The sequence below is a fragment of the Equus caballus genome, chromosome 30 (assembly GCF_041296265.1).
Source record: "Equus caballus isolate H_3958 breed thoroughbred chromosome 30, TB-T2T, whole genome shotgun sequence".
In the NCBI taxonomy this organism is placed as follows: Eukaryota; Metazoa; Chordata; class Mammalia; order Perissodactyla; family Equidae; genus Equus; species Equus caballus.
Genome location: NC_091713.1, coordinates 34,570,743 through 34,685,000, shown reverse-complemented (window position 1 = coordinate 34,685,000; position 114,258 = coordinate 34,570,743). Strand labels below are relative to the sequence as shown.

The 114,258-nt window shown below is 38.7% G+C and overlaps 1 protein-coding gene and 1 long non-coding RNA gene across 4 annotated transcripts; one reads left to right on the top strand and one right to left on the bottom strand.

The window, feature by feature from the left end:
- Positions 1-9,914: 9,914 nt before the first annotated feature.
- Positions 9,915-60,716, bottom strand: LOC102150107 (uncharacterized). The gene is made up of 5 exons (XR_289959.4): positions 60,536-60,716; positions 56,609-56,804; positions 13,118-13,169; positions 12,772-12,954; positions 9,915-12,628 (listed from the first exon to the last, which is right to left on the bottom strand). It is a non-coding gene; the product is annotated as an uncharacterized lncRNA (long non-coding RNA).
- Positions 33,491-56,940, top strand: ATP6V1G3 (ATPase H+ transporting V1 subunit G3). Of its 3 annotated transcripts, XR_011434200.1 has the most exons (5): positions 33,503-33,692; positions 45,403-45,503; positions 51,945-52,144; positions 54,006-54,070; positions 55,178-56,940. XR_011434200.1 is itself a non-coding variant. In XM_070255843.1 (4 exons), the coding sequence occupies exons 1-3, from the start codon at positions 33,611-33,613 to the stop codon at positions 52,116-52,118; spliced, it is 357 nt and encodes a 118-aa protein (XP_070111944.1). In that variant the 5' UTR covers positions 33,503-33,610; the 3' UTR covers positions 52,119-52,144; positions 55,178-55,667. The 3 variants fall into 3 exon arrangements, 2 of the variants coding, with proteins under 2 accessions (XP_001493182.1, XP_070111944.1); XM_070255843.1 differs by lacking the exon at positions 54,006-54,070 and having other exon boundaries at positions 55,178-55,667; XM_001493132.5 differs by lacking the exons at positions 54,006-54,070; positions 55,178-56,940 and having other exon boundaries at positions 33,491-33,692; positions 51,945-53,426.
- Positions 60,717-114,258: the final 53,542 nt, after the last annotated feature.

Here is a 114,258-nt window from a genome sequence, read left to right as displayed (position 1 = left end):
TTGGGGTTGGGGGTTCATAGGTTTGGTCAGCTGCTCAAAGAGGTCCATAACTTAGAAAGTCAACAACTTCTCTGATAACTGAAGCTGTGGAAGGGGATGAAATGACTCAAAGATAGGGTGCCAAAGTGGATGAGAAAAATGAGCACAGATGCTTGACGGAATATCTGAACTTAAAGGACGAGAGAGAAAGGAGAAACCAGATAAAAAAATTGAGAAGTAATGAAGAGGTGAGAGGAAACCAGGAAATGACAAGGTCACAGAAGCTAAAAGAGGAAACATTTTCAAGAAAAAAAAAATTATCAAACTCTGCAGCCATGTGAAAGAAGCTCAAATATAAGAAAGATCTGTTGGACTTGACAATAATGAGTTTGTGTTGACTTTTTCATTGAGATATAACTGATATGCATATATATCAGTTTCAGGTGTACAACACCATGACTTGATATTTGTATATGTGTGAAATGATCACAACAAGTAGTCTTGTTAACGTGTTCACCTTTGAGAGAACAATTTTACCAGAGAGGTGGGGAAGCAAGGCATATGACAGGAGGCTGTGAAAGAATGGTTAGGAAGGGTTGGCAAATTAATTCAGACAACTTTTGAAGAAATTTAGAAATAAGTAAAAAAGAAATAATGCTACAGTTGTAGGCAGTAGCAGGGCAAAGAATATTCTCGTGTTAAGGACTACCTGAGCATATTTTCAGGACATAGGGAAGAGGCCAGTGAAGAACAAGGGATCGAAAAAGAGAAAAGACGAGTGAACTGTTTCAAAGCCAGGTTTCAAAAGACATAAAAGAGAACAGGAAATAGAGCACATACCATTGTCTCGCAAAATACCAAAGACCTTACATGTTATGGAAGCTGGAAAGAAGCAAGGAAGAGTGAGGACCAGAGACCTTTTGAGGTGAAGAGGAGGAAAGTTGAGGTCTCTGGTATCGTTGGGCTGATAACTGCTTCATTATAGTAATTACCAAGGTCATGATCAAAAAGAGAAGATAACTGGACTGACATTGCTGACACCAGAATGGTAAAAATTACCAAAAGTTTACTATTACCACATATGCTGTGACGTACTGTACACATATTTGTCGAAGAATTTAAAGAAAGAAAGAGTATTGCAATCTCATATACCTGACAACAGATTCTATTACATACTCAGAGTTTTAATTTGTTTATAAAACGTAATTATATTGATGCCAAGAGCCGGAAGCAATGAACCATGTACGTGCAACCAGGAAATGAGGGACCTGGTTATTAAGTACATTGGTTCACAGAGAACTAGCCCTTGGTTCTAGTTGTGAGTCTGTCCCATGACCTTGGATAAGGTGCTTTGCCTTGCTGAGCCTCAGTGCCCACCATAAAGTTCGATACAGCTCTAATGTGGTCAAATTAAATATCTTTATTTCAATTCCAGAGATGATAGCATCCTTGGTTTATTGAGGCTTCCCAAATTTTTTAATCCCAAACAAAATATGCTATTCTCATCAGCGGATGAGAATAAATAAATAAGAAAGCCCAAAGTCAACTGCCAAGCCACTGTACCTCGGGAGTTCAAACTCTTCATCAAGTCCTGCAGTCACCCTTAATTTCCAACAGATAAAGGTAGAAGCAGCCATCTGGCTACTTGGTCCTCCTCAATCACAGAGACAGAATTGCCCTTCTGGCTTCACACAGGCCATCCTAAGCAAAATGCACAGTTTTATTTTAGAAATAAAATTCTAAACTATTTACCTTCATGATATTTTCCAGAGAAACTTGACCTCACTTCAAGGAAAAAGTGTGCTTTAGTTCAGAAGGACTAGACAACAGTAGTTAAATATGAAGTTTCTGGAATCGAGACACCCGAGTTTGAATTCCAGCCCCACTGCCTACTAATTACAGCTTAACCCCCCAGCCTCCCTTTCTCCATCAGTAAGATAGCATCTTAAAAAATTGTAACGAGCACATGCATTGAATACACTTAAGATAACATCTGGCATATCGTAAGTAATAAATATTAGTTATTCTTAATAGAAGTACACTGCATTTGGGGCAAAATATTTTTTAATCACTGAATATTTCTTCTGTTTGGATAATATCCAGTTGGGTAAGTTATATTTTGCAGGCTAAATATAAATTAGTTTTAAAAATCTTGAGAAAGTCATGGTCCCACAAACGACCTTTGAATAAAGGGTGGCATTTGGAATAGCTTCTGAAGTAAATCTGATAAATCTTCCACTTATCTTTTCCTCCCCCTCCTTCCCACCTACCCACCCCCTCCACTCTGCTGAGAACCAATGGTCCAGGCACTGGTTCTCGGGGAAGAGCATTAGTAAAGGGTCTGGAGATGGGGGCAGGAGCCCATGAAGACCCGGGTATGCCAGGTTGAACAGCTTAGAATTTATGTTACAAGGAATAGAATGGCACTTCAGAGTTAAACAGGAAAGAAAAAAGATTGAACATGCATGTCAGAAGATAATTTCATCACAACTATAAAACAGAGACTGGCAAACTTTTTCTGTAAATGGCCGGATAGTATGTTAACTTTTGCAGGCCTTTTTGCAAGTGCTCAACTCTGCTGCTATAGGACAAAAGCAGCCATAATCAATACGTAGATTAATGCGTGCTGCTGTGTTCTAAGAAAACTTTATTCACAAAAACAGGCAGTGGTAGCAGACAGAATTTGATGCTGAAGAGGATGAATGGGAGAGGATAAGACAGAACCAGTCAGGTATTCCAATGAGGTAGCTGGCAGAATTGACCGCAAGAAATGCTGAGGCTTGAAGGAAGCCATTAACAGAGGAAACAGAGAGGAGGGAAAAGATTTTGAATACCTGTGTGAATAACCACAGGTCTTAGTGACCCGCTGGATACAGGAAGAAATGATAACGAAGATCCAAAAGCTGGATCTGACTTGGGTGATGTGCGCATGCGGTACTCCCCCACCAATAATGAGAAACCTTGTGGCCACAGAGCTACCTCTGAAGAGAGTCTAGTACATGAGAAACCTCTACTTTCTGGCCACAAACTGGAGCCCTGACCAAAATTCTCACCTCCATCCTGGACCAGTTGCATAATTTCCTGGACCTACTGCAAAATAAGTGAACATGGAGGACTCCTTGTTCAAAATCATTAAGGTTTTCAACACAGTAACAGCAGAGCATTACGCCAAGCACAGAGCCTTTCTAAGCACTGGGCCATGTGTGACACACAGGTCCTAGAACCGTGAATTTGGCCTGCCCCTGTCTCCAGCCTGGCATCTTTCAGGGTAGGTCAGCTACTGTCATTCCAGAAACACGCTACTTTTACAAAATTGAACCTCTAGTCGTGTTCCTTTTGACTGGTGGATTTCAAGCATGTTTTCCCACGGTGGACTGGCTTCACTATGCTGATAATTAAGGAGCTTTTTCTATTGGGGTCATAACTTTTTAACATGCCTCCATAGCCCATTTCTGTTAATCTCCAAACCTGACACATAGAATAAACAGCTGTACCGCGATGATGATTTCAGTTTAAAGGAGCTCTTATTGTTTTCTCCCTCCAACTTACATTTAAGGTTTTGAGAGAATGGCAGTAGGCATTCTCCATCAGTCACGGAGAATGCCTTTTGAGGGTGAGCTTCTCTCCATGCCTCAAGTCTACAACTGCATTTTGGGAGCTGCTTTGAAAATGAAGTCGAGCTCCGAAATGCTAGACAGCAAGCTGTGTGCCAAGATTGCTCTTTCCGTGGGGGCCTATAGACGTCTCAGAGCTTAAACCCACTAGGAAGCTTGGAGAATATTCTGTGGTCAGTAAAGAAGACTTTCTCTGACCAGGAGTCCAGAAGCACATGCTGCCTGTCCAGTTTATCCACCATTGTTTTGTGCCCTTAATCAACTCAGTACATCTTCCTCATCGGTGACACATGAGGTCTGGATCATCAAGACTGAAAATTCACTTTTTGTATTACCTTTGCTCTCATCCTGCAAAGCTTCTGAGGCCATATCATGTCAGGATATTAGATAATTTACATCTCATAACAAAGAGCAAGTGAAAAGAGAAATGTCATCTTAGCTGACTTCAGTGCTTACATACACGTATACTCCACTTACAATCAATTACTCTCTTCTGTACCAAGAACTGCTTCCTTCCATTCAGAGAGGGGAGAAACTGGCTACCCACATGCCGAGATTCCTGCAGAGTGGTCACCTCCATAGGGTTGCCAGATAAAATACAGGACACCAAGTATTTGCAAATATTTGGGACATACATAGACTTTAAAATGTGTTGTTTATTCAAAATTCAAATTTAATTGGGTACCCTGTGCTTTTAACTGCCAGATCTGGCAACGCTACACCTCAACTGAGTGGGAAATTGAGCTATATGACTTCTAAAGTCTTATCTACCCCTGAAATACTCAATCTAGACATGATTTTACCATTTCCAGTAAAACAAAGTAACACCAAACAGTAAAATTTAAGAGAGGGAAGATAGTGATTCAATAGATGAAGAAATTCACCAATCATAAGTTGAGCTGTACCCCAAATTGTATTCCATTAGTTAGCACCCCATCACCACATCGGATGACCCAAATGGAGTCGAAACTAGTGGTCTACAAAGTGGGATGCGCCCACCATAGGAGATACTCAAAGTAGTCCATTGAGGTAAGGAAGAAAAAACGAGAACATTCAGTTTTTAAATAAGAAAGAAGTATTGGACTATTATTTAACAGAAAAATTGAGCTTGGCCCTCTCTGTCTTGGTCAGGAGTCAGGTATCCAGAAAGACCTGTGATGGTTTCACAACATGCGGAATCAACAGAAAAATGCGTATATTAGTCTTCTGCAGCTTGAAAACGGACAGATGAAAACGTTTACAGTTTTAGTGCTTTGTTTTGCCGCAAAGGTCATGGCATTTACAAACATTTATAAAAGTCATTTTGAAAACCTAGATTTTTCCCATGCAATTTCTGCAAAGTTTAAATTCATTTTCGAAAATAATAAAACTGCAAATCTTCCAATTATTGTGCAACAGGAGACATCAGCGATGGCAGGAATTTAGAGGATAAATTGCAACAAAAAACATTTGCTTGCTTGGCTGGATGAAATTTAGTACCATAATTTAATAAGCACAGTTAATAATGCATTTTTTCTTTTGGATCTATATATCAATGTGGCATATATTATTCAGTTTTGACAACTATTATAACCAAGTATCAGAATTTCTTTATCATAAAATTTTTTGACAATAGTGAAGCATTGCCATGATATTTTTCACATATGAAGATATTCTTATATATCTTCTTTGTGAAAACAAAGCAGTTTTGATATTTTACTTACATGTTAATAATATTTCAGGGAAATTAAAATGTTTTGAATCATTCATAAATAAAATGAAATGTACTACAAATTGTTATTCATTTGATCTTTACCTCATCCTTTAAAACAATTTTTTAAATTTGACTGTTTCAAAATTCAAATAATTTATAAATGAATAATATCCAGAAATCAGAGATGTACACTTAAAAACTTCTATTGATAGCTGTGTAGTAAAATATATGTTCAGCAGCCTGCACAATTCTCTATCATAGATATTTAGGAGACATTCCAAAATTAGGTTGGGGATTTATTCTAAATCACTCTAAGTTTTGTGACTTTTTTCTTCCACGCTGAGTTTATTATTTTCATCAGTTCTATATTATCTCAAGTAAAACTGCTTTTTCTTTTGGAGAAGTGTGCAGTCTCTTTTTTTTGCAAAAAAAGTTAAATTTGGAGACTCAGGCCGGAACTATTCTTAAACTGCCTTTTGCGTCACAATTTAGTGAAACCTGGGTAAATCTTTATCTTTTCTTATAATACATAGTTCAACAGTGCTGTTTAATATCTAATTTAGCCATTTCTACTGTAGATTAAACCTATTTCTTTTTATTATAACTACCCCCCAAAATTAGTTATAACTCTGAGTTTGAAGATGATTGCTATGTTCTGGCCTTTAAAAAATAGCTTTGTCATTTTTAATTTGGTAAAAGAGAGTGCTATTTATTCTTTTTCTTGCTCTCTTTTGTTAATTTGCTTATTTTTTTAAAAAAAATAATGCATTTGTAAAGTAATTCAATTAAAAAAATCAATCATTTTTGTATTTAGGAATAAAAAGTTAACCAACAAATTCAGAAAATATTAAATGGAGCAAAGAATGGATGACTTAGGGTTCCTCAAAACTGATATGACTCTGGAAGAGCTGAAAAGAAATAATTAGACTAGAAATGCTAGTAATATGCATAAATGTGACTTCTCTATTAGTGGCAGCTCAGTCTCAATAATATAAAGTTAAAAGCCTTCTTTAACTTAGAAAAGATAGAGATTAACAACTTCATGACAAATGAAAAATAGTCTCAATGCTTTAGGCCATATTTTACAGGAAAATTAAGGAAAATATTTTAGGGGTCTAAATTTATTGTTGAATGTCATTTTCCTTTGTAGGAGGAGACAGTGGAAATGATGTATATGTACAGAAAACTTACACATATTTTATTTTCAATCTGGCTAAAGTAAATGAGTTTTCTAAAATAACTACTCTTATGAATGTTTTGGCGACTTATCAAAAAAAGTCCTTAGAAAGTGAAGAAAGACAAAAACATTTAAAATGGCTCACTGTGCTACTCTTCACTGACAGCAGATTATGCAAGTAAAATGGCCTCTGGACCTGAAGGCTCTCAGATCTTGCAGGTGATGTGGCTTCTTAAGGTTGCACTCGATCATAGACTGCTACAGTATACTATATTTAAAATAGGTGTTACTGAAAAATTCTCACCACTTCTGTGGTTACGAAAAGCACCCTGAGAAATATGAAAAAGAAAAAGAGGGAATGAGTAAAGAAATTAAAGACCCAAATGAAAAATTTTAACATAATAAACATCCTATTTTCTGTGATCTTTCTAAGATCATAAACTCCTTTACCAGGATCATCTCAGCATTTTGCCTCAAGCTAATTCCGTTCAATTTTGAAGGAATATACGGAGATCTAGCATTCTACTTTGTGCCCTAGTTCCCAGCACCTCCTCCTCATCCATCTGAAAAACTTATCTTTTTGCTCATTTGTTGTCTCTTTTGTGGAAACATCCATGATGAACCTAGAATATTTTATGCAATGCTATCTCACTGATTGTCATCAATATGTTTAAAATCCTGTTTTCTCAGTTGGAATATGAGTTCTTCAAGGCAAGGCATACACCTTATTCATCTCCATATGTCCAATGTTTAGAACAGACCAGCTCTACATTGATAAATGTCTGAGAAATTCAAAAGAAAGAAAGAAAGAAAGATGAAAAAAAGAGAAAAAGAGAGAGGAAAAAAGAGAGAAAGACAGAAATAAAAATAAATATTGGTTAAATGAATGGATAAATGGTATTAGAGGGGGTATTGGGTGTGTCACAAGTTGTTATTAGAGTTATAGAAAGAGCATAGCACATTTCTCATTTAAGATCCCCTGATAGACATGCAATAGACTCAACCCTGAGCATTGGATGGAGTGAAATCCCAATACAGTAGCAATAAAAACTTAGTACTAAATCAGAGCTAGGCAGATGAGTAAAATAGAGCTGTCAATCCAAAGAGCCTAAGCAAAAAGTCAGAATTCAAGTCAAAAGCAAAGGAATGGAAATGAGGGAGATCAGAGGAAAGAAGAGAAACAGAACCAAGAGAAATCCCAAAGGTAAAGAGAGTAATTACTCAGTTCTTTGTATGCTGGTGATACTAAAGCTCTTAATCTCAAGTTCATGTGCCTGATGTACAGTAAGCCAATCACTGAGACACCAGCACTTGGATGTAGAGAAAGTTTTATTTAAATTGGCCAAAATGAGAAGGCAGAAGGATAAGTTCTCTCAAATTCACCTTAACAAAGGAAGAAAGCAGAAAGACTTTATAGAGCTAAGGGGCTTGGGAGGAGGAGTTTCAGAGAAGCAAAGGGGAAATCTGTGTTCCTGTCACTCCAGATAAGCCCTTGGGCAACTAGAATTTGGGGAATCAGCAGCTGGGGGCTGGTTACCTGGTGGTTGCAACTTCTTTAAAGGCATTCTTTTTCTTCTGCAAAACAAGCTCATAAATCCTTATCACCCTTGAATCACCCCTCAGGTTAAACAAGAAAACAGCAAATTAACAAGCTTATAATGGTGCATGGGTTAACTTCTTTTCATCTGTGTCTGTGTTGGAAACAAGATTGAAGGGTAACCATGCTCTTATTAAATATTTACAGTAACCCTCTGGTACTCAGCTTCACTGGTAAGACCTTAGCACTGCATAGTGACTGACTCAGATCCTGGATGGGCTATTGAGTGCAAGTATTGGTTCAGTTGATGACCAGATTCTTGACTTTTAGTGGGACATTGTCCTCATTTGTAAACCAGGGATGACAATAATACCTACCTCACAGGGTTGGTGTGAGAATTAAATAAAATGTGTCTGCAAAGCATTTAGCATAGTTCCCAACACATAGTCGGTAATAAATGTTAGCTATTGTTACTAGGAGGTTATGATTCAATTTGGACAGATGAGGTAAAATAAGAGATAAAAAATATATATATATGGGTTCTAGGTAGAGTGACAGCATTTATCAGTTTGCTTAGATCAGTCCTGGTTTATATATGTTGTCTTGGTATCTTATTTGGTTAGTATGCTCTTTCACTATCATAGAAACTTAAAAAATTAAAATGTGTTAGAATATCTTTAGAATATCAAGATAGGGAATAATTTTCTTAAACATGAAATGAAAGATACAAATTATAAAGAAAAAATGTTAAATACAATTGTCATATGTAAAATTTCTAAACAAAAGACAAATATCCGCCCAAATTAAAAATTGCACCAGTAATAAAAAAAAATGCAAATAAACACAATGATGATTTTGCTTCTATAATAGCACAGAGCTGGTTGCAAAGCAAACCTCCCACAGGGACCAAGTAGAAAAGCTGGACAAATTGCAAAAGATTTAAATTAGAGTATGTTCTTTGGTTATAGTGTCAAACTAGAAATCAATAGTGAAAAGGTAGCAAGAAAATACCTAAATGTTTAAGAATTAGACAATATATTTCTAAATAATGCATAAGTCAAATAGCTAAATAAAATGTAGATAACATCAATGAAGATTAAAATATGACATGAAAACATTGGGAGGTAGCTAAAGCCATGCTTAGAGGAAAATTTATAGCATTGATGACTATATTAGGAAAGAAGAAAGGCTGAAAAATAGTGAATGATTTTTACTAATCTAAGTTCTCATTTGAAGATTCTTGAAAAACCAGAGCAAATTAAACCCAAACAAAGTAGAAGAAAGGAAGTAATAAATATAAAAGCAGAAAGAAACGAAAGGAAAAAATGTAAAACAAATTAACAAATTCAATGTTGTTTCTTTAAAAAAACTAAGAACAGTGATAAATCTATATTGACAGACAAATTTTTTTAAAAGGTAAAAATAACTAGTATCAGAAATAAAAAAGAGGTCATCACTACAGATATTTACTCCAGAAAGGTATTTATACTCAAAGACCAAAGTAATTCACCATATTAATGTCATAAAGGAAAAACATTGTGTGATCATTACAATAGATACAAAAAGGCATTTGATAAAATTCAATCTATTCAAAACAGTACTAAACTAGGAATAAACTTACTAAACTAGGAATAAAAGGGAATTTCATTAATCTGATTAAAAAATGCACAGCAAGCATTATGTTTCACATATTCATATATTACAACAGAGATATTAAAAGCTTTCCTCCTTGAATCCCAAATGAGACAAGGATGTTATATCATTTTCCCAAATTGGAGTAGAAAAATCAGAATCTCATTTAGGTTAAAAAGGTATGTTGATCCTAAAGCATCTGAATCTATTTTCTCCCAGGGATGGAGGAGGCAAGGAGAGAGGGAGAAAATGGCAGAAGATAATTAGATTTCTCTCAACCTCTTTTCTTTTTTTTTTTTTTAATGTGAAAAGGCATTTAAAAGAGAGAAAAAGGTGAGTAGTACCAGAGGCTGGTATTAAAAGGTAGATGCTGCTGGTATGAAAGAAAGAAAGAGAACATGACAGAGAGCCAGACAAGTCCTGTGATTGACAGAGACGCAGGAAGAAAGGCAGGGGATGCCTGGAAAATGAAACACTGGGAGACAGAAGGGGTAGGTTTGAATGTCCCTATGTTTTACGTTTTGCTTCTATTTCATTTTTTGTTGTGGTGTAATAAATCCTCCTAAATCCTGGTACAAATTAGATTATGTGCTTTTCCCTGAGTCAGACATAGCCATTGTCTCTTTTGACTAGGATGAAAAATTATCAAAATAAATAAAATGGCCCGAGATGATTCTAATTTCTTTGAAATCCCCCCAAGTTAAAACCAACTGCTTCTCTCTATTATCACCCTAACATCAAAACAGTCAGCCACACCCTGAACTTAATAGAAACATAGGAATATAAACAATGGTAACCTAACACAGTAGAAAAAACTCAATACTCAATGAGAATTTATAAATTGATATTTTCAATTAGTATGACCCACATTATAATAATCATTAATAAATCTGCTTATTCTAACTAAATTTAAGACTTGGATTTCAAGTAAGTGAGATGACTTACTCTCTGTTGTAGCTCTGACAAGTTGACACAAACAATAATCTTTCACAATAGAACCTGTGAGAAAAGAACCACTCACACAAGCATACCCCACAGTGCAAAATTCCACTTGGTGGTATGTCTGTGTTCACTCCCTATTTGTATTAAATTGGTTGGGTCACTTAAAAATTACCATCAGAATTGTAATATAGACAAAATAACTAGTACATGGCATTTTGCATCTGGTCCTGTTGGTGTCTTATGGACACAGCCAGTAATTCTTGGCAAAATCGAGGACTCCTAGCTATAACAGTGGTCAGCAGTATGGACTATGAAGTTCTGGATTCAATCACAAATGGGCCATTAAAAGCTAACTTTATAAAAAAATAAATAAATAAAACCACCAATCTGTTGGCTGAGTTTTGCCAGCGCCTCTAGAACTCAGCCTCACCAGTCCACTATAATGAAGACAGTAAACAGCCTGTTATTACATTGTTGTTCCTGTGGCAAGCAAACAAAGATACATTGAAGTCAGGCAGGTAACAGCATTAGCTCCCGAGTCATTTTCCAGACTTGACGGAGCCAAATATCACGTTGCAGATCAGCACAGAGCCACACAGCTGTTTTAATATGTCTTGCCACAGGAATTGGCTTACAGCCACCAGAGCAGGGTGGTGTAAAGGAAGCTGATTCTGGAGGAAAGGAGCGAATGCTTTTGCCTCCCTGGAGTCTGTTTATTTGTATACTTTGCTGTACAATCAGTATTTTAAAAGACAGTTCTAAATTTAGATCTGCCAAGTCAGAACTCTTGGAATATGGTTTTAGTCTAGAGAAGATAATTCTGATATGAAACTCTCGCTTGAAATCTTGAATCTCCCCATGAGTCCATCCTAAGCATGAAGGCTCATAGACCCCGATAATGATATATTAAATTTTAAACATTTGATTTACTGGTTTTAATTTTTATTATATTCTACAGTTTTGGAATTCTGTACACCCTTGCAGCTTTGCAGTATGTGCACTGTCTCCAGAAGAGAGGGATTCAGTTTTTAGATATCAAAATTCAAGGAAAGAGAAGATAATTAAAACTAAGATATATATCAAAAGGAATTCAAGTCTGTAGTTTCTGAACTGTACTTTTAAAGCTCACCTTCTTGCTACATATATGAATTTTATGTCCTCGCAAGAACACAGTATTTTTCTATTTTACAATGATTTTTCAGCAAGTAAATCAAAACAAGTTATTTAGATTGTTTTGGTGATAGAAGAAAATATTTACCAAAAAGCCCATTATGAGTAGCAACAGGAAGTAGAGCATTTATGTATGATTATTGCATTTGGAGATAATTTTATAAAGCAGAAAGCCAAATTTTTGAGAATTCTATCCCCCATAAATAACCTGCCATAAATAATAGAAGATCTCCTGTCTTTTTCTGAGCTGTAAAATGGAACTCTCTGGGTAATGCACTGCTATTTCTCATATTGCATTCTTTATCCTTACAGACTCAGGCCTCTGAAAGGTTGAGCAGGTGTATCTAGGAGTCAGGTAACATGAAACTTTGTCTTCTCTAGTTACTGTTTCTCATGCTGGACATACAAGCATTTATTAATTTTTTTCTCTCTAGGGAACATTATATCCTTTAAATAGGTGCAATAAATGTCACAGTCATCCGCAAGAGGTACATTAGTCGTTCAGATGAGGGGAGGGTGGAGTGTGGTTGCATATTTGGGAAAGTCAAGAAGAGTTTCTTTCCATCTAAGTTGTGAAATGTCTTAAAAGCCTGTCCAGATGTTATTCACCTCTGATAACTCTTGAAGCTGGGATATTGCTCAGCAAATTTGCCTTGAAAATATCTGTTGCTTAACTGAGTTGGTGCTTCTCATTTCACTCACTGATATACAAATAGCAATGTTAGCAAGTTGTGCCTTCACCCCCCAGCTGGGCAAGGCTGTGTGGTACAGCTGGCTGTTCCTCCAGTTGGGTTGACACATACCTCTGAGGACACGGATGGGATGCAAGACGGTCTGGAAGGCCATAGGATGAACATGCGGCATTTTCTGTAGTGGCAGTTTTACTTGAGGGAGGGGGAGAGCGAGAGTCAAATAATTTAAAGTAAATTGGCAGGTAGGTTATTTAAAAAGATAATATTGAAGCAAATATGTAATGGAATGATACACTAAATTTGCACACATTTTAAGATAAACAAATTTTGAATACTTAATAGAAATGTCACGCTTCCGCAGGACGTGTTCAGCGACAGCATCCCATACCGTCCATTTCTTCTGCTTTGGGGACCACTTTGGTGAGGAAGTGTGAGAAGTATGACAGAACAGGAGTAACACTGAGCTTCTGGTTTTCCTCCTGCTCACAGTGTGAACCTCGTCAAAGCCTGCCCCAAATCTGCAGAAAACGGCCGAAATACTGTCACCAACCCAGCACAGAGATTTTTTTTTAAAAGAATCAAATATGATAAAGTAGGTAAAAGCCCTTTATGAACTGGAGAAGTAGATTTTTTTTTCATTTATTTATTCTTTTATTTAGCAGACATCTATTGAGCACTTACTGTGAGACAAAACTCCACTCGGTGTGGTTGTTCTCTTCAAGGGGCCTCCAGGCTAAAAGAAAAGAGAGATGAACGGCTCAGTCATTTCCACACAGTGCCCAGAGGCCAATGAGAGATGTTTGCTCTGAGTGTAGTGAGGACAGGAGGGAAGACCTGAGGGGTAAGGAATAAAGCACGGAAGATAGCTCAGGAAAGAGATTTCTGGGCAGAACGGACACGAAGAGGCTCAAAGCAGGGCACATTTCATTAGCTAGAGGGATACCATGTTTGAGGAGTCCGCACAGACGTCTGTTTTTCTCCAGCAATGTTTCACATGGATGGACAGGTAGTTGGAGTTTTGGAGGTTCAAGGTTTCCCCAGGTGATTACAAAAAGGGGTTTGAATGTACAAGCAAAGAAGTGACTTCATGGAAGGATCAGGAAATCTAAAGGAGACTCGGGGGACATCGCTGAGAAAGAGCATGTGATGAAGTCAACAGAGGCGTGGTCTGCGTGAGGATGGAGAATTGCCCGAGTGTGACCCTGAAGCAAGCAGAATTGAAGAGGACTCATTACACCCAAATGGAGCTTCAAGTCCTGAGGGAAGAGCAGGTTTCACAGTGGTGTGGAGAGAATCATCCCAGCTTTGGGCAACTAAATAGTTGGAAGGATCCACAATGAAATGTTAATGGCGGTTATGGCATGGTGACAGAATTTTGAGCCAGTTTTATTTTATTTTCCCTGTCTTCTATATTTTCCAAAATTTCTTCATTGACTATATATTGCTTTTGCAATTGAAGCAAAATTAAAAACAGCTGTGGTGGCCCAGAGATCTAGGCATAAAACCAAACAGGTGATGGCAGACAATCTTTCCCAGACCGGGAGAAACGGGGAGTGACCTTTAGCACTGGGGCAGCATCACACGCTGATTCTGAGGAGGACAGACATGCCACATTTATTGTACTTCCTTCACATCTCTGCCCTGTGCCCATCCTCCCCTCTCTCACCCGGAAACACACATCAAAACTCACACGCCCAGTGAGAAACTCCCACACCAGCACACACAGATACTCACTTTTGCACTTCCTTTTTCTTAAGATGACAAGAAGCTCTATATATCATTAACACAGGCGACCACACCCAGTACTTTTATGAACATGTCTGCATGGCTATGGATAGTTTTGACTGTGTCCTTTGTTGTCACATGGTAGGCTTTGGCACAAGTTAATGTGCTGGGCAAGCTAATTTAAGTCAAAAAAATTCCCTGTTGGATAATTCGTCTCCCTCTCCTGCCTCCATATTCCCACTCCCATCTTTACTTCCAGTAAAACCATCAAGAGAGAGAAATTTATTCCTAGTCCAGTCCTGGAGATGTGGTGGGGCCAGAGGACAATAGATAATCCTGTAACCAAATTCCAGGGATTTTTCTCTGAGTAATTCATCAATGCCACCATCCAGGCAACTGGGAATTTCTCTCCCAAAGACCATCCTCCTGAAATCCATCGACTTTTCCCCTTACAATTCTTTAGCACCCTGTTACTTAAAATTCTGGTTCCATGTCAACAAAATACAGCACACGAGATTGATTACTAAAAAAAGTTTATTTTAAAATCAGTTTAAAGACGTAGTAATAGGTACAAACCATATAGAGAGCACACAGTCTTTTCTATGAACTACTTTTTTCATCTTCTTGCCTCGTCTAATCCTAGCTCGTTGGGTCTCATTCCTTTTTGGCTGGTTTATTCTGCCCCATCCAAGGGCTGTTTTTTCTTTAGCCCCATGTTGGTCCTTGGAAAAGGACATTCTTTTGTTCAGGCTGTAGATCCTAATTCCAGTTTTAGATTGGGCGGGATGCATCTTAGACTCCACCGAATGGGATCTCCTAGATTTGGTGCACAAATGTTCTCTGACATGACTTTGGATTTGCTTTCCTAGACTATTCCTCCTTAATTCTGTGGTCACTTGGATTATGCATTCCAGAAAATGCAACTCACATGAGGTCAAAAAGTCCTTGAGACCTTAAAGGAAGCCAAGATAATGTGCACAGGGACCGACTTGCTGAGGAGGCGTCTGCATAAACAGGAATAATCCTAGCCCTGACTCAGACAGACCTGCACTCAAATTCATTCAGTGCCATCTCTTAGCTGTACGACCTTCAGAAAATTATTAGCTTATTTGAACACTAATTTCCTTAACTAAAAATGGGATTCTAATCAGCTAATACAGCTGTTCTGCGTTTTTAAAGAGACCTTGTGCAGCCGGTTCCCAGCATAGTGACTGCAGTGGCATGTGGCGGTTTGCCGCCTTCCCTCTGCGCCCGCTCTTTGACAGTGACTATCTTTTAATCTGTCACATGTCAGCCATAATGTTAAAAGGAAAAAGCCCCAAGACCAAAAATTGGGGGGAGAAAAATATTGTACTGCCTAAGAATTCAGATGAGAATTGTCAACAGGTGGTCCAGCATTCCAGTGACACCAGAATTTCTTGGGACTAATCTAAGGGCAATTTGAGGGTAGACTCAAACACCCAATTGCTCCTAGAAGCAATCTGACTTTCTTGAATAAGAAAGAATCTCCTCAAGTCTCTTTCAAGCCCAGCCCAGCCAAGACTCCATGGACCACTCCCAGTCTGGAACTGAACCACAAAAAAAAAATAAGGAGAGAGAGAGAGAGAAAGAAAGGAAAAGAAAGAAAGAAAGAGAGAGACAGAGAAAGGGAAAGAAAGAGGATAGAACCAGTTGAATTTCTTGGAGGAGAGACAAAAAAAAACTCATTCTATTAATGTTCACCTTATGGCATCCTGCAATCCTGTATTACACATCCAATAAAACCATTAATCTATAGAGACACAAATCTCCCTAACAAAATAGTATTACTTCTACTATTTTATTTAGGCTTCAATAATCTTCAAAGTTATCAAACAAGATTTCTAATTGAACTAAAACAATCAGAATCTGCTTTTGATCGTATTTTTTTTTAATATAAACTCTCTTTCTCTTCTCTGTGACCATTTCTTTCTCCAACTCTTCTTTTCTCTAAATTAAGAAAGTAAAATCTCTGCCAGAAGAAAATACTCAGAAATAGACCTCCAGATAGATTCATCTCAATAAGAAATCAAGGAGAGATCTAAAAAGAAACAAAGAAGATGGGAACCTTGCCTTTGGACCTGCTACTTTTTCTATCTTGCTGGTTTAGGGGGCTCCTTGATTTCTTTTAGGACTCAGTTTCTGAATTTGGGTGTACTGAATTTTCCAGATTGAGTGATGAAGAGTCATGCTCTTCAGTTTTTCTCCTTGTCTCTACTGAGACCACAGTAAAGAGAAGAGGAACCCAAAGCAGATGAAAAGAAATTAAGGTCCCTTCTGGCAACAGACCCAAAAGTTGAGAAGGAACTAGGTTATGAAAGCGAAACCATCGATGCATCTACCGCAGTCAAGACGTCTGTTTTCCGTTTCTTAAATGTTTAACTTTCCTTAATAAATTTAAATTTTAAAAAGCTATAGCAGATTGTAGAAAGGGCTAAGGTAAATTTTTCTGAGTGTTTCTCTGCCAAATCTAATGCTAGAAATTTCAGATAGAATATTTCAAATTCTATCTATAAAGGGAATGAAAATTAAGTTCAACAGGCACAAAACAGAAGACTAGCCAGTGATTTGGAGTTACCCATGATCTCTACCACCAGCCGTGTTCTGCTACTCTCTGGGTTACTATGGGTCCACTACTTGGTGATGATGATAATGGTGATGATGATGGTGATGGTGATGATGGTGATGCTGATAGGAAGTAAAAGTCAGTTCCATCCTCTAGAGTTCATCACCAGGGCACCCCAATTCTGAAAAAGATTTACTCCAGACCACTCCCTAGGCTGCTTCCTGGCCTTCATTTTTACTAACAACTTTGTTTCTCCCAGCTCTTTTGTGGTAAAGCCTAATGGCAACACATAGATAATTCAGCAATCAAAATTGAGCTTTAATTTTAAGCTTTTGCATAGTGTGGAAGCTCTTTGGAGTCAGGTGGACTATTCAGCACTGGAAGCTCAGGGCCGACAGCAAGAGTCCTAAAGCAGAGACCCAAGTCCACAAGTCAGTCTTGAGACCACACTGTTCTCATGAATCTTTAAGATTGCAGATTGATGGACAGGGTCACCTGCATTCCCAACATTCTACATAAGATAGCTATTTTCTGCTCTGTAACAGCAGCCCCAGGAATGGGCTTCCTGTAATGGGAGCCATCATGGACAGATAATTTTACCTAAAGCCTTTGTATTTTATAATAATTATAATGACCGTGTTCACTGTTTTATTCTTAATACTTAGAATAGTGCCTATCGGGTAGTAATAGATACTTGTTGAATGAATGACTGTAGTGCTTGCATAGTGATAGACACTTAGCTTAATGACTTTTTGTACATCATCACATCTAATCTACAAGCTTACCATCACCCTACAGGGTATTAGGTATTACTCTCTCCATTTACAAGTAAGAAGATGAGCCTCAGAGGGGTCAAGCAACTTGCACAAGCTAGAGACAGAGCTGTCTGATTCTAAGACTCCTCTAGCTATGCACCATCATCCCATCTTATCCTCAGTCTTAGAATCAAGGATTATTACGGAGCCATTTGATAATGATCCTAATGGTGACAAAATAATTAACTCACGTTACTCTAAAATATTCTTTCAAGAAAATTAAATTTCCCTATGCTTATTCATGCATTCAGACAACAAATATTTATTAAGTTTCTACTACTATGTGCCAAGGACACTGCCAGGCTCTGGGATGGTGGAGACAAAGAAGACCTGAGTTCCTGTCCTTAGACAGCTGGAAACCCACACATAAGTAGAAGATCAGAATATATACAGTGGGCTGAGCACCACCGCAGAGAGATGCGTAGGGTATTGTAGGCATTCAGAGGAAGGAGATCTAATCCCCCTTCTTCCAAATACGTCAAACAAACAGTGTGAATTAAGACAGCACAAGGCTGAAAGTACTCTGGCAGATTCTCAGGCAGAGATTCAACTGAGATTATCTTATGACAACATCTGTATTCAGGTGTTATACATATTCATTGCTTCAGTCTCATTTGTCCTTTCTAATCTTGGTGAACTGTCACTCATCCCTTTTCCAGTTTAAAAACTCTGCATTTTTTTTTTTCTGCTGAGGAAGATTTGCCCTGAGCTAATAGCCACTGTCAATCTTCCTCTTTGTTTTTCTTAAGGAAGATTTGCGCTGAGTTAACATCTGTGTCGATCTTCTTCTATTTTGTCTGTGGGCCACTGCCACAGCATGGCTGCTGACGAGTGGTGTAGGTCTGTGCCCAGGTGCTGAATGTGGGCTGCCAAAGCAGAATGCACTGTACTTAACCACTAGGCAATGATCTGTCCTGTGGGGGTTTTTTTTTAAGGGTTCAAAACTCTATGTTAAAATTCTCTATTCTCAGATATTTAATTTTCTAATCTTTTGATCATATTTGCTATTCTCTCTATACCCAGTACATTCATTTTAAATTATGGAGCTAAAAATTAGAATCAGTCCCCTAAAAAGCATTGGAACCATGACACATATCACATAAAATAGGAATGCTCCCACTATTCTACTTCTGTTTTTACGTCCCAGAGTTACATGGATAGATTTCTATTTGTGCAGGCAATTCTTGAATAACTTACCATATTCTTGTTGTACAATCAAGTCCTTTAAATTACACCATGTGCAATTTTTCCATTTCCCCTTTCTTTCTTTTCTTGGAGGAAGATTAGCCCTGAGCTAACATCTGCCACCAATCCTCCTCTTTTTGCTGAGGAAGACTGGCCCTGAGCTAACATCTGTGCCCATCTTCCTCTACTTTATGTGTGGGACGCCTGCCACAGCATGGCTTGACAAGTGGCACGTAGGTCCACACCTGGGATCCGAACTGGTGAACCCTGGGCCACTGAAGTGGAACTTGCGAACTTAACTGCTGTGCCACCAGGCTGGCCCCTCCCCTTTCTCTTTTTGATCACGTTCCTCCAATTCCACCACAGCTTTTGGATTTTCCCTGCTTTTAGAAGTGTCCACATGTTACAGGTTTTAGGCTCACATCTAAGCAAATTAAAAGTAGTTTAGGAGAAGAAACGAGCTCACAAACAAGCTGCAGCTTCTAATTAAACAAGTCACTAATTCCAGTGTAATTTCTTCGTACTTACAGTAAACAACCAAAAATATTTGTCTGTTTCTACCGAAATACCTGCCTTAACGACTGGATCCCACATTGTGTGTTTCCTGTCACGGCAATCGCAAAACAAGGACGCTTTATAGGAGTTCACGTTTTTAAAAGATTGTGAAGCTATTTTGAAAAGTAATTAAATTATTATTATTCCAACTATCAGCAAAATACTTCAGATGCTTTTTGTAGCTACAACAGTTAGCTGAAAATACAGAAACAGCCCTATTCCACACTTTTTTTAGGATTTCTCTCTGATTTGTAACTGTAATTCACTGAAACTCTTTTACCAAAAAAAAAGAGAGAAAGAAAAGGAATAAAGCCATGATAAAAAGCACTTTGTAGTAGTTAATACTTTTGTATGACACTTTGGTTCTGCATATACAAATACACATGTATTTGTTACAGCTGATAGAGGATAGATAGATAGATAGATGATAGCTAAATTTTCTATATCTAGGATTTTTTTCCAAGTGCTTTTCATATATCAAATCATTTCATCTTTACAACTCAATTATTTTACAGCTAAGGAATTGAAGGTACAGAGAAGTTAGCTAACTTCCTGGAGGACGCAGAGCAAATAAATGGCAGAAGTAGGTTCCAGAGTAGCACTGTCCAATACAAACATAACATGAGCCACATATGTAATTTTAAACTTTCAAATAGTCATATTAAAAAATGTAAGTAGGTGGACTAAATTCATTCTTATACATTTTATTTCACCCAGGATATCCAAAGTATTATTTCAACATTCAAGTAACAAAAAATAGTTGAGGTATTTTTACATTCTTTTCTGCATACTATATTTTCAAAATCCAGTATGCAATTACACGTATGGCATATCTCATTTTGGAGGAGTCATAGGCAGGTATGGCAAGTGGCTACCATTTTGCGCAAGGCAGCTCTAGAGTCTGAGCTGTTTTTTTTTTTTTTTTTTTTGATGCTTGATATTGATCAATCTCAGGCTTTAAAATGATGAAGTTTTAAAGTTGGATTAGTGGATTTAGCTTACATAAATATACATCAGTTCTAAATAATAACGCAGCATTATATGTCTATTTTGACTTCAGAAGGTGCAGCATGAGCACAAAGTGGGACTTAAATATTGCCTACATTTGATGAGATGGGAACCAATTTCATCAAATGAGCCCAGCCTCCCCCAGCTGCTCACATCGCACCACATGCCTTGGTTCCACCCTGCAACATCAGGTCCCCTTCCCCCACTGCCACTCACTTCCTTCTGCTTGAACATGCAGCTTCCTCTTGATCTAGACTGTTCTTCCAGCCAACCCTTCGCTCTTTCTGTGAGTTTCTAACAGAGACCTTCTTGACCTTCAAGTGGTCCTTGCAAGTTCCCTAATATCCTTGAACACTCTCCTGTCCTAAGGCTCTCCTCCATCCCCTGTGGTGAGGTGCATCTTTGGCCAAGATGACATCTTTGGAGCCAAAGTCACAAAACTGAGAGTGTCCCAGAACACAGAGAGACTGCATGAGTATGGGACCTAGCCCAGGGAAAAGGCTACGCTAGGCAACCCTTTTTCTAGGTCTGGTTCTTGGCACTTTCTCTTTAACACATTACTGCCCTTGTTGAGGTTTCCTGGACATTCTCCAGGGTCACCAATGGGTAGCTCAATAAGTGTTCCTTCTTTCCCTCTCCCGTATACTCAGAAAGGGGAAACTAGGTTAAGGGAGCATGTGAGCAATCCTAGAAGATAAGAAAGCTCATAAAAGGGCAGCCTGGGGGGAGGGTGAAAGGAAAGAGGAACGCGGCCCCCTCCATGCTCCCTGACAGGGTTTCTAGTGAGGGAGGTTATGGGCAGATGGCGTGCAAAGCATTCTCAGTTCTCTATCAAACAAGCTGGGAAACACCCACTTTCCCCTAATCTTGTGATGTCCTAAATCACCCAGGAGAAATTTGTACCCCAACCAAGAGCATGGGCCCCCAAGGGGCAGCCTCATCACCACCTTCACAATGGTTCTGGCACTGGGGTATCTCAATCCCATTTTAAGGAAGGGCCTCAGAAGCTGCACCTTTTCAGATTCCATCTCAAACTCCCTTGCTGCTTTCTCTGAGGAAGATGGCAAACATCAGGGAGAAGAGAACCAGGGATTGTGGGGGATGAGAGATGTCCACAAAAAAGTTTGGATCCACTGCCTTCCTCCAACCACCCGTGCCACATATATAAACAATCCACCTTAGCTGAAGAATATTCAGTCTTTTCCATGCAAATCCAGGAGTGTTTTATTCCTAAATGCCTTAAGAAGAAGACAGAATACTAAGCAGAAAGAATATGAGTCAGGGTAAATGTCAAATCCTGGTCCCAACTTGACCTTTTAAGAGCCAACTAACACAGGCAAATTACCTGATCTCCCCGTGTCCTACTTTCTTCATCTATAAAATGGGCAAAATTGTGAGACTCAAATGGGGTCATACATATAAAAGTGCTTAGCTAAAAAAACTAAAAACCTCAAAAAAATTTTTAATTAAAAAAACATGGTGATGGATGGCAACCAGACTTTTGGTGGTAAACACAATATAGGCTACACAAAAATTGAAACATAATAATGTACACCTGAAATTTATATGATATTGTAAACCAATATTACCTTATAAGAAGAAAGTGCTTAGCAAAGTGTCAAGTGATATATATGTATAAAATTGTGTCAAGTGCCATATATTATTTTTAACATGACATGAGTGTGTATCCTTCGCTGCACAGACATTGCAGGTGCCAGTAGCACTGTGAAATTTATGGCGTTCAAGTCAACTAATTTGTATCACAAAAAGTACTGTAGAGGGGCCGGCCCGGTGGCGCAGTGGTTAAGTTCGCACGTTCCGCTCCGGCGGCCCTGGGTTCCCCGCTTCAGATCCCGGGTGAGGACATGGCACTGCTTGGCAGGCGTCCCACATATAAAGTAGAGGAGGATGGGCATGGATGTTAGCTCAGGGCCAGTCTTCCTCAGTGAAAAGAGGAGGATGGGCAGCAGTTAGCTCAGGGCTAATCTTCCTCAAAAGAAAAAAAAAAGTACTGTGGAGAATATATTGATTTTCCAAATCCTATAACCTCTAGGCTGACCTAAGATGTGTCAAATAAAAAAACTGCAGTTTTATGCCATTTATTTTCCTTTGATATAGCTACATCTGAAAGGTCAAGGGTGAAGTTTTAACATACAGCTATGGCGCTGAGATTAAAATCTAACTGAATGACTTGCCTACTCCATTATCTCGTTTAATGTTCGAAAAAACAAGCAAATCTAATGGCACATGTTATGGTTACAAATTAGTAGTAAAACAGAATAAAGCAAATATTCCAGGCAACCAGGAACACTTCTTAATTGTCCAACCCACCCATTCACCGTTCAGTATTTGATAGTTATCTGAAAGCCAGAAAAACTGGAATACCCAGCTACTTGTTCTTTTGTTCCTTTCTTGATCTATGTCAGTGGCTTTCAAGCTTTAGGATGCAGGGAGTTACTATAAACAGGTTTTTTTAATAAGCAAATTCAAGTAAAGCAAACTTTACAGGGCTTCTAAGTATTTTTGTTCGTATCTTGACATGAGCAAGCCTTGGAGTTTAGGACATAAAATGGCTTGATAAGCTGCAAGGTGACCCCAGAATTTCCAGAAGACTACTTACTGCTGCCACTGTTATCTTCTTCACTCTCCCCTCTCCACAACTGGCACTAAGAGCTATCATTTATTGGGAACTTTCTAGATGATAGTCATTACAAGAGGCATCTTTTATTTAGTATGGCTGATGCTTACAACAGCAGAAAAAAATGGGTGTAACTATAACCATTTACAGAAGAAACAGAGGCTCAGCCAAGGTAAGCAATACTTTGGAGGTTACACAGCCAGGAGATGGTGCCGTCAAAACCTAAGCCCAGTGTGGATCCCATGGATGTGACTCTTTCCACCACAACGTAGCACAATAGTGAGGACTTGAAAACATCTCTCCTGCGGTAAGCAGGCCCACGTGGTGTTTTCTGTTTGCTTGTTTGCCTGGTTGAAGAGATCACTGGGCCTGAAAGCTTGAGAGGGCTGTGTTTATAATTATACTGACATTGATTAAGAAAGAGGTTAAAGCTTTTGGTGGGGGTCCTCACAGGCTGCTAGCGGGAACTGACTAGTCGGTCACACGGTCAATATGAACAAACGGAGTATTTCACAAGAACAATCTCCATGGACTCAATAAGATTTTCTTCTGCTTTTCAGAATATGCTGTGAAACAAATTATTTTAGACCATGTGGTATTGACCCAGGAGAAAAAGGCTGCACAGTTCAGAAGGGAACTAGACAGGGCCAGCCCAATGGCGCGGTGGTTAAGTTTGCACATTCTGCTTCGGCGGCCCAGGGTTCACTGGTTCAGATGCTGGGTGTGGACCTACACATCTCTTGTCAAGCCATGCTGTGGCAGGCATCCCACATATAAAGTAGAGGAAGATGGGCACAGATGTTAGCTCAGGGCCAGTCTCCCTCAGCAAAAAGAGGAGGATTGGCGGCAGATGTTAGCTCAGGGCTAATCTTCCCCAAAAGAAAAAAAGTACAAAAAAGCAGGGGGCTAGACAAAAATCATTGTGTAACTGATGCTGTGTAACAGGCAGGAAGGTTACATAACATTTTTTGGCATGATCTCTGCCTTATCCAATGGCTAGCGATAATAGCTAACATTTATTGAGCACACTGTATGACAGGCATTTTTAATACTTGATCCAATTTAATCTTTGTGATATACTCAGGACACAGGCACTGTTTCATCTGTAGCATTTTATAGACGAGGTTAAGCAACTTGCCCAGGATTACCCAACTTATCAGTAACAGGGAGTTTGACTCAGGCAACCAGGAACACTTTTTAATTGTCCAACCCACCCATTCACCATTCGGCATTTGATAGTTATCTGAAAGCCAGAAAAACTGGAATACCCAGCTACTTTGTTCTTTTGTTCCTTTCTTGATCTATGTCAGTGGTTCTCAAGCTTTAGGATGCATGGGCCCCAGTACCAAACCACTCTACATCCTAACACACCAGTGCTGAGCTGCCAGACATTCAGCCTTTTGAGAGAAACAGCAGAGGAAATACAAATATCTAATGTCTCTTCCAAGGGTAGGGTCCAAGCGTAATTTCTTTAGGTTGCGAATCTGTTAAAGGAATTCTGAGCAAAAATTATAAAGCATATCCTTGAGTGAAGGAACCACACTGAAATCTGCCTTTTAGTAAGGGTGCATTTTAAACATTGAGGACTAGAAAGCATCTTTAATAAAAGCCTCTTGCTTTTATTTCAGAGATTCCCTGGATTACCGCTCATATCCTTTTACATTATGTGCCTGAACTGTCTGTCTGATAGCGGAAATTCTTGCTTGATAACAAAGTTCAGCTGTCTATTTTAGCTAATTCCAACCACAATTTTTCATAGTTATAAATCTATAGAGGGTCTAACCACAAAATTAGGCCAAAAGACAGGACATTTTCTTATGTGAGAGTAAGTCACAAAATAAAGCATTTTTCAAATCACTATTCCACAGGCAATTCCTTTTAACCATAGAAGCTGGTCTTGAAAACAAAACTGCTACTTGAAATAACACATTTGATTTAAAAAAAAAAAAAAAAAGGACCTGGCAGAGGAAGAGCAGTGAGTTCTGGCCGCAGATGGAAAAATCAGAAGGACGTGAGCAGTGAGGCTGACAGGGCGAGGGGACCAAATATAAGGCTTTGGATATTTTTTATTTAACTCTGTATTTTTTAAAACGTAGCACTAACTAGTGCTAGACACTACTCCAAGAACCTTATAAATATTAACTGCTCTAATCTTCACAACAGCTCTGTAAAGTAGGTGCTGGTTTTATCTCCTATTTTCAGATGAAGATTCTGGGGCGCACAGCTAAAGGAAGAAGGGCTGAGTGAGGATTCATGTGTAAGCTCTGCTCCTGCGTCCATTCTCTTGACTAATTTATGTTGTTTTTGTTGGTGACAATGCATAATCCTAACTAGAAAGTGAGGGCATGGGAATTAAGATCTACTCACTTAATGACTTGCCAGATAATTTTGGAATATGTTGTGGTACAGTTTAAATCTAGCTGAACGCCCTTTCAAAGAATAAATTACACAGAAAGTTTTTAAGAGATTATTTTCCCCCATTAATAGAAACCTTGATCTAACTAGTCTATTAAAAACAATCTTTCTTTCTCCCTCTCCTTTTCTCTCTCTCTTTTCTTTCTTCCCCTCCTTCTTTTCTGACTCATTAAGGTTTAAATGTATATCAGATTAACACCTACAGGAAACGAGCAAAGGGGTAACATGATGGTGAATGTCTCTATGAACAGGCTTCCGCAGACCTCTTACACACAAACACTCATATTTATTACCAGATGGGTTCATGGCGATGGTCATACTCTCCCTGAGAGCCTCGTATTCATTGGCTCCTGCAACATTATTTGAGCATCTACTGTTTACCAGGCAGTGTGCTGGATGCTGAGCATAAAGAAATGAATTAAACAGGCAAGATCTATGCCTTCATGGAAAGTTTTATTCTAGTGGGAGGAGATAGAGAATAAACAAGAGAAACAGTAATATAAAATGTGATATGGTGCTAACAGCTATGGAATAAAATAAACCAAGAAGCAAGGTAGTGAGTGTCTGGGTTGGGGACGGAGGCAGAGTCTGCACATTTAGGTGCGGAGGTCAGAGAAGTCCTCTCTGAGTCAGGACACGAAGGTGGGGAGGAAGCAAGCCGTGTGGATACCTAGGGGAAAGTACAGCAGACAGAGAAGAGCAGTGCACAGCTTCTGAGGCAGTGGCACGCCAGGAGCAGGGAGGTGAGAGTAACTTGCGTGGAACAAATGGTGGGAGCCTTTGGATGCCTTGGTGAGGATCTGACTTTTACCCTAAGTGGACTGGGCAATCATTATAAGTCCTTGAACAGAGGCATGGCATTGTTCTGACTGTTTTAATAGGATTATTCCTATGCTCTATGGAAAACAGACTTCAGTGGAGCAAGAACAGAAATAGAAGAGCAGTTAACAGACTATGACAAATCATGTACTCAAGAGAGGACAGTGGGATAGCAGCTTTGACCAGAGTGGTAATGAGGAGATAGTGAGAAGTCAGATTCTGATTTTAATATGAAGGGAGAGCTGACACGTTTGCTCAAGGATTGGATATGGGAAATGAGAGAAAGAATGGCTCTCCTTTGAGCTGATAAATAAATGAAACTACCATTTTATTTTATTTTCTTTTTCTTGGTGAGGAAGATTCACCCTGAGCTAACAACTGTGCCAGTCTTCCTCTATTTTTTTCTATGTGGGATGCCTCCACAGCATGGCTGATGAGTAGAGTAGTTCCATGCCCAGGATCCAAACTGGTGAACCTGGGCCACCAAAGCAGAGCCTGCCAGAACTTTAACCACTCAGCCACAGGGTGGGCCCCAAACTACCATTTTCTTAAATGGGGAAAAATGTAGGAGGAGCATGCTTGTTGGGGTTCAGGAACTCTGGTTGGAACATATTAAGTCCAAGATGCCTTTAAACACCCAAGTGAATATGAGGCTGAATTCAGGGGAGAGGCGCAAAATGGAGATTCCGTTTGTGAGTCATCAGCATGCTGATGGCCTTTAAACCCGTGAGCCAGGATGACATCACCCAGAGAATGAATATCCATAAAAAGAGAAGTAGTCCAAAGACTGAATCCTGGGCAACTCCAAACTTTACAAAAAAAGAAAATGGGAAGGAGCCAGAAAAATAGACTGAAATGGAGCAGCCAGAGAGGTAGACCGAAAATCAAGAACGTCTGTGTCCTTCAAGGTGTGTGAAAAGAGCCTTTCAAGTGATTCAACTGGAGTAATGGGATGGAGTAGCAGAAACTCCACCTTTCAAAACAACGTGGGGTATGTAGGACTATAGCTTCCATCCTTGTGAATAAACACCCAGATACCTCAGTGGAACTTATTGTAGCAATATGGAGCAGATAGGGAGTAGAAGCAATTGTTGACAATTCCACAACAATCTCAGGACAACTTCCTGAGGCTAGAACTATCTCGATTTTCCACAGAATCCATCCCAAGAAGCAAGATTGGCTTTGCCAGGGATGGGGAAGCCAACAAATACTGCAAAAGAAACACAAAACTGAGACCTAAAGTGACAGCCTTCTCTCACTGTTACGGAAATAGGAGGAAATACTGTCAGTTAAGATGGCATCCTTCCAGCACTGGCACAGTCCAACTATTTTTATAATCACCCAGAGTCTGCCTTCTATTACAGTTATTTCTATAAGACTTCAGTGGAAGGAACAAACGGGAAGTCTTACTCAAGTCATCATCATGTAATCTAGCAGAGCATGAGTATTTAAAACACTTTGTTGAATGCATAAATGAGTGTCAGGTTTTGCAGGCACTGAGCAAAATACAGACAGAAAGAAGACGTTATACATTCATCAAGAAAACCAGAAAGAAAGATGAAAGGTCTGCATAAGCTAATCCTGGGAGCAGACAAAGGTAGAATCTATCTAGGAAACAATTTGCATAATCTCACCATAGCTACAAAGATTTTCTTTCAGCTCTAAGCAACTACCACGTTTAATTAAAATATCTTCACCTTTATTACCTTTTTGCCACAATAATTGCTATCTACATACTTGTTCCTTTGTCATAAGAAGAACCTCCCTTCCTGAAATGACAGCTTGAAATCTAGCAGAATCCTCACTTGTTTCTCACAGTAAATAGAGTTCTTTATTGCACTTCATCTGAAAGGAAGTGTCAATATAATTTTTATTAAAGTGTCTGGTGCCCACTATGTGCAAGGCACTGCTCCAGAGATGACCACAAGTGCCATCTTTTTCCCAAAGAGCTCACAGCCTGTGAGGGAAGCAGAGATAGCGAGGCTTGGGAAATGCCTCCGACAGGTGTGCATGAGGTGCTGTAGGTTACAGACGGAGAAGGGATCAGTTAGGTCTGGGAGGGTCTAGAAAGTTTTATCCTTTAAAGTAGAGGTTGGAAATGAGCTTTGAATGATTTATTTTCTAGGAAAATAAGAGAAAGCTATTTCAGGCAGAAGGAAGGGTCTGAATCAAGGTGTACAGAAATGTCTCTGGGGTTGAAGAGAAAATGAGTTAAGTATGGTAAGCAAGCTGGAAGGAGAGAGGGAAGAGGAAAGTCAGAGTATGGGAGATGGGAATTAGGAGGGTCCTTTCCTCATCTAGCAACAGAGATAAGAAAATAGAAGATGATCAACATTTGATCCATATTTGTTTTATGTATTACTGCTCAGCTACAGTGAAGAAGTGAAGTGATCAATGATACTGTGCCTGTAGAATCACCCAGATCAAGGCTTACAGTTATGCTTAAAGATTGAAGTTTATGGTTTTGAAATACCTAGAAGCTCCAGGCCTTCAGGAAACCAGGAATTAATCTATTTTTCGCTATTATTCGGATTCAAGAGCTAAACCAACATGGGCAAAAGGAGGAAGGATCACATGATTTTTTGAAATATGCGGCAGTGATGATGGAATGGATTATAAGAGGAAGTCTGAGTAGAAATGAAACTTCAAACAAAAGAAGCCAAAAAAATATATAGTGAACACTTGCTAAATATATAATTATAGCCCTTCAAAACAGTCAATGTCAAATTTTTTCAAGTTAAGTACAAGCAAAAACAAGAGGCAGTTGGCTGTAATCCTTTAATGTTTAACAAATGAAACTTTTCCAAGGGCACAGATTTCATTTTTAAGATTTTGTTATTTTTAGCAACTTTTCTTCTGCATTTTGCACTAATGAAATGAAATATGAAAGTATTTTAAAAAAAGAATCAAAGAGTATGGACCCAAATATACACCATCTGATTTACACTTCCTTTTTACAGTTACTATAAGTAATACATCTATAGCTCTAACTCATCTGAAAAACCAAGTCCCTCCCACCCCTTGGAATTTTTATAGAAATGTATAACTAAACACTCAATTTATCTTTGAAAATAATAACAAAATAACATCATATGCCATAATAAAGAATATAAATAATAGTATCAGTAAATTGTGTCTCATATGGCAACATGTAGAAATCATCAATGTTAAGATTCCATTAACATAGAAACTAAAAATGATCTCTAACACTCAAATTCAATAAAATTCTATTTGGTTTAATTTCTAGTTATAAAAGAGAAAGATAAAATAGAATATTATAAACAATAAGACTGGACCAAAAGTTCCCAAATAAATAGAATGGGAAGAACTTGGGGCTGGCCCCATGGCTGAGTGGTTAAGTTCACGCACTGTGCTTCGGCTGCCTGAGGTTCACCAGTTTGGATCCTGGGTGCAGACCTACGCACCACTCGTCAAGCCATGCTGTGGTGGCATCCCACATAGAAGAACTAGAATGACCTTTAACTAGGATATACAGCTATGTTCTGGGGCTTTGGGAAGAAAAAAAAAAAGAGGAAGATTGGCAACAGATGTTAGCTCAGGGCCAATCTTCCTCACCAAAAAGCATTAAAAAAGAAAAAGAATGAGAAGAATTCTAGTTGCTTAAAATGAGCATTCCTGAGGAGGAATCTTCCATAGTCAAGGATACCTACGTTAAGCCAAATCTCACTTTCTTTTCATATTTTTGTTATCGATTGTTTGAGCACCTCACATTTTCACTGATCCAAAACTTAATAGTGTTTTACACAGAGGGAAATGCCAATTGATATTCCTTGTTTTCTTCTCATCTTTTTCATCAAGAACAAAGAAATATGGAGAGAATCTGTTCCCAGGGCGAGAGAGTGCATTGTGCAGTGGAAAGATGACTGACCTTGAGATGGTTCCGTCCTCTCCCTTAGGAGCCACTTGACCTTGAGCCTGTCACTCGGGTTTCCTGAGCCAGAGTTTCCTGACCACTAGCCCTCTTATTTTATAGGAGTCCTATTGATAAAACCAATGTGATGCGTGCTAATAATGCCCATGCCCAGGGCTCCTGGGAGAATCAGACAAGTTAACAGATGGAAATGTGTATTTTAATAGTAAAGTATTAGACCCAGTTTGGGAACACAGTTGGTATTTTGTTAGCAAACAGTAAAAGAAATGCTTGTTCGTTGGTGCCTCAACAATACCAAATATTTAAAGAACAAACTCAAAATCTAGGTTATTAACAGATAAAATTTCTTTTTCTTTTCTTTTTTTGAGGAAGATTAGCCCTGAGCTAACTACTGCCGGTCCTCCTCTTTTTGCTGAGGAAGACTGGCCCTGAGCTAACATCTGTGCCCATCTTCCTCTACTTTATATGTGGGACGCCTACCACAGCATGGCTTGCCAAGCGGTGCCATGTCCGCACCCGGGATCCGAACCAGCGAACCCCGGGCTACTGAGAAGCGGAAGGTGTGAACTTAACCGCTGCGCCACGGGGCTGGCCCCCCAACAGATAAGATTTTTGAAAGTATGATTATCCTTAAAAGGGTAACTTTTATGAACAAAAAGTCACATCAGGAATTAGCTTTGATTAAAAAAAAGGAATAAGTCAGTTATAGTAAGTAACCCATTAGTATTAAAATGGTCCGCTGCATACATAGAAAGTTCAAAGGCTTCTGGCTCTACCCACCGCTACACTGCCCATCTTTCCTCTGCTTTACCTTCTCATTCGTTTGCAGTTTGGGTCCTAAGGTCCTGTTCAGCGTGGTTATCTCTACTGACGACCTTGGTAGTATAATTTGAAACCCACAGAAGTGTAGACTTGTAGTTACATTTTTTATCATCCAGATCCCAGGCTGAGATGAGAAGCTTCCTTGTCATCTTTCTCTGCCTGTGGGTGGATTTTTCTATCCCTCCTTCTCACGAGGAGGGTAATCCTTGGAGGGTCAGGAGAAGACAGAGCCACTCTAACTCCCTACTTTGAGTTATGCCCCAGGCCTTTCGCCCTGTGTAAGTAGAGATTTTTCCCAAATATTCTACTTTGCATCTTTTTGTCAAGTGGAATCATGGAATGTCCTGTCTATATTTTTGTGCCAGGAAAAGACTCTTGAACTAAATAAACAAAGAGAAGGATAAATTTTGTCATAAAATGAAAAATTTTGTGTGTGATCTTAAAGGAACTATGATTAAAATTTTCTGCCACTGATATGTTACTAGTTACAGGTATTTACAAAGGGCCTCACAATATTATTGTATTAGTGGCAACTCCGAATGGGTGATTCTTCTGTTCCAGTTGAACCTCTTCGTTATTCAAAAGGCGTCATAACTACCATCAGAGTTTACATACAGGATTCCAGTAGGAGATTGAGAACTTCGTCAGACCAAAATTTAATCACGGCATTGCTGAGTTCTGAGGGTTCGAATTTGCTTATAGTACAATTAGTCGCAATGTGAATCACTGATGTACATGACCTTGTGGCAGTGGCAGGAAGGATGTTTATATTTCACATAATATATATTTTCTGTTCTAAATAAATGTCTCAAAGTATAACGTCCTCTAAGATGATGTAAATACATGCACATCCATATTCTATTACTTATGCAAACTGATTTGAATGAAAACAGTGAAGCACACAGGAAAGGATTAGAATTAGGGCAGGAAGATGTTTATTGTGGACTAGTCACACCTTTGCTAGTGGAAATCTAATTAAGTACCTTGTCCAGATCAAGACAAAGTCATATCTGTCTCTTCAAGCTTTTAAGAGACATTGTGTCTTTCTGTTCCAGTAGGAAGAATCGTCTTTCTCACCAAGTCCTTCCTACCTAATGCCTCTCCAACAGTCTCGATCCACCTGAATTATCCTTCTTGTGTGATTCACGACTGGGCCTCATTCAGGGGACTGCATATGGGAGATATTCAATAAATACTGTTGGTACAAGATTACAGCAAATTTCTTATAACAATCCCCACTTAACCATTCAGAGAAATCGCTAATGTTCTGCATTGTTTCAGTTAGTAAGGAAGTTCTAACTGATACTGAGACAGGCTGAACTTGAGGCTAATGGACTCCTTTCAGGTCACCTTCACAATTCTGCTCTTAGGGTTGAAGCGTGTTTCCCAAGAGCCATGTTTGTTCATATATCTGTTTATGCCAGTCGTACTAATTATTGTAATTATGCAATAAAAAACAAATTTTATAAACTGATTAAATATGAAGGCAAAAAGAAAGAAAGGTGTACCTATGAAAAAGAGCTGTTCCTTCTGGAAAGATTTGCTAAATGTGATGTGTGTATAATGTCGTGATATAGGTATGAACCATGAGACACTCTAAACTATTAGGGAGAAATTATCATGAAAACCTTAAAAGATTTAGCTCTCAGATTGTTTCACAATTATCTTGAAATCTGTGCACCTCTCCAAAAAAATCAAACCTGCTATTTATAGATGAGGCAGTTAGAGGTGCAGTTTATGAAAGCAATGATATGTGAAACTCCAACCTTCAGGTCATTTTAGGGAAAAAAGCCTTGGCCATAAGTCAAAAGATAAGTTTTTTACTTCAAATAAAAAATTCAATACATATAAATGATATTTTATGATTTTCCACTGTGACCAACATTCTCATTTGTCCGATCACTATGGGATCAAAGCAAATCAAGGAAGACGGATTTTACTGTACTGTCTCAGGACGACACCCGGTACAAGGACAGAGTAATAGAAAAAATGCGTGTTCAGGTGATTTTAATTTAACCTCAAACGCTGCAGTTACAATTTCCCTTAATGCTGCGTTAGTCACCGCACTAAGCTCTCCCTGGGACTGTGGCATCGCAGCATCACTAGAGATCAACACAATGCCCAAAGAAATCTTTTCCTTCCTGTCACCTGAGGCCTAGGAAAAGAAAAGAATGGATTCCTAGCCTGTCTTCTGTGCTTAAAGAAAGGAAATCTCCTTCCTAGCAAATGGTTAATAAATTTGCTCCAAGCAGATAATTGAATCACTGGAAACAAAGAGAAAAAAAGACCTAAAACTGGAATGGCCTGGACAAAGAACAGAGAAAGATGTTGTAAATGGAAAGAAAAATTCAGTTAATAATCAAGTTAATATTTCTTGGAAGAAGAGGGAAGCTAATCTTGTGAAGGAGATCTTACTCATTTATTACAAGTAGACTCAACAGCCCATTCAAGTCACCTAATGTCATATAGAAGAGCTGAAGTTGGCAGAAATGATAAGTTCTCAGCTTCCTCACAATGACTGAACTTGTTTTTCTGGATTCCACCCTTGGGATCTCCTTGGGCCCAGCTATCTGGCCCAATCAGGCCATTTTGGAACAGCTGTGTTTAGAACTCACTGTTGACACAACAGTCTGAGTTATGTGGTGATTTCTGTAAGGATAAATGGACTGTGGCATCGCAGATTTCACAGAAGCTACCCGACTTGAAGCAGGCTGCCATGACCAGCCAGTCTCAGGGGATCCAACAGCTCCTTCAGGCAGAAAAAAGGGCAAAGGACAAGCTAGAGGAAGCCAAGAAGAGTAAGTCTCCATTCTGTCTGACTTGTGAGGGATTCGTCACAAAATAGATGAGGGTCATGCAGTGGGATGAGCACGGACCTCAGGAGCAGGCAGACTCTGGTTCACACCCTGGTTCCACCTCACTCTCCGTGAGACCATGGCCAGTTCATTAAACTACACAGTCCTAGGATCCCCATCACTGCAGTGGGGGCGACGTTCCCCAACTCAAGTTCCTTTGAGAGGTCATATGCTAAGTGGGATGATAATGGACATAGAAGCGATGGAGACAGAAGCTTAGGCCCTTTCTCTGCAACTTCCTTAAGGCTGCCACGCCTCAGTTTCTCAATATTGTGAAATGGTTAAGAGATAGACAACTTCCAGATTGAATCTACTTACTGGTGAGTGAACTTGAGCAAGTTATTGATCCTTTGTAAGCATCAGTTTCTGTTTCCGTAAAATTGTGAAAATAGTCAATAGCTCGTTCTCATCCCTCTCTTGATGGCTTTTTAATTTCCAATGTTTTATCTAGTTCTACTTGATTCTCATTTTCTAACTTTTTATTGAGTCATGATCTATATCTTTGCACATAGAATGTTCTCGATAAACTTCAGTGTTCTTCCTATCCTTTTTGATATTCACAACATCCATATGGATTTAGTGTTACTGTTACTCCTATTTGATGTATGTAGAAACTGAGAGTTTTTTATAATTTTACAAAGGTCATATTTTTAAAAACAGAAAATATTGTGTCAGGCAACATGCTTAATGCTTATTTACTCCTCACACCAACTCTTTTTGCAAAAGGGGAAAGTGATGCTTAGAGAAATTATGCAATTTGCCCAAGTTCATATAAAGGATAGAGACAGGGTTTGGGTGGAGTCTGATTCCCAAGCCAAGATCTCAACTACAATACAAAATTTGTGTAATTTTTATAATAAATAAACTAAGATGTTACAGATCTACAACTCTAATTCAGGTTCCCTGGACTATCCCATTTCATATCATATCATTAATCTGTAATAATTTGTGTCATTTACCTTCTTTCTAATTACATGTCCTGCCACTGCAATTAATTCGAAGTCGAGCAAGATGGGGGTCATGTCTTAAAAGTGTTGCATATGTAAATCTTCGGATGAATGCAGTGATAGGAATAGAGTAGGTGCTGGAAAAATTGATTAAATATACTGAGTGAGACGCGGGAACAGCACATTGTAATGGAAGAGGAAAGTCGGGAGTGAAGTATGCTCAGCCCACTGGGGTTTTTGACCACAGGTCAAATAATTTTCTTTTCTTAAGACAAATTGATTTCCTGAACACTCAGAAATGTGGGCATCAACGACAAAAAAGGGAAAGACTCCACATGGAGGTGCTGGAAGAGGAAAGGAGGCAGGAAGATAATGAAGACAAAGTTGAACTACTTCTCAATTTCTTTTTCCACAAGAAACCGTGCAAATGATTGCAAAACGTATGAATGCAGAGTAATTTTAAAAAACACAGCAGTCCAGAACTGCTGGTTAAAACAGTATAGAAAACTCCCTTATCTTTATTCAAATTTCTTGAACTACATTTAAAACTTCCAGAAAAGACCAACTTATTTTAAGCTGTGATATTTATGTTACCTTTGCTTCCTCATTATAGAAGAAACAAAATGACAATACCGAGCAAAAAAAAAAAATAATCAATATTATCATATAATTTGAATGATTTTTACCAATTCTCTCTCCTTTTTGAAAGACATTAGAGAAGAAAAGTATTGCAAATCATGGAGGTAGGTTGGAGGTGGGAACTCCTCAGAACAATCTAGCCTTAGATTTCATAATAAATAGGAAAGCCAAGTTTCTTTTCCTTTCCTCTAGCAAATACGCTGTCCTTGGACAACCTTTCCTCAGAAGTCAGTATTGGAAACTACATATTGTATCATTTGTATACAAAATGTTCAATATATTTGCCAGTAACTTAAAGTACTTGTGTACTTTTTCTCTTGGTCTTTGTTCATAAATATGCAAGCAAATACTCAACCAGTAATAGTAAACATTCAGTCTGTAAAAACATTTTGGAAAATATTTTTCCACATGTTATTTCAACAACTAACCTCTGCACTCAGTTTTACAGAGAATGTCAGTCTGTCCTCTTCGCCTCAGAAAGCTCAGCCTTCGAGGACAGTTTTCACTGGGTAGGAGGTGTTTTCTTACATAGCCATCAGCAGTCAGCAGTTTATAGTTACAACGTGAATGACAGTACCCATCGTACTCACTTCTTAAGCATTCTATAGCAAAATAAAATATTATCTCTATATCTAGTTTTGTAACTCATCTCATATTTTGCTAGTTCTTATTCCATTCACTTATTTAATTCAATAAGTACTTATCGGGTGCCGACTATGTCCAAGCCACTTTGATATACACATGAGTGAGCAAACCTAGTCTCTTCCTTAAAGAATTCTTCAGTGAGAGAAATGCATAAGTGAGTATGGAAAAAAAGAGAAAGGAATAATGACCTGAGAAGTACAGATAGGCATCATTTTTATAAACCCATGTATTTCATTTTATTTTTTTCCATAAAGAGATTCACTTGAAAATCTGACATATGAAGGCAGAATAGAGATTCAGAATGAGAACCGAAAAAATCACACTAGGGAACACCATTGTCGAAGGTCTATGAGCACTTTCTCCTTCCTAAATCCATTTCTTTGAAAGCCTCTCAGAAGCTTGCCCACAGTCTCTGCTAGAGCAGGACTCCTGAGTATGTATTCAAAAAAGAAAGAAAGGGAGGGAGAGGGAGAAGGACAGAGAGAGAGAGAAACAGAAATTCACATGTTAATTGTTTTAGAAAAACACAAGATTAATAAGGTGGCAGTATTTATACAGTATGCTGCAAAAATGTTAATATATCCCGTTAAGGAGGACAGCCTCAGAGCCCAGTGAAGTTGTTACATAGTACGGTAGGTGGTATAAAGGTTCTGCCTTAAGGGCTACAGATAAGGGTTTGTGGACTTAATGTGTCAGGAACCCTCCTGAAGGCTGTTAGGTCTCTGGAAATGGAATATACAGGTCCCTACTCTCAAGACACTCTCCATTTCCTGGGAGAGAGTGTTCTGGGGGAGTGGGGTGGATTGTGAACAGGCTTGAAAAGTTGGGATGTGAGGTGGTGGAGTAGAAAAAGCATTGGCTCTTTCTTAAATGTCTTTGTATAAGTTATTTAGCGTCTCTGAGCTTCAACCTTCCTTTTTTTAAAATAAAAACATAAGTTATGTATATATATGGCCAAGATGTTTTAATGATCGGAAAACGATGTGTAAGATAGTGAGTACGAACTAAATAGTTATTTTTCTTTTTAACTTACATAACATGTATACTCGCATATTACTATAAGTAATAACAATAGAAGGGTGAAATAGAGCAACTTATTTTCATTCTTGTTCACAACTGCTGCAAGTTCTGGGTCAACTTCTCCCATGATGGGTGAGACCTGGACTACTCCTAGAGAGATGCCTAGAAAAGCTCAGATATTCCCCTCTATTCACTGATTACGGATTAAATTATATTTATTAGTTAAGACACTCACACATTTTTTGTGTGCAACACATCCTTACTGTTTGGTTGAAATTAGGTGGAATCACACTAGGTTGGCACTATTTTAAATTATCTAACTTGAAGTTAACACATTTTGCCTGAAAAATTCTTCACTAATCAAAACATAAAAGTGTGTGTGTTCATCCAAGACAAGTGACAATTTTACAGCAGAACTTCAGACCTGCCCCGCAACTCCAGGTTTGGGGAATTGAATTGTATCTTCGGTCAGAATTAGATTAGAAATTCAAGATACCAGCATCAACAGGAGGAACAGACTTGTGTTTCTCTGAAACACCTGATATTTTTTACATTTAGTTATGACTTTCTATGAGAGCAGGATTCATTTCATTTATACCTATTGCAAGCCTAGAAAACCCTACAGCTCTGCATTGACACTGTTCTTTTGAAATGCTCAAATACACGCAAGAAAACATCACGTAAAGAACCCACATCTCCGAATTATTTCCAAAGGTACACCACAGCCTCTCCCACAAATCAACACTCAATCTGTCCACTTTGGCAGCTGCAGAAAATAGCATTTGCGTTTAATTCAGAATGAGGAATTGCATTACAGGGTAGAGATCAAAGACGTGGTCAATAATGTAAATGTTCAAATCTGGATATGGGAAAAACCGAACAAGCAGGTATGTTAAACACGTTCTAAAAGCTATAGACATCTTCATAAAAATGGAGGAGACACTCCTAGGGTTTTCCATCAGGATAGTGTGGTCAGTGCTTACTTCCTGGAGCTGCTCTGCTTAGGTTCAAACCAGCTTTGCCTCCTACCAGCCGGGTGACGTTGGGCAGGTTAACTTAACCTCACTGTGCCTCAGTTTCCTTAGCCTCATAATGGAGATAACGGTATCTACCTAGCGGTGTTGTTGTCACCACTAATGAGTTAAAACTTATAAAAGACTTTAAAAAAACACTTGGTACATAACAGTTGCTCCACAAATGTTGGCTATGAATATTCTCCCACTACTCAATAAAAAGAATTCTGTCAAAGAATACAACAAAATGGTGGAATCCCCTTGACTTCTTAAGCTTGGTCTTCCTTGAAGTCCTCTGAATTATACTTTGGTGCAAAATAAATACTTAAGAAAATACTTCTACTTAGATAATGCATCAGCTAATAAAGTAATGCGGTTGATTTTTGTGGGTCTATAGGATGCCAACCACCAATATTTTTTTTAAATAGCTAATTGCCTATTTGTTTCTAACACGCAGATCTTCCAAATTATTTACCCAAGCACCTTGATTTAATAAATTCTTCACGATGCAAGGGAATGTTCTGATTCATGAAGACATGACTTTTAATAAACTAATAAAATCAAAGTTGTTCTATTAGAATTTCACAGCCCTGTCTTGTGTGTTTTGTAGGCTTGTAAATTCTTCCTCTTTCTTTATAGTCCACAGACTAATGGGGTATTTGTAGGTTTATTGGCCTTTTATTTCTTCGAGTGGGTCCTGTTAAAATAACAACCACAGAACATTTTCATCTATTAATAGCATTTGCTTATATTCAGTCCGGGATCTACACAAAACTACCTATGATTTTTTTAACAAGGAACATAGAAGGAAAAGGCAACACCAAAGAAACAGGGTAGGAAGGGGGTCAGCAGAGAAACTGTGTCACAGTCACAGGCTCCAGGAGAGGCTGCTGCTTTGTTCTCTTGGTAACATTACTTTTTCCAATGTTTGTAATAGGTGAGCAAAATAATAGCATTCTTTGAACCAGGTTGGTTTTATAATATCAACAACCCCCAAAAGCCAAGAAAGGTGTTTTTTTTTCCTTCAGCATGGTAGAACAGAATAAAAATGGTTATCATTAACAGAGAAAAATCTCCAAAAATTTCCAATATGCCCTTTGTTTTCATACCAAATCAAGATGGCCTCTGTTTTGTTGATGCATATTTTTGTCAGGTGGTGCATTCGTTTGGATACCTACTCTTTGACATCGTGTCTCTCTCTTTCTCACCGAGCTCTGTATTAGATTCCCAGGGCTGCCATAACAAATTACCACAGACAGGGTGGCTTAGAACAACAAGAATGTATTATCTCACAGTCCTGGAGGCCAGAAGTCCAAACACAAGTTGCCTGCAGGGTGGGCTCCTTCCAGAGGCTTTGCGAGAGAATCCATTCCCTGCCTCTCTCCTGGCTTCTGGTGATTACCAGCAATCCTTGGCATTCCTCAGCTTGGAGCTGCATCGTTCTAGTCTCTGCCTCTTGTAATCACATGGCCTTCTTCCCTGTGTGTCTGCTCTGTGTCTCTATGTCTCTGTGTCCAAATCTCCCTCTCCTTATAAGGACACTGGTCATTGGATATAGGGCTCATATTAATCCAGTATGACCTCACCTTAACTTGATGACATCTGCAAAGACCTTATTTCCAAATAAGGTCACATTCACAGGTCCCTGGGGTTAGGATTTAAACACATCATTTTGAAGGGCATAATTCAACCCACAGCATCCTAGGACTGTCAAATCCACTTGACCGTCTTGAGCCCTTATTTTCCTTATCCCTCTTTGTCAGTGAAAACCTCTCGAAGAAGTTGTTTGTATTCCCCATGTCTACATTTTTCTATTCCACTTTCTCCAGACCCCACTTGAATCAGACTTTTGTCCCTACAACTCCACCAAAGCTCCTCTTGCCAAGACCACCGATGTTGCTAAACCCAATATTACTTCAATATCTCAGTCACAGTTGGATCCCTCTTTCATCTTTGAAAGTCTTCTCTCATTTGACACCACTGTCATGGGTGGCTTGCTGTCATCTTCCCAGTCTCTAAAGCTGGGTCCCCAATTTGGACCTCTTCTCTTCCATATCTGCAGCCACCTCCTCGGTGATCACATCTAATCCCATGGCTTCCAATACCGGCTCCTGCTGATGATCCCAAACTTGATATTCCCAGCTCTAATTGCTTCCCTGATGTCCAAATTTATCAGCCTTCTCACCATTGCAACCAGCTGTTTAACAGGCATCTCAATTAAACTGCATTCTTGACTCCACCTCCAAAATAAAATGTTGGAGTCATCATGACTCATCACTGTCTCTCATATTTATCCACCAACTCTGATTTCCAAATATAGATAACATCTTGCCAATTCCTCTGCTACTTTACTATTTCCAGCAATCATTAATATTTGTCTGAACCATTGCAATAGATTTCAAACTGATCTTCCTGCTTCTCCCTTGCTCCTACAATCTCTTTTCACCACACCAGCCAAAGAAATCCTTTTAAATCATCAGTAGTATTATGCTACGCCTTTGCTGAAAATCCTTCACGGATTTAGCATCCCAAGGACCAAAATCCTTTCCAAGCCCCATGAGCTCTATGTGACCTGGCCCCAGTACTGCCTCTCTGATAGCATCTAACTTTCACCCATTCTGTTCTTTGACCCAGTCACGATAGTGTTTTTACTGTTTTTGGAATGTATCAAATACCCTCTCACTCAGAGTCTTTGCATTTTCTGTTCCTTCTTCCCAGAATGTTCTTCCCTTTCAGATATTTGCATGGCTAGTTGCCTTATGCCTTCAGGTCTCTGCTCATCTATCTCTTCTTCCAAGACACTTGACTGATCTAAATGAGGACCCGCCACCACATCCTTATCCCTTATGCTTCTTTCTTCTTCTTCATGGAACTCATCATCCCTGTCATATCATACACCTCTTGTCTGCTTTCTATTGCCATCTCCCTCGACTGCACTCAGAATGCAAGCCCCACGAGAGCTGACAGTTTGTCTCTTCACGATTTTCACAGTTGTATTGATAGACCAGGAACAGTGTGTGGCACATAGTTGACATCCAGGAATATTGGTTGATTAAATGTCTCTTATTTACATTCCGAGTAATATTTGATACTGTTGGCCACATCCTCCTTGAGTGTTCTCTCCTCTCGTTTGGTTTCCCCTACTTCTCTGACCTCAGGCTCCTCCTAAGGCTCCTCTTCCTTCTCTCATCCCTCGAATGTTGGCATTCCCCAAGCTGGAGACCTTAGGCCTCTTTTCTCCTCCTCTGTACACTCCCCCTTGATTTCAGCCCAAACCCCATCACTATGACTGGCATGTACACAAACCCGGATGATTGACATGCCAATCTCTGTCTGCCTCTCAGACCTTTCTTCTGGATTCCAAATTTGTCTGTCCAGCTGTCCTATGAATACCTCCACTTGCGTGTCCTCACGGAAGCCTACAGAGGTTTTGTTGGTGACGGCCTGAGGTCTTCTCAAACTCACTCTTTACCCTGCCTTCCTTCCTAGCAAAAGGCCCCAGGAAATGGGCCTGTTTTCTAATAATGATTAGAAATTACTGAATATTCTTCATCAAGCACTTCATAAACATGTTTTTCTAATCCTTCTAAGGACTCTTTGCAGTAGATTATTAGGTCTGTTTTATAGATGAGAAAACTCAGGTTCAGAAACTCTAAATAACTTGCTTAAGGTTACAAAGCCTCTAATACCTTATTGTACTAGTGCCTAGTGTATAATTTTGATGCCTTTCTGAAATGATAAATGAAAACCCATCTTTCTCATCAGGAGAAGGTTCCAGAACCAATTTAGCAATCCAAGCAACAGAGTAGGGTTCTCTGTGTTCCCAGGGCTCATTTGCCTGTTGGAAGACTCAGTTCAGTTGGCCTTTCCCAGCCAAGAAGCCGGCAGGAGTCCATCTTTAAGCATTGCCCTCTGCCTTCCACACAGAGTTCAGTTTTAACCCGCTCAGAATTGATTTTTTAATCCTTTCTCCACAAATCAACTGCAGATCAATCCAGACATCTTTCTCTTCTTTTCCTCCCAGAAACATCCTACGGAATATATCTCAGTAATGACTTGTTGAATATAGAACATATCTGCATAACAAGCCACATGTCGAAAAATGAATGACTTTATTAAGGTGGAACCATTTACAAAGAGGTCCCAAAAATATCTTAGAAAAGATCTTCTTGCCCTTTTTCTAATCCCCAAAATGGACTGTCCATCCCCATTTCTGTCCAGGCTTATAAGTCTATTTAGCTTAATGGTTCCCTCCATAGAGATCTTGCCTGACCTCCCCTGGCAGCCTACTCTGAGTCCAGTTCTGTATATCTGGGTCTATTTGTTTATGTTTTCGACTTAATCTGTTAGCATAAGACATAACATGACTATTGGAGTGGAGGGCAAGCACAGATTCTCTAGAATTTTAGTAGCAGAAGTTTCCATAAATGTTGTGATTTTTGACTGCTATGGAACAAATAGAACCAAGATTTATGTTCCTCTGTTTTCAGAGTTGATTTTGTGCATTCTTCACAATTTCACGTATTTTGTAATTTTCCTCTTGGAAGCTGGAACAGCGTGTACATATTTCCAAAATACACTGTATTTATGCCAACTGGAGGCAAGGACCATATCAAATGTATTTCTTTATCCTCTGTGTCTAAGCCCATGCATAATTTATGTATAGTAGGTGTTCAATAATTATTGAATGAATAATGGATGGTAAATTAAAACCATCCTTTCCGGCATCACTCTGCAGCAGCTGCTTTACCAGGATTTAAAATCATGATGCATAAGATAACAACATTTTCTAAACCAAAACCCAGAACATTTGTCCTGATAAGCTTGCCTGACCTTGAAGGAACTTAAGAACCAAATAGTTGATGGTCATATTTGGACGGTGCTATGTGGTCACCCTTATGTTCGATACAGAAAGTATTGAAAAACAGGGATATGAACATCTTTTGGTTCCCAGTAGCATTTAAAAAACGCTCAAGAAGAAAGAAGTACAATTTTAAAATTTGGAAATCGTACACAGAGGAGCAGGCTGGAGGTTAATAGGAGTGGATTCGGTACACTCATTTTGCCTCACCTCTAGCAAAACAGCGGCCTTCAGGCTCCAGTTTCTTCCACTGGATTAAATCAGGTGTAGCATATGCGGGCTCTCACACGGTGGCAGCTGCTGAGTCGATCCAGAAAATTGCTGTGCCAGCAGCATTTTCCCTGTGGCTCTCCTATTTAATTGAATGAGAACCAGCAGGTGACTGGTGCCATGACGGGGAATCACAGACACACTCTGAGCCTGTCACTGTGTGATGGAGTTAATATACAGCCTCGTAAGTGGAGCGCTGGATTTTGCTCAGGGGTAGGGCGCGCAGAGCTTTGCCTGTTATTGTTATTTTTTTATGTGCTACAGTCATGACTTTGAAACCAATATTTTTACATATTGTGTAATTAAGGTGGAGAGTAATGATGTTTTATGTGATTTTTTTATAAAATAGTTATGTATCCTACAGCCCATTATTACTAAGAAAATGTTAAGATATCTTAAACATATTTTTGTCCTAATAGGAATGAGAAGCAGTAATATGAAAGAGGGCTGGGGATCAAAGAATAGTTTTCCCCCTACCAACATATCACCAATTTGTTCCGTGAATAGTACGTGTTCCGTGGCTACCAAATGGTTAGAACTGTAGAGAATGAAGGAATCTGTATATACAAAATGGTTATGAGCGTTAATTAAGTAGGAAGAAGGTAGGCATTGCTGTTAATGTTCCGTGGAGCCTCAAGCATCAGAAGAGTGCTAACTTTTACCTGACCTTGGATTTTAAAGGGAGTAAAGACAGAACTAAATATCTGCTCTGAATGAGGTCTACGCACTCCCCCTATCTAAGGGTAAAAAGTATTAAAAGAGACACATTTCAATTTATAACTCAGTGAATCTATCTTTATTCCATTTATACACGGGACTAGCAAAGCGACTCATATCTAGCAGAGAGAGAAATTGAGAAACCAGCTATACTCAAATGCTACAAAGCTACCTAAAAACAAAGGCATATAAAAACCTATACGTAGATAGCAGGTAGATAAAAGTTTATGTCAAATATGCTGCTTAATGAGGACACATTCAGTTCAGAATCTACACGATGTAACAAACTCGACAAAAATTATAAACAAAAGCTTAAGAGACATTTTCAGAGAAGAGAAACTATATTAAGTGGGCAAAAGAATGAAGGCATTTAACTGAAATAGAAAGACAATAGACTCAGAGAAAAAAGCATTTTAACACAGTTCAGAGTTTCTTTAAAGTTTTAATGATCGCAAAGCGTTAGTACCTAACCCCTTGAAGGTTGGGGGTGGTGGGGACAGAACAGCAATTAATATTAGTCTATAACCCCCAAACTTACTCTGCTTGTCCAAAAAGTCCTGTTCTTAGCTAATGACCCCCACAGCATTGTATTTGTCTGCAACTTTCATCTACATTACTGTCTGCTGGCTTAAGGTTTACACCTTTGCTCTTAATAAAAGAAAAGAGAGCGACTTAACTAGAGCTCCCAGCCATTAAAAACAATTGGTTTTACAACCACTTTCATGTCCCCCTCAGAGAAAGCTACTGCAAAAAAAATATTGACTTTGATGTGCTGTGGGGCTTAATCAGACATTCTAGAGTCAACAAATGGTAAGAAAAAAAAATCCCAATAAAATGCTGTAAAAAATTGTAAGTCGGTTTGATAGAGTCTGAGTTGCATATTTGTTAGTGCTTTTGGAGATCTGCCAGTGTTAAATAGGATCCAGTTGGTGAGGACTGAAGGATTCCTGGCAGCAAATCAGGACAGAAAATCGGACCAAATAATGTCTTTTGGAGTAAGTGACAGCTAAAATCTGTTCTCTGGCTGTTACTGCTGTGAGTAAATGGGCAGATATTTTACTTAAACATGGAAGTGTGAAAGAAGGTCGTCATTTTCATGTTTTAAAGAACCCAATCGAAAAAATAAGCAATTTTAAATATCTATTTTTTTTTAATGAAGCTTGCCATTTTAGAAAAAAAATGGTCAAAAAATAACGTGGATCTTGGGCCGGCCTGGTGGCATAGTGGTTGAGTTAGCACACTCTGCTTCAGTGGCCCGGGGTTCACCAGTTCAGATCCCAAGTGCAGACCTAGCACTGCCTATCAAGCCAAGCCGTCCTACATGTAAAATAGAGGAAGATGGGCACAGATGTTAGCTCAGGGCCAGTCTTCCTCAGTAAAAAAAGGAAGATTGGCAGCAGATGTTCGTTCAGGGCCAATCTTCCTCAAAAAAAATAAAATAAAATAATGTGTATCTCATCCATATTTTAAAAAATCAAGTGTGAAATTCCACGTATATTAAAAAGAAATATCCTTCCTTCTATGCCTCTGTTAATTTTCAGGAAAAGGGAAGAGATTGAAGCAAGCTAAGGAAGAAGCGATGGCAGAAATCGACCAGTACAGAATGCAGAGAGATAAGGAATTTCGACTAAAACAATCTAAGGTAAGTAAGAAGGTCAGCACTGATTTCTCCGCTGCATAGTCTATAGGATATGAATATTCATAAGGTTTAATGCAGAATATGGGGAGGGAGTGAGGGAATGCACTGGATCGAGCACATCTAGTTCAACCAAGGCTGAACATCAAACTAAATCTTAAGCTTATCAGAACTGCAGAGCTTCCTCAACTTCTGATAGGGTTACATCCAGTAAACCCATCGTAATTCAAAAATATCGTAAGTCAAAAATGCAGTAAAAACACATAACCCACCGAACATCACAGCTTAGCCCAGCCTACCTTTAGTGTGCTCAGAACACTTACCAGAAAACTTAGCCTACAGCTGGGCAACATCATCTAGCACAAAGCCCATTTTATAATATCTCATGTAATTGATTGAACACTGTACCGAAAGTGAAGGACAGGATGGCTGGATGGGGACAGAATGGTTGTAAGCAGATGGGTTGTTTACCCTCGTGGTGGTGGGGCTGACTGGGAGCTGTGGTTGTCGCTGCCCGGCATCTTGAGAGGGGATCCTACAGCATGTCGCCAGCCCGGGAAAAGATCAGAATTGAGAACTGCAAGCATGGTCTCTACTGAATAGTATCGCATAAGTCAAACCATTGTAACTTGGGGACCATTAGTACTGACTGTACATTTTCACTTTCAAGCTTTTTTGAACTGTCATATAAACTGTCAATCGACAGCTATTATCTAATGCACAGTGTATCTTAAAAATCCTATTCTCAAATACACAAGTCGAAGGGATTGTTCAAAGTATTATTCCTACTACAGATTGACTAACACGCTTCAGCAGGGAAAAAACTTCAGAAAACGTATTATCTGTTAATGTTTACTAGTAGAATCAATAAAAAGTCTTGTTCATGCTACCGAATGAGCATGTTAGGCCAAGTTTCCTGTGATGAATTCAAGATTTACACATGACCAAAGTGGATTGCGTTGCTTATTGCTGAAAAGTCATCTGGTATTTCCTTACGATTTCCTTTGCAACTGGCTGGCTTCATCCAACAAATCTTTCAGGAAAATATAAAGAAACGCTTTTTCCTACACTAGCATTTTTTAAATATCTGCTGTTTATAGCGAAAAATAAGTGGATGAAATTTTCAGAGCCAACATCCTCCTTTCTGTGTTGCAACGTGGACTAAAAGAAATTATTAAATTCCAGGTGCCATAACTGAAGTTTATGTGATATTTTCTTTTTGCCTCAGTCAAAATATAAATACAGCTCTGTGCAGAAGCCTGACATTGCAAGACGAACTACAAGCAGTTTGGGAATCTCTCCGTTTACATCTTCGATTTTAGTGGGGGTAGGCACAGAGCTTACGTGGGATCTGATAAATTGGATCCCATGGTAGGAAAAACTTTTCCAGTGGGCTGTTTCTTAAAATAAAAAGTCTTTCCTAGAATAAAGTGGACCACTCAGAAAATATAAATCTTCCTACCAATATTTGGAACAAGGAATTATGAAACCATAAGTCCATATATGCGTATACAGCCCTCCATGATCAGCCCCTGGCTATCTCTCTAACCTATCAGCCTTGAAAATTTCATGCACTTATTGTTTACTGCAAACTGCAGATATTTTTTAAATGCTAGTATAGGAAAAAGCATTTCTTTATATTTTCATGAAAATATTGTTGAATGAAGCCAGCCAGTTGCAAAGGAAATCATAAGGAAATACCAGATGACTTTTGAGCAATATACAACATCTACTTTGCTTGCTGGTAACATTTTCTACTAGCTTTGTCTCCCAACTTGTTCTCTTCTAGCCATATCTGTCTTCCTGTTCTTCCTCAAATGGACTGAACGTGCCACTGCCACAGGGTCTTTGCATATGCTATATCTGCTCCCTGGAATCCTCTTCTTTTGGACATATTCATCTTTCTTTGATCTCTCTTCAGTTGCTAACTTCTCTTCCTGATCACCTTATCTAAAATTGTGTCTCTCATAAAATAAGGATGTAATTCCCCATTGCAGTCATAGCATTTATCACTACTGCATGTATTATATATTCACAATTTTGGTTATTGCTTATCTTTCCTTCTGAACTGTAAGCACCAAAAATAGCGGGTTATTTGTTTTGTTGTCTGTTGTTTTCCTAAACATTGGAATAGCGTCTGCTCTGTAGTAAGTACACAATAAACATTCATTAAAAGAATGAATAACTAGCATTTATTCTGTGACTTTATTTTTCCTATTGAGTCCTGTCATAACCATGGCATATTTGGACCTGAGAAAATGATCAGCCTTAATATCAATCAGCTTTTATTATCTTGTGTAGGATATTTGTGATATGTATATTGCTATTTTTAAACTAATTAAAAAATGGACCATAATTTTAGAAAAAGATTGGGTTAAATTTCTTGAAATATTTTTTTTCTCCAGAAGAATCTCATAAGATGTAAATCTGGTTCAGGACATTTGTTCTCCACTTTGGAGAATAATTAAAACCCCTCATCACTCTCACAATTAGAGCTCTAAGCCAATTTTCCAGCTAGTTGATCAAAAGCTCACATAGAAGGGTCAACAAGTTTGGAACTCTGTTACTTCAAGCATATTGTAACACCATTAGCACAGATCTTCTTTCCTTGGCATGACCTCCATATGTCAGACATATTGCTGTTCCAGTTAAGTCTCATCATCATTAACCCAGGGCAAGTGAGAGATCTGGGAGGAGACCCAAGAAGCCAGCGTTCTGCCTGCTGTGGGTGTTGCCCCTTCACCTTACTTTTTGCGTTGCTTTTGGCGCTTGTTAATGTTTGAGTTTTTTCAAGTCCCATGACTTATCAATAGAAGCAGGTAAGCCAAAGTGGGTTATATCAATACTATTTTATCAAAGATTTACTTACCCTTTGCTTATCATCTCTATCCAACCTACCTTCTTCTACTGAAGAAGACATGACACTGCTAAAAAGCAATCTGGACTACAGTGGAAACACTAACTCTGTCGTTAATGCAACTAAGAGTTCGATGGACCATGAATCTAAATAGAAGACCTGCAAATGGTTGCCTTGGATTTATGGAAGATTTGTCTATCTTTAATCTCTCTTCCTGAATTCATATCATGAAAGCATTTTGTTTCCTCGAAGCAACCACCAGTTGAGAATGCAAAACTGTGCATGGGACCCAAACCTTTGCCTTCCCTTAAACTAGAATATTTGAATAACTTACAAAGAAACTTACTGAACGTTGAAAAATTTCACCAGCACCATCGGTTGTTATGCTGTAAAGCTAGACACATCAGTCTGAACGTTGAAGTTTTGAAATTAACATGGAGAAGTCCTTAAATGGCACCCTTTGACCAAATGTACCATTACATGTCACATGACCATCATCTTCTAATTTAGATAATGTCCCAAACATTCAGGCAGCAGACTTCTGCCAACAAGAGCAACAGAGCACAGTAATAAGTTCTCAGTGATACCTGGAGATCTGCTCAACAAATGTGTGTTGACCACCTCCTGTGCACCAGGCTTGTGGAGCTTACATTCACTCATTTAAGCTCCTACATAGCTGAAATCAACACTATCTGCAGATACAAACATATGGAATCTTCCCAAGGAAGACCATTTAAAATTGTGTATGGTTAGTCATTGGTATAGTACTATCTAGAAACTCAAATTACTGCACATTAAATAAACTCAGAAATAATATTATATTTAATTATGCAGGATATGAGACATAGGATTATGGGCTATTTTACAAGGGCATTCCAATGTTTCTGAAAGGGTAAGACAGATTATAAAAATTAAAAATCACAAGCAACGCAATGAAAAATCATCATAATAATCTCTAACATTTACTCATAACTCCTCAGTGCTAAGCTTCTGTGCTAAACACCATCTTTATAATAAATATCTTCAGAAAATTATCATACTGTCTTAGAAAAGCACATTAAGAATACAACTCATGGGGGCCCGCCAGGTAGCATAGTGGTTAAGTTTGCGCATTCTGCTTTGGCAGGCCAGGATTCACAGCTTCAGATCCTGGGTGAGGACCTAGCACTGCTTGTCAAGCCATGTTGTGGTGACATCCCACATGAAATAGAGGAAGATTGGTACAGATGTTAGCCCAGCAACAATCTTCCTCAAGCAAAAAGAGGAAGATTGGCAACAGATGTTAGCTCAGGGCCAATCTTCCTCACCAAAAAAAAAAAAAAAAAAGAATACAACTGATAAGTAGCTGGCATCTATTGCCCTAGACTTGCACTGTCCAAAATGGTGGCCTCTTCACCTGTCGCTACTGAGCACTTGAAATGTAACTCGTCTAAATTAAGGTGTTCTGCAAAGTGTAAAATACCAGAATACAAAGACTTAGTATGAAAGACAATAATGCAACAAATTTGATATTGATTGTACACTAAAATAATAATATTATGGATATCTTGGGTTAAACAGAATATATAGTTAAAGTTAATTTTACCTATTTCCTTTTACTTTTTTAATGTGATTCTAGAACACTTAAAATTACTTATATATGGGGGGCCTGCCCGGTGGTGCAGTGGTTAACTTTGCATGTTCCCCTTAGGTGGCCCAGGGTTCCCCGGTTCAGATCCCGGGTGCGGACATGGCACCACTTGTCTAAGCCATACTGTGGTAGGCGTCCCACATGTAAGGTAGAGGAAGATGGACATGGATGTTAGCTCAGGGCCAGTCTTCCTCAGCAAAAAGAGGAGGATTGGTGGCAGATGTTAGCTCAGGGCTAATCTTCCTCAAAAAGAATTAATTAATTAATTAATTAAATAATTAAATAAAATAGTTTATATGGCTTGCCTTGTGCCTTATATGACATTTCTATCAAACAGCACTGCTGTGCACACTCTGCGTTCATGAATCTGGTTGAGTTTTTACAACAGCCTCATCATAAAGAATAAAACATTTAAAACATAAAGAACCTAAGCTTGAGATGGACTTTTCCAAAGTCCCACAAGATAATTGCAGTAATCTAGCCTAATAATAACTACTTTTAACATGACTCCAAAGAAAAATGGCTAATTGTTTCATAACAGTTTGTCTTTTAAATTCTTCACCACTTAAGACATTGGATTTAGGAAAAATAATTTTTTTGAGTTTGATAGAATTTCTCAGTTAAGATATTGGATATAAAGGAAAAGTTTGATTTTGGTAGAATTATTTTGGTAAGCAGATCCCTTCTATTTTTAAACTTCTTAACAAGGGAAATTTAGTGCATATGTCTCTGCTTCTCACTTATCAAAATGTTATTTTATAAAAGTTATTTGATGTCTTAGAAGCTATATCTCCTCCAAATGATTTTCTTTGAACTGGGAAGCCCCTATTAGCAGAAGCCCCTATATAACAGAAAAGGACTTAACCTTATAGACCCAATTGCATTTGATTTCAAGTTTAGGACCCAGAAAGACTATGTGGAGTCTAGAAGTTAGAACAGTCCATCAGCCCTGCAGTAGGAATCTCTCATTAGTGGAGTCTCTTGGATTAAATTAAATGCATACTTTCCCTAAACACTCACAGAACAGAAAAACAAACCAACAAAAACCAGCTATGTCACCTGAACCTGCCATGTTTGAGAAAGGCTGAGTTTACCAAGGAGGTAAATTGGGAGCTGTCTGTTTGCTTTAGCAAAGGATAACTTTACAAAGGGTTTCACCTCAGAATCCCCTTAAATTGGTCACTCCCCTGGTGAAATTATGTATTAGTCAAATCATTACAGGATCGAGAAGCAAAGAGGATAGAGAAGATGATGGAAATCCTGGGCACCCCTGCCAATGAAAAAGCAATCAGAAAGATACATGAAACCGTGTCTGAAACTATAATGTAACTAAGTGGATGCATATATCTCAATTTGAAAGAAATCCAAATTATAGTAAAATTTTCAAGATTATATCTATTAGCCAAAAAGATACACCTGTGCACGTAAGAGTATCTTACTGGGCATATGGTGGCTTTATCTTCCTGAAAAACAAGACTTAATCAGTTCAGATGACGTACTTTAAAAATTGTCAAACCAGTTATTTGTCCTTTAAAAACCATTAAAAATGGGTTTCACGATGTTTTTCAACTTTATTTTCTACTTTTAATTCAGAAAGTAAGCAATAGGCAAGATGCAGGAACTGAATAGAAATTATTATAAATATATGAAAAATGTGATGAAAAACATCTGTGTATGGTATGAGGATCGTGAACTTGTGTTCCATTTGCACGGTGTGGGGGTCAGCTTAGAAGAGAAGCACTGCCATGGTCAGCTTCCATTGTTTAGGAAAGTCTATCCACCCCACTCATGGTGTTGGTAATTTTACCCATTCTCTGAGAAAATTCTGGAAAAATAATACATAATGTGTACACCATAGAACCATCATTGATAAATAGGCCCAAACAAATTTAACTTATAAAACCATTAAATTTTAATATGATGTACAGTGCAGTGAATTCTGTCTGTTTTATCTTGGTAGATAATGGGATCTCAGAGCAGTCTCTCAGAAGAAATAGAAGAACAAACACAAGGGCAGATAAAAGAACTGAATGGAAGTTACAGCAAGTACATGGAGAATGTGATGAACCAGCTCTTGAGTGTTGTCTGTGACGTGAAACCAGAAATCCACATGAACTACAGAATCACCAACTAAATGTGCACCCTATTGTCCAATAAATGGTGCGTGCGTGCCACCTGGTTGCTGATGGTTTCATGTTTATATCAAGAAATTTGACATGTAAATCTGAAATTTATGAGACATCTGCAGATTTTAATGTGACGTAAGTCATACATGCGTACTGAATTTAAAAGCAAACAAACAAAAAGTTGTTACAGCTTTCCTGGTAACAGGTATGATCTTGTCTTTTAACTTGGAGTAATTACTTTTGGGCATATAACAGAAATACATGGACCTGGCCATTTTTCAGTGGGTATGAGGGTTTTTTTTCAATTTCTTCTCCTTTTTATCAATTTAAAATGTGTTCTTAGTTGCAGTTGTTAAAAGATCATTATTAAAGAGGATATAATCATGACTCTTATGCAGATATAAAATGTATACATGTCAAGGGTTTTATTTAGAAAATCAGTAAGATGTTACCATTAGTTCAAAGAAGAATACTAAGAACTTCATAGATAGAAAGAGAGATGAGATAGATAGATAAATAGATGATACATAGATAGATGGATGGATGGCTATATGGATAGAAAGATAAATAGATAGATAGATGGATGACACATAGATAGATGAATGGAAGGATGGATAGATAGATGGATAGATGATACATAGATGGCTGGATGGATGGATGGATAGATAAGTAGATAAATAGATGATAGATAGATGGATGGATGGATGGATAGATGATACATAGACAGATGGATGGAGATAGATGATACATAGATAGATGAATGGATGGATATATAAATAGATGACAGATGGATGAACGGATGGCTAGAGAGCTAGATAGAAAAAGAGAAATGGGTTACATAACCATCATCTCTGCCTAAACTCAATGAACCAGATATTCTTCTCTTTCAAGTACGGTTTTTTAAAAGAAAAACGTAAATGATAATTAATTGAGCTGCTAGCATAGATGTTTAGGCTTAAAAAGAAGAAAACACTCGCAGGAGATATAGTAGGTTAGTATGTGTTATGAACTGAATGTTTGTGTCTCCATCTAAATTCGCATGTTGAAATCTAATCCCCAAGGTCACAGTGTTTGGGGGTGGGGCCTTCGGGAGGTAATTAAGTCACCAGTGTGGAGCCCTTGTGAATGGGATTAGTGCCTTCATAAAAAGAGGCCAGAGAGCTAGCTAGCCCTCTTTCTGTCACATGAGGATGCAAGACGTTGGCTGTCTACAACCTGGAAGAGAGTCTTCACCAGAATCTGACCACGATGGTACCCTCATCTCAGACTTCCAGCCTCCAGGACTGTGAAAAATAAATGTCTATCATTTATAAGCCACCCAGTCTATGGTACTTTGTACAGCAGCCCCCCAAACTGACTAAGACACTATGTCATTAGCCCAGTTGCCTAGACAGGAATAGCTAAATTTCTTGTTAAGTACCAGGTACTTTAAGTGCAATGTATAAATGATCTCAACCTTATTGTGGAGGGTATCATTAGCATTCCCATTGTACAAAATGGGAAACAGAGGTTAAGGAACTGGCCTGGAGTTTCTTGAGTAACAGCAGCAGTGCTGGGCTTCAATCTAGCAATATGACTTCCATGTGTCCACTCTTCATTACTTACCATGCTGCTTCCCTAAAAATTCTCTATGCTTCCATCATTAAGAATCCCAGGGATTCTGATTTTCCAATAATACATGCAGACAAATTTTAATTCCAGTCCAAACAAAATTTAATTAGTAAATTTTCATTGTTACCAAACTTCATATACTCAATTCCAAATATAAAGTGAAATGACTCTAATTGCTCACTGTTCTAGATTACTAGCATCATTCTTTCTCATTAGCAGACAAAGTTAAAATTCTACCACATGGTTTTAAATCTCAGAAATATTCCATTTTACATTCGCCTTAGGTCAAAGGAAGAAAATTTGAAGTCCGCTTGTTTTCCCATCATTTTGGGCAAGGAAAACCAAACAGGTTAGTTTATTGGTTTTATGTGGAAGATTTCTCCATTTACCAGAAAGAAAACTGATTCTCCAATTAACGATCAGAAGGGTAGTAACCTTTCCTAGGAACACTGTCCCTCAATTTTGAGGGGGAAAAGGAGGGGAAAGTATCTAGTAAAGTTGCCTTTCTAAGATGAGGTTAGTCATAGAAGATCTCCACCTCAAAACAGATTTGGAGATTCAATTACTCTAACCCACGGAGTGAGACATGCAAAGCAGTAAGTAAAACCCCAAATTTGAAAAGTTTTCTTGTGAAAAGATATACTTCTGAAAAACTTACCCTTGTGATTTGCCTTAAACACCTTATCTCATGAAAACCATCAAGATGTCGATTTTTTTAATGTAAAAAGCTCAAATATATTGTCTGGAACACCCAAGTTAATAAATTCCTGAGGCTGCACAGGAGATAGCATTAGTTTTTAGGCCTTCAACATTATAGAAACATACTAAAATCAGTGCAGGACTTTTCTCAGCAGTAAAGAGCTGCCACACCTGGAAGGTGAGGATGAAGATTGAGTGTCAACAGCCTGTACATCCAGTCCTGGCTATGCCCAAAGTTCTCTCCGTCCCGTTAGCAACTCCCTCAATCCCTCTAGGCCTCAGCTTCTTTTTCAGTGTTTCAGTAGACAAAATGCTGTTGAACTAAATGATCTGTGTAGGCCCTTCAATATTTAATTCTACATCCTAAATCAGACCAATTTCAAAAAGCAGTGTTCACTACTTATAGTTTTCTCATCCACTTTTGCAGTATTTGTGAATTTTTCAATGACCCCCACAACTATTCTAAACACCACATTGGCAGGAGTCTGTGCTGATCCGTAACATCCTAGATTCTCTGTAACTCACATATTTTTACATTCAAATATGGTTTCATATCTTTGCCTAACTGAATGAGTCATTTTCCAAGAACTCTCATGCTCTCACAGATGGCAGAGCTGCCACTTTACCTTATTTACATATGAAAAAGGTTTTACGTATTTCAGAGATAGCTCATTTATTTTTGATAGCTTCTCAGTCACAGAAAAGTTGACTTTTTTTGCACAAGTATTTATCTAAAATGCTTTTTCTGTTCACACAGGTCTTCACACAGAAATGAAATAACCTAAGGATGTTTTTAATTCTCCTCTATCCTTGTTTTGACCCTCTGCACAATCAGAAACTACAAAATGAGAAACGGCTCCATGAAGTTCTTACTCATTTCTATTGAACCTGAAAACAAAACCATGCAATTTACAGAAATGTAGAGGAATAAAAAGGTTTCAGATTTGTGTGTTCACACAAACACACAGAAAGTCAAAGATTGCCACCAATAAATCAGCACTATTACCTTCTACATAGACAGAGCTAGTGGAATAGAGTTGGTCAAAGTGTGCAAAGCTGCCAATTTTGAAATAACCCAGATGAGGCCATCCTAGAACCAGTCAACCCAGAATGCAAGAATCCAGCCTAGACCAGCAGAACCACATTACCTGCAGCTGACCATAAACACATGGATGAGGAAAGAAACCATATAACCCACACAGAAGACCCATAAACTCATGAGCAACAATAAATCATTATGTTAAGGCACAGAGTTTTAGTGTGATGTGTTGTGAAGCAATTGATAACTGATATACCCATTAGGTATTGTTTTTAAAAAGAAAGGGTGATCATCTGTTTTGAATGCTACTGTCAGTCCAAGCAGAGTAAGACAGAGATGTGACTTTTAGATTCGGATGTGTGGAGCAGGAATTTAAGGACAGGATGTGTGGTGAGTGAGAGAGACCAGCTACAGAGAACTATAAAAACATGAAAATAATCAGAGAAATGGAGCTGTAGCTTGAGGGAGATAGGTGTCAAATGTGGCTTTTGTTTGAAACAGGACATATTAGAGCATATTCATATGTCAAATAAAATTCCACTAGAGATGAAAATATTTCTAAGAAAAATAGAAGAAAACTATTGCAGAAGCAAAGTCCTTGAGAAGGCAAGAAACATGGGCTTCCAATCACAAGTAGAGGAGCAGCCTTACATAGAAGTAGGGACACCTTGACTAATAGGCAGATGGCAGTGGGGTTGACATACAAGGTGGTAGTAGATTTAGCGCTGAGAAGATAAGAAAGGTCCTGTCTGATTACTGCTGTTTTCGAAATAAATATGAGGGAAATGACCAGCTGGGAGTGAACAGAAATTTTAGAAGACTTATCAAGACAAGAGGAGTAAAGTGGTCCTTTTAGAAAGTAAGAAGATGACTATGCTAGGGAATTGTAGCAGGATTGCCAAGCTGTGTTGAGTATTCAAATGAGAGATATGGTCAACAGTCACACATCACTTAATGACGGGGATGTGTTCTGAGAAATGCATTGTTGGGCGATTTCATGGATGCACAAACATCATAGAGTGTACTTACACAAACCTAGATGGTATAGCCTGATACATACATAGGCTGTATGCTACTAATCTCATGGGACCACCGTCACGTATGTGGTCCATCTTGATAGAAACATTGTGATGCAGCACATGACTGTACCTGGAAAATGAGATGAAGTCAATTGTGTGCTTTCCTCTGGAGATGGTGAGCTGCTCAGGTGCAGGAAGGGGGTAGGAAGACAGTCTGGTTCCACTTCTAGACTCAACAACAAAGATCTGAGATCAGTTTTCTTATCCTGTTTCCATCAGCTCTAAAGTTGACTGGGACAATTCTTCTCAAAATGGCCACTGTAGCCCTAAATTTAAAGAAAACAAGATTACCAGAAGAAAAGCATGAAAAAAAAAAGAAAGAAAGGAATCTCAGTATGGAGATCATTAAAAATTTAATGATTCTATTTTATCAACTAGAATAAATGTAATTGCTGCTATTTGTACGTGGTTGTCCTCGTTCCTCTTCTCCCATCTCCCTTCTCCTGGGATTGCCGGACCTTGGCATTTCAGGGAGTGACCAGTGTAGTGAGTCTCTTTACTCACTTCAAAGAGTAGCCCGGAGGAGCTGCTTACCAATGACATAACTGGAAGATCTTACTTCCTGTGCAATATTCATCATTCATTCAATCTTTCACTGATTCAACTAAGATTGTTGAATTCTGTTACATCACACATCTGAGACTGGTACTGGAAATACAGCCATGGCCATTACCAGAATGAACAGGTCCCATATTCTTACTCCTGCCACCTCCAGTGACCCAAGTTCTCACTTCCAATTTAAGATGAGGTTCACTTGCTTGCGTGGGGTTCCCTGTGTCCTCCAATCAATTAACCTCCTGCTATGAAGCTGTGAATGAAAGCGCATTTCCTTTGACCGTTTTTAAAGAGGCGTGTAGCACGGTATTTAAGGGTACCATCCCTGTGGCTGGACTGTCTGAGTCCATATCCCAGCACCATCAATGACTAACTGCGACCTTGAGCATGTGACTATCCTCTCTGTGCTTTAGCTCCCTTACCTATAAAATGAAATAGTAATAGTGTCACCACAAAGAGCTATTGGAAGGATTAAACAACTAGATACCCATAAAATACTCAGAATGTTACCTGGCACATAATGAGTGATATGTGTGCATATAATAATAATGACAATTATTATTATTATTATAGTTGAAACCAGAACTATGCCAAATAAGCTCGTCTAAGGATGGAATGAGTGTGGAAGGGGGTGGTGAGGTGAGAAATGGCAGAAACTTCGGTGAGCAGAGATTGCTCACTGTAATTTACTTTGCAGCAAGTTTGAATAGACCATTACCGCATTTTTAAAGTAAAGTAAGTCTAAAGTATTTCTCCATCTTTGGTTAAGTAGAAGCCAATGGAACAGAAGTTTACCAGAGCCTGTTTCATCATGCTAGCACTTCCACTGAAAAGCATCCACAACTGTCAACTTGTTATCATTTTTATTAATATGTAATCAATTAATAAGAACATATGTGTTCCACAGACAAATCCCAAAGATGGTTAAATCGAGCTTACAGTGAGCATGAGAACCTTGCCAAGATTCTAAAGACCTGTTTTCTAGTGGAATTCACAGTTTGTAGTCACAGTTCAGAAAGATGCTTTCCTAAGCAAAAATGTAAATATGTCCAAATACCCCAAATAAAACCACTAGCACCAAATGTTATATACATTTCAGTCTACACCAGAGGCAAGAAGGTTCCCACGGGGTCAATACCCGAGTCAGCAAGGTTCAAAAGAGCTGTGATTTTGCTAATTGAAACTTACATAGGCCGTCATTTGTGAAAGGACTTTCAAAATTGTCTGCGACCCCACCAAAAGGAAAGAGGAACCCTCAGGCAATAAATATACACCAACACAATGCCATTCCCCATCCTAACTGGGAAATGAGTAGATGTGTCTAGTAAAAACTCACCAAGTCCACTCTCTTTACCTCAAGTTAAGGCCTCGCTAATGGTAAAAAAAAGTCAAAATAGCAGGATTAGCAAATGAAATAATAATATTAAGTCCGGTTATTATAATAATATGCTATTCTCTTTGCCTAGCATTTCTCTTCTTTCCTTCTCTACCTGACAAGTCCTATAAGTTTTTCAAGGTAGGGTTTTAAAGTTTTGTCTAATCTGTGAAGTCTCCCCCAACTTCCCTGGGCAGGGTGGCCATCATCTCCTTGGGAATTTTATAGCTGTTGCGGCGTTTCCCACGTTGTATGACAGTTAATCAAATTTGTCTCCTCCCTGGACTGTGACTCCTCCAGGGCAGAAGCTATGTCTTGCTCACCTTTTTCCCCTAAGGCCTAACTCAATGCTTGGCACATTGTATTGGTTAATGATTAATTCACAAGTTTAATGTTCATACTAATTAACAATTACTGTTATGATATGAGAAGAGATTCTCATGAACATTGCAACAGGAACCTCACAGAATCAGAACTTAAAGCATTTCTTAGAATCTCCTATTGGTCTGTCAGAAAGACAAAGGAACCCCAAAACATAAGGTTGAGCAGGAGCCAGCCTGGTGAATGTAGGACTGTGGGGGATGCTACAACTAGAGAGAAGAGCACGCTCAAAGGCCCAGAGGTGGAGAGAATATGATGCAGGTGTAGAAAGCTAGAGGATTGCATTTAGGGAGAAAGAAGCCTTAAATTGCTGTTGGAGAGGTTACAGGCGCTTTTTACAAAGGGCTTTTTAGGCCATGCTAAGAAGTTTGTCCTTTGCCTGAAATGGATAAGGAGCTGTTGAGCAGCTATAAACAGCACGGTAACATAATGAGAATTGTGCAGGCATCCATCAGAGTGCATCCAGTGGATTCGAAAGAGCGACAGGACTGGAGACCAAGGCATCTGTTAGGAGGGTATTGTAGGAATCCACGTGAGTGATAAGTAGGTCCTTATTGACAGAGGAACAGAGATAAGAGGGTAGATGGACAGATAATGAGGTAGAACTGAGCTGACTCAGAACTGGCTGCATATAAAAAGAAAAAAGAATATGAGAGAATGCTAAAGAACATGAAATTTTAAGGAGAATTCAAGGGGAAAAAGTCTGAGCATTGAGAGGAGGTAGTCCTTGAGGAGAAAGGGGAGGACCAGAATTTAGCAGTCCCGCAGAAGTGGGCTGAGCATACGTACTGGCTGACTCACACCAAACAGACAAACCCAATTTGTATCTTTTTGGTTGACTCCCAGTTTTTATCCAGCTCTTTCCATCTCACTCCCCTTCTGTCTTCCGGCCCAGGCCATTGCCCCCACAACCCATCTCAGCCAAAAAAATAAAGAAACAGTACAAAACAATATGATAGCCTGGAGACCCGGGAGGGACGGTGGATGTGTGAAATATCCTTGTAGCTGCTATGTACTTATCGTTCCACATGATGTACAGCCATCAACTCACATATGTGCGTGCACTTTGTTCTGACCTGTGATTACCTGGAGGCAATCTCACGTCATCACTGCCTTTCTCAAGAGAGCTCATCTCTCCTAGCATATTATGGGTTTTGTACTTTTCCCAAATATTGATTGGATCAAAGGGATTGCTCATGTCCTAGCATGCAGCATTTCACTTGCAAAGTTCCCTTTGCTTTCCTCCACCAGAGGGCTACAGCAGAGAACTGGGAAGCGAAGAAAATGTTCAAGCTAGAAATCTCTTAGTTGAAATCCTAGCTCTGTCAAACCACACACGTTAGCCCTCAGCAAGCTAGGGCACCTCTCCAAGACTCAGTTTGTTTGTTTAAAAAAATAATATGTAATGTCTAACTCACAAATTTGCTGTAAACATTAATAAAGTAAAAGGTAAACCAAGAGCCCAGTACAGAAGCTGGTACATAGTGGAAGCTCAAAAGATGTATTACTCCCTCGATTTCACTTGCCGTTGTTGGGGCAGTGTCTTTCCTCCCTCAGAGCTGTGCTGCTTCCGGCAGTTTATGGAAACCATTCCACAAGGCATTTCTGCTTTCTCTGAGTTCTGTTTCTGCAAACCCTTCGAACATCTTCTAAAGGTCCTTATCCTCAAGTCCTACAGACACTTACTTATAAAGTATCGAGTCCCTTGGTTATTCTTCGTAGCTGTCCAGGTTTTCCTTTTCATACTGTTGACTTTATCCTCTACTCTGCTGTCTTATTGGCCATGTCACTTTCCTGGATTGCCAAATGCCCTTTTCTTTTCAAAACACTGTTTTCAACAGATTACTCTCTTTCCGCTGGTCATATTACCTAAGACACAGAAGGCAAAGTTCAACCCCAGGGCATTGGGATCCTCTCCTTTCTTAAAGGGGAATCACATTATATGATAAAGCAATTGCGTGTTATGCTCAGCATTCCTGCCAGACATGTCTCCTCATTAAGACATTCCTATAGCCGTGTAGGAGCACCAAAATGTCCCCATCAGGACACCATACAGAATGATAACCGAAGCCAGCCACAAAGAAATGTACAGGGAAATTTGCTAAAAAAAAAAAAAAATTCTATTTTCTATAATGAAAAATGAAATTCTCTATTATTTAGGTTCATCTTGTTTTCTCTTTCTTTTTTTTTTACTATATTCACCTTACATTGTTTTCAAATTTCTGTTTAGACAAGTAATAGATTCTTCCTTTATTTCAATTTCTTAATTTCCTTTTGCATCTTATTACTCTGTAATTTAAATAGTAAAATGTCTCATCAAAGCCTCCATTAATATCTTTAACAGCGTAATCTTTCCATTTCTCCTCATTTTTATGGTTTTAATAGTCTAGTATATAACTTTAATAGCCAAGTGTTACTTTAATAATATTTTCATTTTTCGGCATTTGTTTTAGATTTATACTTTCACTGGGTTTTCTTTATTCCCCTGGAGAGCTTCACATATTTACTCCTCATCTCCTATTTTTGCTGGAGAAATGCAACCCTCATTCAGGAAGTCATTAGTCTGTCTATTTTAAAGACAAAAAGATTGAGGCTCCAAAAGGTTAAATATCTTGCATAAAGTTACAGAGCTATTAAATTCGCAAGGCTAGAATTTAAACTCATGCCTATTGATTTCATAACCCAGAGCCCATTATGCTAGACAGCTTCAGACATGGAACTCCACCCAAAGCAAGCCTGGGGCACAGGGACAGAAGAAAGCTCTTCCCAAGGAGGGCTCCTCAGGCGTCGGGAGTGCAGAGAAGAACCTACCTCACCTTTTCTTTGAGGGCATTCGTTTGCCGACTTCAGGTCTGCAAGCTAGGTAGAACTGCTTCTTGTTGATTCATTTGAGAAGCAGCTCAAGAGGGATTAACTGGCAGGTGGAAGGACCGTAAACCAAGTAGACTAAGACGGAGCAGGTTGTACTAGTAAAATGCGGACGCCTGATGGTGAAGGTGAGTTTTAAGCAAAACTTGAGGAAAGTGAGGGAATTGGGCAAGATGATATCTGGGGTGTGATCGATTGCATTCTTGTCCCAAATAGATCTTGCGTCTCTTTTTGAGGTTATAAATCACTGACCAATTGATAGCAGGATTGGCCATGACTCTTTTTAACTAAAGAAATATGAGTGGAATGATGTATCTATTTCTAAGTGTTAAGAGCCGTGTTCCTGGGGCCAGCCCCGTGGCAGAGTGGTTAATAAGTTCATGCGCTCTGCTTCAGTGGCACATGGCACCGCTCGTCAGGTCACGCTAAGGCAGCATCCCACATAGCACAACCAGAAGGACCTAAAACTAGAATATGCAACTGTGAACTGGGGGGCTTTGAGGAGAAGAAGAAAAAACAAAAAAAAGAAGAGAGGAGATTGGCAACAGACATTAGCTCAGGTGCCAATCTTTAAAAAAAAAAAGCAATGGTCTTTAATGTTGTTCCCATATTTTCCTCTCATTTGCCATGCTATCACTTGCCATGCTATCAGTTACGTCTAGATAAGGGCTGCTCTTTCCACCTGAGTCAAAAATAACACACTGTAGAGTAGGCATTGGGCGTGGAAAAATATAAATCTTTGTTTTTATATGCCACTGAGATTTAGAGCTCTCCTAAGCTGAGACATAAGAAAGCTTTCAGGAATAGGAAACAGCATAAGCAAAGGCCCTGAGGCAGGATCATGCCCAGTGCCACTAAGGAGAAGAGAGAGGCCAGGGAAGTAGAAGCAGAGGGAGCAAGGTAAAGTTTAGCAGAAGCATCAGGGAGGGGCCCCATCCTGTAGGGCCTTACAATCTGTGGCAGAGAATTTGGCTTTTTCTTCTGAATGAATTGGTGAGTCATTGACAGAGTTAAGTAGTAATTTCAGTATTCAAAGGATCACTTTGGCCACCGTATTGAAAATAAACTAAAGCAGGATGAGGATAGATGTAAGGAGAACTTTTAAGAGACTATTGGAGGAGATGATGGGGTGGCTCGGACCAGGATGGAAGCAGTAGCCAAGGACATGATGAGAAGGATTCAAAAAATGTAACCTGCTCAGTGGAGACCTGACAGCCAGAGACTGTACGACAGCTGTGCTGTTCCATAAGGGTCTGTCTATCAGGGCTGAACAAAGCAGGACCTCACCCAGCCTATGTGGACACAGTGAAGAGGTGTCAATGTCAAGGGCAAGGCAGGTGGTCCAGGGCTCAGGGAAATGCTCAGGGTACGAAGAACCTAAAATTTTAACCAGGAACTGGAAGAAGCATCTAGGGTTGAAGTGCCACTTATTTTGAGAGCTAAGAAAAAGCTGCATTCAGAGGCATACACATGCGCAGGACTCACACCCTCCAGAACACTCTACACCTCCCGGGATGCACCTATCCCACAGGACACTGAGATGCCTTTGTTACAAAAGGTCTAGATTCCAGCTCTGCTACTGGGAATCAGATAAAGTCCCTGAGCATATTTCAGCAGCTTGAGGGTCCAGGCCCACCCCATGTGACTTGTCTTGTCTGTCTCGCCTCAAGCGAAATAAACGTCCTTATAGACATCCTTCTTTGGGAAGCTCACTATTTCTCTTAAGATCATTCATTCAGTTAACAAGTATTGCATGCCAACTATAATTAGATCCCAGCCTAGGAGCTGGGATTAAAAATATCAACAAGAAAAAATAAATCTATCTGCCTAGAGAAGTTTTCCGTCAAAGTGAAACCAGCATGTGAACTGAAAATGATAGCCCCTGGGAGGGTAGGGGAACTGAGGGCGCAGTGCTACCATGGCAGAGACGTGGAGGCGCCCCAGCGAGAAAGGAAAGGCCCCCCCCAGGAAGGTAGCCTGTGAGCAGCCCTCAAAGATTAAGGAAGAATTTGCTGCCGTCAAAGGGAAGATACGTCAAATGGAGGGTAGACCTTGTCATCACGTTAACTCTTCTTCGTAGAAGTTTTATAAGCAAGATCCAACAGAAAACTGAAAAATCAATATTTTGTCATGTCATCGACATTCCATTTTTATATTTTCTTCATTTCCTTTTAGAGACGTGATTGTCTACCACCTGTGTCAATTATTTTGCCTTTACCCCATTTATCTGCCACTGAAAAGTGCAACCAAAACAAGTTTTCCCCCATTGGTGCTCCAAAGTACATGGAATCCAAGGTGAGAACTTCAGACCAGAGAACAATCTCTCTCCATCAGGCCCATCAGAGCTGCACATTCTGACCTGTACCTTCTGTTAATTCATTTGCTTCTCCATGCTTTGATGTGGTATTAACCCACATTCTTTCCCCTCTCTGAGCACCTTTTTCTTGCTCTTAAACAAGGCTCTAAAGAACTATCTCCATTATTCACAATTTCTTTTTCTTCATCTGTCAGTTTTAATCCCATAAACCAACCACCACAAATACTCCAGGATGCCTGGAGGCTGTGCCTTCATCCTTGCCTGAAGGGTAAGGAAATGCCTGCTCTTTATCTCCATGTGTCTCCTTAACCTTGTCTTACAAGTATTTATCTCATTTTGCTCTTCCTGCTACAATTGATGTGTTGAGTGTTTTTAAACCAGTGCAGTCTATTAATCACTTCAGCAGCTATTCATGTTTATTTTGCTCTTTAAAGTCTAACTTTCCTCCTTTCTAGAAAGCTTTCTATTTTCTTATTTACAGCTTCCCATTCCCTACCAGTATTCTCTGGTATCACGGGAAAATGAGCAAGACTTCTCATCTCTGGATGATTTATTTTTGATGTCTTCCCCTTTCAGCAGTAATTTCCTCATCGTCCACAGATTTCTACCAAGTTTCTAAGTTTTGAAACATTAATTTTAGAGAGGGGAGAATCTTCCACTGTTTTTACCATCTCTCTTCGTCTGGCCCATTACTCCCATCAGTTCAAAGGCCTTCTTCTCTCCTTGGTAAGAATAGGTCTCATTGTTAGTATTTCTTTGGGACCCCTGTCATATCAAGTTTTCCTTTACTCAGTACGTTTTCCTTTAAAATACAATGCTTTATTCAAAATTTTCTGAAATCCTGAGTTTTATCTTTGTGCAACAGCTCAACCTAAACTCTACCTTAATATCACTATTAAATTACACTGAAACTAATAACATAGATGGCCACGTATATCTAATGAATCACAAGTTTGGCTCTGCGCGTTCAACAGTGATTTATGATCTAGGATACCGGGGCTGTCAGTGATTATCTTGTCTTTTATGTATCTTTCTACAGACATAACCAAAAAGATGAACCAGGGATGACTGGACTTGGAATTTAAAAGCACATTTTGAAAATGTGCAGCTTGTCAAGAAGAAGGTTGAGAAGAATCAGAAAAACCTTGGAGGCTCCCAGGGCTTCAAGTGTTAAAATGAAATGGATATTATTACCTTTCTAATGTAAGCAGAGGGACTTAGGTGTTAAAAATCTACATCTAACCTGTAACACCTGCTCACATTTTAAATAGTAATTGTTTGTCTTCTGCTTTGTTCTTAAAAATTGGGTAATTTGGGCAAAATTGCCATTGCCTATTTATAACAATTATGCTGCATTTTGCTCATCCCCATCAACACACAGCCCCTCCCACCCCCCACCCCCCCCAATTCTTTGGCTTTTTTTAATAAACACAAACACGAAATAGGTTGAGTGATTTGGAACAAGTATAGCACCAAATTTTTAACATATACGTGTAAATTAGTAGTGATCAGCCCTACTTCATACATTTGGAAATATTTAAATGCACAGATAACATTTTGATGGCTTTCAGGACTCTTTTCACTTTTTCCTGGGCCCATTTGAAATATCTTCCCGTATCTTTCAAAAACCTGCATCTCACATTCCAGGGTCTGACGTTCTCTCATCTTTAAATCACATCCATAAACATATTTCCGATCCAGGTCTCATGTTTCCCTGCCCAGTCTGGTAGGAAGAACCCTGGAGTAGAAGTCTGAAGTTCCAGGGCCTGGTCTGACCCCACATTTTCAACAATATTCATAAGCAACAACAATAGCATCAACTTCACTTACGGCATTTACCATTTGCCAGGCACAGAATCAAGTTCTTTCTATACATTAGTTTTTTCAATCTCCATAACAATGATATAGAGAAATCGCCATTCCCTCCACTTTAGGGATGACTTCTAAAGCCCAGAGTGGTTAGGTAATTTGTTGAAAGTCACAGAGGCAGTAACTGGTGAAACAGGAGCTCAACCCCAAGTATGCATAATTCCAGAGACTACCACCTAAGTTGCTTCATTAGCTATGTGACCTTGCAGTTTCACTTTTCTGATTTGGAAAACTGACATACACAGCCTACCCCACCCCCAGCAGCTCTCTCCTCCTCCCTAAAGTTGGGAAGATCCCCTGCTTGACAGGCGCTAGGAGCCAGGATATTCAGCTGCCGTCCCTTAAGTGCCTTACGTCTGCACATTTTGAAAAGCCCTTATTCTGATGGAAATCCTGCCCAGAAGGGGCCTTTTATTTTTGGCCACTTGGAAATCCTAAATTCAGGAAAATAAATTTTACTCCTTGTATCCAGCCTTTTGATTCATATTCTATTAAGATTATGTTTTACTGCTTTCGGAGATTCAGAGGCTGTATCACTAGTTACCATATTCTTAAGTATTAAAATATATTTCTACTTTAAGCTGCACTATCTCCATATTCGTACAATTTTAGGTTCAATTCTTTGAAGGCTCATTTCCTTTCCACTTCGTAGACATGAAGCTTTACCACCCCTGGCTCAGGCTAGAGAGCCCTTCCTCTCTCAATCTCAGCCTGAGTCCCATCTACCGAAGACCTATTATTCTCATTTTCCTTTGCTTTTCCCTCCATTCAATGCTACGATGCTTTCCCTCCTCTTGGCTTTTCATCCGGGGACTCAGACAAAGCTGGCTCTCGTGAAGTGCTCTCTGTCTCCAGGAGCCATCTTCTCCCGGCTGCTCCCTTGGAGCAACTTCTTATTTACCCTCAGATATTGTATCTGTTTTCCTTTGTTTTCCCAGCACAACCAGAATTCTATATTCTTTATTTCTCTCTGTCACTTCAAAGAGCCTCTTCTGGGTTCTCTCCCACTCCCCCGCCCCCCGCCACGCGTTGAGGTGGGTTGATATAACTTGCTCTAGCATTTTCTATCAGACCATTTCATCCCAGAGTCTGCAGAGGGCACAGCTGCCTCTGAATCCCTTTTATTATAACAAGCTATGGGGAAATGTGTCCTTCTTCACCGTGAAGGTTACAGACAGTATGACAAGGGACTCAGGATGCTCTTGCTGTCCACACCCAAATCACTTCTTGACAGCACAGCAACCCAGTGATAATAACCTCACTCCTCCTGTGAAAGACAGCCCTTCCCTTTTCTCAGCTGAAAAGTGGCTTGCAATTAGCAATGGCTCCTGCACCCATTCCTCCCCCTCGGCTGGTGCGACTTCCCATCTCTTTCTTAAGACCTCCCCTACTTGATGGTTTCTCTCCCAGGCCCCCAACAAACTGAGTGCTCCAGGTTGTGGAAATTTTTTTGTATCCTCAGACTTGCCGTCCTGCAAAATTTCTGCCCATGTTCCTAGGTTACAGCTGATACCAGCTGTATGTTAACGGATTTAACCAATCTTGGGGGCTTTTGACGGTTAAAAGAGGAACTTGTTAGCCAAATCATCTCTATGCTCCAGAAGAGCTGTTGAGAATTGAGTTGTCATGCTTTAGGGTTCCTGCTCTCCTCCTGGGGCCTCCTGTCTCGTTCCATACCCTGCCAAACAGTGATAATGCACCATCCACAGGCTCTTCTCTTCTATTTGTCAGCTACCCCATATCCCACAGGACTGGGCTGGCACAGAAATCAGGAAGATCTGAACCAAGAATTGTGAATCATCGAATATGGAGTCTCAAGCATAGTTCTAATGAAAGAGAAAGAAAAAGGAAGGAAATAACGGCATAGAATTTGCAGGATAGAATAGTAGTTGAGTTTTCTCCAGCTGAAAGTGATCTTTATTGTTTCCTGGAGAGAATGTCTAGGAAGCTCTTTTTATTTTATTTAATTAATTAATTAATTTATTTATTTATTTGAGGAAGATTAGCCCTGAGCTAACATCTGCTGCCAATCCTCCTCTTTTTGCTGAGGAATGCTGGCCCTGAGCTAACATCCATGCCCATCTTCCTCTACTTTATATCTGGGACGCCTACCACATGTCTGCACCCGGGATCCGAATCTGGGAACCCTGGGTCGCTGAAGCGGAACGGGCGAACTTAACGGCTGCGCCACCTGGCCAGCCCCTAAGAAGCTCTTTTTAGAGTAAAATTTCTGAGTTCTCTATCTCATCCCAAATGTTTCTTGATATTGTGGTGAATTGCAAAGATGTAAATGTGACCTCAAGGTATAACGTTATTCTGTGGCAACCATAAGTGATAATACAGCAATTTTTAATAAGCTAGTCTTTTAAAGAGGCTACAAATGAGAAAACAAAAATTGAACATGAAAGATTTTCAAGTATTTATCATTCAATAATAGTTTCTTTGAATTTGGCAGCAACTATTAAAGCTTGTATAAAACACTGGAACAAAAACTTAAAGATATTAGAATTCCATAAAATTTAAACTGTTTCTAATTTATACTATATTTTGACAATTATTTTACATGAGTTTTTGTGGATTTTTTAACAAAAAGTCTTTATTAAATCTTTAAGATAGGATGCTGGTAAATTATTATTTTGGAACAGTCCTGAGCACACGATTGTTTCTTAAGAAATGTCAAGTTTTAGTGTATAAAAACTTACACATAATGATAATTTAATGTGCCACCTGTTAGTGGGGTTATTCTCTGAAAGTAGCTGGTTGGTTTAGCAAACAGTTGTTTAGTTAGTCTCATTCTGGAACTTCTGCTGAAGAAAATGTCCTGAAAACATATTAACTAGGCACTTATTTGATATACGAAACATTTCAGTCCTTTAAGCCTTCCTTTAGTGATGTCAATGACACATTTTGGTTGAATTTCATGGCTACGTGCTAGGATGAACTGATGGCATTAGCCAATTTTTCAGACATGATATGGTTCAAACAGGCAGTGTTTGCTGAATTCGTACAGAGTGGGACCTGTTTTCTCCCTACCTATCGCGCCCTCTGCCTCCCCACCATCCCCTGATCTCCATCGACCTATGCGCTTGAGGGGAGCCCTTCCAGACTCCACTCCAATGAAGGAGAAATTGACCCAAGTCAGCCAACCTATGCTTTCAATTCTTGGTCACACATCCTGGTGCCAGGTAGTCATGTGGCCTAGTCCTGTCCCATCAGAGTGAATCAGGATTTTTGAAGAGTGCCTGTTGCAGCAGACATAATGCCTGGAATCACAGCAAGCGCTTTTTGCTGCCATGAGGCAAGCCCGCCTGAGAATGAAGCCAACGCACAAGGGAGAGCAAAGCCAGGAGACCCTCAGAGGAACAGGTCAAAGCCACCGTGAGGCTCACCTGACCTCCGGATTTCCATTTATGTAAACCAACAAATGCCCCTTTTTTAGAAACTGCTTTGAGTTTGGTTTCCCTTATTTACAACCTAAAAATGTTTACCTGAGACATCTCCGATGTGCTTTGAACTCCCCTGGGGAGACCACAGGGGCTACATGACCTTGCTCTCAGGGAGTCTGCAATATCTTTAAAGTGCTATGATTTACACATGTAAAGTGGTAGATTATAGTACTGAGGTGGTATAGAAATCAGAGCCAAGTCATTTAACACTAAAGAAGGACAAAGAGGTTCAAAGGAAAAGAGATCAAGAATGGGGCTGTCTCAGAGGGTCTTGGCAGGTGTAGGCTTTGAGAGATGGGTAGAATTTGGATGCAAGGAGGACCAAGTGAGTTGAACAGGATGATTGAGAGCACTGGGGCAGGAATGGACACTGGGTACCTGCAGGTCAGTGCAGCTATGGTTGAAACACAGAGATCTCTGTGCTAAGGATAGAGTGGGAAATAAGGTTGACTGGGTCAGATCATAAAAGGTCTTGAAGGACAGCCAAGGAGATTCAAATTTTATTACAGAGCATGAACGGCCACTAGATATATGTTTTAAATGTATAACATTTACTATTTCTAATTATAAAAGGTTTACACACTCACTGTAGATAAATCTGGGGAAAAAAATAACATATAAAAAAATTAAATTACTCCAATGACATTAAAAATAATTGCCATTTTCATTTGGATGTACTTCATTAACCTTTTCTATATGAGTATTTGTATTTAGCAAAATTGAGATCATATTGCCTGCACAGTTTTGTTTCTTGCTTTGTTATTTAGCATATCCACACATTGTTCACAATTGCAAATGTTCTACTCTGTAACTACTGCATTAATTATTTTGTCATCTCCTATTCTTAGGTAAGTGAAATTATAAGTTTTAGTAGGAAAATAATATTAATAGCTCTTATTTTATTTAGCTCTTACCATGTGCCAATTACTGGGCAAGTACTTTCCAGAGATTACCTACATACTGCACACAGATATGACTTAAGAGGAGAAAGACTATGGCGCAGCCCATAAAGTGGAATACAAGGCGAAGAATCGGGGCATCTCCGGGTCTGATGGCAGGAGAAAATGGACAGTCACTCTCGGGCTCCTCGATGAATTGGTACCAGTCATTTTGTGTCCAGGCATCATTCCTTCGACGTTAAAACTCAATAGTTCCTTGAAGGAAAGTCAAGATGATGTTAAGAAGAATGAATGCCAGCCACAAAAATGACAGACCTCACTCAGAAGGCAATAATTCCAACAGCAATGACAGCTCAACTTTATTGAGCACTTACTCTGTGCCAGGCATTATATCAATTGATTTACATCCTCACAACAAATTTCAGGTGCAGGTGCTTGCATCAGTTTCCTGAGACCATGTAACAAATTGCCACAAATTGGGTGGCTTGAACAAACAGGAATTTACTCTCCCATGATTCTGGAGCCCAGACATCTGTAACTAATATTTCAGCAGGGCTGGAGGTTCCAGGGCAGAATCCTCCTTGCCTCTTCCAGATCCAGCTTAACAGGCCAGCATCATCAAAATGGTGGCAATAAAACTCAGCTTCACATCCACACCCACCAGCAGAATGGCTGCCAGCATTCCCTGGCTTCCATGGCATGTGGCCTCTTTACTCCTGCCTCCGCCTCTTTCTTCGTATCAGCGTCTCCTCTTCTGCCCTACATCTTCTCCTCTTCTTACAAGGACACTTGTCATTGGATTTGGGGCCCACCTGGACCACCCAGGATGGTCTTATCTCAAGATCCTTAATTTCATTATATCCACAAAGATCCTTTTTCCAAATACCATTCATACGTTTCAGAGATTGGGATGTGGAGATGTTTTGGGGGGGATTACCATTCATCCCGCTACAGCGTGCAGAACATAAATGAAAGCCTGGAAGGGTTTAACAACTTGTCTGCGGTCTCACAACTGTAAAGTAAGGAGAGAGCCATATTCAAACCCAGTGTCCATGGTCTAAACCACTACACTGCAGTGTGATACCCAGAGCATGGGAGGTGAGGTACTGGAATCAGAACCAGAGATCTAAAAGAAGGTGCTTTAGTAATATCGAGACAGAGAAACTGCACCTTGACCACAGCTGGCTCTGGGCTTCACCAGGTTTTTAGTGAAGAGATGTCGTTTTTCAAGATCAAGTCTCTGCATAGACTTATTTGTTACTTTAGGTTAGTTGTTTGGCAAACCACATAAATTTAATTTCACAATATGGGACTCTGAACTCATCCTTTTGATTTTCTTTGCATTAAGTCCATTTAAAGATTGATCCCTGAAATAGATGGGCCTCACCCACTACAATTTTTGTCAACAGTTTAGTCCACAGAATATGAAAACCAGAAAAGGAATGCTCCATCAGGATGGTGCTTTGAGAATATGAACCCATGTCTGAATGAATCATGTGGTATATCCATATGCTTCCTGGAGTTGTTGCCGGGGTGCCTCAGTAAATTATACTTTATTACATTGCAAGATGTGAGTGTGTTTGTCTGTGGGCCATGCAGCTTCCAGAACATTGCACTTGAAAAAATATGGATTTTGAGAAAGACAAAAGACAAGCCAACTACATTATAAACTCTAGATGGACAAAGTATTTACTATGTTTGCTTTTCAATACGAAAGTTTTAAGTCACAAAAAGAAGGAATGTGAACATTACGTGAAAATATAAATATGCAACAACTTAATCCCTCCTATTTGTGTAATTCTTTATGACTTACAAAGTATTTTACATATATGTTCTTATATGACACAGATGACCCTGGGATGTAGTCATTTTTATACTAATTTTACAGGTGGAGAAACAGGTTTCCCACCAGCTGCAGAGCTGATAGGCAAATAAGCTTAACGAGAGCCTGGCTGGCCAGCTCCATCGTCCGTGCTCTCCTCAGAACAGCACACTCCCAGGGAGTGGAGCCGCAGTCCAGCACCGGCCCTCAGAGGAGCTTCACAGGAGAGCCCCTCCTTCCGCAAAGGGTCCACCCTCACAGGCCAGCATAATCCAAATATGGCACTAAAACTCAACTTCCCCACCTTGGCATAGTTACCCTCCTCATACTTTCAACTCCCTTCCTTCAAAGAAGAGATTATCATTGGCCAATTATATTTGGTAGCCATCTGTTTCAACTGGTTACTTTTCTTAAATGCAAATAAGTACAAAGAAATGAGAGGCTGCTGGGAACATATTAAGACATTTGTCTTAATTTGTATGAATGTCCATAAAAATTATTGAACTATGCATGAAAAAAAAAAGCTGTGAATACTAATTCGTGGTGAGTTGAGATGTTGAAAAAGCATCAGAGACAAGGAAAAAAAAGCTACAAATACCTGATTTGGTCATGTAAACATGACTGTCATTCATATCAGGTACTACATGCCCTACAAAAACAAGCACGAGTGTTATTAAATGTATTCATTGACCCCAAGCGAACTTCATCTGGTTTTAACTTTAAACTCTGCTCTTAAGTATCTTTTTTCATAGATGATTATTCTTGTAACTGCATTCTTAAACTAGCATTCATAGTATGTATTTTGGCTAATGTTTAGTGAGCCCTTCTATGCTAGACACTGTGTATGCACTTTACAGGGTTTCTCATTTAATCTTCAGCACAGTCTTATGAGGTATAAATCACTGATATTCCCATTTTGTAGACAAGGGAGCCGACGCACAGAAAGCTTATGAAACTTGCCCAAGGTCACACAGCCTCCAACAGGGATATCTTGGGCTGGAACGCAAGCAATTGTCTGCTTGCATCTCTTAAATCCTTGATGAGCTCACTCTGTCTTGAACCCTGAATGTCCAGAGATAAGTCAGTTATTGAGTGAACCTACAGATGACATGTTTGTTTATAAAATGAATATTTTCCAGGTCGTGCTCCTTCTATAGAGGTTATATAGACCTGTGGGTACCTATTTTAGCCCCCAAAGTGTGCAAACAACTTTATTTTTCTACAATCCAATTTCAACCTGACTTGAGCCACCTGTCTTCCTAGCAGGATCTCAGGCTCAGTCAACTTGGAGTGCTCCCTTTTTTCTGAAGTTAGGGCTAAGTTTTAGAGGTTGTATTGAGCTTCAAGGCAATAGAGCAAAGGACATCCATCAATATGACTCCATTTCCATCAGTTCCTCAGCAGCCCACAGAGTTCCAACTGAGTCCTCCCTTGTTACAGCCCCCAAGATGGCTCCAGATGCAACTCTCTCACCTGCTCACACCTCCTACATGACAGCAAGGGGGTCTTCTGCTCCCCTACATCCTAACGGGCATAGCAAGCAGAGTGGTGCCATTCAAGGCCATTTTCACATACATCTGATCCTTAACTCTGTGAATTTAGGGAAATCTATGAGGTGACCCAGAGCCTGGGCATACCCCTGAGCCATTTGTAGTCTGGAGTCTTCCCAGATGGAGAAGTGAGGCACTGAACTCCTCTGCAATTGAATTCCTCCAGACCTATTGAGGGATTGTTATGCTCTAACCTGGGAAATCAGCCAGCAATTGGTCAACACAAGGTGCTCCCCGTTTCTCAAAGGCCCACAAAATTGGTGTTTCCCCTCTTAGTTTCTCTTTTTCTCCCCTGAGGCTCCTTGTCTAGAATTAGTGATGCGCACTGCACTTACATCATGTATTCTTCACAGTCCATTGTGTATTCTGCTCCATGAGCCCTATCTATCTTTTTCTGTCCGTGGTCTTAGCTCTGTAGACTCAACAGGCAGGTAAAAATGCCAATGTTAAGTCTTTCTGTTGCTTTATTCTATCCTTGAGGCAATGAATGTCTAACTAGTGATTCCACGAAAGCAAAAAGTAAAAGAAAATATTGGAGAAATATATCCTTATATTTCAAAATACTATACTATGACATTGATACTATTGGCCATCTCCCCAAAGGGGACCATTAATGAATACACCTATGCAAAGGTATATATTAGTATATATCATACATTAGTATATATGGTATATATCATATATTAGTGTATTCCAATATCTGCTCCTTGGAGAACCTGCAATACTTTTGTTTTATTTTGTCCTAGATAGAGATACTAAAGGTCTGGGATCGATTCCTAGTATGTGTTGATGGGCAGTGTGTTGCCACGCCACCAAGCATTTCTCAGACACCATCAGTGTGTCCTGCAATTCAACTCAATACTGACACTCTCTATCTGGAGATAGCATTAGATCTCATGAGTTAAGGGTTCAGTCCTACAAGACTGTGTGCCCATTTGGATGCTGGATAAATGCAGTTTGTCCCCTGTGCTATTGACCTAATGACTATAGACCGGAGGTTCCCGTGACCCCCTCCATGGGTTCCACTAATTTGCTGGAATAGCTCACAGAACTCAAAAAGACATTTTGCTTACTAGAGCATTGCTTTATTATAAAAGGATACAACTCAGAATCAGCCTGCTGGAAGAGATACACAGAGCAAGGTATGGGGAAAGGGTGTAGAGCTTCCATGCCCTCTCCAGGCACACCACTCTCCCCGCACCTCCATGTGCTCACCAAGCAGAAAGCTCTCAAAACCCCATCCTTTTGGGTTTTTATGGAGGCTTCATTAGGTAGTTGCAATTGACTAGATCATTGACCATTGGCAGTTGATTCAACCTCCATCCTCCTTCCCCTTCCCAGAGTGTATGAGGGGTGTTGTTCCTCTGTGACCAGCTCCCAACCTTAGGCGAGCTAAGGGCATTCCAAAGGATACCTTTATCATTCTCATCACTTAGGAAATATATATTTCTTATTGTAAATCACAATATCACAGATACAAAAGAGGAAAGGAGATGATACTGTCAATCTCTAAAATAATTTATAAGAACATGACCTCATGATGTGTTATTTTCAAAATATCCTCTTCTTATTCTACATCCAACCCATGAAGTGTTTTGGGGAATAGAATATAATCTTTCTAAATAGAGTTAATAATTCACTAATGTCCTCTTGAATCTCTCTACTTGGCTGCAATTATTCTGATAGCCATGGTAAACTCATCATTTACAAGGATTCCCTCATCTTTCCCTAATCACAGAATTTCCTGAACTCTCTATCAGAGAGTTGATCTACAGCATAAAGTTATCCTTTGCTTTTGTAACAGAGAATGACCATCAACACAGTTGACAAGCCATACTCATGTTTGTTTTTTCCTCTCTCACCAATTGTTGGGCTGAGTAATGAATGTGATTCATGTAACTCATTTGACCCAGAGAGTCAACACAATGTCTCAGACGTGGGGTGCTTTTGCAAGAAAGGAACTAGCATTTACTTGGAACTTCCTCTCTATCCAGCACCAGTCCAGGACCACTACATAATCCTCTGTCTGATTTAATTTTCAAACCAGATTGTAGGGGAGGTTTTATTATCCTCCTTTGCCAGATGAGAAAACTGAGGAACCACATCACAGTTTCATGATTAGCAAGGAATAAGGTAGCACTTGAACTCATGTCTTTCTAACACCAAAGCTTGTGCTCCTTCCTCTTCACTGAAAGCCTGAAAGTCTGTAGAGGAAATAATCAGAAGGTGACTAAGAGTGACGTTTGCATGAGGAAGAGAAGAGATACTTCCACAATGAGCAAAAATATGGTATACGAGGATGGAACATGAGAAAAGAAAGTAAGCATACAATTGATGTCAGAGGGCCCCAGCATCTTCACACTTACACTAATTTGCATTGTATTATAATAAATGAAAGATGAGATGAGCCTGAGCCAAGCCAGGGCAAGGGTTGGGAACAGAGAGAAGCAGGAAGATTCAAGAGATGTCAGTGATGTAAATGGATGTAGACACTACATTGCAAAGTGCCGTCAACAGACCCTGGTTAACTGGCTCCCACTCAAAGTGGGAGAGCTTTGACTTATCAGTTGGATCCTACTGGGATGGGGGTCCTTTCTTAACATACACCTTGACTTTAGTTTTTATTGTTTGTTAAATTCTGAAATTTATAATAGTTTTGTACAGAACAACTTAATTCACACAGTAGAATGTGTGCTAAATTGTAAGCTTAAGTATATGTCCATATGCCAACCAAAAAGTAATTGTTTTTTATATAACTGTTCAGATATAACTACATTGTAGTACTAGTCTTAGATGTCAATCCTTCCTCACTGAGATGAAACACTTAGCCAGATGTATTTAAGAAAAATTGTTTTGGTTTTGTCCTGTCCAGTTCCTCTTTTCTCGCCTCTGTGTGTGTGTGTGTGTATGATTATGTACACATTCTGTTCTTCTGTATTTATGCTAAACAACTTGTTTCATCTCAGCTGGACACTTTGCTGTGTCTACTTGGACATGTTAATTACAGAATGCTATCAATCTTTCAGTCTGCCATCATCAATGTTCTTCAACTATGGTATTTCCATGACTTCAGCTTTTTATTTTTGTTCTTGTACGTTCTACTGCATAGACTTATGCACACGTGGAAACCTGAAAAGATGGCATGTTCTTCTAGACATGCACTGGAATTACTTCTTCACACACTACTATTTTTGGCATGATTTTATACATTGCCATGAATTTTGACAGGAAGAGAACAACTTCTGGACTGATGCTGCCTCCACAAATCTCATGGTACGAAACAGGAAGGAAGGAAGGAGCAAACGAACAAACAAGGAAAAAAGAGAGACAGAAAGAAAGAGAAAGGAGGGAGGAGGGGAAGGAGGAAGGAAGGGTAAGAAAAATAAACAGTTATTTCCTGTTTTGTACCATTAAATATTTCTTACACCTACAGCAGCTATCGTTAAAGCAATCTGCATTAATTCATTTGGATTTGCTGATTAGTCACTGTGTGCCAATTTACAGGCAATACAGGCATGTGAAAATTAAGTTCCTTGAACATAGTTAGAGCTGAACCAATGTTAATTTTCAATTTCCTTTGAAAAAATACATTTTACTATCTACTTTTAGAAATAGATTTTCATTCTATAATTTAAAAAACAAAAAACTATCTTCTTTAAAAAACAGAGAGTTGGCTATTTTTGATGGTTTACAGAAAGACTAAAACATGATTAAGGAAGAAGAGATTGCTTGATGGGTATAGGCTTAAAACTTGGTGGGGTGCTCATGGTGACACTTAACAGAAATCACATATTTACCTACGCTATGCCACTTCTGAAATATGCTTAATCAGTATATAACATTATCCTTCCTGTCTTCACCTTAATTTAATTTCAAAAAGTCTCCCCCTTATATTTTTGGAGTATTTTGTAAATTCATTCATTCAACAAATACCATACGGCAGACACTGCAGTAAGACAGTGCTGACCCCCAGGTGATGCAGAGAAGAAGAATGACTCCCAGAATCGACCCACAGAGGCCAGAATGACATCAATATAGAACAGTTCCAAAATGTTCAATGCCAAGGATGCTTCTGGTCCTGCACTGGGAGTGTTGAAAGGAGGCAGAAGGTTGATATTTTCAGGACAGCAGGAAAATACAATTTAAAGAACTCACACTTTTTGTCCCAGAGGCATACAAAAATTATGACTTGATTATACCATTCTGCATTGCAAGTTCTTTCTGTCTTATTTTTTGTGGGTGGAGCTCACTTGGCGTCAGCTCTCTTTTCCTGCCAGCACAGCCCAGGTACTCTAGGCATTTACTGAGAATGCCAGGGCATGCGGTGGCAGTGGGCAGCGGCTCCCGGCAGGAGGGCTGGTCGGCGGTGGAGTGGGCAAACCTTGCTTTGTGCCACAAAACATGACAGCTGCGTCAAGGGAAGGCTTTCTGTGGATGATAAAAAGTCGATCCAGTCCAACAAATACGTTCTTCTAACTGCCGTGGCAAAAGACTCTTTGCTGCCAGCTTCTGTCAAAGAAGATTCCCAAAGGCTTTTTTCCTTCGTTTAGGTTTTGTGTGGGATCAATTAATTCATGATTTGTTGTTATTAAAAAAAAACAAAACAAAGGCCAAACAAAAAATAGCTATTTCCCCAGTCTTCCTCAAAATACCCACAGGAGCCCACCCAATAGAATGGCCTGAAACAAAACACTTTTGTTCAAAGCCAGGCAGGGTGGCAAAGCTTCGAGGTCTGCCCACAGCTACCTGGATCGTGGGCATCTGCGGAGAAATATGCAAACTGGGTCCATTTTACTGTTTTACAGTATGTTTTATTGTTCTCTCGCTAAGTTCTTTGCCAAGGGCAAGGAGCACTGGAGTAGCTAGCCATTGCCCCATCACAGCTGTCAGCAGGAGCCTTAGGACTTCTGGCACTGCTTTTTTAGCCACGAGGCACTGCGATTGCTTACCAATAAGTCGCAATGAGTTGATAATGCAGGTGAACTACATCATAAATATTTTAGCAGTTAAGTATGTTTCTCATCCCCAGTGACATAATATGCAATGGGAAAGGATTGTCCCCTAGGACAGGCAATTAGGGAGAGGTGGGAAAAACTACTAGAAAATTCATGGTACTAAGAAAATTACTTTTAATGGAGGACATTAAATGGCTGATGTATAATGATTGAAACGAAACACTACTTAACACTTTATTTTAAAAATTTAAAAAATCTGTTCTAAGTATTTTTTAATTGTGAAATGTTTATAAAGTACAACTTTGCTTCTCTAGCAACATTAAAACCGAAAAGTGAATGATCTGAAATGAATCGGAATGGATAAGAAAAAGCAAAAAAGAAAAAACTTGTTGTATGTGGTTAGCCGCCATTGATGTGGTGGCGATCACTATTTGAGGAGTCTCCGTTCTGAATTTTCATCAATTCGTTACATTAGCAATTTTCATTAATATTCCACTTAGAAACATGTCTTTACAATATTCATAATTATTTTTCCATTCTTTAGTGACTATAACTTGAAGGCTTACAAAGCCCTGTATGAAATGTCGCATAAAGCTTGCATAGCTTGCCTCTCTTGACGCAGTGGGAACCCTCCTCTCTCCCTGTTCACTGCACTTAATTCTTCCTCTCTTTCCCTACTCCTTTCCTTACTGTCTCATCCGAGCTCTCAAAACTCCAGAAAGAAAAAGGAACTAAGACACACATAGCTGAGGCAGTGCCAGTGGAAGGCAAGAGACAGGTTTGGAATGCCAACTCTGCTGCTTACTGTAAAACGGGACCAAACACACTTCTCATGGCTGCTGGGAGATGAAATAACACACACATGTGCGGAGAAATAGAAAATATATTACATTTCAATGACAAAGGAAAAAGACGTAAATATGTCACATTTTGTTCCTTCGTCAGAAACAGTTCCAAATCAAGAGGGTCTTCACTCTGCTTGTTCCCCTTATAAATTTTAAATAAAGTTCTGAAAATACCAGCACAATTTTATGTAGGAAGGGAAAAGGCAATCAAGGCAGAAATTATGTGGTAAATAGAGCTTTGCTTCTTTACTTGAAGCAGAAGGAAAATAATTTGCTTTTTCTCTTCAGTGAATATTCTCTTCTTCTCTATTTTAGTTCCAAACAGACTCAGAGAATATACGTTTTCAGAAGGACGTGGAATAAAATAACACCTGCCCTCGGATCACTCTATTTTATCTCACCCTGTTTGAGTGGGAGGAGACTAAATTTATCTAAGGTTGCGATTTTCATCATCTTGGTTTTATTTATGGGTTCATTTCGTGCTTAATACTCTTAAAATAAAAGGGATGTGTTTCTTGTTACTGGTTGGACATTATTTTCAAGTTGTACTTTAGTCAATGATTTCTCACACCACTAACTGCGGTAAAATGTCAGTACCCAATCAACTGGGAGTAGTAATCCGAAAACAGAACATGCTAACCTGAGTCAGTGAAGTCACTTGTTTAGACAGAGGACTGAGGATATTGTGTTTCCAGCCAAGGCAGGATTTAAAATTCCTCCACAGTCGCACTGATCATTCTGTTTGGGAACAGTAGATGGCACTATGATTTCACTTAATTTGGAGCCAAACTAGCCCATCCCTAATTTCAAACAGAAAAAAAGATGAGAATTTTTTCCTTCACTGATTTGATAGTCTGACACATATTCTTAAGGAAATGAATTTATATGATGTAACAGTTATTTCATTAAGTCTCGGTGGAAAAAAAAAGCATCCTCTTTTGGCAAGGAAAATGTGACTGTTTCTGCAAACACAAACCAGTCAAATCAGCACTCAAATTCTCGTCAGAGAGGGAAAAAAAAAAAGCCAGACATGCTTGCTGGCTAACTTGACTGCTTTTTGACTGACTTAAATATTTTCTTGAGTACTTGACAATCAAGACAGTCAAGCCAGCTTGTGTGTGTCACTATAGGCTGCAATTTTTATGTTACAAAGTGAACTTCTGTGTTTGTTAGATTCCTTTCCCGTCACCTTTGTAGTCTGGCTGGTTAGTTCCATTGGTTAGGGCACTGTACTAATGAGACCAAGGTCACCCTCGTTTCCATCCTTGCCTGGGGGGTTCATTCTCCTCACAGAGAGAATGGCTGTTCCCTGGCTAGGAACTGTGACCTTAACTCTGACCAGCCATCTTACGAATGCCTGATCTTCAAAGATTACTGCACACGGAAGTGTAGATGATCAGAATAAACACATTGTTACAAGAAGATAAAAACAACTCAAAATGTATATCCTATTAACAGCAGATCTGCGAAGCCGTTTTCCTCTAGACAGGACTCAGAGAGTGCTTCTAAAATCAACTCTGTTAACTAGCAAAGTCATATTTCTTGTTTATCCATTCAAATCTATTGTGGAGAAGTTACTCTATGCCAAGCAGGGGGCTAGATCCTGAAGGATACAGAAGTGAGTAAGAAACAGCTAGTATCACGATGACTTCACGATCTCATTAGGAAGATAAACAGGAAAACAATATGAGATAAGGTGACAAATATCATAATAGATGCAGATTCCAACTGCCAAGGAAGGAGAAGAAAGTCCAAGTTCCAGACAATCATATAAGCTGGATCTTAAAGGATTGACACGCATTCAACTTTGAAAGGTGGACGAGAGCATTCAGATGAAGAAATAGTGTGTAAAGACAGAGAGATGCACGAAAGAGAGACACAACTGAGAATGCAGAAGTGTTTCCTGTGCCTAGAATTTGGGGTACGTGGTGGGGGGTGGCAGGAGTTGAGCTGGTAAGACTGGGGGTCCCAATTAAATCAGACAAGTTTTACATAATCTAAAACAAGTCTATGAAATCCCAAGTATAAAATAAATATCCATGTGTCCTTATTCATATGAAGAAACAATTGAATAAATAAGTTAAATGCGGGAGATTAGTTAAATGTCTTGTCCAGAAGGATTCCAAGTAATTTATACAGCTACTCCCCTCTCAGAGAGGTGGAACGTAACTCACTCCTCCAACGTGGTCTAAGCATGGTGACTTCCTTCCAAAGGGCACAGTATGGAAGGAGGGAAAAAACGGTGACTTCACCATGGAAAAACCTGACAAACACACCTCAGCCAGGTGGTCAAGATTAACAGTAACAGTAGCAAGTCACGTTGATGGCACTTTATGGCCTCCCTCCCACAAACCCAGACTCCAATCTAACTGCGATATCAGACCAAGCCCAGTGGAGGGCCATTGTCCAAAATATCTGACCGCTACTCCTCAAAATTGTCATGGTCATCAAAACCAAGGAAACCGTCACAAGCAAGAGAAGCCTAAGGAGATGTGACAGCTAAGTGTTCTGTGATATCCTAGATGGGATTCCGCAGCGGTAAAAGGACAGTAGGTTACAACTAAGGAAATATGAAAAAAAGTGTGAACTTTACTTAACAGCCTAGCAATATTGGTTCATTAATTGGGATAAATGTATCATACTATTATATGATGTTAATAATAGGAGACATTGGGTGAAGGGTACATGAAAACTCTCTGTACTGTCTTTGTAATTTTTCTGTGAATATAAAGCTATTCTAAAAGAAAAAGTTTTAAAATTCTGAGTAGAAAATTATCATTTTGAATAAAACTGATGTACTATTTTTTCAAAATTATTTGTAAATGTGGTAACATTCTCTACCTCTATCTACCCTCTAAAAGGAAGGAAGGAAGAAAAGAAAGGAGAGAGGGAGGGAGAAAGGAAGGAAGGAAGGAAAGAAAACTGACCTGGACTCTAGCTTCAAAAATATCTACACATTGTGAGCGCCACATAACATACCCATTTGGCACAATAAAGTGATTATAAAATAACTAAAGGAAAAGAGTCATTGTCAATCCCATGATCAATGGACCAAGGTGAGTAATAGATACACATAATATTCACCACAGAATGTGGACTGCGTTTCTCATGTTTTTCCCTGGTGGGACGATTGAAAGCACACCAGTGGAATTCATCTTAGGCATTTACAACCTAAGTTCCCATCAACAGATGAATGGATAAAGCAGATGTGGTGTATATACACAATGGAATACTACTCAGCCATAAGAAATGATGAAATGCAGTCATTTGTGACAACATGGATGGACCTTGAGGGTCCTATGCTAAGGAAAATAAGTCAGACGGAGAAAGACAAATACCATATGATTTCACTCATATGTGCAAGATTAAAAAAAACAAACACATAGACGCAGAGAATAGATTGGTGGTTACCAGAGGGGGAAAGGATGGGAGGAGACTGAAAGGGGTAAAGGGGCACGTGTGTACAGTGACAGATGGAAACTAGGCTTTTGGTGGTAAACATGATGCAGTCTATACAGAAGTCAAAATACAATAATGTACACCTGAAATTGATATAATGTTATAAACCAGTGTGATCTCAGGAAAAAAAAAAGAATGTCTAAACTTCCCTTTCTCTTCTCCTTCCATCCTGTCTTGTCCCTATTCTCTCTTCTCTCTTTTCTTTTTATATTTTCTTCCCTCTCTTCCCCTTTTCTTTCCAAACACTTTAATCCAAAAGCCCAGGGAACCAGGAAGACAGGCATCTGCGTGGGGTGAGGGTGGGGTGGGGGGACTGCAGGAGCCCAGAGTGAGGTGCAGGAGTGAGGGGAGAAAACATCTATGATGGGGGAGGGGGTCATGGTCACCTGAAATGGTAGTTGGGCAAGGAGTTTGGGGTTTTTTTTCCCACAGTATTTTTTTACTGAGATATAATTGACATATAACATTGTATTAGTTTTAGGTATACAACATAATTATTTAATATATGTATGTATTGCAAAATGATCACCAGAGTAAATTTAGTTAACATCTATCACCTCACGTAGTTACACAATTTTTTTCTTGTGCGGAGAATTTTTAAGATTTACTCTCTTCACAACTTTCAAACACACAATACTTCATAGTATTGTATATTTACAATATTACAATACTTAAGTAACAATACTAAAGTATTGTTAACTATAGTCACCATGATGTACATGACATCCCCAAAGTTTATTTATCTTATACCTGAAAGTTTGTACCTTTTGACTGTCTTCACCTATTTCACCCACCACCCACCCCCTACCTCTGGCAACTACAAATCTGTTCTCTGTAAACCCACCCATATATGGCCAATTAATTTATGACAAAGGAGCCAAGAATATATGAGGAGAGGATAGCCTCTTCAGTAAATAGTGTTTGGAAAATTGACAACCACATGCAAAAGAATGAAACTGGACCACCGTCTTACCCCGCGGACAAAAATCAACTCAGAATGGATTAAAGACTCGAACGCAACACCTGAAACCACAAAACTCCTGGAAGAAAACGTAGGCAGTAAGCTCTTAGACATCAGTGTTGGTGATGATTTTTTGGATCTGATACCAAAAGCAAAGGCCACAAGAGCAAAAATAGACAAGTGGGACTGCAACAAACTAAAAAGCTTCGGCACAGCACAGGAAACCAGCAACAAAATGAAAAGGCAACCTACAGAATGGGCTAAAATATTTGCAAATTATATGTTTGACAAGGGGCAATGCGTTTTAGACCTAAGAGAATGAGGAGGGTAGCCACACCAGGGTGAAGGCAGGCGACAGGATACTGGTTACATGCTTGATTAAACAAGTAAACATACTAAGAATACTAGCGATAATGTTGGAGGAGTTAGAAATATGGAGGCGGAAAAGAATAACACTGTCCTTGTAGCAATGAGCACATCTAGCACCCCAGATCTTGGTTTCTAAATACCATGCTCCTCCAGGTCTTCCTGCAAAAATAGCTGTTTCAGGGTTGGGGCAGTGAAAGTAGCAGATGAACCTGAACACCTGGTTTTGCCAGAAAGCAAGGAAGTGCTCAAAGAATGATAGGGATATGCCATAAGGACACACGAAGTCAGCTTGAAGAGATTCCCACTGGCAAATCTGAGATAATTTGAGCATAAAAACATGATCATAATTGACAATGCAACCCATCAAATAAAATAGGAATTCATGAACTTATGCCGATATTAATTAAATTGACAGACTGATAAGGAACAGGATATTTACAAGTCTCAAAGTATCACATCACAAAATCCTTATTAGTTACAAAGAGGATAACATAACTTTACTGTGAAGGAGCCTGAAAGACCCCCTTCCATCAAGTGATCACATCACCAATAATGAGATGAACTGAGGCTGTGAGCCCCCAGATAAGATGCAGTGAGAAGAACTCCTGTCATTTCTGTTCCATTCCCGCCAAGATGCAAAAGTTGAATATAATCATTAGAAAGATCCAATATATTTACTTATTGGCTCAATCCCTCCATATATAACCAATCTTGTCACCAAGCCAAGTCACCTGCTTGGTCCCAGCCCCGCCACGGTCTCCTCAGCCTCACAGACTGGTTAGTCCACAGCCTCACTGTTTCCTCCAAGCCAAAGGATGGATACTCTCCCCTACAGCATGTTATCATTTAGTTGGGAAATCTTTGTTTTAATCTGAATTTTAGAAAATATCTCTGTTAAGAGATGGAGACAACTGTTTATGGCAGAAACTTTGCAAAATTTGGAAAGAACCATCAAGAACTAACTGTAGCATTTTAGTGTATAATAAACACTTCCAATCTTTTTAATATTACTCTTGATAAATGGGGAGATGCTATAAGTGGGCTCATAATGCCCATATTTTACATTATTAAATAATATTTTATAATCATTTATCCTTAATAATACTTCCTAAAGTTTTATACTAATAGGTATTCTTTTAAGGTATTGTTTTATGACTACATGCTAATCCCCATATTAATTTAATCAATCTCAAAATCTTGGATATTGAGGGTGTGTCCAATATTTTTGCATTGTAAACATTACTAAATATGTATGCTTTGCATATACTCATGATTATTTCTTTATGACATGAAATTTCTGAAACAAAAAAATTGCATTTATAAGATCTTGTTATTTATTACCAAAATGCCCTCCCGATACATCATAGCCATTTTTCTTCCTACTGACAGAGCATGAGAGTGTCTATTTCCCCACACCTTTTCCACATAAGCTCTTCTAATTTTTTAGTGACTTTAATCTGTAATTTTATTTGTTACAATAATCTGATTTTTGTGAGATTTAGCATTTTCAAAAATGTTTATTGGCTTCTTATACTTCTTTTTTAAAAACTTATTTGTAACCTTTCTAAGCATTCTTTGGAAATTATATCTCTTGAAAAATTTATATTCATTTCCTGAGTTCCCTAATCCTAATCAGCACTATATTCCTCTACTTCAATACCTCAAGGTAACAGTCGTGGCTTCCCATCCCAGTCCTGGAGAAACGTGTAATGCGGTGGGAGATGCAGACACATAGCAGGAACTATGACACTACATGAAAAGCATTTCATCAGCCACTTGTAAATTTGGTATGGGAATATATCCAAAGAAGGCATTAATTCTCTCCAAGGGATGAGAAAAAGACGCAGAAAGGAAACTACATTTGTGCTGAAATTTGAGGGGAAATGGGAGCTTTCCAGGTGGACAAGTGGAGAAGACTTTTAGTGTCATGGAAGAACCATGATCAGACACGGAAGCCTTGGAAGTCAATGGCAAGTTTACGAGACGACAAAGAGTCTGGTATGGTTAGAATTTGAGATATGTGCCTGGCTTAGCGCAGACGCGCACACACACATACACACGTACATACATACACACACATATATGTATGTATATAGTTTGTGTACTAAAGAATTTCCTTTTTTGCCATCTATAAATGTAAAACATTTCCTATTTTACTTATCAAATACTAAACAAAAAGAAAGAATGTAAAAGATATGCTTTTCTTTCTAATTTCCACTAAGGTAAACATTTTTAACTGAGTTGTTACTTTTCACTAGTCAGCCAAAGCTTTATAATTGGGGATCATTTATTCAAGAAAGTTTTTGATATGAATCCATTTGTCCCTTCATTTATTTTTATAGTGTTTATAGATCACGTATATGTGAGCAAGCAATTTTGAAATTCAGAGAGTCTCTTTACAGTGTTTTTAGCAAAGGCGTGAGACTCTCGCGAATCTGTCACAAATCCACTGATATTAAGACGCAGTTATCTGAATGAAACAATAGGTAGTCTCTACATTTGTAGCAAAGATTTCACACAGAAACAAAAATGATTCTGTAAACAATATTCAATATTTAGTGGCCCAAATCCTTTTCTTATGTTTCTATTCTTTAAGCATACTATATTAGTCCTATTTCCTAAATATCTATCAATATTCTTAAACAGGACTTTAGTTTTAATTAAAAATTAAGTCGTTTTCCCAATACATAAAGAACTCAAGTCCCTTGTCTTGCCCATGTTCCTTACATATCTAATCTCAAACATGTGTGAAACATGCTAGTTTCGGTAACACACAGTATCTGAAACTTTACAAATATGTTTTACTTAAACTCTTAAGCCAATATAAAAGCATCAAACCATATATTAAAAAACTCTTACCTGAATTCCTCTTCTGTGAAGGTGCGTGGAAGGTGCTCCAGGGAACGAAATGTTAGGGCAGAGCCCTATAACTAGAAAAATTTGCAATTCAATTTAAGAGGTAAATTCAGCACCAATGAGGAAAAATTAAATGGCACAAAAGTTAGATAATAATTTTTACAATTATTCAAAAGTGCAACAAAGTGATATATGCTTCATTGCCAAGTGTGATGCATATCCAAGATGTGTTAAAATTTCAAACAGGGAGAACTCAGGTGGAGCCAGAAGGACTTTGGAAGGTACCTTCTCCTTCATTTCCAGAAAACAAAGCCAACGATATTCATCAACCTCTGTTCAATCTTTTTACCCATTCTGTAAAAGACGTTTTGTCTATCCTGCTCCTTTCCACTGCCATTTCTATATAAAAATGTGGCCGTTTAAATGACAGTGAGGTCCACAGTGTCATTTGAAACATAAATCTCTGCCGAGTTGTTCAGGTTTTGCTGACCACACAACTGATCCCACCATCATGGCTGAGTCAACAGTTTCCCGTCAATTTATTCAGATGGTTGAATTTCTTGCACATGTCACTATGCTGATGTATACTCAGGTGACATCTTCTGAATGTCCTCATAGAAGCCCACCTGCTGACCATAACATCAGCATACATTCAACTCCGCTGGCTCTGAGACACAAATACTGCCTGGGTCAGGAGGCCAAGGTGAAGTGTAGGTTTCCATTTGCGTGCTGGCACTCTTGGATGTGTTTTCCAACTACACTCCTTCCCAACGTGAACGCAATCTATCATAATTATAACTGAGTTAATTTCCAACTCTAGATGAATTTTGTACCAAAAACAATTGTAATAACATCGTGATTTGAAAAAATGAAGAATCTTAAAGAATTCTTAAAGTGATAATTGAATTAAGATAAAATTGTATCAGTTTTAGAATAGCATATTCTCAATCCAGAAGTAAAATCAATTTTTCCTTTGAAAATCATCATTATTTATTACCTGAAATACTTTGATTAGCATTTGGGGTTCTAAAACATTACGTCGCACAACCTAAATATATACAATTTTTAAAAATAAATAAAAATGGAGGTTATATTTTTCTATATTTCTATATTTTTTCACATATATGTGTGTATGTATAATATACATTCTCCATATAAGTAAAAGTTCCAAGATCATAATCCAGAACTAAATACTAAATATAGTTAGGGGCCTGCCCCGTGGCCAAGTAGTTAAGTTCTCGTGCTCAGTTATGGCAGCCTGCAGTTCACCAGTTTGGATCCTGGGCATGGACCCACACACTGCTCATCAAGCCATGCTGTGACGGCATTCCAAATGAAGGAACTAGAATGACTTGCAACTAGAACACACAATTATGTACTGGGGCTTTGGGGATAAGAAAAATAAAAGAGAGGAAGATTGGCAACAGATGTTAGCTCAGGGCCAGTCTTCCACACAAAAGAAAAAAAAATACTCAACATAGTTAATAATATTGTTGTGCTAGAAGTTGGCATAAAAACCATAAGCAATATTTTGAAATCAGGAGAGCTGTTATTCCAGATTGCTAAATAGCTGAGGTTAGCGGACATCACTCAATTAGATATAGATGTCAGGGAAATTGTGAGTCAGTGTAGACAAATATTTTCCAAGATGGTTTGCCTTCTCTTTGTAAACCGGAAAAATGTCTTTAGGTATCTTTTCATCTATGAAGTCATACGTGTATCATACGAGAAGAAATTTTATTAGCTGAACAGATTGTTCCTTCTCACACCACACGGCATAATGCATTTAGCTAGGCCAGGTTTCCAACATAATGTAATTATGAAGAATTTTCCTACAGACCCACGTGGAAGGTTTTTAAAAAAATAATTAACAAGGGTCAGAATAGAGATAGCTAAGCATTCTGGGAATGCGCATTTAGTGATTGCTGTACAGAAAGCAGAAGAAAACACAAGATCAGTCCTTTCCTGTGCTATCGACTTGTAGCTGGAGTGCAGTTCTGAGAATATGGCATAGCTTTTTCTCTACCTCAGCTTCCTGGTGCCTGATTTGTAAAGTGAATGACCACCACGTGGAACAGCTTCACGGTTATGGAGGGAGCTTCGCTGAACAAGGATGGACCTTCCAGCGCTTGATGAGGAAAATTATGACTCATTCTACTTGTTCCTTGAGAGACTATAGAAAAAAAATCAGACTTTTGAGCATCAATTTCTTTATCTATATCAACCGGAAGTAATCTCTGCTATTCCCATTAGCAGTATCCCACATGACACTGAATATGTTATCAGTTAATAAGATAATAATGTAGCTTATTTCTCATACAAGTCTCTCACGGTTTGGTTTTGTTTTTCTTTTTTGGTGGAGATTTTTGTTTTGAGTTTTGTTTCTGTTGAATTTGAAAGGTCACCACGGACCACGTCCGAGTTCGAAGGAGTGCTCCTATTCCCTGGAGTATAATTGTTGGCTTCAGTAGAGAGAGAATATGGGAGGGGATAGAAAAGTCTCGTCACCTCAGTACCCTAGGACAACATCTTCTCCCCAGAACATTAACAGAACGAGAATAAATGCACGCTCCGAATTGTTATGATAACTCGGAAATGTAGAAATTCTTTTGTCGTTCTGAAACCGTCAGGTACTAAATGATGTTTAAAATAAACGTCATGGATAGAGATTGAAAACTTTACATTCTAAATGTTACAAAATGTTATAATAATAAAATGTATGTTCATAACATATAAATGTTATGAAAGGAAATTTTTTTAATAATTGGATATGATTTAGTTTTAATTTCATAAGATTTTTCTTTGTTGAAGCTCGATTTCATATCTATTATCTCAGTTCTCTCTACAACTTTCCTGTGGAATCAATCCTAAAATTGTTCACACATTATTTTTAAACAAAAAGTGTCAGAATCCAGTATACAGATGAATTTGGATTTGTTAGAAATGATTGAGAGAGACAATATCATACAGTAATATCACTTTGACTATGTTTTAAATGGTTTGTTGTTGATAGAGAGTTCCTTATAAAAATTCAAAATGTCAAATCTTTTTCATCTAGTTTTTTTCAAAATAATTTATATGTGCCGTAACATCTGATAGAGTGAAGATTCCTCTTCTTCTCTTTCTCCAACTCTGTTTCTATTCTAAATCTTTCAACCCCAAAATAAGTCCCATCTTAAACATTGATTTAGCTACATTATTTCAACTTCTGGAGATAAGATTTCAATTCCAAGTTCTATTTCTCAAATATGGATTTAACTTCTTATTATTTATTGACTTATTATTTATTAACTTATTATTATGTTGATCCAATTAGGGGATAAGGTGAAACCGGTTGCATTTTCTTCTCTTTTAGACACCTGCAGTCACTCAATGACATCACAGAATTGTCCAAGGCTTCACTGCTAAAAGAAGTACTAAAACAAGGGTCCAAATGTCTCCCTGGGAACAGCAAAGTATCCCAGGATATTGACCAATGTGTTTGGAAGACCAAATGCATTTTGCTGGAAGACTCCATAACAAGAGTAGAGCCTTTGAAAAAAAGGGAGATTCCAATAGAGGCCTTATATATTAAACACATTCAACTGCATGTTTGGAAAAGCTCCTTGCTGTACAAGATACTGATCTACTTTGTCTTAAAAATATATATCACGTTGACTCAATTTCTTATAATAAATGGAGTATGGTTATTTGTTCTTTTAATAAACAGACTGATATTTCATATTACGACCATGAACCTTGGAATCAGACAAACCTGGTTTGTATCCTGGCACTGTCAATTATTAACTATGTGATTTGGGGCAACGTATTTAAACTCTCTAAATTTGTTTCCTTTTTAAATCAATAACAGAAACTACTTTGTAGGATTACTCTAAAGATTCAACGAGATAAGCCGTAGAAAGTACTTAGCACATTTCTGAACCTTGGTAAATACTCAGCAAATGATGGGCACATTAGGACACCTCTGCCAATCTCCCTAGAAGACTTCTTTCACAAGATAATTCTGGTTGGAGCCCTTTGATTAACATATAACAGTAGTGGGGCCGGCCCAGTGGCACAGCGGTTAAGCGCACGCGTTCTGATTCTCAGCGGCCCTGGGATTCGCCAGTTCGGATCCTGGGTGCGGACATGGCACTGCTTGGGAAAAGCCATGCTGTGGTAGGTGTCCCACATATAAAGTAGAAGAAGAGGGGCATGGGTGTTAGCTCAGGGCCAGTCTTCCTCAGCAAAAAGAGGAGGATGGGCAGTAGTTAGCTCAGAACTAATCTTCCTCAAAAAAAACCAAAGTAATAACAGTAGTTAGCATAAGTTTCTGCCATTACCGTTGTTGAATGGTCACCACCACAATCCTTATCCACTGTGATTTTCCCGTCAATATCTGAGGATTCCAATTAGCAGCTAAAACTAACTAGTGCATTTCTAGAGTTACGTAAGATGTTTTATTTGTAAGCATAGTGTTTACCTAGAACCAGTTACTAGCATCGTCATCTTTTATTATATTAACAGAGCGATTTCTGGCTCAATGAACACCCAGCATGGTTCCTGGGTATGCATGGTCTAATCACTCAAGGGGTGTTTAGGTAACATCTGCCATAAAATGCTCCCCAGAGAGTCAAACAGACAAAGCATAAAATGCTGTAGAGCAGAACTTGACCCTCACAAATCTAAGATGCAAGGCTTTAATTCTCCAAAAACCTCTAGCCATGGATATAAAGCAATTTGTGACTGCTCTCTTGCACAAATTTGCTCACTCTGATACTGTTTGAGAATCATGTGTGGGACTGAGCTGCCTAACCAGCAAGCGAGCCTCATGGTAGCTTCAGCATCTCCTGGCTGTATTGTTCTCTCTCCAACCTCATGCAGACATTTATTCTCATTAAGGATCTAAAAAGACTGCTCTCTATTTTTGGCTATTCAGGTTTATATAAATTTTTGTAGAAATTATATCCCTAAGTTAGGAGATCCAGGAAGGCCTGGGATATATTCTTAGCAATATCAAATATCTACTATATTCCATCTTCCGAAAGGTGAGGAACTTTATAAGACAAAACAAAATCACTCTTTGAAAAACAATTCTGATTTCTAAATTGAAATATGTAATTCTAACATGAGTGCTGTCACCTAGAATAATTTTTTTGTTGTTTTAATGTATTGACTTCAATACATTGCTAATGTTATAATGTACAATCTAAACTTATCTATAAAGTATTACTAAAATAAGGCATTTCTTGTTCACCTAAATAGAAATGCATCCTTCAGGTATAAGAAAGGCAACATAGCTTAAGCTGGGGCTACTCACACAAATGGATAAGACGAAACTCAACATTTTATAGCTTTTTTGTGTAATTTCAAAATTTGTCTGAATTTTCTACTTTGAACAGAATATTTTGATATGATATATATAGAGCCTGTCTTAGAATATAGGCTGATCTATGTGTGACAAAGACACAAGATGGATTATTTATCTCTCATATGAGTCTGAGCTACCTTATGTCTCTTTTCCAGAAAGCCATGAAAAACTCAGACCCCTTTCTCTCATTATGTTCTGCCATTCCTAGGTTGTTGGCTGCATTCATGTGGTCCAAGATAGCTCACCATCAGGTCCATATCCCTGCCAGCAGGAGGGGTAGAGAAGAAGGGGCAACATGCCCCATCTCCTTAATGCATGACCTAGAAGTTGCACACATTACCTCCATTTACATCTCACTGACCAGAACTTAGTCACATTGTCACTCAATCCTTATGGGGAGCTGGAAATATAATCTTCACTATTACTACAGAAGATGTCAAAGGACAGCCACAGTGTCTGCCACTCAGCATTTCTGCCATTTCAAATGCCAAGAGACAAATGGCAACCAAAATGATCAAATTTCCCAAATAATTTATTTTGACAATTATTCAGGGTTTTTTAACCTCAAATACAATGGGAGTGGAATGCATGGAGATAATAAGTGGTTAGATTGAATGTTATCGATTTTAGAAACCAGATTTGTTGGCCCATTTCTTTCAATAGTCTTGGGTTTATTTCTTAGTATCACTTGTGTGTCTCAACCTCTTCATCCATTGGAGGATCAGTTACTTCATTGGGTCCCAATTTCCTTTAAAATAGTGAAGATCAGAAAAACAGTTTATGAGAGTTAAGAATTTGAAAGGGAAGAGATTAGACATATTCAACATGTAAAGACATAAAAGAGGTGATGGAATGATGCATTGGGTATACATTTTGAATGTAGAACATTTTGTTGCTCATGCATAGCCTGATGTTCTGTCCACACTCATGCCCCTGAAGAAACGGCATGAACTCTGAGGATGCATATCGCCCAGCTTGAGGTCTTAACATCTGAGTCGTAAAAAAAGAGAAACCAAGCATGTTAAAGTAACATTTATTCATACATTCCTCTGTTGTAGAAATCTCTACCTTTGTCCCTCTCCTTTGCCCCAAATACATTTCTGGAAAAGATTTGAGGAGGCTCAGAAACAGATAAAAATGCACGCAAAGAACACTTAAAAGCAAAGTATTAGAAAGGAAAAATGAATTCTGTAGAATTAAATATTTAAGTGTTAAATGCAAGAGGAAGGAAAGAACAATCAGTTTAGATAAGAGGAATGAATGTGAGTAATTGCTATGCAATTCTCTGGCAAAATACCAGGAGTCAAACTTCAGTGCTGATGGAAATATTCTTAATAAGTAACCTCAGCAAAAGACCTTTTACGGATTTTAAAACAAACTTAAAATTCTGGTGTTTTTGGTTGTTACTCAACATTGTATGTGTTGGTGCTCATGTTCAATAAAGAGGTTAAAAATTCTACCCACTGTGTCTAATAAAAATAATAGAAGACGTTATTGGAAGGCAAGGAAAAGTCTCTGTAAACACACACACACACACACACACACACACACACACACACGTTACAAATAGGATTCAGCAAAATCAGAATAGTTTTAATAATAATGGTCTTACAGGCTCTTAGGCTATGGTCAGTTTCTTCTTACCAAAAGTCAAATTTTATTTTATATATTTTTACTTTAGAATGCAAGAAAGAGTTGAGGGTGTAGAGAAGGGCTGGTCTCCCCGGAACATTCCATTGGCATGAACAGTGCAGATTTGACAAGACGTGACTTTTTACTTACCAGGTGGGAAAAGGTGTGGTAAACAGTCTACTTGACATGCTTTTAATTATTGCTTTTCCTTTTCTGTTTTTATTTTCTGAATTCTATCTAAATGACCCTAAGAAGAAATTTCACAACCATTTAACACTTCTTTCTGAATATACGTTGCTTCTTGAATGGTACAATGATACGTACTCTACCATTAATTATGACTCTGGGATTTTTTTTGTTATTTTGTTTGTTTGTTTGTTTTGTTTAGTTTAAAATAGTAGCCATATTTCACATTAGGTCATATCCTTGTTTTTTGTCACGGTGAAATATTCACTGAGTGGCCACAAATCAAACAGCCTAAATCTCCAACCATGCTTTACTCTTTTTTTAAAAACGTGAATTGAGAATGTGGTATGCAAAAAGTACTATTTTACTATGTCCTTCAAACTGGTCCTACCTCAGTTATCACCTGGTTAACATCTTCTACTGGTTCTCAGGACAAAAATCTTACAGACATCCTGAGTGCTCTCTCTCTCTCACACACTCACTTCCGATCATCCACAAATTGACTCAGCACAGCCTGTGACGTGGATCCTGAACCCAAGGACTTCCCACCCTCTCCCCTGCTCAAATCCTGATCTCTTGTCTGGAACCACTGAAACAGGCTCCCACTGGGGCCCCTCACCTTCCCTTCTACTCCCTACAATGTATGATCCTCTCGGTGATCTTTTTAAAGCATAAATGGTATCAGAGTCCATCCCTGCCTAAAACTCTGCAGTTGCTTCCCACTAAAATTGGAATAAAAAAAACCTGTCATTGCTTACTTTACCTACAAGATCCTGCAAGAACTGAATGACTCCTATCCTCCTGACTTCATCTTCTGTCACCCCCTGACCCCAATCGGTTCGCTCCAGGTACTTGGACCCTCCATATATTCCTCAAACACACAAAGCTTATTTCTTTCCTGGGGACTTTGCACCTGTTCCTTCTCCCTGAGCTCTTTTCTTCAAGATGGCAGCCTGGCAGGCCCCTCCTCCTTCTTCAGGTCTTAGCTCTAAGGTCAACACCTCAGGAAGTCTTCCCTGACCGCCCCAGCCAAAATAGGATGGTCAAGAGTTAGAAGAGTCACACTTTATAGATAGTGTCACCCCTACACTATGATAGAAATTATCAGAACTCCAAAGAGAATTGACTTTCAGACAGGTGGACTTGCATGTTAAAGAGACCAGGAGATTGGGTTGGAAGTGGTAATGAAGCATGGTATTGTGGAAAGAGCACAGGTTTGGGTTAAACAAATTTTATGACCTTGAGAAAATTACTTAACATGTTCTGAAACTTGGTTTCCACATCTATAAAATATGTATAAAATATCAAAAGTATGGATTTGTTGTAAGAATTACATAAATGCATGTACCTGGAATATAATAGCTACATAATGAGACTTGTCTTTTGTTTTCATTTGTTTCTTTTATTCTCATATGTTAGGCTTTTTATGTATTTTGCTTAAGTATGTTGTAATTGCTTCTCTAAAGGAAAAAGTGACTAGCTGGTAACACATGGTTAAGTACTTAGTTATGCTAACAATGGTTCCCAGTTATTAATAGATATTTGTCAAAATCACCACACCCAGTTGAACTTCTAGATTGGAGTCACATCCAATATGAACAAAAAAGAAAAAGGTGCAGAATAATCTTATTGGATGGTCCAGCATTTTAAATATGAAAGTAATTTGAAGTATTCAAATCATATAAGCATGTGCTCATTCACTTATTGCTTCAACAAACACATATGGGGCACCAGGCATTGATCCACATGCTGCAGACACTGCATTATAACAAAGAACAGGACAAAACTTTCTGACCTGTGGATCTTGCAGTGTAAACCGCCTCATGTTAGAATCAAATAACATGTTATCTATTGCCTTGTGCTCTTTATTCCAAATCATAAACTTGGGGTCAAGAGAATTGGATTCTATTTCCAGCTCTACCCATCATTCACTGTGTGGTTTGGGGCTGGCGACAGCTTCTCTGAGCCTTACTTTCTAAGATGTACATGGTTCCCCCTAAGGTCTCTACAGCTCCAAAACACCATGATTTCATGATTATACAAAACATTACCTTTACTATAAAAAAAAATCTGAGGTTAGGAAGCTTGCAGTGAAGAACCACTTCGCTCCTTAAGATTAATGACTTTACTGTTCTGTTGTGTCATATATTATCTTTTAATTTATTTTTTCCCACATTAATATTTAGAACCAAGTGAAAGAGAAGATAAAAACTGTTTGGAACACAATTGTTTCAGTTTTTATCTTTTACTATAAAGGATGGTCTAATATTTTATCCGCTAAAGCTTATCTCTCCTTTAAATTGTCTAAATACCAATGTACATGTTATTCTATGTTTGGGGGGCATTGCAATACCAAGAACTTTCTCCCTTATTCTCCAAAAAATAACCAAGAAGCATTCCTCTAAGGTCAGTTGTCTGGGTTCAAACACCACCTTCCTTTAAATAAAAGACTATTTCCCCCAAAACATACACCTAGTATCATCACTATGATTATCTGCATTGATATCCTAGATGATCCATTTTTCTACAGTTCAAACGTATTCGCCATCATAGAGATCATTGTCAAGCAGATGCTATGCTCGTTCTCTTCCGGCTAAAGAAAACATCTTTTTTTTTTTTTTTAGTATCGACATGGTATCCAGGTTACATCTAGATAAGCACTCTTAGAACTGCGAGTGAAAAAACTGCAGATGGAATGTTGTTGTTTTTCTTTTTTTCCTCCCCATCTCCCTTTCTTCCCTCACGTTGTCAGGACGGCTCCCTCCATTCAGATGGCAGGACGGTTCTGAATGAAGGCGGACCCGCGCCTTCGCAGGCGACTCTCCAGTTCAATTATGGGGCTTTAGCGGGCTAATTAGCATTCCTCAGAGCGGGAGCTTTTGAGTGACAGGTAACCATGGAGAGTCACACTCCTGTAGGTGATCAGCAAGAGTCTAGCTTTTCTTTTTAATTAAAAATTAGAAAAGCCTTAAAGAAAAAGCATAGCATTTACTGATGGATGCTGTTAGCCCAGGGTTGCCATGCTGGAAAGAATAACAGTAGTGTCAGAAGAATTGATGCCATTTCAAAAGGAATAGAGGGAAATATCTTGATAGTTAGATACAGGAAATATGTTTATCGTCCTTCCCAAGAACGGATACCCAAAAGGAAAACACAAAAAAGCAAAAGATCGTCTGTTCCTGAGAATCCGTTTAGATAATAATGGTCTCACTTTCAAATTTGAGAAATAATATTGTATTTATTAACAATAGAGACTTTTTTGCCGTTTAGAAACTATTAGAATTAGGACTTTAGAATAACCTATGCAGTTAATGCTGAACAATATATGTTTGGTAAATATTGATTGCTGATGATGAGAGATAAAATAACAAAATTAAAAGGTATTAATAACCTATTTCAGCTCTAAGAAATATTGGAAAAACTCCCCAAGTACACAAATATTGGATCTGATCTTGAGAATTGATGTCAGCAGGCAATGGTGTATCTTCCCAGCAAAGTGAATATTCTAAGTAGGGCAGAGTGGTGAATTAAATATTGTCACCTTAGCTTGGTAGCCTAGATTCAGAGAAAAAAAAAATGAGCAGAAATTTTACAACATTTTCAGGGCATATCAGGATAATTTTCCTATTCAAAAATAGGTAAGTAAATAATTTGTATAATCAGAGTCAATTTTAATTTTCCTCAAACTGAGAGGAAACTGCTCTATTTTCTTTTGGTTCTGTTCATCTTATAAAATATTTAATTTTAACATGCCTCTCCCTTTCCTGTTTTTACCCAAAAGCAGGATTATTGTAAAAACAGTCTGTGCTGTTATTTCTGGCCAGCATAACGCCAGGAAGCCCTTGCAGTCTTCTGGGAGAGCCTAATCTCATGAACTTGGCAGTCTGATTCCAACTATGGAAGCAAGAAAGGATGCACACCGAGCCACGGCGAATTCTTCAACTATTAGTTCAGAATAATTTCTACCATGAGAAGAATTCATTGAATAGGCAGAATGATAAAATCAGTTGTATTATTCTGTAGTCATACTTTTCTTTGGTTCACATTCCAAAACTTGGGATTTTTCTTCTAAGATATAGGTTGAATGAAGGAACCGATTTTAATTCCAACAGACTGTCCCCTACAATATTTGAGTAATGGTCCACCAAGCATTCTTTATACTCTCCATTTGAATGCTCCTTCTTAATAAGAATAATTCTTCAACTTTCAAATTTTTCACAAGAATTTTCCAGCAAACAGATTCCCCTCTCAAGTTTCATAAGTCTGGCTTCAATAAATTTAACTTGCTAATTATTTTAATTTTAAAATACAAAGAAAGATTATGTCCCAAGGATTTCAAAACCTGTTTTGTTTTTTCTAATATTCTTCCACACCCGGTAGAATTCTGCTGCAAAAGTAAGAAGCTTTCTAATTTAATGGTTTGAAGAAGGGCTTTATTCTGAAGCATTCCATTTTGAAGTATACTATTTTTGAACTATAATGCAGGGAAGTAGCTGTTCGATTCATAGTCACCTTCTTTGATATTTACTCCTTCTGTGCATAATGTATATCAATTTTCTTTCTAATAGTGAAAGCAAAGCTGTAGAAATGCTGAATGGAGCAGAAAACATCACACATTTTAAAACAGGCCCCTTAAGAACCAATGCCCCATAACACTGCCCGGCTTTGAAATCTTAACTGAGTTCCACAACAATTTCAAACTATTTTAAAAACAAACAGATTGAATGGATATTTAGAACTGTTTTCATCCATTTTCAATCATGAATATTTACAGGCTGATCATTTTTTAGTTCTTCTGTATACATTTTTCTGCAGATACTGAAAAAAAGAAATTTTGCAAGTATGAATTCTTTCATAGAACAGATTTATAACAGTGAAAGGGAGACAGGAATGATGTAGTGTCTGAACTGCTGGAGCAGCTGACCTCTAATTGAATCACTTTATATCTTCTTAGTTTATGACTGTCTTTTTCCTACTAGGAGAGAGAAGAAATCAGCTAGTAACAACAGTTTTAACACTTTTTAGAAAATGATCATAAGCACAAGTTTGCTGGTGTCCCATCATGGAATGTTTTTGTTTGGTTTTCCTCCTGAAGGTAGTCCACAATGATTTTCCACAATGAGTCAGCAGAATCACGAAAGGTCAGAAGCATAAGGCTTCCTATTGGTGTAGTTTAATCTTCTCGTTTTACAGATGAAGAAACGGGCCCAGAGAGGTTAACTGACACTCAGCTAATTGGTTTCAGTGCTAGAACTGGAACTGAAACTCAAGGTGCAGAATTCTCTCATCAACAAACTTCTCCAAGGCTAATTCCATTCCACTAGACTTTCTCATTAAATTCCACATCGACTTGTCAGGAGTTGACTCATAGAATTGACTCACAGAGGCAACAAATAGCACAAAAGCTATGCCTTGCAACATCCTGCCATACAACACCCTTTCACCAGCTCCAAGATCTTGCTTACTTCAGTGTCAACCTATGAAGATGTCGAATTCTTAACCTGAGCTGACATGGTGATGTTATTCTTTACCTTTGTGAAAAACCATGACATTCTTATACTGCTTTTATATATACTCTGCATTTGCCATTATTTCACCAGAAAACACTGGTCTTTTGGGGCGAGGGGAGGAAGCACGTTATTGACCCTCTAAAAATGCTACTTTTTTAGATATCTCAAGATCACTGAAGACAATATTTTTTAAGTTAGTCAAATGAAAAAATTAAAATAGGCAGGATGTTTCTTAAGAAAAGTACACTTTTTTTATTATAGAATCAGTATCCAAAAAAATGGTATATTTGAAAATAATAAATATCCTTAAAAGCATATTGTATTTTATTTTTTGTCCTGTTTAGAAGAATAATATGCTAGATTTTTTTTTCTCCATTCAGTCAAGACAATTAGGTCAGAAAACCCACAACATAAAAATCAGGATCATATCATTTCCATTCTGTGTAGAAATAATTTATTATTTTGTTATCTAAGTAAGTTTTTTCGACCAAAATCCCTTTTTTTTGTTCAATTTTTAGTGGCTGTCATAATGTCTCCTGCACATCTATTAAGGTTGGATAGCTCTACTGTGCTATGCTACGGGTTGTATGCTAAATACTGTCTAATTAGAACACATGATTAAATGCCTAGAGATCTATACACATACTCACAACTAAATCACCATCAAATAAATTCCTCATTTTTGTTCCATTCTGGCCACTACACTCAAATACCTTTCAAAAGAAAGTAGAAGCTTGAGCAGAGAAGATAAAAAGGAAGACACAGGGCCCCAAAATAATTATTATATGAGAAAAAGTTGAAAAAACTGTAATGACTTACGATTTATGTTTTTGAGAAAGAGACTCATAAAGAACATAAGTTCTTTTAAAATAATAATTATAACAATTGTTAATTTAAATTAACACATGAATGTGTATGCTTTCAATCCAGTGAGTCTTAATTTCTAGAATCTCTCCGTCATCCCCCATCCTTAGTCCCACTTCACAAAAGTGGTCATTTTTAGTAGTTTTTCTGCACCCTTCTAGGATATTTTATGATAATATATTTGAAACATCTGAAGTGCTTTCTTATTTAAAAAAAAAAAAAGAAGAAGAAGAAGAATTGCCTTTTCTAAATGGCCACAAAGCGGAAAGGTAGCATGAAGAGGCAAGAGGCAAACGAAATGCAAATTGTCTCTCAATAGAAGAGAAATCCCCCTCACACTGGAGATCTTCCGGAGTAGGCTGGGTATCAACCCATGGTAGGAAAGGAGAAAATCCTGTACAAAAGGATTCAAACATCAAAGGAAAGCTTTTATGTTCTCTTCCACCCCAAGATCCCATGGAAATTAAAATATTCATGTATATATATATACACACATATATACAAATATATACAATGTTATAAAAGCAAATGTTGATTTATATTATTTTTATTGAGATTAAATAAAAGTTTCCTCTGACTTAAAAACTAATATTTTTAATACCATAAATTACCTGAAAGCCTAAAGAAATCAAACCTATAAAGAATACGACCAAATTTCCTTAAAAGTAAAGAAAGAAGGAAGAAAGCGAAGAAAAGAAGCAAAGGAAACAGAGAAAGATTGAAATGTCAAAACAACTGCTTTGCTTTTCAGTATTTCCAACAGAATTAATATTGATATTTAAGTGTGATTGGTTTAGGCCAGAGGATGAAAAGCAGAAGAGAAAATAGTTAAATGAGAAGGAGAAGGAGCGAGAAAAGAAGATGAAGGGATAGTTAGCAAACAGGAAAGGAAGGACGACAAAGGATGGGGAAAAGGAAGGTGGTGTGTTCTGGAAAACTGTCATAGCCACTGATGCCAATATCAGTCAGCGGAGCCAGAACATTCCTTAAAGATAATATAGGACTTTGAGAATTTGTCTCCAACAGTTGTCCAAAAATACTCCTTTCAAAAATCAGGTCAAGTTAAAGTAAATATTTAAAAAAGTAAAATAGTACGTGCTTTGATCTCTTTCAGATTGCAATTCAGGGAATTTATAACATTGTTTTGTAAGGTGAAAATAGCTAAACATATTCGATCATGTTTTTCTTCTGATAAATTTTTCCGAGTATTCAGAGAATGTGGTTATGATTATGAAACTGCTGAAAATGAGTGCCCAAGTTACCGTACATGGTTAAAAATGGACCAGACTTTTAACATATGCAATGCCTTTTACCAGAAGTTGCATAACGTCAGCGTCTATGAAACTACTGAGTTCAGCTCCTTAATCTCTCTACTGCTGCACAGCCCACTAAATCTGTCTGTTAAATTCACACGTGTCCCGTGTGTCGACCGCGTCCGGGCATATCCAAGAATGGATTTTTCCATTGAAAGTTACTGCCTAAGCTCTTTTTCTTCTGGCACAGTAGAGATTGAAATATGCCTGTAGGCTTAAAAAATAAAACACATGATGAACTTCAGTAGTCCAAGAATACGTGGGCAATGTGTAATAAAATTTGAGATATATAGACATTTGAGTAGATCAAATTTTACGAATTCATCCCGAAAAAGATCACATTAGATCCATCAAGCTTTTCAATAGTGAGGAAACAGTTACTGAAAATCATTAGGTCTGTAGACTTTTTCCCACCACATTTGGCCAAATTCTTAGCCAAATAAGACCTTTTTCTAAAGAAAACTCTTAAGGGTCTGCACTTTGAAAAGGGGTATATAAAGTTCCACTGTTTGGTTCTGACACCTATTCGACAGTAACTTGAAAATGGCCTTACTAACCGATCTATTTCACATGTCACATACATTCTGAAAAGCCCAAAATGGTTCTTTCAAGTTGGTGAGCTCCCTGAAAAAATCTGTTTGCAGAGAGTATCTGCATATACTCTCTCATTATATAGCCCTCTCTCTCTCTGTTGCCTCTCTCTCTGTCCCTGTCTCCTTTCTCCGTCTCTCTCTCTCTCTCAACTAGAGCACTGGCTAACTAAAAAGCACTGTGCTAGATGCTACTAGAAGAATAAATTAATAAGACATATAAACAGACAAGCCCTATTGCCTAGGATCTTAAAATTTGGTCATGGGATTTAAATACCTACCTACCTACCTACATATTATGTATTATGGACATATAGGAATATATGTATATATATAGTCAAAATTCAAGAGAGGAGTGAGAAATGCTATGAGAAAGATAGAAAAATAAAATGTTTTAAAACTATGACTGAGGAAGAATATGCTTTCCCTGGGAGCAAGCTAGAGAAGAAGTTGGAATGAGCAAAACCTTTATGGAGAAGGTGGCATCTGAGTTGTCTTTAAAATTGAGTATGGGTCTGATTGCTAGAAATGGGGAGGAAGGAATTCCAAGGAAGAGGGCACAGCACAATAAAAAATATAGTACTGTCAGAAAAACAGTGACTTCAGGAGCACCGGGTCCTGAGGGAGCCTAATAGAGGATAAAATTTGTGCTAAGAGGTGAGAATTTATTTCGTCCAAATAAGGAAGCACCAATGAAGGCTTTTAGAATGGACTGGTGAGCTATGATCAGGTAATTCAGGGATTTTAGTCAACACACTCCTTCTTATTATTAATTTCTGAAGGAAAAAAATGAGTTAAAGGATGCCCTACAAGGCTCAGGGCATCCTGCCCTGCCTTCCTCATCTCTCCGCAGCGCTATCATCAATTGACCCACCATTGCTAGCGGTTCTACTTCTCAGCTCCACAGCCTCACCATTCTAGAAGTTCTCAAGGCATCTCAGGCTATTTTGTGGTTCAACTCCCTTTGTCTATGATATTCCTTCTTCCTGGAACACCCTTTTCCTTCTCTTCTCCCTGATCTTCTTGTCCAGAGAGTTCACTCCAATTTATTCTTCAAGCACCTGCTTTACTAGTACCTCCCCGTCTCTCCTTCCACCACCTTGATCGTACCTTGCCTGTAACCCTATTGTAGCACTCAATGGAACTCTACTAAAAATATATTAGTTCAACAAATATATCGTGATTATATCCAATGTTCCAATTAAATAGTAAGCACTGGGATTCTTTTTAAAATCCTAGGTGTTAGTGTTTAATTTGTTTATAAAAACTAATAGACTTCACAAACAGAAAAGACTAAATCTCTTTGTAAAGCATTTAGGCATACCTTAAAAGAAACAATAATTATTATTTTATCTCTTTAAAATACCAGCTATACTTAGAAAGTTTACTACGTAAGTTCTTGTTCAATGTAAAGTTAGTGAAATCAGTCATTATAGATTGAAAATGCACAATTTATGCTGAATAATTAAAATTGCTCTTTGGCATAAAGGGAGAAATCTGACACATCTAAAAATTTTTTCACTTGAGTTTCTTATTTCTATGTGTCTTCATAACTCTCAGGTTCATACCGACAGCCAATGGCAAGCTGAACTGAACAAATCTTTTAATTGCTTCAGAGAAGACACGAGATTCAACTTAAATGATTCAAAACCAACCCTGTCTTCAGCAGTCATTAAAAGAAGCGCTATCTTCTGTTCATGAGAACTAAAGGACGTTACGGCAGCTAATGAAGATCAGAGTGTGAGTTTGATAAAAACCAGGTGGCGGCTCAAGGATCTATTTAAAATTCCCTTTTTTATTAGGTGTTTGTGGACAAATACTGTCTACACAAAATTCTCAAGGATTTGAAAGTGGGGGAAAAAAAGAAGTCAATGATCAGTTGCTCAGAGTTTCTCAAAGAACATTCCTTTTCAACCTTGACCCAATCTACCAACACCACTATTCCTCTTATCCAATAAAACTCCAACCAATCTGAAGTCTTTTCTCTTTTTTTTCCTTCTATCTTCCTACTTAATTAGAAACTCAACTTTTGTACACGAAACTGATGACTATTTGAATGGAGTACATGTTACTAAGCAATTGTGCAGTTTCCACAGCTATTCAGAACTCAGGGAAGAGGGATCAATGAATCAAACATTCTTAACATATATAAGGGAATATATCTATAAAGCCATAACTATTTGCTGTTGCCCACAAATGGGTTCCTTAGTACACAGCATTGCTTTCTAATCTCACCTTTTTAACTGCAGCCAGGTTTGCCATCAGGAAACTCCCATCTTCCATTCTTGGTCCACATGTCTCAGGATTTGAACCCAGTCCTCTGGCTCCAGAGATGGACCTGTAACCCAGGCCTAGTTAATGAGACTATTTCATCTCCTGGCCATAGGGGTTGGTTCACAGATGAGCATGCAACCCAAGCCCTGTGAATCAAAATCAATCCTAAGACTTCCATTAACTATTTGGAAAGTTAATGGAACTTTCTAGTCAGATTGCCAACCTTCAGATGATATAAGCCTAGCACTTTTAAACTTCTTGCTGCATCACAAAGAAGAAACCATGAATGAAGCCAAAGAGAAGACTAATAATGGGGGAGAGGCTATGACTGGAACAGGGTAGAAGAAGAAAGAAAAAGAGAGATGATTGTGTTGTTTGAGCTCCTGTATCAAACCATATCTGAACCTATCCTTGTATTTTACAATTACAGGACTTGATAAATTACCTTTTCTGCTAACAAGTGTCTGAATTGTTTACTATCACCTGCAACTGAAAAGCCCTTTGAATACAAGAACTTGAAGCAGAAACAGAAGACAAAATAACCCTGATAATTAAGTCAACGGACAATGTAGACTTCTTCTGACAGATGCTTATGTCTTCTGGACCTGATTGCATGGATAACCATCAGGAAATTAGGATAACTTGGTAGATTTATGACGGCATTAGCTAATAAGATTTTATAAGCCATGTAAAAATTTTGTGAATTATTTGGGTTTATTTAAGCCCTTGCAAAACTGGTCCACATTCATACTTCTCTATTTACGTCATTTTTGAGCTAGAAAATAAAAATATAAACTCAGTCAATGGAAAACACACAGGCTTGATGCTAGTATCTGACAGTCAAGGTGACAGCATATCATATTCATATTTTGTTTGTAAGAAACCAAGTTATAGCATTTTCTCTACATTTGTATTATGTTAATTTGGTCCTCATCTGGCTGTGCTGCTACTCATACGAAAATGCGACACAGATATGGTAAAATAAAAAAGGGGCATGTTTGATGGAGAGGAGGAAGGAACAGAAAGTGAACAATGGAGGTAGAGTGGTAGGTGATGCAGCCATTTTAACTCTCGCAGTTTTCTTCCGCTGAGCGCCTTAGTTCTTCGACAGGTATTAATATGAACTTTCAGTCTGGAAAATTTAAAAATGAATTTTAAAGTGCTAAGTTTTAAAACACTTTAAGATCCATGCTTTTTTGACTATGGAAACCATGAGATTCCATTCGCTACATATTATTTAATTCCCCATCAATTCTCAGTATAGGAAGTATCTTCAAATGAGAAAGTGCATTGTTACAAGACATCAGCTTTCTTTTAAACAGAATCCACAGCAACAACAAAAAGATGACTTTCCATATCATTATTATTTATATGCTATTATTATTATTGCTACTATATGTCTATTACAATATCAGTGACTTTGAATGGAGTAAAGTAAAACATATGCAGAACACAAGAATGGGTTCATAAAGAAAATATTTTCATATTTTTCCTCAGACATTTTTGGTTGCCTTTCTATCCAGTAGGGAGGTCTGAGGTAAGAAGAAAAAAACAAGACAAACAAGAAAAAGAGAAACTCTTTTCTGCCCAAACAAGAGTGGATTTCAAATCTACTTGGGCAGAGGACTTGGGGGTGCCAGTGAGGAATAGGAATAAGGCCTTCCTTCTGCTCACATATCAAAGATCATTTCTGGGTTTGGTCCTGGCTTGGTATCCAGGGTCTCCATTCCAAAACTCCTACAGATTTTGCCCATCTGCTTAATTAAGCATCTTGTGAGCAAGCTAGAATAGGAGCTGGTGGACAAAGAGCCGGATGCTTGAAATCGGAGGTTTGGAAGGGAGAACAAGTACCACTGATGACAAGCTCAAGGTTTGGTCATGGAAGTTGGAAAATAATGTGAGTATAAGAGAATGAATGTGGAAGGTGAGATTAGGGACTGAAGAATCAGCTGAATGGATTACTTATGTAGAGGTTGAAATTTCTGAGCGATGACAGCAGCAGAACTGAAAAATAAGGCAGTGAATGAGAGGCTAAAGTCATTATGAGGAAGGATGGATGACCCATAGTTGGTAGATGAAAACCATGGGAAGAGACAGTAGAGAAGACTACTGTGAGCTTCAAGAGCTAAGGTTTTGAAAGAGGAAGGAGATAGCTATGAAACAACAATGGGGGACCAATTATCCCACCACCTGACCTTAATATATAGAGGTATGAGAGGAAAATTAGCCTCTCCTTGATAGATTTTCCAGGAAAGTAGATGCTCAGGAGGCTGCCAAGTTTTAGTTAATGAAGGGAATATTCATAGAAGAAGCTGGTGGTGTGATGGGTTTGCTAATCACAGAGGTGGAGTTCTGGAAGGCTTGGGAGGAGGGAGGAAAAGTGGGGGGACTGGTTGGGTTAGTCAGGGTGGGATGTGGAGGTTTAGAGCTTCAGTGAAAATGAATGGCCCGGTGATAATGGATCAGTGGGTACCACTGAGCTTCTGAGCACAGAGATGTGAGACTTGGTGGCTCACCCAGCAGCAGGAGGCTGAGGAGGTGCTTAGAGAGATGAGTTCTTGGCAACAAGAAGCCTAACTGAATCAACATTCAGTAGGTCATTATAATTTAGTCACGAATGTCATGAGCTTCAGGCATCTTATAATGCAATCTTTCTTTCATTCCCTTCAAACTCCCAGGATGTATCATATGCCTTCAGTCCTGGTTTATCCCAACTAAAGTTTATAGCACTGATTTTTAATCCTGCCAAGACTTTTAAAGTGCAGTATCAAAGAATTTCTAGGAATCCAATTGCCCCTGGCTCCTTAAAGGCATCTAGAGATCTGGTGAAACTTAGATTGCAGCATCAGCATATAAATCTTCCTTAGCACTTTTATTGGAGAAGAAGATGATGACACAAATAATGCATGGGTTTTAATACTAAATCCACAGAGATAAAATTTCCACCAAAGAGTGGAGGCATATTTCATGACAGGACTAAAGGGGTAGAGAGAAATTAGATTTCCAGTGTTGGCAAAAGCCCCCTGGTAACAAGACAAGCATAATCTTTGCTCAGAGGGCACATGTGTGACTCAGCCATCCAAATTAATCAGGAATGTAGACAAAATATCAAGCACCCTCCATAGCCACAGCTTTTAGCCACCAGTAACCAAGGAGCAACTGAACAAGGGGAAAGTTATGCCTTCAAGATTCACATTCCAGTGGCAGGCCCTGTGGCATAGTGGTTAATTCCAACACACTCCACTTCGGTGGCACAGGTTCATGGGTTCGGATCCTGGGTGTGGACCTATACCACACATCAAGCCATGCTGTGGTGGCAACCCACATACGAAGTAGAGGAAGATTGGCACAGTTGTTAACTCAGCAACAGTCTTCCTCAAGCAAAAAAAAAAAAAAATTAAGAAGAGGAAGATGTTAGCTCAGAGTCAAATCTTTCTCACCAAAAAAGAAAAAGATTCACATTCCACCCTTACTGATTTAACCTTCCATTTATAAAAGCAAAAAAGCAATACCTTCTAGGAAAACACACACACACACACACACGATGCTGCCATTACCTCAAAATTGCATCACAAAGTTTTAATCTCAGTTGATAAAAATAGAACTACTATATGATCTGGCAATTCCACTTCTGGGTATTTATCCAAAGAACACAAAACCACTAATTCAAAGAGATATATGCACCACTGTGTTCATTGAAATGTTATTTACAATAGCCAAGATATGGAAGCAACGTAAATGTCCGTCAACAGATGACTGGATAGAGAAAATGTGGTATAAATATCTAATGGAATATTACTCAACCATAAAAAAGAATGAAATCTTGCCATTTGTGGCAACATGGATGGACCTAGAGGGTATTATGCTAAGTGAAATCAGCCAGACAGAGAAAGACAAATACTGGATGGTTTCACTCATATGTGGAATCTACAAAAACAAAACAAATGAACAAACAAAACTGAAATAGACTCATAGATTCAGGAAGTAAACCGGTGGTTATCAGAGGGGGGAGGGATGAGGGGGGCAAGGAAAAGAGGTGAAGCAGATTAAGAGGTACAAACTTCCAGTTATAAAATAAGTCATGAGGATGTAATGTACAGCAGAGGGAATATGGTCAGTAATATTTTAACCACTCTGTATGGTGACAGATGGTAATTAGACATCATAGAGATGATTTTGTAATGATCAAATCACCAAGATGTACACCTAAAACTTACAGGATATTGTATGTCAATCACACTTCAATAAAAATCTTATTTTCATTTGGGTCTCTGATTTGTGGTACCCTCTCTGGATGATCCATAAGATGGAAACAATGTCTGAGAAGTAAGATGAGAATTTATGAGTTAATCTTTATCAGTTTATTTGAAATTAGTCACAGAAAGGAAACCCTAGAAATAAAGTAGCGTTGTTCTTGGAATATAGTTATTGTACTATGAAGGTAATCTTCTAGGAATAATTTCCATGTGCTGAAATTCACAAGAAATTCCCAACCAGCTTTTCCTTGAGTACCTGACCAAAGAAGTGAGCTTTTTCTCCAGTTCTGTTCCACGCCTCAGATCCAGTTTACAATAATAAGTAGCAGTCAAAGGTTTGAACTCCATGGGCCTTTTTTGAAAGAGGGCAAGGCTTTTGTTAGCCCAAAGCAACCATTTTGTCATTTTGCTGCAAAAGGACCATTTTACCCGTTTGCAGCACATGTAAGAAGCTCGCTAAAAGGAATCCATTTGAAACAGAAAATATTTAGAAATTTAATATCTAATCTAGGATTTGTTTTTATTTATTGTTATCTTGAGGGTCACAATCATCGTAATTAAGATTTCCTTTATCTGATGCATTATTGATTTCAAGGCCCTCTACACCAATAATCTTATTTGATTCATAAAGCAATACCCCAGATTGGCAAGGCAGGGTTTATTGCAATTTTCCTTTTATAGATGAGAAAACTGATTAATTTTTAATGGTTAAAAGATGTAACCACTTCAACAAGCTAAACCTGGAACTCAGATCATCTGAATTCAAACCATCTGAATTTAAACCTTTATACTAAATTATGTGACTTTCTGGTCATAGTGTCTGACTCACTCTTCACTCTTCTTTTAGTTCCATAAATGTAATAATCAATAATATGTATTCATGGCATCTGTTATTCTCAAAAGCCTAAAGCTCAGATGGATACTGTATTCATTTCCTAGAGCTGCTCTCACAAATCGCCACAAAGGCAGCAGATTAAAACCACATCAACTCATTGCCTCACAGTTCTGGAGGCTAGAAGTCCAAAAGCAGGGTGCTGGTTGGGCCACGCGCCCTCTGAAGGAAGGCACTAGAGGAGAACGCTGCTTCTGGTGCCCGTCTGCTTTCCTTGTGGCTGCTCACTCCAGTCTCTGCTTCCGTCCTCACAGGGCCTTCTGCTCTGTGTGTCTTCTCTCCTCTTTTTGTATAAGGACACTTGCCTTTGGGTTTAGGACCCACCCTAATCCAGGATATCTCCTCATCTCCAGATCTTTAAATTAACTATATCTGCAAAGACCCTTCTTCCAAATAAGGTCACCTTCACAGGTTCCAGGACATGGACATACTTTCTGGGGGACCACCATTCAACCCAGTACAGATGCTCATCCCTGAGTATTTTTATAGTAAGACAGGACATATAGTGATCCTACACAATACCTGATCCTGATAATTGGAAAATTTTGAGTATTTAACATTTTATAGTGCCCATTTGGAAAGCAAGTTGGAATCTGAATAAGTACAAGATATAAGCCATTCACAAAAGTTATATTACAACCTTTTAAATATTTTTGAAAGTTACTATGTATACATTTGCCAGCTAGGATTGTAACATGGATTCTGAAAAAGTGGAAATAAAGTGCTTACGATAGGAGGGGTTCAGGAACTACTGCTTAAACTCATGCTCCCATTCATCAAGCCACAAAGTCAGGATGTGTGGTGGACAGAACCTCTCTTTCCCGATACCCAGTCCTCCTTGCCTTCTGGACGCAAAAGAAGAATACACATCCTGGCCTCTTAGAAGTTAAGGGCTGTAGAAGTTATATGTGTCACTTCCAGGAAGGAGCATTTTAATTACTGGTGCCCAGCTCTGTCCCCCACTTTTTCTCTGCTATGGCCATTGGAAAACCACCTTGCTAACGAAGTGCAGTGCTGAGCCATCACATGGAGGACAGCCCAGCTGCCCTGAGAGTTCCCTGAACAAATAGTGGACTTTGCATGAGAGAGAAATAAATCTTTGTGTTGTAAGCTACTGAAATTTTAGGTTGTTTGCTAGTACAGCCTAATCTAATCCATGCTGACTAAAACAGTTATTTATATGAGGATTAGATGCTGCCATGACAAAAACTCAAAAATATGTGGCATAGGCTTAGTGTTGATCCTACAGGGGGTGGTGGTTGTGGATGGCCACCTCCTGCGGAGGCTAGAAGATGGCAATCAATCATACCCAGTGGCAAATCATTTGGTAATATTATCACCTATGAAAATTTATAAGGCAGATCTTATGCGAAATAAACTTACTCTTCTGGAAGAAAGATTAAATAGAAAATTAGAGTGTCTGCAGATTGACGTCAGTTGCAATGGGCAAGGTATCATAAAAGAGAAAAAGATGATCTCAGAAAAGAATAGACTGGTTTACAAGCAGGAGTAAAAATAAATAGAAGAATACAGAAAGTTGGAGATTAGAAGGGTTAGAAAAAGCAACTGCTTCTCAGAGGCCACTTTGTGCAAAACAAAAAATAAAATCTGTTTTAAGGCAAGGATCAAATCAAGGGTGTGGCTACCACACCATGTTAAAATCTGGGAATGGGTTAGGGTATCTCAGATTAAAGACATAATTAAAAATGGGGCACCTCACCCATCCTTCAGTTGTCCAAAAATAGCTAAGAAAAAGACACTGAGTGTATAACTTTCCCCAGAACCACAAAAGGCTTACCGGAAAAGCAACTACAAATACGGAAAGAGAGAGAGAGGGAGGGGAGGGCAGAGGAAGAGGAAGAGAGAGAAGGAGAGAGAGAGAGAGGAAGAAAATAACAAAGCAAATATTCCAGGAACCAAACCTCAAAAAACCTTGTGGGTATGGAATTGGTACATGGAGCTGTGCAGAATCCAACAGATATGAAGCCTATCAAACGTTTGAGAGAATTTCACTGCCAAAGGAAGCCCACGACTGGACTCAAAAGGTTTGTAGCTATTTGTGACTTAAAATCACCCTCGGTACCTAACACTTCTCAGGCAGGTCATGGGCTAAGAAAGTTGCTTAATCCTCAAGAAGGACTTCCCCCAATCCCCCCAGCCCCCGCCCCCCGGCCCCCCCATGCCCATTTCAGATGTGACAAAGGAGAATAAAGGAAGAATTGAGCCTCCAGAGTGTGGAGCTGGGAGTCATCAACAACAACAGACAGAGAATCTCCTCTCAGGGAACACAAGTAGGTTTCGTTGAGGAGCGTTGCCCATCCCCAGTCTGGGAAGTCCTCACAACGACTGCCCATCGGCTGGTCTGAACTCTAACATTTCCTTGACTGTAAGTTTCACTATCATCCTTGTTCCTTCATGGTCTATGGATTGTGAAGGGAGCAAACAACTTTTCTTTTAAGTTTATGTGTCTCCACTCCAAGAGGAACCACGTTTTTTGTCAGAGATCGTGGGTGCACTTTGCACTGGATGAGGAGCTTTTGGTTTGTCTCTCTTCTGGAGGAGATGAATGTAGGACTGGGGAAGAAGAGAGGAAAGAACATTTGATTGTAGAAAGAATGGTCTGCGGCTGACTTTACAACTATGTATTCATACCAATTCCTTCTCTTTTCAGGTTCACAAGGTAATTGTATTCACTTGCGGAAGTTCGGTGTGGCCCTCTGACTTGCAAATTAAATGTGAGCAGAAATGATTTGTCATTTCTGGATAGAAGTCTTTCATTGCAGGTATTAGACTCTCTAACGCCTGTCCCCTTTCATGACAATTTTAGAAGCACATATTGATTAAAAAAGTGCCATATTAAAAATCAAGTGGAGGAACACTGCTCTGCAGAATCTTTCAGACCCATAGAAGACTTATATAGGAGAGAAATCGTTTCTGTTTTAAGCCAGTGAGATTTCTTTCTTTGTCACTGTAGCACAGCTTAGCCCATCTTGACTGACCCGGGATCAGCACTAAAATCTGAATGAATGCATTCCTCAATTTTCTATCTCCTTGTAGTTGTTGAACTCATTTTCTAAAGAGTTATTACATTTTGAAAGAAAGTATCTAATAGATAATCTAACAAATTGTAGTTTCAAGCTGATACTCAATAACAAGCTACATTACTTTATGTCTGGTTAATCTTTCCTTCAAAATAAAAAAGTAATTTTCGCTACCTTAAGAGCATTCAAATAGTTTGATTGAAAAAAGGACTGAATTCTAAATCCTTATACTAAGTGGTTTCCTTCTCAAAAAGGTAGATAAGAGTAATCTTTTTGAGTTATTTTTTTCAGAATGACCATGCTTAGAACTTTAATGTCATTAGAGTCTACTTTTCAGCACGAATCCATCTACCTCAAACCCCAGGCATTTCACTTGATCTGGTGAGTGAAAAAGTTCTGCAGACCAAGAAAATTACTTAGCAATAAAATATGTGAGAAATACTCTGACAGTTCTCTGTATCTTTTGCCCCCTAGCTATAAAACACATTTCTTCTCCTCCCCAACTCTGCTGTCGCTTTGAAAACCATCCAACAAATTGGTCCTATCTATCATAGTTACCCTTAGGCAAAAAAGAGAAAAAGAGAGAGAAAGAAAGAAAAAGAAAGAGAGAGACATCATTTCATGAATTCAGATTAGGGTACCTTTGCCAAGAACCAATAAGGCCACATTAACACTCTCCAAGGTCAAATAGGAAGTGGAAAATTATCTTCTTATTGGTGAACTATTCGAAACAAGCCCCCTGCAAATTCATTACTGTCAGCATGTCCGTTCCTCAGAAAGGGTAGATCCCAGAGATCCTTTGCCAGCAAAGAAAGCTCTGAACGATGTTGTGTGTTACAGATAGCTTATCTGCCACTGCCTAGCTCAAGCCAAAAGACTGGGCAATTATCCTTTGGCTTATCTATGGGCATAATTAATGGTACATATTTTAGTTATAGTTATATTTTGGGGTGACTTACCTATGGGAGCCACCAGTAGCTACCTGCTAATAAAGCTTTTCAAGATCCCCCAGGTAAACCTGGAGAGCTCCCAGAGGAAGGGTATTTACACCTATAAGGACCCCTTAACTTGACAGCTCACGTATGGGGATCACAAATTGCCAGGCATGCATGTGTGTACCAGGTCTAGCATGGACCATACAGAATCTCATCCCAGCCCTTTGATTATGTACTGTCTTGTCCCCGTCTGGATGACTTTTCAGAAGCTGACAGAGCTTTTACAATTTAATTGGTGTTGACACCTTTTGAAGCCATGCCTTGAGGCACTAAGGGTCATTGTGTGCTTT

Excerpts from the sequence above, each read along its gene's own strand:
- ATP6V1G3 (XM_070255843.1), top strand. The coding sequence starts at position 33,611 with ATGACCAGCCAGTCTCAGGGGATCCAACAGCTCCTTCAGGCAGAAAAA. Across the intron at positions 33,693-45,402 it reads GCTAGAGGAAGCCAAGAAGA|GAAAAGGGAAGAGATTGAAG; the intron begins GTAAGTCTCCAT and ends GTTAATTTTCAG. Across the intron at positions 45,504-51,944 it reads TTCGACTAAAACAATCTAAG|ATAATGGGATCTCAGAGCAG; the intron begins GTAAGTAAGAAG and ends TTATCTTGGTAG.